The sequence below is a fragment of the Rissa tridactyla genome, chromosome 12 (genome assembly GCF_028500815.1).
Source record: "Rissa tridactyla isolate bRisTri1 chromosome 12, bRisTri1.patW.cur.20221130, whole genome shotgun sequence".
NCBI classification, from domain to species: domain Eukaryota; kingdom Metazoa; phylum Chordata; class Aves; order Charadriiformes; family Laridae; genus Rissa; species Rissa tridactyla.
Window position 1 is genome coordinate 8,561,045 of NC_071477.1, and position 143,754 is coordinate 8,704,798.

Consider the following 143,754-nt stretch of genomic DNA (forward strand, 5'->3'; position numbering starts at 1 on the left):
GAAAGAAATACTGCACTAGAAATTATGCTGTAGGGAACGTTTTATATGCTTTGGGGTAAATTAATGACGGGGGTTTGGGTTTTTTAGAGGGGAAAAAAAAAAGAAGCAAACTTTGTGCACAAATACATACTTTAAAATATATTTTCTTTCAAACACCAACTATTTTAACAACAGTGTAAATCAGATTTTACAGACCACATATTTCAAGTATGAAGTTCATTAAACGTGTGAAATTCTAGATTAGCTGCCGGGTGTGGCCAGAGCCCCAGTAATGAATCGTAAATTGTGTTCAGGGTATAATATCAGATTCCCTTGCCCTGGCGGTGATATTAAAGGGATAAAACCACCTTTTCAAAACAGTCATAACCTATCTTTATTTAGTTTAGTCATCATATGACATAGCGAATGACTGTATCACTGTTTCCATCCCAAACCTAATGTACAGGTGTCTAATTGGATTTGTTCATTGTGGTTATTATTAATAAACCAACTTATGCCCTTATGCAACTGAAACTAATGCTATCTATTTATACGTGCATTTTTGCCAGTGCCCTGATGGGAGGTGGTAGGCTGTCTTTAGATACCTGAATATCATTCTAAACTGCAATTCACTCTGACCTTGCATTAAAGAATCATTTTATATTGTGAGAAAGCAGCGTGACTTTGATTTGGTGTGTTTTGGAGTTATCCACCAGCACAGCTGTATCCTCCTGAGCCAGGAGTCGATAGGTGTGGGCATTTGAGTCCAGGTGTCCTGGGAGCATGATGGGTTTCATAGTCATCTTCTCGGTTTAGGTTTGCTAAGTCCTTCCTGGACTAGTTTTTAACCACCAACGGTTGAACCATGAGAGGTGCTCGCTGCTGTGTGGGACTTGGAGGAAGGTCCATGCTGAGAACTGTGAAGCCACTGGTGCATGGGCATGTACCATGGGGATGCTGAACCCCCCCCCGGGAAGGAACAGGTGGGGAAAAATCCTCCTAATCACCTGCAATCAGAAGGATCTCTTCAAATTCCTCTCTACAGTAATTCCTTGGAAGGGGAGGTAAGTTGTATGGCTGGGAATAACAAATGATTAATGATGCTGCTCTCATTCCACAAACTCTTTGGTGAGCTGGGAGCAATGTACAAAAGTGACCAGCTATTTCCTTGCACTGTTGTAACAACTATAATTTAGGGGACAGAATCTCTGTTGTATCCAGCATCACGGGACAGAGCAGGTAGGGAAGGATTCGTCTGCCCCCGGGAAGGTCCCTGGATGGAGCAGCTCAAGGATGCCGTAGGCTGAGCCGCCAGATGCCGGTGAATCCGCACTGCCTGGTCTTGGCCAGCACATGTAGTTTCTTCCTCTCCCTTTTTTCCTCTGCTGTGCAAAGAGAAGGAGGTTCACAAGCCAGTCCTTATCCTGGTATGACCAATAATGGGAATTTCCCAGGTAGCAACTTTGGATGGGGCTAAAAATCCAGGGTTAGGAAGTTAAAGAATTGGCATTTCTCATGCATGGCTGTTTGTTGGAGATCTCTTCCCAAAGCATGGCCTGGTGACTGCAGTTAGAGTGACTTAAGCTCTACAAGAAACAGGTCAATGGTAGCATGTTATTTAGTTGCCTTGCCCACACAGAGAAGCACCTTTCCAAATCCCAAGTGTGACTAATCCTTTTTCTAATTATTCGAGCAAGTTACTGCCCTATTTGGCTGTCTCCTCTCTTTTTTTTCCTGAACCTTAGCTTAAAATCTTGGAAAACAAAACAAAACCCCCCTATGGTTTTATAATCTTAAAGAGAAAATATCTTTGGAAAGAAACCAACATTTTTACAGCCTCATCTAGATTTCTTACTTGTTTAATTAGCCTTGCTCTTAAAAAAAAATTGTTATAGTTCAATTTTTATCCTTTGTGCTCATTTGCAAAACGTCTCGGAGCGGCTAACCTAGTCATTGGTAGTAGTTTGTTAAGGCAGTGCCAATCTGAAGGGCTTAAGTGTTCCCTGAAAACCTTGTTTGATGTTTGGGCGAAAGCACAGACCGTGGCGTTCACCCTCTGCCCCCCGCCTTTTTCCCACGAGTTTGCTTAATCGGAGCGAATTTCGGGTTTGGAGTAGACCTAGCGCCCTTTACAACGCCGTAAACCGATGTATTGCTTTTATTTCCGAGCTGGCACGTCTGGACCCACGATCCACCCGCACCTTCCCCGTCCCTTCCTGCTCCCGGCCGCCCCCCGCCTCCCGCCGGGACCCTCCCGCGGCCGCGCAGCCCTGCGCTCCCGCTTCGCTCCCCACAAGGGTATGGAGAATACAGGTAAACTGTAGGATTTTCAGCTGAACGATCGGGTTCGCCTTGTGCCCGGGCGTGGAAAAAAGCCTCCCGGGAAGAGTGATCCCTTCCGTCGTACCTAGCGGCCACCCCCCCTCCTGTGCTCCCTCATGCAAACGCATTTCCCTGCCTCTAAGACCGTCTGTCCGAGAATCGCTGCGGGCCCTTGGCAAATTGAAGGGGCCAGGGTAGATGTGAGCGGGGATGTTGCGGGATGCCGGCGGGGCCGGAGGATGCTGCGGGGCCGGGCAGCCGCCCCCAGCCCTGCGGCAGGATCAGCCGTCGGGCTTCTGCCTGGATCGGGAAAAAGAAAAGAAAAGAAAAGAAAAGAAAACAAACACGTCGGGTTTTTCAGGAGGCTGAGGCTCAGAATATGTTTTTCTACAGCTGCAGGTGCAGGTCTGGTACTTCTTTCGCATGTAACCTGGTGTTTCCATGGACAAGTGGTTATGACCTCGTGCGGCTGCTTTGCAAACGTGCTTCCCTGGCTGTCTGCAATCCTACAGACTTCTAGGAGACGGACACGGTAATAGGTAAAACGGGAAACTGCAGCCTAGGATGGTATCGTATCAGGCTAGCTGAATTAATTACATCCTCCTGGTCCCATAAGAGGACTCTAATTCAAGAGCTGCCTGACTAAAGACAGTGAGAGTGGCGCCCTATTGTTCTATGAGTGAGTTGAAAGACATTTATTTTTTCCTTTACAGGAAATTTTCGAGGGGAGGGGGAAAAGAAAGAATGTTCTCTACACTTTCTTCAATATCTTTTTTTTTATTTGTGGTTTTGTTTTCTGGGGTTGCCTTTGTTGAGGAAAAAGTAAAATAAAATAAAAAAATCACTCTTCATTTATAAAAATGATTTTTAATGCCTACAAACAGAATCTGTTTACTAAAAGACAGCTCTTAGGGAGAGGGGAAAAAAAACCCAACCCAACCAAACAAAAAAAAACCCAACCCAACCAAAACTACGTTAACTCAAAAAAATAGCCTTTCAGTTTATTGAGTTTTGTTGGGAAAAAATAAAAAAATAATTTAAAAAACCCAGAAAATTTCAACCAATTTTCATTGTAGATGAATAGCTATTTCTCATTTGGAAAAAATGTTTTGATGGGAAAATTTCAAGCAGTTCTATTCCCAATCTTGGAGAGCTGTATGCGGGTGGATTCCCCGAGCCACGTGGAGCTCATTACAAGATCAGACACTCCGTTTGTAACTTAATTAAGTGAGTGAATATGCTATTTAGACAAGTGCATTGTCAGAAATAAGCTTGAGTTGGTTACATGTAGTCATGATGCTCTAGGAGTGTTACGAAAAGGGAGGGCGGTGCCAGTTTGCATTACTCAAACAGGCCGAGCTGCAGATGTTGAGGTGTTTGGTCCTTGTTGGGCTCTGCTCGGGGCTCCCGGTGCGGAGCAGTGAAGACACGACCGAGTGTGTAAATCTGGTGTAGAGGCACGGCTCTGCTCAACGCCTTAATGTCGAGGTTGTGCTGGGAGGGCATTGTATGTGATGGCAGATTCGGGGAGAACAGTATTTACTTTGGAAGGGCGAGGAGCTTTTGTCAAAAAGTACTTATTGTTGCTGTGAGCCTGAAATACCTTTTGCAAGTGGAAAACAGAGATGTCTCCATGAAGTCTATGATGATAAACTCCGGGCAGCTGCCCCAATGGCCTGAGAGCACATCCTCAGGAAGCCTTGATGTCTTATCTCCTGGACAGCATGAGAATTTTTTTTTTAAAAGAAACACAACAAACTATTTCGGTTTTATCGCCAATTAACAGCGTGGAGCCGGCTGGGGAGCGCTTATTCTCCAGCGGGAGGTGCTGCGGGCGGCTGCAGGAGAAGCCGGGGACCCCCGGGGACCAGACCCCTCGGAGACCCCCGGGACCTGACCCCCGGAGCCCTCCCGGGCCGGCTGCCGGCTCTCCCCGGCGGCCCCGCTCTCCCCAGCCGCCCGTAGCTCTCCTCTCCCGGGCAGGGAGCTCCTTGCTCAGCCTCCTCGGCCGGGAGCCCGGGCTGCTCATGGGGAGAATGTCGGGTTCCAAACCGCCCCCCCTCCACACCCCGAGCCAGAGAGCAGGCCGGGGTGGGGGACAGAGCCAGGGTATGCGCCTTCCCCTGTCCCCAAAAGCCGGGCATCCTCTTGGCAAATCCCGGAGGGCGCCATGGGCACGGTGGGGAGGTGGGACTGTTATTGGGGGTTAGGGATGCTGTCCAAAATGTGCCCCTGAAAGGAAGAGGAAGTATTCTCCTAAAGAGGGAATAAATAGCTAAAAATATTAGCTATTAATAGCTCCTTACCTCCAAAAATAAAATCCCTTAGTGATACCAAAATAAGAAAGCAAAGGAAAGTCGGAGATATTTGGCCTTCCTTTGAAAAAGGGAAGCTAAAAATAACTATATATATATAAAAATCTCTCGTTTCTAGGGAAAGTCTCTGCCCCCGCATCCAGCTTGCACCGTTATATAAGACTTGAACGCCATCCCCTTCTCCTCCGCGGCCGCTCGCAACGCGCTGGGAGCCGGGGCCAGATGGAGAAAGGTTCCGTCAGGAAAGTTTAACTCAGCGGGGAAGCTGCAGCCAGTGGAGGACACGATTCTCTCGCTGAACTCTCCAAAAGCCTTGGAAATCTTACAGTTGTGTCATATGCTGGTTTGGGGAATGCTAGCAGTCCGGAGGCAGCCGCCAGCCCTCTTTCACTTTATTTATTTATATTTTTTTTTTTCGCTTTGCACTGAGTTTAATTTGGGTAGCAGGATTCAGCATTTTTAAGTTGGAAAAAACTTGGTGGAAGAAGATATTTTAGGAAAACCCTGTCATGTGAACTAGCGGGAGCCGATCAAACTGAGCTATTAAAAGAAAGGCATTGTATTTTTAACCGGTCCAGACGAGGGAAGCCAACCTGTGTGCCATAACCGCTGAGCTGGGACTGCTCCCCCCGTTTTAGCTCAGCGTGGGAGGAGGCGAAGCTTTCCGTCGGGGTCGCCCATTCTCCGCTCGCTCTGGGATACCCCTTGGCAGGGCCCCGTGCCCCCGGCCCCCGCCGGTTGTGTGTATCCCCCCCCTGCACCTAGCTCGCCCTCAGCCCCCTCCAGCTCGCCCCGTCCCAGCTCAGCTTTAGTGCTCCCCCCCCCCGCGCCTAAAACCCCTTCCCCAGCTCCTCTCCTCTGCATTTCCCAGTGCAATTATACCAAGGGATGCTGGGGTGACCAGTCAGTGCCACAGTGAGGAGTGTAAGGGTGGAAGTGGGGCGAAGTTAATAATTTCCCCCGACAGTTAATTAACAATTGCTTTGCTCCCCAAGCAAAGTAGCAACCTCGGTGTCCCCGTAACTTTTCGAAACAGGAATCAGGTTGTTCCGACTTTACTTCACCTGATGCGAATAGTGGGTCTAATCAAGCATGCCAATTAGCTTAAGTATGACACCTCTGCAGAGGAGCCGGAGCTGCGGGGCTGGGGCAGCACCGGGGGTTTTGCGGGATCTCGCTCGTCAATATCGCGGCCTTACGGCGGCCCCCTGAGAGGGTGGGTGGAGGGCAGAGCATCCAGGTCGAGCCTAGGTGTCAGACGCGGCTTTTCGGTGCTTCTCTGCCAGCCGGGAGCGCCTGGGACTCAGGCGGGAGAACCCCCTGCCAGGAGAGGAGCGGTGGGTGCCGGCGGCATCGCTGCTGGGGGCGCAGAGGGGTCCCTGCTCAGCCTCTGCGGGACGGGGAGGAAAAGGCTTCCCTAAAAGTCCCCGGGGGTGTGAGGGGGGTACTCGCTGCGGGGCTCCGGGGGGGGAGTTGAGCGGTGCGGGGGAGCCCCGATGCCGCACCTCGGGGGTTGGGGGGAACCGCTTCTCTAAGAGCCGGGGGAGGTATTTCCGCCTCGGCCCGTCCAAAAATGACAAAAGCTAGGAAAGTGAGGTGCGCTGAGTTTCCCTGGCCTGCCTGCAGTTGCTAGCCTGCAGGACAACAAACCGGAGAAGCAGAAAGTTTGATGGCGATACCTCCTTCGAGTCGATTTTGGGACTCCGAAGAGTGAAAAGTGGAAACGCGGGGCGGGTGCCAGGCCGCCCTCCCGCCGCCAAGTCCCTCTGCCCTGGCTCTCCCCCCGCCGCTCCCCCGGACCCCGGCGGCCGCCCCGCACCGCGGCCCGCACCGCGCCTCTGCGCGGGCACCCGGGGGCCGCGGAGCTGTCGCCATCCCCGCCGGAGCCTTCCCTCTGCGTGAACTCTTCATCTCTTCTGGAAAAAAATCAACCTAAGTTCAGCTGCAGGCAGGTACCGGTCCCAGCACGGTATCGAGAGACACGTGCTCGTTAACGCGTTAGTGAAAACTATACGTTGTAAGACAGCACAGGGTTCACGACATCTCTGACTTTATTTTCCTGTTTTCTTTTGCTTTATTTTCCTGTTTATACATCGCATGTGTAAACACACACGGGTTGTCTTGGTTTCGGAGGCTTCCTTGGCTATTTCTTTCTTGCTGAGCTCCACGTGTATCAATGGAAATCCATGGGGTTGCTCCTCTCTCTTCTAAATGGATCTAAAAATAGAAACAGAGAGAGGTCTGTGAAATGCCACTAAACAAATTAACCGATTTATTTTTTTTTTAACTTTTCGTCTTCTGTATGGAGAACTGAGCCAGTGGTAATTAGAAGCCAAAACCCGTGCCAGTAACAAGATGGGTATTAATAGGGTGCTGGCGAATTTAAAAGACATAAATATAAGCTGGGGACTTGAGTTTTCTGAATGATTTATTCAAAGGTAAAAGCAGCAGCAGCCCGAGCTTGTCTCTGCTGGGAAGAAGGAAAACTTCTGCACAGAAGCCCCGTTGCTTTGAAAGGCTTTGCAGTGCCTGCAAGTTTTGTTTAAAAAGCACACACTGGGATTTTTAACATCATCCATATTTCTTTCTTTCTCGCTCTCTGACTTTCTGCTCAACAATTAAGTGCTTGTGCTGCAGACTGAGAAAGCCGCAGAGCTGCCTTGGCCCGGAGCTGGGAGACGTCATGGATTCCTGAGTGTGAAGTTTGCAGGAAAGCCCTCAGTTTGGGAGATGGAGGCGATCCAGGGGTTTCCATGGCACTGGGATAAACAGGAGGAAACAGTGAGGGAATCCCGTTATTTTACAGCATTCAAAGACTATAAACACTCGGAGCAGGGAAGGAAGTGGCCTTTCCCTCTCTAGTAACCCTCATCTCAGAGCAGAGAACTGACTTCACTTCAGGAACAAGCTCAGCCCAGTTCGGATCCCTCTTTGCACCTCCAAACTCTTACGGAGGAGGCGAGCAAGAGGGGTTCCCTCTGTCCGGGCGGCACTGGTTGAACATGGTTTAAAGAAGATTTTTTTTCTTCCCTTTTTTTTTCTTTTTTTTTTTTTTTTCCCCTGCTATTGATTTTTTTTTTTTTTCTTTTTAATTCCTGATGCAGAGAGAAACTGCCTGCAGGCTGGTACATTACCACCACATCATGAGGTCTATGGATCAAGGTAGGGTCTTACTCCCGCGCTGTGTGTCTGTGCTCTGTGTGTGTGTGTGTCCTCCCGTGCGTGTCCCTCCCCGGGGGTCTCTAGGTCACCCCCCGGGCCCGGTGCTTTATCCTGCCGGTTTTATCTCGCACGCAGACAGCTCGGCTGGGTGGGCAGGAAGGGTTTCATGGCGAGAAGGTCCCTCGGGGAAAGGGACTGGACTGGCTCTAGGTTTGGTTTGAAGCGCTCCGCGAAGGCGATACAAATCTGTCTGGAGAAACCTCCTTTAAACTTCAGCCAGGGGGACTCTCCTCTTCCAAGCCATCACCCCGGGAGTCTCGCTGACTAACCTCCCGGCCGCTTAACCCTTCCGTCCCCTGCCCGGGCCGGGGGCTCGGGGCGTCGCAGGCGGCTTCCCCCGGCCCCGGCGGAGCCCGCGGCCGCGCCGGTGCGGGCTGCTCCGCGGCCGCGCTGCCCTCGGGGATGCCCGCGGCTCCCGTCGGGGTCCCCGCGGGGCGTGCGGGCCGGGGCGAGCCGTGCCGGGGGGGGTGGGGGGGGACTCCGTGCGGCCGCCGCGCTGCCCTCCCGCCGCCGCGGTGTCGCCGGTGCCGGTGGAGGCAAGAGTTAAGCGCGGCGAGAGGAGGAGTCTGCCCCGCTGTCAGCGCTCGGTGCGCGCCCCCTGCGCGGCCGCTCCGCGCCGCCCGAGGGTCCGCTCCCACCCGAACCATCGCCCCCTCCTCCCCGGGGGAGATCTCCCCGCTACCGCCCCGGCCTCACCGAGGCGGGGCGGGGGGGGGGCAGTCGTCGAGGAGGGTCCGCGGCATCCTCCGTCTTCCTCCCGCGGCGGCGAGCGAGGCTGTGGGCCCCGGGGGAGGGCGCGGCGCCGGGAGCGGCCCTGCCTGGGGAGGCGGAGGGGGCTGCAGGCTCGGCAGCGGCTGTGTAATGCCAGCACGGAGCCGGGGGAAGGGGCATCTCTCCGAGCGGTGTTAGCGGGCAGGGACGGGGGTCTCCGGGCACAGCCGTGCCTGGGGCTCTCGGGGTCGGCGCGGCCACCAGCGGCGGGTCCAGGCGGAGGATGCTCCGCGCTAGGAAACCCCCCGCCGCCCGCAGCCCGGCTCTTATAAAGCACCCTTGGAGCGGCGAGCCCGGCTGCTCGCCCCGGGCCCTGCAGCCCCCTGCCCAGGCGGCCTGCCCGCTCCCCCGGGGTGCTCGGCGCTGCACCCCGCGGGCCGGGCGGGAGGCGCAGGTGAGTTGCCATTTTTACAGGGCGACCGGTCCGGGGAGCGGCGTGGAGAAGGGGGCAGGAGGTGGAGAAGGGAAACGCTTTTCCATCCACTCGCTCCATTTTAGATTTCTCCCCCCGCCCTCCGTCCGTCCAGCCACGATCCTGCCCGCTGCGCTCCCCGCCCGCTGGCACCGCCGCTCGGCCGCTGACTCAGAGCCCCGGGCGCCCCCGGGGCCGGCGGAGGGGGCGTGCGGGATATGGCCGGGGGGTGGGGGGAAATACGAGGCAGGAATCGCAGGGCTTCGTTTGAAGGGCCCTTAGTAGCGGCTATTTGTTTTCTCCTGCCGTAGCAAATCTCCCCAAGCACCTGCCAAAACACGCTCATTAACACGTACACCCGGAGGGGATCATCCGAGAGCTCCGAGTTTCGGACAAGCCAATGGAAAGGCTCTGAGCGGCTTTATACCGCCTTAGGATCAGGCCATTGCCCTGCCTCGTGTATCCTCGGCTTTCCACAGGCAAAACTCCCTCTCTCCTGAGCGCTTCAGCTGCTCTTAGTCACTCTCACAACACCCCGGAGAAGTTATTTTGCTGCAGACAGAGCAGGAAAGGAGATTTCTTGCACTTCTCAGTGCTGGTAAATTCTGGCTCTCACCTGCTATAGGATAGCAGTGGATCAAAGCAGAAGGCAGCACTCCAATGGCAGCTACCACAGCTCCTTCCATTGCTGCGCAGCTCTGCTTTCCCCAGAGCCCTGCAGTCACAGACCGAAATGAAAGGCACTGATTTTTTTTTTTTCTCCCCCAGATCAAATACTTGAAACCACAGTAGCCAGACGAGCAGTGCAGTCAGTTCCATGACACAGCCCAGAGATGCTCCAGAAAGAATATATTCCTGGGTCCCGGCATGTATTTTTCCCTTATTCAAAATGCTTGCTCCTGCCAGTGGCTTAGGGGCAGTGGGAGCAGACCCTGGCACCAACCTGCCTGCATGTCGGAAGTCTGCTCCCAACCTTTCCACAAAGAGAGCTGCATGAAACTGCCAGGGGTTAATAGCACATGGCGCTTTCGGGATCAGTCTCTGGCTTTGGGAGGATTTCTGCACCCACAACAAAGTGCAAGAGTCTCATTAATGTAGGGTGTGTGAACGATGATGCGTTAATAATTTTGAGCCATAGCCCCCTTTTATGATTAGAGCAGGCTCAGAATGGGGAACAGAGGCTTTGCATAGCCGAACACCCCGCTAGCAAAAAGATGCTTTGGTAGCTTCACTCCCTGCGCTGTGCTTCTGCAGGTGTCAGCAAGACACTAGCCACGGCAGAGATTTTTCATCAGGTGACCCCGAGTCCCTGTGTCGTCTTGTCGTCCCACATCTGTTGCTGCTCTGTCCCTCGAGGTAGCCCCTTTCCAGCTGGAAGCCTGCCCTGTGGGACACGGTTACACCAGCTACCTGTCAGCAAATGATTTCAGAGACTTTCGTACAGGGCAGGAATCACATTCACAGATGGGACACTGACATAATTGGAGCACTCTTTTATAACATTCCAATAGATATTCTAACTGCAATGTTTCATCATTCATTTTTTGAAAACAGCCAAGGATAATAATATCCTACAACTCCTTTTCCACTACTGGCTTAATCTACTTTTTTTTAAACTATGATATGTGCATTCCTTTGGTTTGCATAGCAGACTTCAGAACTTAATAGGAACATGGAGATAGGAGCAATTTTTTCCATCGTCCTTTCTTGCCAAACCACTTTAAGCCTAAAATTGGGGGGTAATATCTCTGACTCAACCTGACCCCAAAACTGAATAGTAGCGTGTGTGCATGTGTGTCTCTCAAAGGAAGTACCAGAATATTTCTCCCCCCTCTCTCTCTCTCTCTTTTTTCCCTCTAATAGCACTCCCCGCACTCCAGACCAAGCAACTAGTCACTCACAGTCTGAGCTCATTTTAAAGAGCTTGGATTAAGTCCATGTGCAAGTTTTAGTTGCCTGTTAAATTTCTAATGCCTGCCACATACACCATTAGAACGCTTAGATTTTTAAGGCAGCATTGACTCGTATTTTCTTTGTGTTTTAGCTGCTAAATAGACGTGCAGCATTTTTAATCCACTTTTCTCTACCCTTTTTTCTTTTAAAAAGTTTAATATGAGGGTATTACAGTATTACAGATCCAGTGTAAATTATCTAATGTTGGCCACGTAATAATTAGCACGGTCATCGTACTTCTGAAAAGCTCATCTAAAACTTTCTTCAGCTCGGAGCAGCACCTGATCGCTTGCATTAGTGAAGTTATTAGTGGTACAGGGAATACAATGGGATGGTATAAGTAGAAACTGAAAATAGTAAATGATAACTCACATCTGCAGTAAACTTAAACACCAAAAAATACGTTAAGTACATTCTAAATCATAGTTTATATTACACTAGAAAGTACTCTTTCTTAGCTTTGTTTTTGGATTCCTTGTCCCCTAGTACCTAGGTAGTCCAGTATTCACATACTTTTAAAGTTTATTAAAGCAAAACCCTGCCAAAGGCAAGCACCGATCCAACTATGTGGAAAAGGACTCCTTCCATTCTCCAGTTCCCTGAAATGGCAGCACAATGTATTTCCAGTTCTGCTCTGTGTAGAGCCTGCTGCAAGTATACGTGGCTGCAATTTTTGTTAATGCTGCCAAGGACAGACTTTGCTTAAGTTCTTGAAACACCTTTTTGGCTCATGAAAACAGCTTTGCAGAAAAAAAAAAAAAAGAAAAAAAGGAGTTAATGCTGACTCCCAGCTCTCTACTGTGGGTGCTGTGGGCCCAAGCGGAGTTGTGACCAGTGGCCAGGGCTTGTGGCCACGTCGCCCTTTTGATAGTGGTAACAGGAGAAATAAATGGACGATCCTCGTAGGAAGGAAGTGTTTCTGAAATGAAGAAGATTGAGATTTAGGGAAACCAACTAGTATTTCCAGTCTTTGGATATTTTATTCCAGCCTTTTGCTCCAGCCCGAATGGAAAACAAGCATTAGGAAGCGTTTGTCCTGTTGTTTGGGTTTTTCCTTTGATTTGGAGTGGCCAGACGCTTTTTCTGAGTGTATGTATTGAGCTGAAGAGTCCACGGTCTATTTAAGTCTAGTAGTCTCCCTGCTTTTTCTTCATCACTAATTATTAATGACACAGTGTGGGCAGTATTTGTCAGTTATGTAGCTATAACAGCTAAAACTTAAACAATTTATAATGTTTTATTCTCATTGTTGGCTCAAGAGCATTTTTTGGGTCTCAACTAAAGTACGCTCAGTCCTTGGAGGTCTCCAAAAACCGCAGCTGTCACTTCAGCTGAATTCTGCAGCTGCTTGTACCTAGTAATGGTTTCATGCATATATCTAACATTTAGGCCAGATCTATATTTTGTGGATTTGCACCATTTCTACTTGAAATAACACACTGGTAGGTTCCAAGACAGCCCACAGAGTATAGCATTATAACTCACACCTCTGTGCGCTCAAGGCCTGTGGAAACTGTTATTCCTATGCGTTATGCCATAGCGGTCATATGGGACCAATGTCCTGACGTGCCCTGTGAGCTGCAGAAGGCAGCAGAGGGAATCCAGTCCATCCTGTGCCCGGTGGCTACTGCTGCTTGACATCTCTCAAGCCGTCTGCTGGGCAAAAGAGTTGAATCCTATAAGCTGAGCTAATTCCTACGTTTCTCTAACACTTTTCTCATTGCTGTCTTGTCACCCTAGTTCCTCGCCAGTGTCAGAATTTATGATCACATGTATTAGCAGTGAAACTATTTCGGATGACATGGTCAGCTTGGAAAGCAAAAGGTACATTTTCCATTTGTGGAGTATTACTAATTCTAGGAGTAGCTGAGGATAAGTTTGAAACTTCACATGCTTAATGGATTGCAGGCAAGCTAGGAAATTAAGGATACAGGATCGGATAAAGATTTAGCAGAAGTGGGGGTCGTTTCCCCATGCTCTCCTGCCAGTCATCATATCTTACTTAAAAAGGCCGATGTTATTTTTTGTGTCTTTTCCTTTTGTGGCTATCCAGTCTTGCTGCTTGGGTTGTTAGCTGCAAGGGTGACAGCTCTCTTTAGTGCTAAGCCAAGATCAGCAAGTGTATTTGGTTTTCCTAATGAATTTTAAATAGAAGGGCCAATGATAAAAGGCTAGCGCTCCAGCGAACGGTAAGCGTCATTTTAGAACAGATATATAAATAGGCCAATTTAATGTATGTTTTCTTCACATTTAAACAATTCAGAATGAATCAAGCCCTCGGACAGAGCAGCGTGTGTTCCCCAAGGGTGGGCCGCCTCCGTTCCCCACGCATTTTTCCGGGGGGTAAGAGCTCAACCCCATCTGCAGCTTTCTGGGGTGGCCTCATTTCTGAGTGCTGGTAGCCACGACCACTAACCACCGGCTGCTCTGGCTTCCCCGCCTGTGCCCGGCGGCAGCAGAGCCCTGTCTCTGGCTGAACCAGACACGAGGGGAACTGCAGAGAGCAAGCGCCTCGTGCAGCGTCAAGAATCGCTGCAGCAGATGGGGCAGGCTTTAAGTGTGGTCTCCAGCTCAACCGCAGAGCGAGCGCTGGATCCTTGCCACAGTGGGCTTCAGCGGTCCCTGCGCTGAGCGCGGAGCCACCGCGGGTCAGGATGCGGCGTCGTGGTGCGCGGGAGTAGACAGACACAGCCTTTCAGCTTTTCGCACCATTTACACGCGCGCGTGCACATCCACACAGGGCTGTGTGCTGAAACCCAGCAAAGGCCTGTTCCCCATTGTTTTGGCAGCGTGCGCAGGAGAAAGTTCCGACGGTTTGGTCCAAGGAAGCTATTGTGTTACTATGTATATTATGCATTAACAAGAAAAAATATTGCCCTTGTAGTCTCTGCTGAGTTCAAGTGTGGCATTGATTGCAGTGAAATCCCTCATTAATCTAGTGGCTGTGAATATGGAACAATGGCTTTTCCCTCTCCATTTAAATTGTACTCCAGTGGGAAACGTATAGAGAGAATATACCCATATTTCCAGCTAACCGTCTCCTTCTGTAAATACATCAGTAAAAACCCTGGCACATCCCGCCTGCAGGATCACCTGCCCTTTCTGAAAGTCAGGTTTCCCTATCCCTTGGCGCTTTCCAGTCACAAATTAATGCCATAAAGGCCTAATTCCAGGCTGACTGTTCCCTTGCTTTTGTGCAGTCACAACAACAGTGTCTGCAGTTCCCCTTTCCCCCTTTCACACCCAAAAGCGTTGTGCAGTGTTTCTGCTCACCATTAGGTGCCCCCAACGCCTCCCAGTAGGTGCAGCGGGGTGACCATCCGGGACAAAGCTCACCGCTGGGGTTCTTCAGAAGCTCGATGTAAAAACTGATTTCAGAGCACAGGAAAAGCCCGAGTTCTGGCACTCTGCACTGGCAAAGGATGGAGCAAAAGGGTGTGATGAGAAGGTGCTTTGTCATTACTTGCCTGTCCATATTAATGATAAAGGTGACAGGGTATAAACCTAGACATAGCGATCCTGGTTCGTGTGTGCTGTAAAACAGACTTTCTGTGACCTTAGACAAGTAACTTAGGGTCAGATTTGTAATGTAGTTAATGCTGTCATGCTAACAGGCTTAGCAAATAAAAACAAGTTGAAGTAAACACCAAAATACTTTTTAAATGATCTTGGTCCCTCTGCCTTTGCCTCCCTTCCCTGTCCACAGACTAAGAGCAATTTTCAAACCCACAGACCTGGTGACAGACACCCGTACAGTAATAAAGGGGACCATACAAAAAGGTAAGCGAGGGAACAGAGTCTTCTGACCACAGATGCTCTAAACACACAAATTTAGGATCTCCAGTTACCCACGAATGAAGTCATCGCTGGTCGTAGCAGCCATCAGAGGGGTAGAAGGCTGTTGGGAGGCAGTGACCAGCACCCTGTGAAGGGCCTAGGGAAGATGGTGATGAATAGAGTCAATGTGGTGAAGGTGGCCGTGGGGAAGCTGGCAGCGCTGGTGGTGTGGTCAGCAGGGCAGGCAACGAGAGCCCATTCTGTTGAAACACTGTTTGTGAGCGAGGCAGGAGGAGAACAGAGGCCTTGTGCAGGGTGGACTTGACGTTTCTAAAGGTGCTCCAGTTAAGAGAGGCTGGCCCGTGACTACAGAAGGAGATGCACCCAGAAACCTGCCGGCGATGGGAGGTAGGAGCGCACGGCGGGCAATGCGTGAAGCCTGGAGAAGGCAAGGGCAGCACCTGGGCTGCCTGGAGCTGCTGGAGACCCTGGAAACCTCAACAGAAAGGGGCCTAAGTGCTGGGGAGGAGGAGGCTGCATGCAAGACAGCAACCCATGCTCAACCTAGGGTAACGGGGCAGAGACGGGCACCAAATGGGGGTTGAATGGGGTTTCCGGAGGCTCCCATCCCTGTGCAAGGCCATTACTTCCCTTGCAGCCCCGCTTTTCCCTTCCCCGTCCCGCCTCCCCTCCTCCCCAGACCCCTCTCCTCCGCTCTCCCACCCCCGCAGGCATCCCCCCCGCGGGCACCCCCGCTCCCCCGGGGCCGGTGCGGTGCGGCCCGGGCCGGGCCGGGCTCCTCCTCCCCGGGGGCGGCCCCGGCGGCAGGTGGCTGCTCGGGAGCAGGAAGCTGCCACCGCTCGTCGCGCCGGTCCCCTCGTGTGCCGCCGCCGGGGCTCGCCGCCCGCACCCACCCCCCCGCCGTCGGGGGCAGCCGCGCCCGCCTCAGCGACCCCCGGGAGATCTTTTTTGCTTGTTTTCCTCCTTTTTAAATTTTTTTCTGCTCCCCTCTAACTCCTCTCCACTTGCGCTTGGAAGGATACCGACGGGTTTCGCGGCGGCTGTGGCACTCCGGGCTCCTTTCGGCAGCCGGCCAGCCCCGGGCGAGCCTCCCCTCCCGTCCCCTCTCGCCCCGCCGCTGCCAGGCGGGCCCTGGCCGCGATGAGCGCCGCCGCCCCGGCTCCGGAGCCCGACCCGCAGGAGGGGGGGCCCGGGCACGGCCCCGGCCCCGGCCCGGCCCGGGAGGGCAGCCCGCAGGAGGAGTTTGACTTCTCCATCCTCTTCGACTACGACTACCTGAAGCCGATCGAAGGTTGGTGAGGAGCCGCCGCCGCAGGAGGAGCCGGTGCCGCGCCCCGACGGGGCGCACGGGCCGCCTCTGCCGGACCCAGCGGCTCCCGGGGCCGGGCGCTTCCTGCGCCCTCCGGCAGCCCCTCGGAGGGCGGTGGAAACCCGGGGAGCTGCCGGGCCCCTGCCCTGTCCGGGGCCAGCCCCGCCGGGACCCTCGGTGGGGCCGCAGCCGGGCATGTGCCCTGCTCTGGCCGCCCGGACCGGCGCGGCGAGGGATGCCGGGCCGTGCGCTGCTCGGCGGGCTCGGGCTTCTCGGGTTTTGCGGTGCTGCTTTCGCCTGCAGGCGCTTGTGAGTGGTTACTGTCACTGGCAGCAGAGTGGCTTGGTCCCCATCTTGGTGATCGAGTATCTGAAAGCGGCTGTGGGACCTGCCTGTTATTTACAAGGTTGTGCACCCGGGCATGAAAGCGCAGCTGTGAAAGGCGAAGCAGAAGAGGTCAGCTCGCTTGGTCTCCTTGTGACCGTCATCATCATGGTAGAGGGTGTTCTGGAAACTCAAAAAGGCAGCTTGAGCATCGGGTCTAGGAGCCATAAGGAGTTAGCTACCTGCAATGAGTCTTACCATCCTGCTTGGATGGCAAGGAGCTGGGGAGATCTGGTTTCCAGTTTGGGTCCAAACACCATAAGCTTAAGTTAAAATTAAAGAAAAAGAAAAAAAGAGAAAGATTTGCAGACTGTTCTCCTACTTTTCTGAGTTTATGCAAGTCTGTGATACGAAGAGCACTGTGATAAGTGTTCCCTGACTTTCTGAATGATAATTCTGTTGATGATACTAAAAAGCAATACTTCCTGTCCCGTAAAATACAGATTTATGTAAACCAGACAAAGCCAAAAGAAGCGGGACCCAGAGGAAAGAATTGCTGGGTTATTGTTTCTAAGATACATTCATTTTGATTCTGCACAGTTGAGAGGTGCCATTTCTCTAGGGCATTTAAGAGAGAGATGTTGTGTTCCTAGGGGACGGTGCAGGAGGAGACCTGTTAGGCCTGAATCATGGTATCATTAGCGAAATGGGGAGTTGTTACTGAGTTTTATTCTTTGTATACTTGTTTAAATATACAGATGTGCACCAGCATCAAGGCTGAGTGAGGATGACTAATGTCATTGGATGTACAACGCTGAATTTTCTTTCAAGGGTTTAATGTAGATCAAACCATGCAAAAATAAATCCACGATGGGGAGAGGTCAGTGATTTTAATGAAAATACATTAAATCTCAGTGAAAGCTTCAGATGCTGTTTTTTTTCACATCTTTATAGTAGGGAGTACTGCTGTGAGGCCTTAAGTGGGAAGTTCCACAGAATATAATAGTACGTAGGTGGGGGGTAGAAAGTTTAATCTTCAAACCACATAAATGCAGAGCAGTGTATGCTTGTAGTACAAGTAACATCCTTCTTGAGCCTGCTTTCTCCACATTTGAATGACTGGAAACTATAATTAGTAGTAATTTTGTTTGTTCCAAAGATGGAAATCATTAGCATAAAAAAAAAAAATCACAACCATATATACTAGCATTGTAATCTGGAGAACATTCTCCCTCGCTTTGAAAAGGCACCAGCTAGAGTCTGTAAGCAATCCAGTATACATCCGCGACCTTTAATGTACAAAAGATTAAAGCATGTTTACACAAGGACAGAAAATGTTCAAATTTTGAGAAAGGGCTTTATCCACATGCCGGTGGTAAATGATGCTCCTTGTTCGTGTGCGATTCTGGCCTCGTCTGAACTGCAGTCAGGAAAACAAGTCCTTTTCAGTGGCGGGTTCAAAATGGAACCAAAACCAGAGGAGTGTCTGTGGATCCCAGCACTTCAGTCTGGTTCCTACATTCAAAGCCTGTTTGAAAGAGGCTCTGGTTTCCTCAGAGTCTGGCCTGCTCCACCCACCGCTCACGACAAGTCCTATAATAACAAATCTCTGTAAATTGCTAAATGGGATTTTAAAATTTTTTTTGAAAAAATTTTTTTAAGGAAAAAAATGTAAATTTGGGGCTCTAGGAATGAATTGGGATGAAAGTTTATTTTCTGATAAACAATTTTTTTAAGAGGTTGGGATTTGACAGTATCCACCTAAGCTTGTGTTTTAAAAGTAGGATCTATATCACAACTTGTTGCCATGGAAATGCCAGAAATATCCTTACTGAAAGCAGTTGGCACTCAGGAGTGCTTATGTGTGCCTGAGACAACAGGAACATGGACCGCTATAAAAGCGACAGGGGGGAAAAAGGGGAAATAAAAATCCTACGGTCAATATTATTAATACTAGATATTCCTCGCTAAGCCAACCATTTCCGAAAGCAGGAGTGCTGTACGAAGTGCCGTTTTCCATGTGCCTTTTGCTTTTACCCTTACTTGCCAGGCTTTAATTAGCTATCTTCTCCTCAGCATTCGCAAACCAGAAACATCTGCCTTCAGCAGGCTGAGCTCAGAGTCGTGCCCAGGTGAAGAGGCTTTGGGAAGTTTGGGCAAAGCAGGGATCCTGCGCTGTTAGGTTGAAATTGTGATTTCGCTTGGGCGTTGAAGGTATTTTCTATCTCCTTTTAAAAAAATGCATTAGATGCGTTCCCTTGAGAGATACAGGGGGAGGTATTGCTAGTGGTATCCCAGGTTTTAGCTTATTTCAAACTTGAAAGGTGCTGAAGATCCTTGTTTCTCAGTGGAGAAGGTTGACAGAAAGTCAGCGAGCATTTGAACTCGCTCCTGCAAATGGGGCTCCCAGATGAGTAAGTTCTGATAACTGCTTTTTTGTATTGCTCCATAATACCTGTTGTTGGCCCCTGTGAGAGACGAAATGCTGGAAAGCCAGACATCTGCTCTGCTTCAGCAGCTCGCTTCACGTGCTTTTGTTCCGTGTTCACTGTGTGATGATCCACTGATTGGTAAAGCTGCCACATAATTTTTAATATTTGAGGTTAAACCTCCTGAGAACTGGTCCTCTGAGGGGTGTTTTGAAACTTAAAATCCAAACAAAACCCACCTTTAAATAAGATTCCAGACAAAATCCTCAACAGGTGTGAATGCAAATGGGAGAGAGTATTCTCTCGTAGGCTCAAGCCTTTGCTGTAGCTCAGCAGACTCTTATATTGCATCTGGTGATACGGATCTACAAGGTCTGTGTGTGTATAACATAGAGAGGGGAAGCAGGGAGCATCTATAAATATTAATATTCCTCTAAATGCTTGTTTTCATGTAGGTCAGGCTCCCAGGGACATCGCCACGTCTTGTGGCCCTGTATAATTTGCCTTGTTCCTTCTCTTTCTCCCCAATACAAAGCTATTAAAAGGAAAAAAAAATAAATAAAGTGCTTGCAGCTCAGCCCTGGTGACTGGCTCAGTAACACAGGAGGCAGTGTTCGGCGGCTGCCCCGCAGTGAAGAGACAAATATGCGCATGTAACAGAGAATACCAGATTTCACTCAGGAAACCAACTTTCACTTTGAGCTTCCAAGCAGCCAGTGTAAATAACTGACGACTCGGCTTTTGAAAAATGCAAAAAAGCTCTGGACTGGCCCCTTCAAATTACAATAAGCAAATCAATTAAAAAAAAAAAAAAGGAGCAAATTAAATTTGGACTCTTTTACTTATGCAAATAAGTAACTCCATCTAAATCCCAGGAGCTGCGCTGCAGCAAACGGATGTGAGGTCAAAACCCAACTCCTGCCCCTGCCCTCCCTTGTCCCCCTCGTCCCGCGGGCGCTATCTTTAGCTTTTCCTAGATTATGATTTGTATAAACCCGCCATGGAATGCAGTTGCTGGGGTGATCTGTTATTCCCTAATTTCATGCTAATTGGCAAGGTCACATTTGGCTGACTGCGTGGCTTTGAAGTCACTGCCTTGTTTAAAAAACAGTGGAGGGTGGGCCCTTGCAAAGCCATGTGTGAACACAGTGGTGTGCATCCCGTCTGATTCCCAGTTGGGAAATTGCTGGCGCCCAGCGGGACCCAGCGTGGGTTTTCCTTTCTGCCTTTCAGACGTGTGTGAAAAGGAGGTTTGTTGGGGGTTTTTTTGTTTGTTTTTGTTTTTTTGTTTTTTCTCCAAATCAAGGGTTAAGTCCTCTGAAGCTTAAACCCCTTGATCTTTTTCACCTGGGTTTTACCTCCTCTGGGTAATCAGTGCTAATGGCAGTGCTGCAGGTACCCACCTGGGAGGCTGCCCACCCACCAGACGGTTGCTGGAGCTGCCCGCAGCGCGCGTGAGTCTCTGTAGGAGCTGGTTTGCTGTTTGTTTGCGATACGGCAGCACACAGAGCCCCGCTCCCATCCCCGGTTGTGGGGAGAGATGCTCTTGTGAACTAGAAACTGGGTAAAGGCTGCGGAAAAAAGCGGGGGAGTAAGAGCTGAGAGCTTGGAGGCAGTTTGGGTGGGGGCTTGGAGGCAGGACTTCCCCAGTCACGAGACTTGGGTGGCAGAGGGCAGTGGTGAAGTCGGTTTGGAGGCAGTAAAGCTGAGAACTTGAGGAGGTGCTGGTGTTGTCTGGGTGCGAAGCTCGCTTTCTTGTAGCCCCCCTGCAAACAAGCAGGATCTTTTGGTAGTGAATCAGAGGCTGATTCAGCAGCGAAACCTCAGGTTGGGAAATGCCGGAGTGCGGGGAGGGGGGAAGCCCCGTAACCGCCCGTGCGGAGGGCTGTCAGAGGAGCTCTGCCGAACCTGCCGCTCTCTGAGAAGATGTCCATCATAAAAGCAGTGGAGAGGATGGTCCTTTTCCTTTGCAGGAGGATTTCAGTCTGTGTTCTGGCATGTAATATTCAGAGCTAGATGAAGCCTTGAAGTTGGCACGACCGAGGGTGCAAAGCTGTACCTCTGGGGCTTTCACACAGAGGTTTCAAAGCTGCTTCAGTTCTTGAAAAACACCTTTGCTAGGTTGAGCGGTCACATAATTATTCTCTCGTAAGGGAGGGGGTGCAATGGCCTCTCACCTCCCTGGGGAGCCCAGCTGGTGGGCGGCAGGGCTGCTCCCTGGATCCCCAGGGTGGCAGAGGGCCAGCAGTGTGAGGTTTGATGTCCTCAGCTCCGGCCACCCTAGCCAAGCTGACCTTGGCAGTTCGGGGAGAAGCATGGCTATCGCTGGGGCCCCCTGCCCAGAGCCATTCCTGTGCCCGGGGCTGCTCCGCGTTCCTGCTGGTGCCTGCAAATGCAGAGAGAAAGCAGCCGGGCTGCTGGGGAGCAACCTCTCCCAGTCCCCCCGGCTCTCAAAGGCAGGAGCTCGACTGTTTACAAAGCCGAACTCCCGTGGTGCTCGCCCGGGGAAGCTGGGATGTTGGCTCGGGTCTGCCCCTTCCTCCAGCGGATTCCAAACCCCAGCCTGCCTTAGCCAAGTTGTCCGGAGCAGGGTAGTCAGTCCCCTCCTACTGAAGCAAAAAGCAAAATTTCTCCTGATTTCGACGGGAGAGCCGTTTATTTCCAGAGAGCAGCACTTGCTGCTTCACCCAACCGCCGCGTCTCCCTGCCGGGGTGAGGTCCGAGCCCTGCGTTGTAGCATCACCGGCGTTTCCATGGCGACAGACCCTGTCGTCACACGCGTGGGCAACAGCGACCGGGACAGTGATTTCATTGTACCTCCGAAGTTAGGCAGGGCTGGGACTCGGTGGGGAGATCTCCCCAAGCCCCGGCTCCTGACGATGCCGATGAGTCAGGGCCGGCAGCCTCAGCCCTTGGGCATCTCTGCCCGGCGCGGTTCCCCGGGCGCTCTTCAAACCAGCCGAGGTTTTTCTTGTCTGCAGTCTTGCCCGCATTCCAGCGCCGCTGCCTGCCTTATTGATAATTTGCCATGCGGGGGGAAACTAAATATTTTTGCTCTACGGAAGGCTGTGGGTGTTGTCTGCTTGGCAAAGGGCTCCCGCCTGCCTCACTGCCTGCCAGCGCCGGGTGAGCAATCCCGGTCCCCGCGGCCCCTGCAGCACGGCGGAGCAGCACTCTGCCGGAGCCCTGCGCGAAGGCAAGGGCATGCGGCAGCTTGTTGTTGTGCATAAACACTGTTATTAATACCTGTAGCGTGGATCCCCCCGGAGGGTGAATACCGAGGATGAACGTGCTCCTTTAAACACAATATTTCGGGGGGGGGGGAAGAAAACGTAGTTTATCCCCAATTTTTAATGGGCAGAAGGTGTGTGTGGGGTGTGTCTGTTATTCACAAGGCTTATGTTGGTATTAATATCTGTAACGTGGGCCCTCCTGGAGGGTGAATACTAAGGGTGAAGTGCTCATTTAAAAACAATGGTTTTTTTTGGGGGGGAAGGAAACTTAGTTTATCCCCAATTTTTAATGGACAGAAAGTGAGTGTGGGGTGTGTCTGTTACTCACAAGGCTTATGTTGTTATTAATACCTGTAACGTGGATCCTCCTGGAGGGTGAATACTGGGGATGAACTTGCTCATTTAAACACAGTATTTCGGGGGGGGAAGAAAACTTGGTTTATCCCCACTCTTTACTGGTCAGAAAGTGTGCGTGTGTGTGTGATGATCATTTGAACACAATATTTCAGGGGGAAAAAAAAAAGAAAACTTAGGTTATCCCCAGTTTTTAATGGGCAGAAAGTGTGCATGTGGGATTAACATGCTCATTTAAACGCAATATTTCAGGAGGGGAAAAAAAACCCTTGTGTTATCCCCAATCTTTAATGGGCAGAAAGCGTGTGTGGGGTGTGTCTGCTGTTCACAAGACTTTAAAAAACTACACGTGCGCACACAAATAGGTCTTTGCTTTCCCCATACCCCGCGACACAGATCTCCACACGCCAGCGTTGCTGCTCGACGAGTGCTGTGAGCAGTTGTAGTTTTGTAGTTTTTCACCTGCTGTCTGTGTGTCTGGCACAGACGATGCGGCGTGACAAGCACGGTGGGGGCAGCTCTCGCTGTAGGTGTGTCGCATGGGGAACTGAAACGGCCGCCTGTTCCTTGATGTGAAGCTGTTGAGCCTGGAGAGGTGTTTTTTTGCTGTTCCTGGTCACTGTTTGAGTCCCGTCACAAGTCCTGGCGTCACGCCTCGCTCTGCTTGGGGCTGATTTTCTCCCTTGCATCAGCTTAAATCAGAGTGATTCTTCCAACAGCCGTGGGAGGGATGTTTCGTGTGAGTGCAGAGGGGTGTGTTGCTCTGTTGAGGCCGAAGGAGTGATGAGTTTTATTCAGAGCGAATCCTAGCATCAGTATCTAGGCTCGATGCGTCAGAGTTTGAGTGGTGTGAATGACACGCTATTCCTGTGAATGCCAAAGCTCTGATAGCCGAGATCAACGATGCTAAAAATATGTTCGGCTCAAAATTCAGTGACTCGTTGCTGTTTTCCCCATCCCCAAAACAGCTGTGTGCTGGGATTAAAAGCCAGAGGGAACCTTAAGAAAGCTGCAAGCTGGACTCCCCCAGTCGTCTCCTGTCCTGTCACATAGACGTTCTGTGTGTTGCTTTGTTTGGTCGGCTGTCGGGTTTTCCCAGTAAGCACGAAGGCCCAGCAACATTTTTTCTTTTTGTGGGGTTTCTTCCAGGTTGTGCAAAACACTGAGCACAAAAAGCAGTAGTCAAAAATCAGTGGAGGGATTTTGCTTTAAGGAAAAAGTATTTTTTTTTTTAGGATTTGCTTAAACTAAGAAGCGTTTAAAACAGAAAACCAACAGAACCACCCTGAAATTAAATCGCAGTCTATCTGTGTGTAAAAGTTTTATTACTGTCTTTCGCTACTTTTGCAGAAAGGACAGTCAGCTCCTACCTGGCTTTACGTACAATATTATTTGCTCGTGGGAAATGCTGCCTCACGCAGTGTAGGAGTTAGAGAAAAAGCTGGAACAGTTATTTAAATATTTAAATGAAACTCTCTTCACCTATGCCACATACTGATCTGCGCCCAGGGGTGAGCAGATAGTATGAATTAATCTCAAACTGTGGAGCTACTTCAGATATTTCCTGCTGGATACATTGAAATCTTTAAAAACATAAAAATCCTGATAGCATTTTGCATGCTTTTGTGTAAAGACAAATATTGTTCAGCTCCCGGGCTGGGGAAGCTGATGTACATCGAGGGGTCTGTCCCGGGGATGCCTGGCCCGACTCTGCTCTCTCGGATGCCGCTGGCATTGAGGACCCGGTGGGGTGCTGGGACGACATCAGAACCGGGCTCAGTGGGAATTCTGTATTGCCCAGAAGCATCCCTGTACTCTGCAACCTGGGAATAGTTTGCAAGATTGAGAATCTCTGAAAACTGAGGGGGTTTTTGCCCCAGGAGAGAGGGTTGCAGTGAACACTTACCTGTTACTGTGTATTTTATAATCCCTCTCTGACCAAAACGTTCCTTGAGCTGAAATTGGAAAGTGATTGCCTGTAACCATGGGGCTGGATCCTTTCTATCTCTTTTCTAACAAATATTTGTGAATATTTTCCGATCATCTGGTGCTTTCTCATGTGAAACCTGTCACCAAAACTTGTTGACATGATATGGAGCCAAACAAATCAGCACACAGAACTGTTTAATTCAAGAACTTGAGCTCAGCTTTGGTTTCATGAAGCCTTTTCTGGCTGGGCTTTGCTGTGTAAGGTTTTTTTTCTCCCTTCACCAACAGCTCTTCCTCAGCCTTTTGGTCTTACGTAGACCTGTGTGGAAGTGGGTTTGTGATGTGATGGTCTCAGTCCAGCTCCTAGTTGACAAAAGGCGACCAGAGTCACAACGCCCCCGTTGGCACTAAGGGGTATATTTGGCAGAGAGGGTAGGGAGGCCAGCACGGAAATGGGCAGAGAGGCTGACGTGGCGCCGACCCTTCCAGGTGATCCCTTGAGCTCAGGGCTCAGGTCGAGGGAGCCTGGCCGGGCGGCGTGGAGATATTTGCAGTGTTTTTGTCCATGCTGCATCTGCTCTGAGCACTTGAGCTTCCCTGGCTGTTAATCCAGTACTTTTCACAAGCATTAATTGAAGTTAAAAAGAATTTAAAAAATATTTACCTAATATCCGATCACAACCAGTTTATAAATATGCATATATATATTTTTTTTAATCCATGATTGCTCAGCTTCTGTAATAATATTTATAGTCTTAAAGAGACCCTTCTTTTTCCAGAAGAACCGACTCCACATAAAACCAACAGCCCAACCTCTGGAGTTACATACGCTCATGATGTCTTGGACTGTGGCCTCAAGCCATGCCCCCTGCCTTTTTCTAGCCTTTCTGCAGATCCCATGGGCAGATATGGACAGCCAGATAGCATAGGGACAACACCTACACACCCTGCCAACGCTGCAGGGGCCTCTGCTCCGAGCCCTAGGATTGAAATTACTCCATATCATGAACTGATTCATTCAGGGGGTCCCTTCCGCAGCAGAGACACAGATGTTCTTTTGGTAGAACATCAGTCAAACTCAGCTACCACTAGCCCAAGGGTTACCCTGCCTGTCCCTGGCTTTGAGGGCTACAGAGAACCACTGTGTTTGAGCCCAGCTAGTAGCGGCTCCTCTGCAAGTTTCATTTCAGAGACAAATGTATCTCCTTGCACATCACCATGTGTTTCACCAAATAATGGTCCTAGTGATGACCTTTGTCCACAGTTTCAAAACATCCATACTCATTATTCTCCTAGAACCTCTCCAATAATGTCACCACGAACAAGCATCACGGAGGAAACCTGCTTGGGACGACATTCACCATCACCCTGTCCCAACTCAAGGTCTTCATCACCAGGTGCAAAACGGAGGTACTCTTGCACTGAGCTCTACAGTACTCAGCTGCCTTCCACTTCTCCACGACAGTCAAGGACCCCCTCTCCACAGTCTTCTCCTCGCATCCCCTTGAGAGAAGACAACTCTTCAGTTACTTACACGCAGTTGCCCAGCGCTTCTCTTTCCATGGATGCTATGAACACCCTTCCTACGGATCCTTCCTGTGGTGTTCCTACGAAAATTTGGAAAACCAGCCCTGATCCTTCATCAATGCCTTCCCACAAAAACAGCATTCCGTGTCACGTCTTTCAGACTGTTGACTTCCACGGGCCTTGTGAGCAGGAGGACAGGAGAAACTCAGCCCCAGAATCAATTTTGTTGGTACCTCCATCCTGGACAAAGCAACTGGTGCCTGCAATACCTATCTGCAGGTATGTAATGCTTCTTGTGGCTGTGTGTTTTCTCGTGGTGCGATGCCCTCTGTCACACGTAGTGTTCCCTAGGGGGTGTTTGCTTGGGCAGGTCCTGCTGAGACCAGAGCTAAGTGCTCAGGGGCAGCACTGGTTAATGGGAGCCAAATCCATTGTGATTCCAAGAGACGAAAAAATCTGGGTTTGGAAGAAACATCATCAAAGTGGTTCATTGGTAGCACAGCATATGAAAAATTCAATTTTCCAAATTATTTCTCTAAAAAGGAGATTGCAAACAGCCTTTGACAAAGGCTGAACACTCTCGTTCCATCCTGCAGCTTTTGAAGAAAGTGGTTTGTTTGCTTTTCTAAACTCAGGGAATGTCTCGCTTACAAATTTTCACCAAGGATGAAAATACTTTAAGTATCTCCTGATTCAAAATAGAGCGCCCTGCTCCAAGTCAGGCTGAGCATTCGGTCAACCCCAAGTGACTTATTGTTCGTTGTTAATTTGTTAATGGTCGTTTAACCCAAATCTCATCGACTCCCTCCATTGCCTGGCGCGGGCGGCACGCAGGTCTGGACCCTGAGCGCTGCACGTCTGCCAGGGTGGAGGTTGCCAAGTGTGTGACTCCACTTGCCGTCACCGCTGGCACCCTGTCAGCCCTGCTGTCCCGCTCGGCAGCAAGGTTGTCCCCGCGCTGACGTTATCCCGTGCTGCTCCCAACCTGCTAAACACAAATTGCGAGTGAAAGAACATGGGCTGTGACTCTCCTTAGCTTGTGAGATGGGTCCTGGCAGCAGTTTGTACTAACGAAATAGGAGTTGTTTAAAGTCCAGTGCAAGCTCTAGTTGTACATTTCGATGTAGTAATTTCATGTTATAAACCCTTGTGTATTTTGATCACAGGAAAACTAGTATCAGGTAAGACTATTCAGCATTTTATTCGTGTGCATTTTAATATTCATGAAAATAATAAATATTATTATTTTACGCAACTGGTAAGTAATGGTAAATGGAGTTGATATTTCAGAGTATATGCTCTGTGATCAAAGTTTAAGATGCACAGCAACAGCTAGATAAAAGAGGGGGATCTCTGAAAAAATATAACTGCTGCAGATAGTTCCATTGAAGAAATAGAAATATTCACTTCCATTGAAGAAATAGAAATATTCTCTTCTCTGCAAGGAGGTGGGCCCCCAGAAATTATTGTGTTCATCCTGAAGTTCAGCAAAGCTTTTAATCACCCGTGAGCAGGACAGCGTATTCTCATTGATATTGATAGCAGAGTCCTAAACGTTTTGGTGAGAGCAGCCCCGCTGGGGCACTTGGAAGAAGAAGGGATCAGGGCTCTGAGAAATTAAGCGCTAAAGAGTTTCAGCTGGTGTTGTCTCTCTCTTGCCCAGTTTGCCCGTCCAGTCGCTGCCGCCCCTCGAGTGGCCGCTCTCCAGCCAGTCCGGCTCCTACGAGCTGCGCATCGAGGTGCAGCCGAAGCCCCACCACCGGGCACACTACGAGACGGAGGGAAGCCGAGGGGCTGTCAAGGCACCAACTGGAGGCCACCCCGTCGTCCAGGTAAGGGGCTGGAGAACAACTCCGTAGAGTAAAAGTCAGGGGTGAGTTCATTTTTGAAAGCCTTGCTGGGGGCTGACCCTGGAAGAGGGGAGGGTGTGAACCTGGACGTGCTTGTACGTGTGTGTAAAGTGTCTGAAGTTGAAGTTGTGGCGAAGTCCTAGGCGTTTGGAAAGTTGTTTTGGATTAGCTTGTGAAAGGTCAGAAACTTAGGCAAATATTTGCCACCTTTTCTGGGCTATATGTTAAACCTCCTGTGAGGTCATGGATGTCATCAGATGCCCAGCTGTCCGGAGTTCCAGCTGAGCCCATTTGATCTTGAGAACAGACTCTTCTGTGTAAACAAGGGCTTTTTGTGAGGCTCAAAAGGTGCAAACATCAAGCCTGGCTTTCAAACTCAGTGTAGCTCAGTGACCTACCAAACTGGGATTGAAAATAACTAACAGCTCACCTTAGATCTGAAGAACCATGTCCTCCTGCGAGCGGTGAGCAAGAGGTTTGGAGCCGTGTCCCCCCATGTTCCTGCAGACCAAGCCCACGTGGCAGAGTTGCTACCTGTGTTTCTGGCTGTATCTAACCTCCATACAGCCAAACTCTACACGACTCCTACACATTCACTTGAGGTTTAAAGAAAGGCAAAGCAACCTTCATTAACCTCCCAGCCATGGGAATTGGATCAGGAAGGTATGGATGTTGAACTGGAGTTTCCCCAGAGTCAACAGCTGCCTTTTGCTAGCAATGTCTTTCATGCATTTGCTTTCTCCTTAGCAATTTTACTCTTTTTTTTTTTTTCCTTTCTTTCTTTTTTTTTTTCCCCCGTCCTCTGGTTATGCAGTGAAACTTCTCATTTTAAACCCATGTAAGTTTAGGTCAGAGAATTTCACCCATGTGAATTCAGTAATTCAGCAGTTCAAGCACTGAGTACATCCATTTCAATCTAGTGCCTGGTTTATGCGTAACTTGCTGACGCCGTGTCCCACCTTGCCTGCGGTTCTGCTTGTCGTCTGGGGTAACGCTGCCTTCTCTTCGTCCTGGGTGAACACCACCCCGGGGAAACCTGTACTAGCTGTAGTAGCTGTGTGATAAGGAGACATCAGGGCAAGATAATTACCTAGCAGTGGGGAGGATTGCAAGAAAAATTTTGGCTTCTATAAAGCTGTAAATACAGAGAGGACACGTTTATTCGCTTTGTAATGCTATAAAGGGTGAATGGGTTTAGGCAGGTGATTTGGGCCGATGTCACTACAGAAACATAATTTTGTATCTCCTTTGAGACATCATTTATATCGCCCTAAAGAGCCCAGTTCTGCTCCTAGCTATGCTCGTGAGCAGGGACGTCCCCCCGCCGAAGCCAGTGAAGAGAATCCAAGCTGGCAGTGATGGAGGGAGCAAGCCGTGGCCCTTTGCTGACCAGTGGGGCGGATGAGCTGAACCGTTACTCTGTCATGGAGGGTGAGGGGCTTTTCCTTCACTTTTCAAAGGGTAGCGTGAAATAACGGCTGAGTAGCTGCACTGGGGCCACGTGGGGCCACGTCAGTCTTCTCCCTCCTTTCCTCCTCGTTTGAACCGGGCGTTTGGTCGGGGTGGCGAGGTGCCAGGGGGATGTTGCTGGCAATGAGGTACGGCAGTGGCACCCATCAGCCACAGCTACGCCTTCCACTAGCCAAAGTTGGGGTGCACCCTACAGGTGTTCCTCTTGCACTCAGGATTTGCTATGGCAAGCACAAAACCAAGAAAAAGTTGAAGTTTATGCTTCATTTTAAGCATGTGATCGATACCACTAATTTTACTGGGTTGGCTTGCGCTTAACTTCGAACATATGTTGGGTATTGCCCTGCAGGCTCAGCCCCTTTTAAAATCAAGCCATAAATTACTGAATCAATGAATTTGTTTACTTCAGTTGAGCTGGACTTACTTGTATGGACTGGATATTTGAGTAAGGGGGGAAGGGCAATAATAAATAGCAATCACATTTGACATACCTTAATAATATATGCAATCTTTTTAGTTTATGAATCTGACAAACTCATAGCCCGCTGTGGTGCATTTGAAGCTACGTGGATGTATGAACTGTATGGTCAATCAGCACTCGCCCATTTCTTTGTTTGCTTACAAATATAGTATCATTTACCTTCCCAAGATATCCCTATCAACCGGGTGTTTATTGCAATGAAGGAGTTTCTCATGACATGGGGAAATATAAGTGCTTTGTTTCCTTCCTGTAATCAATATCAATCAAAGAGGGATTTATATTTTCAGTTGGAGACAGGAACTGATATTCCTAGTTTTATCATAATTTGCCATCAAGCTTAAGGATCTTAAACTATAAATTCAACGATCCACGTTAGTTTCCCAAGCAGATGTGCCTTTGCGCAGCTGTGCCTGCATATGGGGAAAATGTGGACGGTTTATGAAGGTTTAGTATAAACCTGGAAGTATTTGTTGGATTTGTGTTCACTTTAACCTAACAAGGTTCATATGGGCATACAGAGCATTGAGATAGTTGCACCTGTATGGTTTATGACATCTGAAACTTGGAAAGGCTAGTAAAATCCAAAGCTTTCATGTCATAAGTTATTTGGCTTCAAGGTTGGGTTTTTTATTCTTTTTTCCCCCCTCAGTGAATTTTAACTTTCGTGTTCTTGTCAGATGCAAGCAGTACGGAAACAGAGAAAAGGAAACGGGAGATTTTTAAAAGGTGGATGCTGTGTTGAGGAAAGGCATGAGTTAAAGGCAGATGGTTGTAGGGAAATTAAATTAAATGAGTTTTCAACAAGTGCTATCGCATTCGGCCCCGGAGCAGGAATGGCTCCCGGGGGTGACAGCGCTGGTGTTCTCCTGCAGGCTGCAGGCCTGGCGCTGGGGATCCGCGGCACTTTTCAGATGGCAGACTGGGACACACCACCCTTGGGAATTTTCTGGAGCATTAGGACCTCTCCGTAGCAACTTTTTTTTGAAGCCAGTGCTGTCTTTCAAACACTTGGACTTAAATACTGAGAAGCCAACCTTGTCCCGAGCGGGAGCGGCCCACCAAAGCAGTGGGATTTATGCTGAGGATGAATGTCCCATTCGTGTCCCATGCATTTTACAGTCACTTTCAACAGACTGCTATTCCACTGTTTTGATTACGTTTTCTAAAATATAATGGGGTTTTAATATTTTTTTTCTGAATTTTCTAATTTCCCATTAAATTAACCCTACACGGGATTAATTATCAGCCAGACCTTCTGGAGGAAGAGCTGTTGGCTACTTTTTGCAGCATGATGTTGGCCCGCAATATTTATTTTTTGAAAACTGCGTTTTGCATGCAAGTTTCTTCTTTTGGGTGCTCCGAAGCTACAGACCAGCAGATCTCATATCCTCCAGGCCTTATCTTGTGGTTTATCTCTGATGCTGCTTCCTCCTCTTCACGTGTCTAGCCCCGAGAGTTTGTGCACAAGACTCTGCACTGGTTGTGCACTCCAAGTATGGCAGGAGGAGAGTCTGGTTAATCAAAACCTCTGGCTAGATGGGCCACACTGAAGTGGGCATTTACTTTGTTTGCCTGGGGGAGGAGGAGAGAAGCCACGCATCTCTCGTAATGTTCACACCATCTGACTTTAGAGACCGTCTAGAGTCACATGGAGAAGTGTAGGCTCCCAGTTTAGGTGTTCTGAGTCACTCTTGGGAGGAAACTAGAGCTTGCTACTAACTATAGAGAAACTCGGGCTTCTATTTTAGGGATGTAAGTTGAATGCCAGTGTGAGTATCCCCTACATGTTAAGTCACTGAGAACAGCGAGGAAATCCTGCGTAGCAAGGACAAAGCTGAAGTTTGCATGCACCCACCGTCTCGCAGGCCCATCCGGTTGCTGAGACTGCAGAGGAGGGGTAGGCAGGATTGTTTTGCTCCTTTCCAAGTCTTTTTCACTGATGTTGAGGGATGGCTGCTTATTTGTACCTGACTGCTCCAGTCGAGGCTTTGGAAGAGGCTATCCATTAGGAATGCTCCTGTGCAAAGAGCTTATGGATGTGACTGGGATAGAGGTGACAATCCAAACACAAACCTAGCTTTGTCCAAGATCACCCTGTGGCAGCACACCCTGCCCAGAGGGGTAAAAATCTCCTTCTTTGCATGTTTTTAGGCAAACATCTGCTAGGAAGGATGTGGATATGTTTGAATTCTGCTTTGGGGAAGGAGAGATGAACTAGATGATTCCTTGAGATTCTCCCGGCATTATTTTCAATAATCCTTCTAGGAACTCCCATCTCTTAGAGGAAATTAAATTTTTTGGGTTGCTGGCTTTGCTTGCTGTCCTGTTGTCAAAGAGAAACAGGGCATGTGGTAGCACATGAGTAACACTGGGTGCTGGCATAGGTGTCTTTGGTGTCTTTCTTATGCTGCCCACAGGAAAATGTGGTGATAAGAACTTCTCTGCAGTTCTTCAGCAGAAGGTCTCCTGTCTTTGAACTGTTTAAGGCAGTGATGAGAAGGAAAGGCCTTTTTAGTAGCAAAAGTTGGGTCTGAATGAGCTTCACCCCATGGTCAAGAAGAGTCTGTGGTCCCTTAAAAGCCATAAAAATATTATTTTGAAGATATTCATTAAACTTAGTGGTTCTGGTGTTGTCCTACTGCTTTGCATGAAGCCAGATTTTTTTTCAAGATGGAAATGATGTTTCACACGATTGTGTGATATTTCAGGGAGTTCTAAGCAGAACCCTTGTCTGTCCTTCCTTCAAGTGAAGTGGAAGGGAAAGGAAAAGCTTTTAGGGAAGATGAGCAGTTGATTTATGTAAATGATTGGCCGCATATTCTGGATACCTGGTCTGTACTTGTTTCATTAGAAGTGGTTGCGTTTACATGTGTTGCAGCCCATGAGTATAAATGAGACAAATCCATTTCACATCATCGTCTTCCCACATTCTGAAGTCCTCTGGGGTCCTTGGAGGTAATCGGTGCTAGATAAACGGGTGATGTACTGCTGCATTCATCTCCTATAATTCAGAGCAGTGACACAGGGCATCAATTTCAGATGTGCATCTGCCATGGGCTGTAGAGAGGCTGAGGTATATTATTTTGTTAAAAATCTGTTTATGAGAACTCAGATAAGTCTTGGGGTCAAAGAGTAAATATAAACCTTTTTCCTTTTTTTTTTTTTTTTCCTTATTATTTCTATTTTTCCCCCCAAGGACCTAGGTTTTTTTGACTTACTTTGCTGTAAACAATCCTTGGGGAACGTGTTTCTTTACGAGGCTCTTCAGCACAGTAATTTGTAGTCATTTTCTCAAAGGAGCGTGCCTTGCTCTGGTATTTTGGGCTTTTTTTATTGCTGTCTTAGCAAATCCTTTCCCTGATGTGTTGCTTCTCTAACTTATCTTTACAAAAGGCTCAAATACTTCTGAATGAAAACCAGCTTATAAGTAATCAGTAACTCATTTGCATGTCTCACCTTTTCTCTTGCTTCCTAACTGCGTTATTAACTCAGTGCTTCATCAACAAACCCGCTTGTTGCCACTGCTTGTGTCAGATAGTCGAATCCATGCAGCACAACCCCAGGCTGTGGTGTTCGAAGGCAGCTGAGGACGTTGGTGACTCGGGCCCCAGTTTTCCAAGGCAGTGCCTTGCCCGGCGCACACCCTGCATCGGTGGTCCCCGACTCGGGGTGGGGAAAAACTCACTCTGCAGCCAGAAAGTTTGCCCCGTCCTGCAGCCGGAGGTTCTGGATGCTGGGGCAGACAGGCACCAAGCCAGATGAGCCTGCGTCTGGGGCAAGCGCTCTTGGGGACCGGGTGGATGGCGGAGCTGCTGCCGCCTGTCTTTGGGTACCAGCTCCGGTGTTTGGGCACTTCCCAGGCACTGGGAGCCCGTCACTCGGACCTCCTCGCTGGTGCGGCGCAGCCCTCGGCTGACACAGGCTCCCCAGCCACTGCGCACTGATGGGCGGCAGCTTTCTGTGCCCCGCCAGAGCTGTGGTCCCCTGCAGGGAACATCCCTGCGACCTGCCTCGCCTGCTGCTGAGGTCTGGGGTCTTTTTTTAGTCAAAGGTGGTGGGTTAAAATGAGTAACGGTGCCGGGATGGAGGAGGGAATAGTTCCTTCAAGTCAGAGTGTCAGGGACAACAACTTCCCCATCTCCCCCTGCAGCAGGAGGGGGAGATATCTCAAGAGGGCTGAGACTTCAGTCCCTGCCTGCTGATGCTATCCTAAAATCACCAGGGAGGTCCACAGGGTACCCCTGACCCATCACAGCTTGTGCTGTGTGCCTGCATGGGCTGCTTTCCCCTGGGTTTTATCTTTTAAAATTTGGGTGACTTTCACTGCCTTTTTTTTACTTAAAAAGAAGCTGGGATGGTAGTTTTTAATGGAGCACACAGGAGCTGCTTTACAATAACAAACGTATGTTCCACTTTCCTTTTATATTTGAATTTTGCCGTATGTGTTTTCTTGTGGTTTCTAAGTCAAAGGAGACATTGTTTTCTAGCCGAGGCTTCCCATGGGGCCCTGACTTTTAACTGTATGTGACTTCCAACATGCAACTAATTCCTATTTGTATTAGCGAAACCAGAACCTTTGATGGCAACTCAAAACTGTATCACGGCTCGATACGGTGATGCACACTCTCACAAGTAGGGCTGGGTTGGAGATGTGCTCATGCTGAAACCCAAACGGGCCTGCCCAGCAAGACTTACTCTTGAGGGCACGTTGGAGGAGTTGAATTTGTCCTTTTCTGCCCATCTTTTCAACTCCCCCTGTTCGGGGAAGGGGAAGTCGGAGATCCGGGACGAAGCCGTGCATGTTTGCACTTCCATGGGCAGGCTGTTCTGGGCTCGTGCTGTGACACATCTTTGTACCATTCTTGCGGCCTACACTTCCCTTTTCTAGCGAGCGGGAGCCTTGCGCGGCCTCTCGGTGGCTTTTGGCTCTTGCAGGGATTTCTGCCCCCAGCTCCAGAACAGCATATGACAAACTGACTGCACGTTTCATGCCCGATCTGCCTGCAGGACTTCTGGGCTTGTTGGCACAACTGTGATGCCTGTAGGTGCCTCCTGAGCTTTGAGCCATTGGGTCGCGCATATATTTACTGTCGTTGCACATGCTGTTGCAACAATAGATGTGCAATTCTGAAAATGCAGATTTTAGGTACATCTGGGAAATTCTCTTCAAAACTAACGTCCCATCAAATGTAAGGGTGGGTCAGTCAGTACCCCTCACACCACACTGCTAGCCTACTGGTAGTGCGGCTGTACCTTGAGATCTATCTATCTGAAAGCTTAGAGGAGCCACTGAGGAAATGAAATGGCTAGATAAATCAAAAGTAGCGTAGGAAAACATGGATGAGCCTGAAATTTGCTTTTGTTTAGATGCAAGACAAACAGAGAATATCAAATATGACATCTAATAAACCAAGATTAGAGGAAGAGCTGATTGGTGTGCTTTCTCTGATTAACACAAGAAGAGAACTGCTGGGTAAGTGAGGGTAATTAGCTGCTGGGAGAATTTAGCCAGAGATAAGTTGTATCCTCTGTTGCTTAAAGTCTTTAAACTGGGTTTCCATCCCCCTGCATGAAAGGGGTGCCGCCACCCAGATGTTATGGCTGAGCGAGTGCAGCTCGTCCCGAAGAGAAGGACAGGCAGGATCGCTCCATGGTGGGGTTGAGATGCAGCTGGGGTGCAGAGGCACAGGGCAGATGATCAGTGAACGAGGTACCTCGAGGGAGCAGCAGGATTTTCCCTTAGGCCAACCTGCTTTGAGTTAGAGATGAATGAAAAGTTCTCGTTGAAACTTTTGAGCCCAATTCAAAATATATTGCTTTTGATGGAAAGTAAATTTGGGAGAGGTGAGAGGAAGGAGGGTATACCAACTGCTTAGAGTGTGATGCCTGTGAGATGCAGGCAGCCCGGGCTATTCCTTGGATTAGGAATATGCCTGGATTAGGCAGATGCAAGATTTAGGCTACTCTTTCATGTGTGATCTAACTGCAGGACTGTACATGGGGGAGTCAGTGCGCAGTAAACCACAGTTCAAATTTATGGCTGTTTGCCATGAGTGTGGACGCTTCCAGCGCAGCAGTAACGCCTACGTAACTCATCCTGTGCAGGGCGCGCTTGAGTGTCCGCAGAAGTTTGTGGAGGGTGGATGGTGTCCTGTAAACTCATATCTGAGCACTCTGTTCACAGGATTCACCACCCAGCTGAGCCCCCAGTTCCTCCCTTCCTCTCTCAAGACCAATGTCTATTGAATGGGAAGAGCCTCGCGCCAAGCGAGGGCTCACACCTGGGTCTCCCGTGTCCGGGGGGAGCGTCGTGCTTGCCGGGCTAATGGCTCTTCTGGGGGGGAAGGGGCTGGACTCCTGCCTGCTGATGCTCGGTGAAAATTTTCTAGGGTCTTTATTTCATTCTGAAACAACTGTTGAAACCCTGATGCTTCCAGCAGACCTGAGTTATTCTCTCTCTGAGCATGCCTCGTATTGTGGGTTTCAGCATGAGAAAGAAATTGGGGAGGAGGGAGGCCCCTGGGGCTCGTTTTTATTTCTTCTTTTTTTTTTCTTCCTTTGTTTTCTTTTTCCCAAAAATGCTTTTTGGCCAAGTTCCTTTCCAAAATTTGGCTGATATTCAGTCAAATAGCCAGTGCCTGAGCAAAGGCCATGGTTCCTGGAGCCCCTCGCAGGAGGCCCGGCACTAAGCCCTGGCAGAGGGCTCAGCTCTGGGGATTTGGTTCAGTGCAATCAAATCAATCATCTCGGGTTGAACTGAGCAACTCCAAGATGCTGTTGCTGCTACCGCTGTCCCATCTTCCCCCTCCTCAGCACGGTTGCTCCTGAGCTTTGTGCCACATCTTGGTCGCACAGCGTGATGCTCCCACGGCTGCACCTGAAGCATCGCTGCCTCGCCGGGAAGGACAAACCGGCCCTGGCAGAGGAAGCTGCAAGGTTAGGTGATGAGGAAGCATCTTTGCTTGCCACCCTCCACTCTGCTCCAGCTGGGCTGGGGCCGGTTCCCACAGTGCCTCCGACAGCTGGCAAGGGAACGACTTCACTAACGGGTGTCAGAGCCACGTGCTGAGAAACTCCCCCAGTGCCTCTCTGTCCAAATCAGCAGATTTGCACCCTCTGATTTACTTGTGGCAGAGAGAGTTTTGTTGTGCTGGGGGAAGTTTAAATCTTTTATCATGAATGTGCATGGAAGCTCTTTTATTACACAGCTGGTTTTCTTAGTAGGAAAAAATTAATATTTTCACCCAGCTATGAAACCATGATATCCAAATCCCCATATCTGTTCATGTGCGGTAGTCAGATAGTGCCGCCTCTTTTAAACTTTCAGCTGAGATTGTCAAAGCATCTTGAAAACAGGATCATCTCTTTGTAGGGGTAGGGAAACTGAGGCACAGAGCGGGAACAACTTCCTTACATTGCAATGTAAGGTCAGCGTCAGGACAGCCAGGAACAAAACCCCCCAACTGCTTTCTCCCAAGAGCTGCCGTCTCTGTCCCAGACCTGTATTTTAACCCCATGTGGAAGCAGAAATCCCAGTTAGACACTGGCAGTCTGGTTGTCATTTACTGTAAGGAGCAGCAGAGCAAATGAGATTCAGTACTTGGAATTTTGACAAAATTGTCACCAAAATAAGAAACACTTAAAATTGAGTATAATAAAAACTCATCATTTAGCAGAATCAGATGTTTAAAGGATTATCTTTGGAGGCCTTTTTAGACTGCTTTGGTAAGGAGCAAGAAGAACCAAGGCAGAGATTTCCTTCTGGTTTGCGTTCTTTCGCTATGTCACAACTACATTACATTAAATTGAACAAAAACACGTGACAAGATTTGACTTTGTTGCTCAATGTCGGCTCTAAGTGAAGCAGGCAGGCAAGCCGCTACATGATATGGTGTCTGGATGAGGTCTTTGTCTTAATTACTGGCAGCTATTGATATGCTGCTCTCCCCGAGACAATACAGTGAAAATTTCCATCTTGGTAGGAGTATTGTTGAGTGAAGACCCTCCCAAAAATCCTTGAAATTGTTGCAGTCAAAGGGTATTAATGAGGAGGATTAATGATCAAATCCAAGATGTAAAGTTGCTTCCACCAGGAAGGGAGATGAATAGATGTGACAGAAACGCTGGGGCTATTCCGACAAGCACATCTTCCTCTTGTCCGCTGCAGAGCCTCCGAAAACGCTTGCTGGTGTGGAAAGCAGCCTCAGGGCCGATGAAGAGTGATCAGGGGAATAGTCCGTGGTGTCAAAAGCTTTAACTCGGCAGGCTTTTGCTGTTGCTAGAGGAAGGGTGGGCGTTGGGTGAGCCGGGGCTCCGTCCTAGAGTAGCCAGTGCCGCGATGGCGCGCTGCTCCTGGCCAGCCTTTCGGTGCTTTCTTATCTTCTTGTGTACAGCAGGAAAAGGGAAGCAGTAGGAGGAAGTGATTTCTCACGCGGCTTTGTATTTGCTTCTAATTAAATGTTGCCAGTCGAGCTCTGTTTTCCCACTTTTCACTACCGGCCGGGGACGGTCCATCTGCCTCACCCCGGCGCTGTGCTCAAAGCTGGCCACACACATGCACACCCCGCGCGGGGGAAGCCGGAGTGACTTCCACGGGGAGATAGCGAGTAATATGAAGCAGTTAATGGACTAAGCCTCATGTTACAGTGAGCTGAAACAAGCAAGAGAGCTGATTACTTTCAAGCAAATAACATCACCAAGGCTAGCAAATTCATTCCTCAATTTTATACTTTCCTTCTGGCAGTAGCTTGTGTTGTCTAGACAGGAAGATGTGTGCAATCAGCTTTAAAGATGCAGCTTTATACCTCCCAAGGGAGAAAGACCTAAATTCCTATCAAGCAAAGCTCTGTTGGGATGAATGGGAAACAAATTATTCCCTTCTACTCTCTAAAGCAATCGGCATCAGTATCACACGGGGCAACATTCTTGCTGGGGCTCTTCAAAGGTGCCCCTAGGATTTGCAGATGCTCCTGCTTTTGTCTGGCAAAGCCCAGCACTGTTTGCCTGCAGACTTTCAGATGTGCAACACGCAAAATAGAAATCCCCAAGAAAATTTGTCCCTGAAACCCATCAGTTAAAAAGGCAAAGGCAGGAGCCTGCAATACTAGTGGAAACGGAGGAGCTGCGGCTGGTGAGCGGTTACTGCACGCTTGTGCCACTTGCAGAGGGAGGTCGGCCACCCCTGCAGCAAGGCAGAGCGCAGGGGGACAGGGACCTTGGGGTCTTTTTGGCTGCTCGTCCCCTGCGGGACCCAGCGAATCACTGCAACTCTCTGCCCTGGCTTCCCCGTGTAAGAATAAAGAAGTTATCATACTTATCTCCTGGGAATCCTCCTTCCTCTAGCTAATAATATAAGTCTGTATAAAATATAATAATATTTAAACTCCAGTAAACGTGTGCAAGATTCAAAGATCTACATTCCAAAGGTTTTGCTAAATTCCCTCTGTATATGCATATATTGTTTCTATAGGTGACCACCTATGGAATCCTTAAGGAATTCGCTTTTCCTTCTGACTCCGCTGTCAGTTTATCCCTCTGTTACCAGACAGCGTAACTAAGCAGTGTTGGAGGCTTCGCTTGTGCAAAGAGATTTGCTGTTCATGCAGCACAGCAAAGGGGAAGCTGTGTTGTTCAATCCCTGCAGCCAGAGACGATGTCAGCTGTGCAGATGCAGGGTTTGGTGTGTCTGAGCGCTGGGGTAGGGACTGATTCAGATTTGAATTTCAAGCTCCTCCTTTAAGCGCTTGTGGATTTGGAGCTGGGGGCTCAGTCTGTAGGAAGACCTGAGTTTTGAAATAGTGCAGGAAAAAAGAAGAAATGTTGTTTCATATGCCTAACGTGTGTTCTGGGTGGCTGTGGTTGCCGGTACCGTCGCAGGAATTGTGTTCAGGCGGGTAACTGGGCTGCCGATACACAGCAGCTAAAGGCACATTGCTCATTTTTTGCATGCGGAATTATACACGTGCCTTCCTGGAAATGGCACTTAAGTATTCCCCTGTCCCAAATTTGACTGGTATCGATCCACAGATGGAGTGCAGAACGAATGAATTTTATTTATGCAGAGGTGAGCTGATGATTTTAATCATGCCACACATTTCCATTTTGTTTAGAAACCCAATCATAGCAGCAAACCAAACAAGAAAAGTCTCCTTGTTTTCTGAATGATGTTATTTGTTTATCTGCCAAAGTGCTTTGCATTTCCTCAGGTCACAGACCAGCCCATGTCTGGCTATGTTAATATTATAAGAGTTATGCAAAAGCAGAGTTTAAGAAAAATCTTTCAACTGAAAGAAATAGGATCTTAAAATCCCAAAATAGAGTATGGAAAGGTACACATCATGTCTGGCTTCTCTTTCCCCTTGTGGCAAATGTGACTCAAAGGATTTGGTTTTTTTCCAGCTCGATCTGTATACAGTTTGGGGGAGTTTTATTGTGAATAGGTCACCTTATAATACACAAAAATATTTCCTCCCAGAGTTCTGTATTCATAAATCTTTTTGGATTCTCACTCTCTTGAAACTGAAATCCACATGATTTAGTTTTCTTCAGGGAAAGAAGAGTGAGGGAACACCTTGGCGCGGGGCTCGTCCTCTGTTCTCGTCTCTGCCGAAACGCCGGTTGTGGGGCTTTGTGTCCCCCCCTCAGGCAGCTGCCGGGTGAGCTGCTGTCTCCCTTCCTGCATGGGAGCAGAAGGGTAGGAGTGAAAAACTGAGACTTTTGAGCGGCTTGGTTGTTGCTAAGGGAGGAAAAAATTAATTTCAACCTTATTATTTAAGAAAATGTTTGAAGTCTTCACTTCTCTGTAGGGTTCTTTAAGGGTCACTTTTGCTCCGCCAAAGAAAAGATCAGCGTTATGGTTAAATACTAAAGCATTGCTGGAGGTGAGTGCTTATTGAGAGTACCGGTCTCTCATAGTTCAGTTTCGAGGAGAGATACATCTGAAGCGAATCCTTGATGCGTTCTTTCATTCTAGCTCACAATGATTTTTCCTGTGTAAAAATGCAGCACAAAATATTAACTCATTTCTGTCCCTGCAAAGTAGGGTTAGCATCACTGTCCCCCTGTTACAGATGAACAGAGAGGTTATATGGCATGACTGAAGATACGCAGTAAATTGGTGGTAGAGCTGGGTGCAAAACTCTGATTTTAAAGTGGCTGGAGCGGTTCTGTGGGCCGTCCCCATCTTCATTTTTTGCTCCTAAGCCATCCTGATGTGTTCTTAGCAAGTGAAAGGTAGATGGAAATGCTCACGGTAAGTGATCTTCTTCTATAGTGTCTTTTAAAATGTAAACAATTAACTCAAGGACATACCCTTTTAAACCTGGATGCTTGTCTCTCTTATAGATATTTTTGTATTTGTATTTTGTAGGGCTATTTTGATTTTACAGTGATGTCATCCCATAGCATTGCCACAATGCCATAAATTACCAAATAATTCTGTTACTTTCTTCCATTGATCAAACAATTAATGTAAATTGTGGTCCCACTGGAGGACCAGGCAGGCTTTTATTATGTGTTTTATACCCGCTCGTCCAGCATATGATACAAACGTTGCCATATGAACAGGCAATCAGTTTGTCTCCTCTTTAAGTCTGTGTACGTTTATACAGACGCACACCCACAGACATACATGTTATTAGAAGACCATGAATAGTTTTACCCTGGGAACTCATTCTATACATGAGCAGAAACACCACTTAAAATTACTTTTAAAGGTGGCCAGTATTAAAAACTGTACATAGCCAGTTCTGTTACAGCTGCTACTGACTGTGCTCACTGGGGGCAAATTATCTTTTGTGATTTATTAACTGTTTTCCTCCGTTACAGTCTCCCACCTGTAACTCTGGGATTTTGTTCTGCCCAGACAGAGGGCAGAGCGAAAGCTGCTTTGCTGTCACTGCCATAACCGCCCCAGTGCAAAGGATCCTCTCGTCATCTTTGCTGGATCCACAAAGAATTACTCTGTCAGGCACGACAATAAACATGCTCAGTACTTAAAAACTACTCACTCTTCTCCCTCTCCTTTTGTAAAGACAAGATGGCTTTTGGTCATACAATGGCTTTTCATTGAAGGCCAGGAAATCTTGGATTTTGAAAGTATGATACTGAGGATGAGTTTCAGTACGGCTCCCAGAGGAGCTGGGCTTAATGGGCCTCCATGGATAAACAGGGGGTGATTCCTCCATTCATGCCTGTTCCCAGTAGATCTATCATTTTGACCTCTGTCGCCTTTAATCTTCTACACACTCTATACATTTCTAAATCTCCCCATGGCTGCCATTGTATTTACCACATTCTTGGCAATACTGCTTCTCCCGTACCAACCCTTGCGCTTGAGTCCAGCTCCGTTCCTCCTCCACCTCGCTCCCGGAGCCAACTGGCATGTTTGCACAAAGCCGATTTTCCCTCCTCACGATCTCCCGAAGCGCTTGTGTGAGTGAGTTATCGTAGGTGTCTGAGCTGCGGCTGGGCTGGATTCTGTAATTCTTTCTTGCACAACCCGTACTTAAGGCCCGTTGACTTCAATGGAGCTATTCATGCAAGTGGAGGCTGCAAATTCGGGCCCTTGGGTTGTAAGGTCTCTGGGGCATAGACCCTGTCTTTGTATGCCTTGCAAATATGTGCTAGATGAGTAATGATAGCTCAGAAGAGTGAGTGTCGCTTTACATTTGCCATACTGAAGGAAGGTTGCCAGGATTGCATTGATGCTGCATGTGGTCCCCTTCCAGGGGGGAATTAATCCTTCTGTGCAAAGATACCTCCCGCCGACTGGTGAAAAGAAAAAAGAAAAAAAAAAAAAGGTTTGGCCATGAATACCATTAGCTTAATCTTCCTTTTCTCTGATCTTCCAGCACTATTTGCTTTGTATGGCTTCATCAAGGTTTTGTATGTGGACAGAATAATTGAAAACAAATTTAGCATGTCTCAGACCATAAAGTTCCCTTCCAGCTAGATCACTGGCTATGCGGTAGATAAATGTCTGTTTTTCATTTTTGGTTATGTGAGAAATTTAGAATGGTTTGATTTGTAATTTTGAATGTTAATAAAGAAGGAGAAATTTCCTTGTCTCCTGGCCTGTGGAGGAATTCTGCCTTTTTTGCTTCTCTTGCAGCAAATGCTTCTTATAAAAATGTTACTTAGTACAGGAGAGTCTGTTTATGTCCTTGAACCCTAGAGGCCCCAGTCTCTAAGGTCAACTAAGATCTCCTTGTGCCAGGTGCTGTGCAGTCACCGACCAAAAATGCCATCTCTACCTGTACGGATAGTATTTCAGTGCAGTGCAAGAGGAATGGCTGAAGGTGAACTAACGACTGGGGGAAGGACGAGTTTCAAAGAACAGTGAATAAACTCTGGTCTGCAGAAGTGATTTCAGGAGAACAAGAACGTATTTCCTTTTAAGACTGTTTATGAATTCTGCAGAGAGGGAGATTTGTTGGGTGGAGATGTAGATCTTAAAAGGGAACATCCTCCCTGGGGGAAGAGGCTGATGGACAGAAAACTCAACATTGTGAGTGTTTAGGAAGCTGATACTGGTGTTTTGGGCTGGATTTGGGAAATTTGGGAACAGACGTTGATAACTGAGTAGAAAATGAGAGGTGAGAAGGCAAAGAGAAGAGAAGACCTTTGAAGATGCAGGCTGGCAGCTTATGTCTGGTGTGAGTGACGCAGAGGAAGCTGGAGAGTTGTGAAGCTCAGGGTGACTGCAGCAAAGTGAGGGGCTGGAAGGACAATCCTTCCAGCTGGGTTTGGAATGGGTATGAACTGGGCAGACTGCATGTGCCAAGGCCAGAGAAAGGGCTGTGGCCGGGACTATTAATTTCTGAAATGTTTATACATAGTTTAACATGTCAGTTCGCAAAATTGCAGATCCATTTGCTAGATACTTCCTGTTGAGGGGGAAAAAAAACCCCTTATTTTTTAACTGCAGTTGAAGTAGGAATCATAAGCTGAGCTGAGGCAAAGTCATTTTACTGAACGTTGGGCTGGACAGAAACTGGGGTTTGCAAGTTGGACGTCACATAGGCCCTGATTCAAAGCCCCCTGTGTCAATGGGCATCTTCCATTAGCTTTGATAAGGTCTGGAGAAGGTACGTAAGGGAGTACCACATGTATCTGCAGGAACGCAAGTGAGAGACTTTCTTCTGTCCTGGCTGTGTTTCCTGCTGATGGGAAGCAGGAGTCACTGCCCAGGGCTGCAGGTGCAGGGAGTCAACGCAGCTTTGCAGCTTTATCCACCCCACCAAGCAAAATCTTTTGAACCTCCTTTAGGAATCAGTTTCTGCAAATTAAACAAGTGTACTCAAAAATATATCTTTTGAGAGGATTTATCAAGCTGTTTTGGAGACAGCCAAAAAACTTCTGGTAATGGAGACCTTGTCTGGAATTTTTTCTTCTTGATATATCCTTTTTTTCTTCTTGATATATTTAGTATTAAAACCATTAATTACATGTTTTCCATTAGCTTCCTTCCCTATATATCATGGACTTCAGCAAATACTCTTAAGAGGATGTCTGTCTCTGAGAGAAGGAAAGAGTCTGTATTTATTCATATCTTTATGTCTCTGTGTATCTCCATATCTATATATATGTCTGTAGATCTATTTGGTTTCCTGACATGAAGGCACTGCAAGCCCTGTGTGTGATAATAGATTTTTAATGTCTTGCCAGCTTCACGGTTACATGGAGAACAAACCCTTGGGTCTTCAGATCTTCATTGGGACAGCAGACGAACGGATACTTAAACCTCACGCTTTCTATCAAGTCCATCGCATTACGGGAAAAACCGTTACCACCACCAGCTATGAAAAAATCATTGGCAACACCAAAGTTCTAGAGATCCCATTGGAACCCAAAAACAACATGAAAGCAACGTAAGCATATTTCTTTTTATTAGCAAAGTTGAGGAGGATTAAATTGGCATGTGAAGTTCTTCTCTTTGGAAAGGAGTCACTTAAATAATGATGCCTGTTCTGGAGGGACTCCCCTTTCAGGAGCACTGGGATGATGTATGAGCGTAAGACCCTTTTTACAAAAGCACAAGCAGCAGTTACAAGCACCTGGGTTAAAGCTGCTTACAGAGTTACCATTCATCAGCTGACCGTGCAGGCATTGGTGCTCTTTATCCCAATTGCTGCAGTGACTATATTGTAGTCATCTGTCATCTTCAGTGCCAGAACAGTTTTGTAGGGCACTAAGGAAAACAAGACTCGAATCTCAAGTCCTTGTGCTGCAGGGATGCAATGAGAAGCAAGGAGCAGTAGACAGTGGAGGAAAGGTGTACAATTCATTTTACATCATCTAATGGAATAGAAAACACCTCTTCTGAACTCAGCCAAGTGCTCTGGCCGTGAAATTGCACTCTTTTGTTGTAATAGCTTAACAGAAAAGCAAGTACAGGCACATCTTTTCTGTATTACTCCTTCCAGTTTTATGGAGGCAGAGGGATGAAGTGGGCACTAGTCTGAAACTTCAGGCTTGAACACGTGCCAGGCAGCGTGAGAGTGATTGCTCTGCAGAGGGAAGAGCTGCGTCTCCATCCTTCAGAGGATACTGACAAAATTGGCAGAGCAGCTATGTTTTTAAGCCCCCCTACTTCATCGCAAAATCCACATTCTTTCTTTATATATCTTTTTTTTTAAAAAATATACCTCATTCCTCCCTTTCCTTCAAGCCTCTCCTTCCCTCTGCACCCGAGGAAATAAATAAAAGTCCACATCTCAAACTTAAGCAGCCAAGTGAACGGAACACGACTATCTGTTCCTAACAAGTAGCCCTGGAGTAATAAACCCCTGCACACATGCAATGGCAAGGAACAGTGTGGGTGTAGGAAACAGCTTGGGGTTTACGCCTCCCAAAAAGTGATTTTAATTCATATCTACAGAAGAAAAATGGTGTGTCTTTAAAAATGATATCAAAATGGGTTGGCAGTGCCCGTTTAATAAGTGCTCACTGCACTCTCCGATGCCTATTGCTGAGCAGAAGATCTCAGATTCTGTAAATATTAATTAGCACATTCTCTTGCCATGGCTCTGCTGTAGACAGGCATGTTTGCTAGTTTATATCGGGCTCTTAAGAAGTTAACGTGCACTTACACCAATATTAAGTTGCAATGCTGGTTTAAGCAATCCTAATCCTTTCATTGCTGCTCAGCCCCATCCTGCTCCCTACATCCTCCCTTCGTGCAGGGACACGGTGAATGGGAGCAGAGAACCTTTTTCCCAGGCTATTGCCTTGGCTGGGAACAACGTCCTGGGGCTTTGGAGGATGACGTGGTGACCAGGGTGAGGGCTGGAGCGCACCTACCATGTCCGAAAGGAGGGGAGAGCAGTTTGGTTCCTACTTTAGAGTTGAATTCAATGCTTGCGTTACAAACTGTGAGGAAAATGTGCCTGGGTGGTGCATGCAATTAGCTGGTTCAACTGCTGTGACTCCCCGCGGAGCTGAACTAATTTGCCCACGTGCAGGCAATAGCTGCTGTGCAGTCTCTGGGCACTCAGCTCTTCGGGAGCTGGCGGTGGAGGCTTTAATGCTGTCTAGCTTACAGAGGGCTGCGGCACAGGCTCAGCTTTTTGCCTGCCCCGGTGTCCGCTTCTTGTTCTGGTTCACTCCCCCTGCCCCGCTGTGCCGAGGCGGGCGCTGCCATGGGCACTCGTGTGCTTAGCACAGGAGGGAAATAGGACTCGGCACTATAATATTTGGAGGGTGGCTTCTGCTTTACTTGCCAGAGTAAAGGCCACCCCGGGACACGCTGAGCCCAGACTCTTTGGGAGGGCTCCAGCAGCATCCCTCACTTGCTGCGTGTCTGGGATTTCTTCCCTGCTGAAATGGCAATATCTAGATCCTATGCAGAACCAGTATTTGGAGCTGCTCTTAACCCAGAGATTAAAGCAAAATGTCTTAATCCTCTTGACTGTTACCTATTTCCAAGCTGTTTGAGAGCAGAAATGTTAAGCTAAAGGGCGTGTGTGTTTGGCAGCATCGACTGTGCAGGGATTTTGAAGCTGAGGAACGCAGACATCGAGCTGCGCAAGGGAGAGACAGACATTGGCAGGAAGAACACCCGCGTCCGGCTCGTCTTCCGCGTGCACATCCCCGAGTCCAACGGCAGGATCATTTCTCTGCAAGCAGCGTCAAACCCCATCGAATGCTGTAAGTATCCCCTGAGATTTGCTCCTTCTCCGTCTCTTGCAACAATGATTGTGTTGTCCCTCTGCTGCAGGCTAGCTCTGAGGGGACAAAACCCAACGTGCTTGGATAGGGAAAGGCAAGGTGCTCTGCCCCTCCTGCGCTGGCTGGGTCTGTGCCACCGTTCGAGTGATCCGCAGGTCTTACCCGTATGCACTCCCTTTCCTGAAACAAGTTTTGATGGCAGGTGGCTCTTCACGGTGCCTAGAGCTTGTGAGGACGGCCAGGGACTTTGGGGCTTTTGCAGAGTTCATTTACTAGTGTGCTGCTGCTGGATCCTCGTGGTTAGGAGGTCTTTTCTGGGAGCAGGGAGCCAGCGTGGGTGTGTGTGTAGGGGCGTACATACATGCTCCCTGCTTGTGTGTGTGCGTGCAAACTGCCTGCCATCCTGCGAGTGGTTTTACTTTGAGCGGAGGCACAACCAGAACTTGTTATCCACAAGCTGGCACGTGGTTGGAGGTTTTGAATTCAAACCTGGGCCAGATCCTAGCCCTGTGGCCGGTCCTGCCTGCCAAAGGAGTGACTGCAGTCCTCAGATCTGCGCTGTGGCAGGAACACAACAGAAACGGAGAAACAGGTTTGATTTTGAGGCTCAGGCATATCCTGGTTCTCGATGTCGATGCTAAGGGGTGTGCAGCTCAGGAGGCTGCAGCTGAAGCAGGGAAACCCCGGGTTGTTCTGGTATTCCCCTGAGGGACAGAAGAAAACATGCAGTTCTGATTTTTCTGAGGGGCAAATCCTATGAGCATGTGAGCTGAGATACCTGCACCTCCCACTCACTTTAACGTACTGGATCCTGAGAAAGAGAGGCCTCTGATGAGGTGCCCCCTGTGTTGCAGTCATTTCTGGAAGGGCTCCACCCACTTTGCTGGTTCATGTGCATCCTGTGATGCTTTTTGTTGGTAAATGGTGCCTTTTCAGCGGTTTGGGGATTTCACAAATACATAATGAGCAGTTTTCCTCTCCCTTTGCTGAATGACTCACCCCTTCAGCAGAAGCTGTCTTGCCATCAGTCATGTGAAGAAAGCCATTGAAGAGTTTCTCATGTGTGCATTTTATTTATTGAGACGCAGGCTTTACTTACTTAACAACTGCTTAGAATAAGAGAGGAGCCAGTTTTGGATGGGAAATCAAGATAAATTGTATAACTAGTGAATTATCGATGGCAGCTTTGAAAAAAAAAACCAAAACAGTAGAAATGAATAAACAAGTCAAGGCTAAGGAGAGGATGATGGATAGGTATGATCTCTTGGCAGTGCTTATGAGAAGATACCACCTATCAGAGCATTTTAGCAGCTGAGTGAAGTCTCCCGGCACGGTGATGGGAAAGGGAGAATAGTGGGAGTAGCCACCACCTTTCTCCACAGGAAATGGTTACGATCCTTTATGGGACCAGATGGCTGAAACAATAGTGGCCTCCACCCCAAACGTGTCCCTGATGAAACAAAGGCCCATTTGCTAAAGGAAATAAACGTTCAGCGAACTGCAGCTTCTGGAGATAGGAAGGGAATTGCGGCAAAGCATCACCTGGCTTCTCCCTCAGTTTCTTTTCTGACTGGAAAGAGCCCATTCCTGCCTGCAGTGGGGAGCTGCTTGGGTGGGGAAACTCCAGGTGTAACTCGTACATCCACTGTAGAGAAAAACAGCAGGAGCCCACAGCAGAGGGTGGATGGTCCTGGGTCATGCCGCGAGCCCCGCAGATGACACCCTGCTTGGGCAAATTCTCCTACAGCAACAGCAGACACCTCTTTCAGAAGGAGTTAGGCAGGGCCTAACCTTTTGTTTGGAAGGGCCTAAGACCCTTCCACAATTGCACGTTGTATTTGTGCCCATGACCAAAGAGTGTTCAAGCAGAAATCTGGTCACGGTTTACAGCATAAGATCACGTTTTCCCAAATTGTATGTGCCCACCTTATTTGCCTGGGCAATGACTGCTAATTTTGCAAGGCTTGTTTGAGATGTCTAGGCATTTATTTTGAGAGATGTTTGCTTCGATGAGTCTTAAGGGCATAAAAAAAAAAGAGAGTGGAGATACCAGTATAAGTGGCTTATTTTTATGTTTTTTGTGATTAAAATATGAAAATGTTGGCTGCAGAGCAGACAGCAAAGCTCCTACAAGGAAAAAAAAGGATTTGTTCCCCAAGAAAAAAAAAGTTTTATTTTTGGAATATTGGATATACTGGCAATTTAGAGAAATATTTTAAGGACTGTGCTTTTCTAAGCTCATGGAAGCAGAATATGAAGTGATCTGGAGTAATAAGCCTCTTCCATTTAGAACGTGTGTTGCATATTTAGCAATGTTTTTGCATTTCAGTAGCACTTCCTGAACTCAGCCCAGTTCTGGGAAGATGGTTAAAAACATTAGTTAGTTCAGCCAGCATTAGTAATGCAGACTAAATCACACTAGAGATGATAATCTCGGTTTCTCCCAGACAATCTGCACATGTTGCAGAGCTCGAGGGCTCAGGTAAGCTCAGGTGCCCGGCCAAGAAGGGGCTCCGTGACATTTTCTCCTTCTGTCCCACCTCCCACCTTCCTGTGGTGCTGGGATTCTCTTTTTTTCCCTTTTGTTTGTTTTTCATTTTTCTTTGACATGGCCACGTGGGAACCCTTATCCGCAAGGACTCTCCTGTAAGATCTCTCCTGTCTGGTAGCTGTTAATAATATTCCGTCGGGAAAGCCTTAGTAAGTAGCAGCTTTAAGATAACTGGCCATTTCCCTACCAGTGGGGTTCCCTTGAGAGCGCGGTTGCTACCAACAGAATATCTGAGTGCTCTCCTCAGCAGAAGCTGATCCCGGCTAAAAACTCCCACCGGTGTCAGCAGATCATTAGCTGCAATGAAGCAAGAACTGTGAAGTATCTGCTTTTCATGGGGCAATTTGATTCCACCTCATCTGTGTCACATTCAGCACTTGACAGGTTTTAGGAGGGGATTTCACAGGTTCAAAGCATCATCCGGAGCAAGTTCCTCCCTAGGCAGCTGTGTGGGAGGACCAAGAAGGTGATATGTTGTTAAATGATCAGTTATGCCTCAAAATGGACCTAGTATCCAGACAAGCCTGCACATTCAGCAGCTTGCAGCTTTTTTTCTCCTGTTGCCTGTTGATTCCTTCTGAAGCCACCGAGTAGGCAAAGGCATTTGGAAGTCCTCTGATAATTGTAGCAACAGGCCATCGCTTACTTAGGGATAAAAAGCCACTGTCTTGTAGATGTGGTGCTGGAAAGGTGAGAAAAATCCCTTCTCCTGGGTGTTGCTCCATGTGGAGTCTGTGAAATGGCAGCAATGCCCCATAGGTGCTACATGCGATGTCCCTGGGATCTGCAGCCAATGGGTCCATGTGGCAGCAGTGTGCTGCCTGGCCCGGCTCCCTGCCTGCACTCCTCTGCCGTGGTGCCCTAAGTCGGTGTGCGTGCCCAAATGGCCATCCCTGCGTGGGCAGGGCTGTGCTTTAGGCATAGGCATAAGCCAGCTCACGTAGCTGAGCTCTTGCTGGGCCAGGCAGGGCTGTCACAGAGCTGCTGTCACAGAAGGTGGTGAAATCGCAGGCATGAGAGGTTTCTGGGTTAACTTGTCCCTTCGAACACAGCCCTAATAACAACAAGCTCGTAGAGTGCTTTGGTATTTGCAGACCTGATCGTTATTTTCAAACCGTTCAGGCAATTTCTGTAGCATTAGTGCTATTCGTTTGCTTTGATTTACCTTTCACTACGAGCTGAAAGTCATTTCTTGGTGGGTGATCTCTGGATTTGTGTTCCTACTCCTCGGCTGGAGCATCCATGGAGCAGAGAAGGAGCAGTACTGAAGGGAGTTCAGAGTAGCACCTGCCGTGCTTTTTTTACTCCATGCTGTTGGCAACCAAAAATTGCTTCATGCAAGTGTCTGCAAGATGCGAGTGTAAGTGTTCAGAGTACCATTCACGCTGCGTCACAGTTTTAATTTGAATGGATCCTGGTTAAACCACCCCAAAATGTCTCACAGTTCTTGTTTTGTGTAATCCATGTTTGCTGATACCAAGCTGTGCTCATGAATCCCTTAAAATGCAAACGATTGCACTTGGCAGGAGAGAAAGAGTCTAAAATCTTGTTCTTATAATAGATATTCCAAGGTGGTTAAAAAACAAAACAAACAAAACTTATTACTAAAGAACTGTGTGTCCATCTGAGGAATTTAAATAGTTTCTATTACTGACTGTATTTTGTTCCACTGAATTGGGTCAAATATCTTATTTCCCTTTAATCAATTTCCCTGGAAGTTTCCTTTATTTTTCTCTCCTTCTAGTAGATTTTCCCATAATATTAGACAATCTGAGCCTACAATATGTGACACATTAATAACTACAGGGGAAAGAGCTGGTCATGTAAAAGAATGTTGTCTTGGCAAACCAGCGAGTGCTTTTCCTCGGCCGGGAGCTGTGCTGGTTGGAATACAATGGCAGGCAAGAAGGAACCCTAGTTTATTGAGATAAAAAAGCAGAAACGAATGGTCTCTTTGCACCGGGGAGATACCCATTTGCAAGTTTAACCATAACCATGATTATTACAAGAGTAGCATGGTTTCCAGTTGAATTAAAGGAATTTTACCCCCCTTTCATTTCAACTTCAAGACAGATAGCTGACGCAAAAACTGGTGCTTTTTCTAAAGTAAAATTTTTATCTCTCCTAAAGCACAGAAATTAAAAGCTAATTCTGGCAATATTTGCCACTTTTAATATGCAACTGAAAGATTTCAGTCTGGAAAGCCTGAGTCAGACAGAAGGAGAACGCCCGCCCTTTTTGCAGGCTGCGAGCTTTGCTACGAGGATAAACTCCTGTTTACTTTTTGCCTTTGCAATACTGCTGTTGGTAAAAGCAAGCGCCCCAGCGTATTACGCGGAGCATGGATTTCTGAGCATAATTTGAGCTCAGCAGATCTCCTCCACAAGGGATTAGAAGGAAATGCTGTGCATACCCGCAGAGATGATCGACAGAGAAGTGAACCGAGGCCATGGTTTTCCTGTCATTAATCACACGCTGGTTTGGTGAGCTGGCTGCAGTTCATAGAAAGTATCATACTTATCTGACACTGCTGCCATCGGTGCTTGTCACTCCTCTTTCGCAAGGACATCATAAAATAAATTATGTGCAGAGAAGGAGGTGGAGAAAAGCCCTCTATTTTTGGTGCTTTTTTTCTTGGATGGCTCTGCACAAACTGCTGATTAAGTCTTGCTGGCAACAAATTGGAAACTGTTGTCATTCATACCGGGTTCTTCTTTTCATAGCGTTTAGATCGCATTTTCAAGGCTTCCCATCTAATCAGGAGGTTTGGAAATTTGCTTTATTTCCTTGATTCTCACTTAAGCTTTCCACTGCCCCATACTCCTACCAGGAGGTAGTTCATCTCATCCCTCTGATTAGAAGATTGCTGCTTTCTAGGGTGCCTTGCTGATGTCTGCCTGCCTGCTGGAGGTGTCTCCTGCCCTTGGTCCTCCCCTGGCTCCCATACTGCAGCTCCCCAGCCTTTGCCTCTCCTCCCTCCAGAGAGCTCAGGGTGCTTCCATGTGTGATGGTCGGGATCAAAGTCTCTCAGGACGTTAGCGCGTTGGATAAGCATTGGGCACAGGAGCCCTGCTCCTATCAATCCTACCACAGGCAGGCAGCTCGTGGTAAATAAACACAGTGTGACAGGAGCAATGAAATATTTACTTTGGCTCATTAAGGTTTGCACTGAGGTGGAAGAATTAATCCCACAACAAATTAGGCCTCTGCTATTGCTTCTAGGGTTCGGGATTTTTTTCTAGCATCAGACACCCAGCTCTATCTGCTCTTCTCAAAGCCAACAGAAATCAGTGGCTGGAGCCAAGAGCCTTTGGGGGTTTGGAAAGACATATCAGGAGTGGTGAGTCACGGCTTGAAGGCTTCCAGAAAGCTGGGGTGAGCTGGGGCTGCCCTGGGCAGGATAAGGATGGCGGGGTCCAAAGAAGGAGCTGGACGTTTGGCCTGGGGAGACTGCTGCACTGGGGGTGCAGTTGTGACCCCACCTCTTTTAAGTAGCCACATTTTTTGGTTTACTTGGCTTGTGATGACATTTAGAGGTAATCAGAGGTAACACTAGCTTTGTCCTCACTGAGGTGCAGGTGAGCCTCAGTCCTGCTCCTTGGGATCGCCCTGGGTAAGATCTCTCCTGAACTGTGGTCAGCTATGGGGACGACGGCTAAACCGAAGCTCTAGAAGCAGAGTTGCAGGTGTCAGAAAGACGGCGTGGAGCAGATTTCACTCAAGCAGCTATTCTTTGGCCTCTGTTTACACAGAGGTTTGCACGGAGGCCTCCAGCCATGCTGCAGAAGGCAGCACTGAGATAGCGTGCTGATACACGGAGGCTGTAGAGCATCTCCGCTCTGGAAGCGTCGGTCAGAGCTGTGCTGCTCTGTGCAGAGTTCACAAGCCTGTTCCTCCCGAGAGGCAGATCACGTTAGTGTTTTTGCTTTGCCTACATTCCCCGATCCAGCCCTCACTCTCATTGCACATGCAGGGAGAGAGACTGCCGAGACGGTTCCTCTCCGGAGGCTGTTAAGAGACATTTAGCTTCAGTTAAGACTCCTCATAAAACGAGTCAGTTTTTGGGCAAGACAAGGCAGTGCTTGGAAGCACTCCAAGCCGGTGGAAGGAAACATGATGCTCAGGCAGGGCTAGAACTGCTTGCCCCAGGAGATGCATGCAGGAGGAGCGCTGACGGGGAGAGCTGGGAGGCACGGAGGGAAGGGGGCTCTCAGGTGGAGCTGGGATTACCTAAGGAGCATGTTAGGGAATACAACTGAGGTTGTCACTTGGAATCTGCTAGCAGCTATGGGCAACACTCTCCTGGGGGAGATCTGGAGCTGCAACAGACTTATCCAGGTAATCAGTTGCCACAAAATATCCTTTTTTTTTCCCTATAAACCAAATAGCCTCTCTGCTGAAAAAGGAACAGTTATGGATGCTGCGGGCAGGTGGGGAAGCAGGAAACACCTTCGCCCTGCCTTGGCACGCTTCCTTATGGTCAGCCCCAGGCTTGTGCATCCCCTGTGGAGCATCCAGCCTGCCGGCCCAGAGGTTTAGGCCGTCTTAGCCTTTTCTCCCCCCGTTGGCATAGGGAAGGGGATAAAGGCTCACCCCCGGAGAAGCTCCCTGCGCCCGTGCAGCGGGTGGCTGGGTGGGCTGTGGGCAGCGGCAGCCGTCCGCAGCGGGGGCTGCTTCCCTCCTGGGCTGAGGGTCGCTGGAGGTGGCGTGGCACTCCCAGACAGCAGCTCCCTTTCTCTCTTGTGTCGCTCTGTGCATTGTATTTCTTGGCACCATGCATCCATGACATCTTGATTTGCAGACAGTCAAATAAAATAGAAAAATAATGTCCCCTGTTAATAGGTTGACACACTGCTTCAGGCCAAGTGTGAGTATTTCTATAGCATTTGCTTTGCTGCCTTATGTCAGTAACTGTTGCTATTGAAAGTAAACACCCCAACTGGTTAAATCAACAGCGTTTTGTTTATTCAAAGCTCATAAACTCCAGTAGCTGTAGGTCACTTTATGAAGTGCCAACCCCTGGGGGAAGAGAAGGAATAGTGTGAAATTATTGCATGCAGTCCACCCATCATGAGCCTTAGAGGAAGGGGATTTATTGGCAATTAATATTTCATGCAGAGGAAAAAAAAGTAATCCTACTGAGGCAGCTCCACACTGAACCTTGAGCCTCCTTACTGATGGAAATGGGGAATAGGGTGAAAACTTCTTATAGGCCTGAGTAAAAAAAAAAAAAAAGATCTTGGAAAATGAAAAGTGGGTTTTTAAAAAAAGATTGGCAAACCACATAGTGGGAGAAGAAGAGTGCAGGCAAAATGCGGCAGAGGAAGTCAGGCCTGTATTCCTCCTCAGGTGCCTGTGTTCTTCCACCTTTTCCTTTAGCACGAGGATTGAGAAATTGCATTGCATTGAGAAACTCAACTGAAACTCTTCCAAATGGTATTATTCTGCGGCACACATAAAGCACACATGGGTTTTGGACACCTACAGGGGTGACCAAGTCTGTGTCAGGGTGAACGCAGTTTTTTGGAGATGCCTGTAGCCTGCTCGTGCTGTAGCCATGCCTGACCGTAGCTCTGCATCAGCCGGGCTGCCATGGGGCTGTGGCCACACAGAGCTGCATCGGGGTACCTGCAGAACACCTCTGCCCATCGCAGGCTGCCAGGCAGCACAAGGATGGCAGAAGCATTTCTGGCATGTCCCAAGAGCTGGGATGCACATTCCCGGTGAACGGGCTGTCCTCCCCGGCTCCCTGGTAGGTCTCAGCGTACACAAACACTGCGCTCTATGGAAGTTGGACAGAGGCTTGGTCTTCAGCAGCGATTTCCAACTCGCCGAGATCCAAATGTAATTAAGATGAGTCAGACGGTTATTTCCAGGCTAAAATTTGTCCTTCCTCGTCCTGAAAAAGCCTTGAGAACCACTGATCTGCTGGATGTCAGGTACAAAGCTCTCTACTAACAAAGTGAAGTCTGTAGAAGATGTGGGCTAATCTGGAATTTTTACTATTTGGGGTACTTAGGAAGTAAAATTTGGGGATTGAAAAGGAATAAACAGTGTCCAGGGCAAAGCTTAAATACGTTTTCGCTTGGCTGTTGTAGACGTGTTTTTGATGATTGATATTTACTCTTAAGCCTTTAAGGTTACAAATCTGTCTTTGTGATAAATCCAATTATGAACTCATAACAAATTTGAGGATTTAGGGAAAGGAATTAATCATACAGCCATGTGAAAGAAATTAGCAGCTTCTGTGAAAATAATCTGAATATATATTCTTAATTGGCAGTATCTTAGCCCAGCTGTTGTTATAGATTTGACGGGAACAATGAGTCATAATGTTGTTTTAAATAGACATTTTAAAATGCCTCTCAAATGGGACAAGAAAGTTATAAATATTGAATTATCTGTATTTTTAGTGAGCAAAAACTCCATGTCATATGACTGGCAGAAAGGGTTCAGCTGAGCTTGTCCTTGCTAGATAAATTGCTCCCCTCTTCTGCAGACACCTGTCTGAAAGGTTTAATGTTTGTGTTTTCCCACCAAATACTCTAGCATTTTCTTGATGTGGTGAGAGAATCTGTACAGCTCTCACTGCAGCTGAGAGCTGTTGGGTTTTCAGCTTTCTGAAGGTTGCAGAGCAGTAAAAGGGTGCTGGAACCAGGTCGCAGAAAGCACAGCCTTGCCTGTGTACGAGCAGAGGGCCAGCGCTGAACATATAGGGTAATATTTCCTTATTTTTGGCTCAGCAGCCAACGGTGTTCAGTGAAGGGAAGACACAAGTGCTCAAGGTCTCTTGGGAGCAGGCTCTTTGTCAGAGAAAGTTAAAATCCAGCCAAGGCAGCTGTTAAATAGATGAGCGGCATCCTCTAGAGGCCTTTCCAGTTGGGGTGGATGAATCTGGAGGAGTTTGAGTGCAGGTCATGAACTCGCAGTTCACCAGACCCAAACTGCTGCCCACCTGGTCTGGTCACAGGGAAGCTCATGATATTTTCCAGCTGTCTGCATTGTAGGGAACAATTCTCGCATCTTTGCTTTCTTCGGCTCCTGCCGCTTGTTAGCAAACAGTTGGAATGGACTTGCAGGGATGGTGATCAGGATTCTCTGAAGCTTTTCTGACCACGCAGATGGCTCTTTTAATGGGATGAGAGGAAAGCAGGTGGAGAGGTGGTGCTATCCTGGTTTTCTGGCTGGGGAAAGACAGAATAACTTGCCAAAGTCACGCTCCAAGTTCATGGCTAAGAACAGTAAAGACTTTAGAAATCCTTGATCACGTACATGCCCATCTGGATTCCACTCAACCTTTTCTTTCCTTGCCTTTTGTAATCAAATTCAATTTGCAACACAAGGTCCTGCTCCTCAGATATTCGGGCCTCTGCAAGACATGCTTGCAAAAAGCCCAGGCTGCAGGAGAGTCCCGGCGTGACCCCTCCTGTTCACCAATGTGAACATGACTTTGTGATTGCCCCTCTTGTTGTGTGTACAAGGCTCGGGTGCCTGCACATGGAGACAGTGTTTTTGTTGGCAAACAGATTGTTCCATGCCCAGTGTAGTCCCTGTTCTGTGGGAGGCAGTGGGCTTTTGTAGAAGAGGTTTATTTTTATTTTTTTTCTGAAGGAATTCAGTGTTATTCAGTGGAATCCTCTCTGCAGGTGGAATTTTTGGGCTCCAGGGCTGTAGTGTGCCTGCACTTGAAAATTTGGCCATTTATTTGGAAACAGACATGGGCAAGTTCCAGCTCATTCATCCAAGCTGTCCTTTCTCAAGGACAAGGAGTAAGGCCAGCACAGCTGAAACGCTGCAGCCAGCTCCTGAATGTTTCCAAATAAAATGCCTTGAGTAAGTTTATTTTTCCCTCTCAAACCTAAATTTAGCACCCTGGAGAAGCTGCTTTGGCAGTCAACGGATGGTAACGATGACAAGATCAATCTGTGGATAGTTCTGGGAAGATCTGGAAAGTCCTGGTAAAACAGAGTTGGTTTCATTCATGTCTGCAATTTGTCCACAGCCCAAAGATCTGCTCATGAACTTCCGATGGTTGAAAGACAAGATATTGATAGCTGCCTTGTTTATGGAGGGCAACAGATGATCCTGACTGGACAGAATTTCACAGCAGAGTCCAAGGTGGTGTTCACAGAGAAAACATCAGGTAAGGCAGTTTTTTTCTAACTTTCCCTAATGGGATAAGGCAAATCTGTAGTGGTGTTGTGTCTCACGGTCTTTCCTAAGATTTGTGCTCATGAGTAACTCTGCTCGAGTGAGTAGTCCCATCCAAGTTCATGTAAGTAAAACCAAATCACTTGACTTAACCATGTGAGTAAAATTAGACTTGGGAGCAAATATTTGTGTTATTGGTTCACAAGAATACAGACACTGGGAATCAGCAGGAAGAGGATATGTTATCAAAGAAATGGGATGACCAGTACATGTTCCTCTATGCTTGTTCCATCTCATGTTTAGTGAATGCTACTGCAGATTTCACAATTGAAATGAACGTCTTTTATTGATGTGAACTCCAGGCAAAGATTGCGTTTTCTTCCCTTCAGAAGTTTGTGGGGGAAATTGTTCATAATATGTGTGTTTTATATAAAAGTAAAATTATTTTTATACATACTGAGATAAAAGAACACATCACTTCATCTTCCATATTATTTCAGATATTTTCACATAGGCTACAGCAAAACAAATCAAATTCAATTCAAAGAGGAAAGCCCCCTGTTACAGCCCAATGCTACTTTTTTTCCAGTAGAGCTGCTTCTTTTAAAACATGTTTTGCCAGTTTTCAGGTAATCTTGCTAGCTCTTGAGCAACCATGACAGGGGAATGAATGGCAGATTATAGATTCTCTCTCTTTTCATCTTGTTTGATGACTTGCTCAGAGCCAGTACAAGATGGTCCCAAGTGCTGACGAGCATTGGATGAATATAAATAATAGGAATAAAGAATGATTACTGGGAGTTATTTAGTTGCCTAGCATCACCTTTTTTGCCTTTCCTGAGCTCTCTGTATTGTGTTTTCATAATGGCATGCTACAATAAGTGTATCTTGATTTCTAACTCAAAGAATACCTGACCCCAGAAAATATGCCTAGCGTGATCTAGTGGTTAAGGTAGGCAGCAGAAATCCAGGTTTCCTTGTTTACAGGAGGAAACGCAAACAAATGCATTCTGCTGTAGTTAGTTACCTGTTTTTTCAGAGCTGAGTCGTTTCTTTTCTAATATCATACGCATGCAGGCATTTCATCTCACCTCACTAAGCAGTATGTGTATTTTATTGGATTTTCTAAGGCTTTTGCAAAGGGATGTTTGTTTCTTTGCAAATGGTCTGGACTTGTTTAACTTACCCTTCATTAGGCTTGATTTTTGTATTCTAGATACTGTGCTCTGCAAGGATGACAACAGTGTCCAGGGATCAAAAAAGCACTTTGCAAATATGAAGGGACAGACTCTGCCAGCCTTTACTCTGCTTGATTTCAGCAGGACAGAGGACTCTGCAGTATGAAAAGTGTTAGCCTGTTTTATGTGAAATTTGTGTTCTCTTTGTGCTGTTAAGAAAACATGTTGTTCCCAAGTTTTCTGTTGGTAAACTACGGTAGAGGCAGTTTAAGTGATATATCCAGTGACTTGCAAGGGATTTAAGAAATCGCATCCCCCAAGTGAACAGCATGTGCATGATTTTATGGGGTAATGCCTCTGGCAAAAAGCAAAAATTGAGCCAAAAATTAATGTATGTGGGCATCAGGTGGTGATGGGGGGGGGGGAAGCGTGCTGTGGGTCTCAGCTTCTTCCCCGCACCACTATCAAGCCATGCTAGTTTACAGCAAGAATGAAAGGCTCTGGGCTCTGAACTGTGAAGATTCAGATGAGCCTGTGCAGTCAGAGCAATTTTCTTGGCACCCTGTATTTCCTTTTAAGCCCGCGTATTAATTCCTTCCCACTGTGCTGCCACTGTTCCGTCGATGTCAGCGAATCGTGAAGGTGCATGGGAACATGCTTGGCAGCCCGCGACAGTACCTGTCCCAAGAATGTTTTGCAGTAACTAAAGGAGATGATACACTAAAAGGAGGTAGCTCTTAATGCCATTTCGAGGAAACATCCAAAACGCCCTGCCCCTATTTCCATATAAGAGCAGAGAAGGCTCTGGCTGGAAGAGATGTTAGAAAGTAAAAAGAACAACAACATTTTCCACACTAAATCTAAAGCTTTTCTTCACTGCTGGGGAAACTGCTATTTTTTTTCTTCTTTTTTTACCTCCTGGTAGCGGAGAGGCATGACTTATCCCAGCGGCAGTGCCCCGTCTGGAGCAGGGATTTGCATGCTGGTGTTCCATATCCTGCCTCCTCCACCGCCCCTCGGCCTCTGCAGGCGGCCTCAGTCTGCAGGACTTTGAATAAATGATTGGCAGAGGGGGAATTTAGAGGATGGGGGACCCAGAGGCAAATCTTTGGTCTGAATCAGAAGTCTGTGTAGTTTGCAGTGGGTTATCTGGGGGACTCCACTGCGTGCTGAAGGCGAGCTAGTTCTGTGTATCTGTGCACTGTTTTATAATGCAGCAATACCTCTTACTGCTTTTAAGTGAAGATTGCTTGCTTTAATAGGTATATCTTAAGGTGAGGAAGGTTAAGAAGCTGAGATGGGTATGCAAATCATGCCGGGGCTGATCAGACTCTGGCTGACTGCAGTAGATTGAGAATTAAGCCTTTGTGCTTGGGTTGTCAGAGGTTAATGAGTGTCCCAGCTTGCCTGAAAATTAGGATCCTATGCACCTGCGACTTTCAGCTTCCCTCATTATACACTGTAGACAATTTTAATTATCACTACTGTGGCCATGCTTAGTTGTTGTTGCATTAGGTTGAACGCAGAACAAAAAGGCCCAGGTCTGCAGCTGGATTTATCGATTAGAAATGTCACTGGGTGGGAGGAGGAGGAGGATCCTGCGCTCACCTCGGGGAGCTGGCTCGCTGCAGATCTGATCTGCACAGCACCTTCACCTTGCAAAAAGGGCTGATAAGCCGCTCAGAAGTAAAGTAAGCCACAATAAACATGCTGGTGGGTGGATAGTGAGTCGCTGGCATGACCCTGTCTTTGTTGCGCCCTCTTCCAGAGCGTGACGTGGCCCCTGGGGGGCTTGCAAAAGAACCTCACCTTTGTGAAGGCAGGAAGATGCACCAAGCTCGCAGGGGAAACATGGTTTTCTCTGAGTTTCATTTTAACAGCTCACAAGCCTTGTCTGTGCTAACAAGTGGTATTTGATTTCCCACTTTTGCCACCCATTTTAGTTCTACAACTAATGACAAGGGTGAGAGCAGCAGTGTAGATAACCATCTAACAGCTTTTGGCATGTCGTACTCCACAGAGCCCCCTGACTTGTTTGGCCAGTGTTTATGATGAGAGTAGCAAGACTCTTTTTTTCCTCAAAAACCTTTGTGTGGGTATCTTTGTGCAGTGAGACATTCTCCTGTTAATTGTTTCGTAGACTCCAAAATCTGGGTGTACCTTGAATCTGGGGTCTGAACCAGCATCTGCAGTGAAGCGGGTGCTGAGAAGGCGGCAGTCGTTGTGCCTCACAACACTCGGGAAACTGCTGCTGGGGCTCACAACTGTAAATTAGTTTTTATCCCTCAGGCAGACAATCAAACCTTATTTCCATTTCCTATGGACCTTGTAGGCAATTCTTCACTCACTACTAGCAACACAGAGAAACGTAGAACTGTTCATATTTCTGACCAAAATACAACAGGCTTCTAAGAACAATAATGAATAGTTTTTACTTCTCTGTTACACAGCGCAACAGATACGTGTATTTTTCCCTAGGCATACCTGGAAAATAAAGAATATTCCTCAAATTATGCCGGCATGTCATTATGAAAATAACTGCCTTGTTGTATTACACGAACTACAAACTATTGCAATGAGCTCGCCAATGAGAAGTCTGTAAAAGGCTCTCATTTTAGGCTTGTGACAGGAAATGGCAGCAGGAAGTGAACTGAAGGGGCTGGAGCTCAGAGTTCTGTGTGCGAGCAAGGGGATAAAGTACTTGCATTTGAAATGCTGATGCATAAATAGCATTCATTTTCTTAATGGTAAGGTTTACCAACATGCAAGCATTACAGTTTTGAGTTCTTTTTAAGGTTATCTCTTCCTGATGAAAGATTGTCATCTGTAGCTGCCGTAAGCCAGGGGAACTCACGAATTCGGTAGAGTCAGTCCAGCACACAAAAGCAGAGTTTGGCTGAAGGTGTTAAGATCTGAACTCAGGGACACCTAACTGAGCCCAGCTAAATAAAAAGAGGTCAGGGGAAGCAACTAGATCGGATTGTACAGATAGAAATTTTTGAAGTGCACGTATTCTTTTAATTTTGAGCTGGAAGAGAGAGCTTGAAAAGCAGCCTTACGGCCATCAAGGATTTGGAATATGCTAAAGGTCAAGGGTGTTAGTATTTGGTTGGAGCCCAGATCTTACAATGCAGTTAAAAAAAGAAAAGGGTTGGAATTCCCCCTTTTATTTGTTTTAATTGTCATGTAATAATTTGCAAGTCAGATGTTGTTGGTTGCATTGTGTTTACTCCCATTTGTGTACTGGTTACTGCTGCTCTGCTGTGAGTGATAGAGGAGTTTCATGTTTCTCTGGGAGAAAAGTGCAAATGGACTGTGCTTTCCCTTGCCAAACTCTTATGGTGGCCACATGGACATCATGAATCATCGCTAGGACAATGTGGGTGGTGGAGAAACAACCCAAACAGAAAGCGTACATCTTTGGAATAGATCCACCATAAATCTTTCAATTCGGCCATGCAGTGTAAAGAGAAGAGGTGGTGCTCTCTGTGCCCTTTGAACTGATGCAGCTGTCAAGGCCTCTGAAGCATAGACGCTCAAAGTCCATTTGACAAAAATAAATCTTTCCAGCTCTAGATTCAAGCAATGGAGTTCTAGTTGCTTTTTCCCTTGAGTTCCTGCATGTCTGTCCACCTCGGTGATATTTTCATGGCAGTGGTTTCTTAGGAGGCTAATAGCTAGAGCAGGTGAGCTTGAACATACTTGAATGTTGGCTGGATTCAGGAGAGCTCAAACAGGCAGGATCAGGGCTATTGTGTTCAGCGTGTCGGTGGTGAGTTGAGGCTTTCATCCGCACGGTGCCCAGAATGCTGTACCTGAGTGGAGGCACTTGTCTCCCTACTCCAGAAATGAACCTTGGAGCTTGTGCCAGCACCCAGGATACCAAGACCCACGAACCTTTCTTCTTCCCTCCCTCTTGTTCCGTCTTGTACATCCCTGGGCTCCATCCTTTGGCAGCTTTACTAAAATATCTGAAATAAGATTCACAGAGTTTGTTGCTTCGGGTATGGCAGGAGCATTCACGCCTTCATGCACAGCAGAAGCAGTATCACGCTGCTTGAGGTGTGCACCAGGCCTCCACCCTACGCCCGTCTTCTTTGAGGTTGGGTGCTCTCTGTTTCTCGGGTATATGTTTATGCGTTGCTCTCTGTCAGGGATGGCTGTGGGAGATGGGCTGTCATTGCGCATACCGACGTGCTAAGTGCAGTGGCCTGTGTGCTCAGAATCACCCATGGCCACAGGTACCTGCTTTATCCCAGTATGTTCATTCAGATCCCTTGCAATGGCTTGCCTATCACTGGAACAAGAATAATGATAGTAACTATTCTGATTGTATTTGTACTACTTCACTGTGCCTCTCTAATTTTCAACACTTCTGTATATCTGTCATTGCAGATGTGCTTTATTTTAACTCTGGGTAAATAATCTCATTTCTTCGAAACATATTGCTTTCACTTTTAGAAGCAAACAGGCAGGCTCTAGAGTGATTTTGCTCTCAAGCTTGCACTTTTCAGTATTCCTGCTGCATCGCAAGCTAGCAAATAAGCACAGCAGTGCTTGCTGGTTTTGGCATTTCCACTTTCTGGAAAAAGTCTTGTTTATAAAGCACAGTAAGTTGGACCCAATGATGCTATCAAACTTCCTCTACCTCTGCCTGCAACAGTTAAAAGGAAATCACAGCTCCCTAGAAAGGTTTTATATTCACAAGTTATAGCTGGGGATAGTGATAATTCTTTAAATATATATTTAGATATAGTTAAAACGCACAATAGACTTAAAAATATAGAAAATTAAGAATTTATAGCTTCTTACATCACTCCCTTTTCTCCTGCAGCAAGAGCTCAATACTTCCGGGTGTTTGGGCATGGGACTTGCTTATGAAAAGCAACCCAGAGAGTTCAGTGAAATGGGGTAAATCCTTTGTTAATGGGTTTGTGGGAGTCCTAGCAATCGGTTCTGGAGCAATGAACAGCTCTACGCTGCCAGGCACCAACGGGAAGAGTGGGGCAGCCTTGGCAAGCAAGGAGTTAAAAGGGGTGATGTTTTACTTTGAGCCGAAGCTCCTGAGGAGGCTGCATCCACAGTAAGTGTTGCCCCAGACCTGAGTCAGCACATATGGGCTGACATTTTATCACAAGTAAAGCCACTATTGCAAGTGCTCTTCTATGCCGTAAATGTCTTTTATAACCCATATGTGTAGTAATTGTGTAAGTTGAGATACATCTGCTCAAAATCAGCCAAATGACTTGAAATGTGAATCAGTCTTTTGGCCAGGACAATTCACTATGGAAAACTGTGACGGGATGGCATTATGGCACGTATAATGCGAATAGAAGGTGGCTTGTGTATTGGGTTTGATGATAGTGAGGAAGCAGGGCTGAGGATCGTGGTCCTCTGTGGGAGATGTGAAAAGTAATTATAAGACTGTCTTCAGCAATGTTCCCCTTTCTGTTGTGCCAAGTCTGAAATTTCATACCATGCCCCAAACAGGGAACTAAATGCCCGTTAGCAGTCTGACAGTTTCATGAACGATCAAAAGACTCCCAGGGAAAGTAAAAAATAGCAAACTATTTTCAACAATTATATCTTTGAACTTAATGATGCAAAATTAATGATGCAATTTTCTCAGGCAAATTAAAGATAAAAAAGACACCAGCCTTTTTTAAAAAAACTTTCAATTTTTTTCCCAGATCCATCCGAAAGAGATATTTGCTATTTGACCCCAGTAAACAACTTTAAATATTTAATGCAGGCTCCAAGCTCCAGTTCTTTCACTGAATTTCTAAATTAATGAACTGAAATAGAGGGTTTAAGTTATGGAGAATTGAGAGGAACCGAGTGTATCTTAGAACTAGTATCATAACTCAGTCACAGACGCAATCCATGCTGAACATGCAGGTTTTTAGTGCAAAAAATGTAGGTTTTTAAGGCATCTTAACCTGAGATAAAAGCCCAGCATCTGGGGAAAAGAACCCAAACTATTGATTGTGGTTTTTAATGGGAAAGGCTAAGGAAAAAAGCACAAATATGTGGGAATAGTTATAGAGTTAGCAAAACTGAGAGTGGTACTGTAATCTTAAATGATTCAATTTGTTTGCAACTTGACGTTCTGCAGAGAGTATATGAAATAAATTTGCTATCTTGCTATTTTCTTGGTAGTTTAGAAAGAGCGCTTTCTCTACTCCACGCAGTCTGTGGCTGGAGTCCAGCATGTAAAGCCGGATGCATATCTTCTCCGCTCTAAAGCTGCAGAGCGATGGGATGAACCAGAGGAATAAATTACAGATGTCTGTGTCGGGAGACCCACCTGATTTTTGCATTAGCTAGAGGTGATCACCTTCCAGGTTAATCTCCCCTCCCCGTGCCTTGCAGTGCATAAAAGTAAGGCGCCAGCAAAGTGGAGCACAGGGCCCGCTTGGTCAGTTCTCTCTGCAAAAAGATGTCAGAACTGGGGAGGATGAGGGAGGTTTTGTTCTCTTTGAGTTTCTCTTTGGTTTGTTCTTTCTAAGCAAAAGAGGAATGCGTCTTAGCAAATCCCACCATTTGTGAAGACTGAGGAGTAACAAGTATTAATCAGGAGGATCAGTTTGCCCTATTTTGCTGTGCAAATTAGAAAGTTTCAGGGTAAAGGGGACACCTTCTGCTTTTCCTTGCTATTATAGCTGCTGAAACCCCAGCAAACCTTGCTGCCCACAGGTTTACTTCCTGGCTGAAATGTGCTGCCTGCCCCAGGTGTTCTTGTAATCCCACAGGGCAACTGTCAGACATTAAATTGGGGATCCCAGAAAAACACTGCAAAACAGGAAAAAATCTAAGGATCCCACACACAAAAATGCAAGAGTGTGGCTGCAGAAACGGAGTTGCCATAGCTGTTAGAGACTCAGCGAGACAGGGTGGAATCCAGTGTTTTGGAAGGTTTCCCCGTATGACACAAGATTTTGGAATTTTACAGCTGGTAAATCCTTATTAACACAGGCAGCCACTACTGGCCTGGATTCCCTGGCTCACTGTTTACTATGGGGGCGCCTAGTGGAAGCGTGCCTGGTCCTGATTATTCAGCTTTGAATCTTAATTGTTTAAAGAGAATATTAAAAAATAATAATAATTTTTGGAATAAACAAAACGCAGAGAGACAAGCTCCCGTCACCTGTTGACAGAAAATTGATCCTTTAGAAAGCTGGCATGGGGAGTGGAATTCCCTATTCTCCCACTTAGTCATCGCATCCTGGTGTGACTCATTTTATTACATGGAGGTTCCCAGTGGTTTTATTTTGAGAGGAGCTTTTGTTTAATAATTTATACACACACACGCACACACAAACACACGTATAATCTTAAAAAAACAACAAATCCATTTTGATGAATTGGCATAAGGAATCATTTGGAAGAGCTCTGGAATGACAGACTACCCCTGCTGCTTCACTACTCAACTACTGTATTTATGTTTTATTTTAGCGTGAATTCAATTCCTCAACAATAGATGGGGAGAAGTCTTCTCTAGACTTGTTCTCACTGTGCAAAATGTCAGATTTGGGGCTGGGCTGGATGGCGGATGACTAATCCTTTGGCCTTTTACCTCCCAGACCTTGACTTGTATCTTTGGCCTTGGTGACTCAAACTTGTGTCCTCAGTGAAATGAAGGCACTGGCCTCAGCTCATCATAAACAGAGCTTCATTAACTGCAGTGGGCAGTCTTGCTTCAGAAAGAAAAAGAAATCCATGGAAATCAAGCTCAGTGAAAAATTCAATAGCTCTACTTTTGTGAGTTTTAAATTCATTCATGATGTGAAAATTCATAAAATTTGAAAACTAGTCTGAAGTAAAATCTTAGAGGGAGACAACTGCTTAGGACTAGATGCTGAGCAACCTTGCATTGACATGGAGCAAAGTAACTTCCCAGCCAAAATCAGAATTCATCCGCAAGAAGAGCAGGAGAGGTTTTGTGTGAGTTTTCCCCTGCCTGTAAGGTTTCTGCATCCCAAAAGTGGTGTCTGTTCTGCTGGAAAGCATTCATTGTTGTTTGCTTTGTTCTTGGGGTGGCTCTAAAAAACCTTAACTGTTTTCCAGAGATCCCTCTCGCCTGCTGATAAAAGCTGACAGAGATAATTGTGCTTTTTTGGAAGACTTTCCAAGAAACACAGTGCATAGGGAGAATTCATTGCAAACCCAAAGGGAACTCTGTAGAAATGTCTAGTTGGGGCAGCTCTCCCACTAGCTAGTAGGCTCAGTTTCTTTGGGGAACTAGTGTGGTTTGCTGCCTGGGAAAAAGGTAACAGGTTGTTCATTAAGTAATTTGTGTAATGCTTGACTGAAAAGCAATAAAGTATGTTTTCAAGCATAAAATCACATGCAGGCACAGAATCACATACAGAATCGGCACAATAGTATACTTAGTCTTCAACTGGAGAGAACTGCAAAGAAAATTTCCTGAACCTCTCAGTCCATCAGTCATGCTTGTTCAAATAAAGCAGTAAGTTTGTTTCTCTGGTAGTTACTGACCCCAAAGTCATGAGTAAGGTATCGTGAATAATGTGTAAAGGCTGTAACTGGTTCAGAAAACCTTTAATTGGCTAATTAAAAAAAGCCCTATAAGGGGCTGCAGAGAATCACCCAAAATGTTCCTAATGCAGACTGACGTTTTGATTTTCCCCAAAGTTTGAAGCAAGACTTTTGGTATGATCACAGTTTGAGTTAGAGAGGGTAGAATTACTTTCTTCCAACAACTCATTCATTCCGCCAAAGAGTGCTGACACAATCAGATCTCTCATCAGGGTTTAATGCTAAGTCTCATAGTCCTGAAGCAGCACAAAAATCTCTATTTCCTGAACATTTCACTGACCTGTGGTGTTAAAGACTTGCCAACTAAGACAAACCATTAAATGAGCAGGGAACCACAACAGTAAAAATACTGCTTGAGGCGGCCATGGCTGGTAAGACCTCAGGGTCTAAATCCAAAAATATTTTATCATCTTTAGTGGAACTACTTTTCAGAGGCGCGGGTTGAATTCCCTGTAGCAGAGGTAGAATTTGAGACACCCCACACATGTGGGCCTGGCACCAAGTTCTTGCGTGATCCACGCATGTACCAGGACATCCTTGCAGTGCTCTGGCTGGCATGTATTGATGTCGGGACAGCCCAGTGCTGAATGCGACATGCAGAGCACACGTTCTCTGCACCTGTGTGCTCACGCTCTTACACTACTTCAGCAAAAATGATGCTGTTGCTCTTTTACAGTTTTCTTACCTCTCCGCTGTCAAAGCAGGTTTGATTATATGCAATAAACAGCTATCTCTACTTGTAGACTTTATATTAAGTTATTAGTCATGCTGGGGCTTAATCTTGGTTTGCAAGCAGGGAGGGACTCATTTGTCCTGTTCGTGGCATGACAGAACGACAGGGTAATTAAGGCCAGAAGAAACCTCAGGAGGTCATTGAGCCCAGCCTCCTGCTCCAAGCAAAATGTGTCCATAGTGTTTAGGCACCACCTGGGTTGCACCACTGGCACTGGAGAAAAGGGCTACTTCGGTGTAGCCAGGTCATGATGCATGTTTGGTATTGGGGGCTGTGCTTCACCATCATATCAACATTATGATTTTTAGCACATCCTTACAATAAAGATCCCATTTTTTACTTTCTTCAAACATCCACTTGAATTTCCTCCCAAAAAAATCTCATTTATGCACATTCTAAAGATGATAAATGTGTTGACAGTTTGGTGCAAGTTTTCTCTGTTCAAAATTTCCTTGAATTGTCCTACAGATGGGCCTTAGACTTCTCAGTTTTTTCCTCTGGCTCTCCATTAACGCTCTAAGTGTGCATAATCAAAAGATTTCATTACCAGCAAAAAGGAGAGAAAGTAGAGAGAGATTTCTGAATGCAGTTGTATTTTTCATTTTATTAACAGCCTCCCTCATCCTTCTGCCAAAAGCTCACCGTAATGTGCATATCTAGAGGGGTTAAAGGAAAAGCAAATATTGATTGTCTTGAGCTAAAGTTTATACGTTCACAACTATAAAAGTGAAGCAGTGAGACAGATGGAGCCACATCATGATATTTAATCATAAAGGTCAGGGAGTGAGCTGCAGAGTGGTTATATTCAACAGGGCTTCAGTGCTTAAAGAACAGGGATTGCTGCTGCTGACAGATACTTTAGAAACCTGTTTAGCTGCCACGAGCATGAATATATCCAAACAGAAGCATCTATCATCATTAGATTGATAAACCCAAATACATTTATTTCTTGTTTGGTTGGGCTTATTCTCGTTCTTACTCTTAATCCCCACAGACTTTGGACTCAGCCTAAGCACCATTTGATTTTTATGGCTGGCTTCATTAGCTTTTAGTGCAATTTCAGTGGCTTGGTTACTAAATCAAATCCACTGTGATTGTGGTTGCATATGCTTCACAGGCCTCTTGAATACGGCAGATGACTTGGAGGCCCATTTCTCCTTTATTTTATGCATTTTGGACGAAGAAATCCTTTTGATTTCTACCTTCTTTGTGAAGTTAGTGCCGTTGTATCTGCACACACTGTTTGAATTTAGCAGTACAGAACGAAGATGAAAACATTCTGCCTGGAGGAAAACCAGTGTCAAATATTCTCGCTTGGCTGTCCTTGTTGTCAGGACATCTTCATATTGCATTGCTTAGACAGTTCCCAATGTGTGTCTCTATCAGAGCCCTGTTTTGTTGTTCCTTCTCCCTCCTTTTTTCCTCAGACAACTATAAAAATTTCTGTTCTGGGTATTTTTTTTAGGGGGGTATGGGGAGGTTCCTTAACACATACTATGATAGTTTCTTTTCATTAAGATGACCTCGAAGAGGAATTAACTATTTACTGCTTGTCATCAGACAATGCATTAGTATTTGCTGGATTAAACCCCTGGTATTTGCTGGCTTCCCCCTTCCCTGAGATATTTACCATTTCAACCACAGTGAAGCATTAGCTGCATTAATAGGGTTATAGATTTAATCTGCAACAGTCCAAAGTAGTGGCCAAAGTGAATGTTTATTGTTAAAAAATGGAGTATTTTCCAGTTCTGTGCACAGCGGTCCTTTGGGATGTGAGGGCTAAACAGCAAATGGGGCGAGAGCCTTGCTGGCTCTAATTACACGGCTTGCTTAGGCCGTCTCCGCTCCGGCAGTCTGTCACTAATCCACGTGTTAGCGTAGAAAAGACAACTGATTCACTGTGGAGGAACTTGAAACACTTAAACAAGTCTGAATTATCTAGCATTTTCTCCTTGCACCAGAATGGTGTGGCAGTAGCGGTGTGAAGTGTTGGAGGCCTGAGCTCGCTCTCTCTCCCCTCTCTCCCCCTGCAAGTCTCTTCCTCAAAGGTAACCGATGGATGGAGACAATCTTTCAGCTTTTCCTCAGCTGCCTCCATGTCCCTGGCAGGAAGGATCGGGGGTGAGAAGGCCCAGCCAGGGCTGTGTGCCTGTGTGCCCGCCACAAGCCAGGCACCCTGCCCGAAGGCCCTGGGGAGCCAGCCTGCCCTGAGGGAGGAAGGGTCACCCCATTCACAACAGACCCAGGGAAAACCCTTCTCTCCCCTCTGTGTGTTTAGGGGCCAGAACGTGGCCGAGGTGTCTCAGGTGTGGGTGCTGGGGGAGGCCAGGCCCTGCCTGTTGCGGTGGGCAGGCTGGGGGGGACCCCTGGGCTGAAGGACATGGAGCTGGAGCCGGCAGGGCCCTCCCTGGGGCTGCGGCCATGGACCAGAGGCCGGAGAGCCCAGCACATCTGTCAGCTCATTGTCTGCGCGGAGGCGAGAACAAAGAGGAAAACAACAGAAAAAAAAAATGCAAAATGCATTTAAAAATACTCTTTTCATTTCCCTTTTCGCCAGAAGCAGAAGTACTTAAATAACAGAGGACAAAAGCAGCTCTTGCAGAATTTCCAAGAATTGGGAAAAAAATAAAAAGTCCTGTGAGAAGGACTGTTTTTAGGAGACTTCCACCCCTGTCCCGCCAGACCTGGGCGTGCAGTCTGGGGAACCCCCGCAGAAACGCGCCCGCGGCGGCCTCCCCCTCTCCAAAGCAAACACCAGCCTCGCGGCTGCAGTATTTCAAGTCACGTCGGTTGGTTGGGATACGTGTCCCCTATTCATTTTAAAATCAAGCTTTCAGAAAGGTATGAGGCAATTTTTTTGTTCCCATCAGTATTTTTCTTCCGCAAATTGCTTGGCTAAAAGGCTCAACAGAGTATAAAAATCAAAGGGGTAGAGATTAAAATCTTAAAAAAAAAGAAAAAAAAAAAGAAAAGTAATAAGGAAGGCATTGCTAAAAGATGTTTCTGGGAAGTGTGGGCGACAGTAGATTTAAGAAATATTTGTATCCAGATGAAGCACCCAGTCTGTGTACAAATGTCCTGTCACTACTGATGTACTCTTATAGCATGGGGGTTACTTTGATGGTATTCCATACAAGAGGATCAAATTTTATTTTCCACTATAAATACAGTTTTGTGTAACAGAATGGAGATGAGCTGTGTGGATGTAATTAAGAACAGAAAGACTTCTAGTGGTTCAGAGGTAGAGGCAGTTGCATGTGCAAGTGAGGTGCTTTTACACAGAGTACCGTGAATATCTGGTGCTTTATAGTGACTTTAGGACTGCCGGTGTCCTCTGTCACAGCCCGCAGTGGTGGCAGTGCTGAGGCATAGACCCACAGCTGGACATGTTGGGCTTTTCCTCGATCAGAGGAGATGTATTGCTAGATATCATGTGATGAGGTTTCATATTGCACTTACAAGAAAGGAGTATAAATAGTAAGAAGGCATGCATAATAAAAATCAAGTACCCTATATAGATGGTTTCCCAATTATGGTAAGAATCCGTCCCTGTTGAACTACTTCTAGAAGAACCTGTGTTCCCATGAGAATTCAGAGCATCTGCCAGTTTCACTGTGCAGCACCTCTAAAAATCATCCCTGAAGTGGTTCAATTTGCTTGCTTCCATCTCTGTGCATCCCTTATGAGATCGGGATTTTTAGCTAGTCCTTCCTGCACCTCCTCACCCATTCGACCACTTACCACACTGGTGGGGAGCCATGTGGTCTTAGCTTAAAATAGCGGAAAGTTTGCTGAGCTGCTGACCGAATGTGACCATTAATGAGTTATCTGACCTTCTGGTGCCCTCCCTCAGTCAAGCTGGCTGAAATCAAGTCTGGTAGAAAGCAGATGTTGCACCTGTGCTAAATATTTCATTCCTCAGTTCAGCTAATTTCTACAAAAACACTTGATTTTAATATGTACGTTAGCTTTTTCCTGGCGAGAGAAGTGTTCAATGATGTGTTTAAATTAAATGCTGTTGCTTTTGGTTAGGACTGGGAAGGTGCTTGAAATTAAGTCCATTTTGAGAGCTGTGCTAACTTGGTGCCCTTAATTTGTCTCCTTTTTTTAACTCAAGCTTTATGATTAAAAAAATACAGTGAGGTTAATACTGTGTTATTCTTCCAGATGGGCAGCAGATCTGGGAAATGGAGGCAACAGTGGACAAAGATAAGAGCCAGCCTGTAAGTATGCAGAACACTGGATGTCCTCTCCTTGAGTTTCTCAGACAGCAAGTTGTATTCAAGGGGTAGTTTTCAAAGAGCGTCTCAAAAGCAGAAAGAGCAGCTATCTTACTGCTATGATGAACAAATGTCAAATGCTTCAGCGATAAATGTGTTGCAAAAAGAAACTATTCATTTAGCAGTAACCCACAGCAAACTGAATAGCGGCTAGATTTTGTGTTCTTGCAGAAGACTCTATTGTATCAGCCCAGTCCTCTGCAGGATGCTGGCTGTCCTGACTTCCTTTTGCCTGTATGGAAGTCTTGGTTGCTCTGTACTTTGCAGGATGGGACTTGTACTGTAGTATTTAAAATGAACGTTGGTCTTTCAAGGGAATGAGCCTCTTTGTTCACTTTGCTTAATGGGACCTTGCTGTAGTTGTTCAACGCATTTAGGAGCTAGCAATTGCATTGCCATGGGCCATGCCTGCCCTTGCGGAAGAGAATGGGACACTTGCTGTTAATTTGCATGGAAGTGGGATCCGGCTGTGTATAAGTAAAAAGCCTATAGAATAATCAGGTTTACTCTAACAAAAAGAGAGAATTCTGCAATACATACTTGTTCATCAAGCACAGTGTGATTAACAGTGCTGCTACATTTATCACCATTCTGTGTGTTTTATTTCTAGCTGAGACTTCTCTCTCCAGGTTCAGGACAACATCAAGTACGAGAAAGGATACAGTACATAGAAACCAGCTTCCTAGTGCCAAAGATCTTCTAGTCTTTCACCATCTGCCTTTTTCTCCCTTTCTTCTCATGCCCTTCTTTAGAGGGATGAATAGGAAGATTTCTCTTCCTTTATGCCTGGACGTGTAACAGGGGAGGTCCACGCAAGAATCTGCAGTCAGCCCCCGTTACTAATTCTATATTGTCACCTTTCATTGTTTCAGAGCATGCTTTTTGTAGAAATACCAGAGTACCGTAACAAGCACATTCGCACAGCTGTGAAGGTGAATTTCTACGTCATCAATGGGAAAAGAAAAAGAAGCCAACCCCAGCATTTTACCTATCACCCAGGTAATTCTCAAGGACGGAGCAAGATTTTATTTTCTGCTGTGTTGTTTTCTTGTCATTATTTGAGGATCTAAATTTTACTAATTTAATTCAGCTGAGTGCAGCTAAGCACTCAACAACTGTTTGGTTTAAAGGATGCATGTGATTTATGATCAGGAATTTCCCATAAATTTAAGGAGACAGTTATCTTGGCAATGGGCTGTTGCTGCCCCATTCACTTCATGGAATTTTGCCAACAGCCTCAGTGGGAGCAGACTCAGTCTGTGACATGATGTGACCCTGTGAAAACCATGAGCATTGCCTTCCCCAGCTGACGTGTATGACACTAAGATAACATCAGATCTGGGAAAGTAACAAGGGCTTGGCATGGAGGAAGATGAACAATATATATTTTTCAGAATGAGGCCGGTTGAGAAAAATATGAATGCTTTTCTGATGTTCTTCCTCTTGGGAATTGGTGAGCCATGTCACAATAAACGCAATAGGATTACTAATGAGATTCCCAGAATTTCTCAGCTTTGGCTGGGAGAAAAATATTGTGAGAAAATCAGAGTATTGTGTTTGTGGAAACCAAAAAGCATAAAATAACAGTACCAGATTTTTTGCAAGCTTCAAAATGATGTCTTAATTTGACTGTTTTCTAAGGATGGACAAACATTCATTATGATTCTTTTTTTGGTCTCCTCCAGCCTGGAAATCTCTGATCCTCCCCTGAATTTATGAACTGTATAGCGTATGTGAAGGTTTTGTATAGTTGCTAAATTGTTCTGCTATGGAATAGTATTGATAAGCACAATACTATCCCAATACAATCCATAAAATAGACCACTTCAGACAAGGAATTCCTACACTTCCAAAAAATGACCCTGTTGCATGACCATTATATGCTTTCAATTGTCTGTTCTTTCTGTACTGAGTTTTGGAGAAGATTTTACAAAAAAAGAATTAGATATGTGAGAATTTGTCTGAGGACATCATTTATCCACTCTGCCTTTGGTCACTAGTTAAATGTTTGACAGAAGAATGAGGAGTTGTGTACACCATAGGATTTCTATATACTCAGTCTTCCTTTGAGATGGAATTACTACCTGAAACAGCTATCTAAGGCTTCTTATTTTGCTTATGTTCCGGAATTGCCCTTAAATGAATTAAAATATCAGCTAAAGTACTGAATTTTTCAGTTTTTAGAAATTTGTGTGAGAATGTAGATCATTACAGATTTTCAAGAACATCTTGGCATAGAGGGCTTTCAAGAGACACTCTGCCATGATTGCATATACGTGATTTATTAAACTCAATAAATGTGTGAGATACGAGCTCGCACGTGCAAATGTTGTAAATGGCTTAAATCTGTTATTACTTCAAGGAAAATCTCTCTGTTACTTATCAGCTTGTTACGAATAATGTCCTTTGCCTGCTTTATTCTAGTACCATCAATCAAAACAGAGCCCATTGATGACTATGATCCAGCCTTAATCTGCAATACAGTACACAGTGGTCTGGGAACAGTAACACAGCCTTACTATTCACAGCATACAATGGTCACCGAATCCCCTTCCTGTCTTGTGGCCACTATGGCTCCTTGCCAGCAGTTGCGCTCAGGCCTTTCTTCTCCTGATTCTCGATACCATCAGCAGAATCCGGCCGCTGTAATATACCAAAGAAGCAAGAGCCTTAGCCCGAGCCAACTGGGCTACCAGCAGTCCAATTTGATGGCTACACCAGTTGCTATTTCAGATGCCCATAGGTCAGTGCTGGTGCACGCTGGTTCTCCAGGCCAAACTTCAGCAGTGCTCCACCACTCTCCAGGCAACCAGCAATCTTCTCCAGTGATTCACTATTCTCCAACCAACCAGCAGCTGAGGTGTGGAAGTCACCAAGAATTTCAGCACATCATGTGCTGTGAAAATTTTACATCCAATGTTGCAAGATCCAGCCAGCCCCAGGTCAGTCAAGCACAAAGGTTAAGTCCGAGTTCATATCCTACCGTGATTCAGCAGCAGACAGCCTCAGGCCAGCGAGCAGCAAAAAATGGACCACCGGTTAGTGACCAGAAAGAAGTGTTACCAGCTGGAGTCACTATTAAACAGGAACAGAATCTGGACCAAGCATATCTGGACGACGGTAAGCACTGCTCTTCTCTTGTATGGGTTGGTTTGTTGGAGGGAGGGAGAAAGTTTAGGAGTTATAAATCCCACCTGTTCCTCGGCACAAACCCAACATGACCTCCTTTTGGTGGGTGTGGATATTTGCTGTTTGCTCATGCTGCATTTTGGTCTTTCATCAACTGCATTTTTGGTAGATGGCAATGCGCTTTGGCAAGTGAGCAAAAAACATAGTGTTCTTCAGAAACCCTGTGTCTTGCTTCGTGCCATGGAGTGAGCCGTCAGGTTTCAAGCTGTTGCCATTTTGCTTCCATTTGCAAAAGGTTAGTTTGGAAAATGGAGAATCTGAAACAAATGCACTTTTAAATTATTTTTTTATTATTCATATCAGGGCAAAGTCCACTTTGTAAAATGCTTTTGTACATTTTGTACCAAAAAAAAAGCCCATTGAACAGTCTATCAAGGCCTGTAATGAATGGGGTAGTGCTGCAGGCAAAACTATTGCAGATGTTCTAGATGAACAGTAGGACATTGATAAGTAAAACAATGCTGTTTCTTTGTTGTAAGCCAGCAGATTTAGCCTTTAGGAATGAATATAAGTTAGAGTAAAGCTTTCTTTGAACATATCCTGCTTATTCTTAGGTAGGCAGCTATTAGCAAACTGGTTGGTTGGTTCTTTTATTAAAGTATGTTCCTTGCAAGAGGAAGTCAGTGCAAAGTTAATAGTGCAGCTGGACGCTGCAATCATAAAGGCCAGCAGCGAACCGGACGCTGATTTTAGTGGGAGCAGAGTGAGGCTGCTGGATCTATTACTGCAAATATAGGCTGTTCTTATGCATGAAGTACAGACCTGATTTTCACATATATTTACTGATCTCGTGAATGCGCACCGTTATGTGCTTTGTAAGCACCCAGTAGTTTGGGATTTTTACTGCAGTTACCTAGAGTTGTGGAATTGTGCCCATGAAAGTTTTACTTTCTTCAGCTTAGGTACTGAGTGCTTCGTGGCTGTACAGTCTTCATTGCTGGTTTTGTGGGCAGAGTAGAGTTTGGATAGTTTTCTCTGTTAGTCTATGTTTGAAATGTGGTTGATATAGCTTTCGTGCCATCACAGTAAAATATTGAGAGTTTCTACTGGTCCCTGTGTCTGAAGAGCAGTGCTGAATTGGGTTTTAACAGTGAATTTGATTTAGGAGATTTGCTGGATCTGCAAGAAAATGGCTAAGTAAAATCAACTTCCCATTCAGGGAATGGGGCATGATAACAAAGCAAGATAATCTTTCTAATAGTAAAATTGAAAACTGTGTTTTAAGGTATTTTTAATATGAGAAGCTGAGAGGTTCTTCCACGTTTCTAAATAAACTTCGTACAAACCTTGTAAAAGAAATAAAAAAGAAAGAATCTTGAAGTAAAAGCTAGCAAACTTCAGAGTTGAGCCAAAGTCCACTTAAATGGACTGCAAAATTAATTTCACTGAGTTTTGAATCAGGGCAGTGACATGTAACTATAGCATAGCTCACAAGGGATGCAGTCGACCTCTGTGCTAAGAGGAGCCATTAGGCAGAATAGCAGCAAGTTACTAATGAAATTCCAGGCTTCTGCCTGGCTGTCTGGATCATCTTGAATTGATTTCATCTAGAGATTAATTATTAATTATGCCACCCAACTCAGGCCAGGCAAGATTGGTCAGATGCAGTCTCTTTACTGACCTCAGTGAGTTTACATTAGCTAGAAGTGTGACTCGGAGAAGTGTGATTTACTTTAGGACTTTGCAAAACATTTCATTCTGAAATGTTCAGGACTTGAATTGAAAAGCCACTTTGTTTGCTGCTGGGGAAAAGTGACTCAGAACATAACAAAAGCCATATTTTTCCTAACTAGAAAGTTTATTTTTGTGCTTTATAGTATTAAAAGAAAGCAAACCCAAAGGATTATGGAGGCTTTACCCTCAAATCCCTTTTATCCAGAAAGCTCTTCTGAGATGAAGTGAGCTGTTAGGTCTTGCTGTGATTTTTCACAGATAGATACTGAGATGATGGTTCCCCCGCCAGGCTTGGCATGAGTGCGCTGCGCTGCCGCTGATGCACAGGCTCTTAAGCAACCACTGTTTCAGTGCCTCTCGCTTCCCTTCTCTCTTCTTCCCTTCCCCCATCTTCCTCCTGCCTCTTCTGTGTTCTTCTTGGTTCTTCTTGGTTCTTCTTTCTCCATATTTCTGCTGACAGTCCAGCTTTTGTCCCTTCCTACGGTTGTGACCTCCACTTGTCAACTCTTGTCCTCTGCCTTCATGGTTAATGCTCACGCTTGGTGTTCTGGACTTTGTTTCTATTCTGAGCTTTGCCATGAACTTCTTGAGTGACCTGGGACAAGCCATGCTTCATTTTTTTCCTCATTGCTGAAGCTTTTGCCTGTCAGAGTGGGTATGCTGTCCCAGTCTTTGAATTCTCCTGGAAGTGACCAGAGAAGAACATCTCATAGCTAACACAATTGCTATTTCTCTTTACCTCTTCCAGCTTCCTGCTGACACTGCTTCATTATTTTCTTATCTTCCCTGCTGTAAAAAAATATTTTTCCTTCTTTCGGAGATCATGGTTTGTTCTTTACTCAGAGCCTTCACTGCTCCACAAGGCATATAATACTGGGGACTTAGCACACCTAACATGTCTTTACCTCCCACCTTGTAAAGGTAAGAGCTGGTTCCACCTTCACAGGTGGATTACAGTCAAATGTGTGACATAGATCACAAAGCTGTAAGCTCTCAAGGTTGAATAGCACCAGCAGTGTAGCCAAAACAGCACAGACCTTAAGGCAGGTGATGGCAAGTATTTACCTATCTTCTCAGGTGGGTTTTGCCATGTGTGAGGAACTGTTTGTGCAGTAGCTGCAAAACTGGTACCATCTATGCTGGCTACCTTAATGGTAACTTTAGCATGTTTCTTGCTCATTTCTGACTATACTGCAGATGTAGAGACCTGCTGTGTGCTTTCTTGGAAGGAGACATTTGTCCCATTCTTCTCTTACTGGTGCTACCTCAGAGCAAGAGGTGCCCAACCCAGCCTGTGCAGCCCCCTTGCAACTTCTCAGCTTTCCCCTCCCAGACAGAATTATGAAACGTGGTTACTGGACGAAAGGCTCTAGCTATCAAGTCATATAGATTAGATTTGGAAATTAGGGAGACTGATGCAGGTTAGACATTGTCACACATAGGTATATGTATCTTATACATATTCCTCCATATACTTCCATATTTCTCTGTCAAAAAAAACCACCTGTAGCTTTTTGATAGAAAATAGCGTAAAGATGAATCCCCAGGGGAAGGGATTATTTATGAAAAATTTGCAGAGAAACCTTTGTTACACACCTCTGCCTCAGAGATTCATTACTGTTGGAAATACGTTGGGAGTGAAGATGGTCAGGAGATCCTTCAGGACCCATCTGGTGTCCAGGCTAATGCTGGCAAGCAGTGATTAGCTTCAAATGCAAGTGAAACCCATAGGATGAGAGAGTGCTGAGCACGTTTCAGCAAAGGCCGCCTCTTAATATTGTTCATAACCAAAACCACCAACAATGGTAAAAGTTACACAAACAACCACAGAAATATGTTGACAAATAGAACTTAGTTCTTCCAGGGCCTTCAGAGCAATCAGATTAGCTATTTAAAGAACAAACACAGTTAAAATAATAGTTATTTGCAGCACTTTCCGAAATCCTTTGGTGGGGCAGGACCAAGAGAGGGTGACACAGGGCTTGGGGCACTGCCTGTGCCCTGCACTGCCCACGCTCATGCTGCGGAGCCAGAGGTTTCCTGTGTAGCTCTGGGGAAGCCGCTCAGCTGCCATGTGCCACAGTTCCCCATCTGCGACACAGAGATATGAGGATCGTGTGACAAGAGCAATGGGAGGATAAATGCATCGCAGACTCTAAAGCACTCAGATGTGACATGATCAAGAAGTGTCTTATAGAGATCGAGTGTCAAGTATGGTGTTAGGCTCTTTCCATATACAAATAATGGACGTGTAGCTGTTGTCTTGAATGTTATCAACTTGCCTGCCTTATATTTAGTTCTTCTTTTCGGTTCAGCTGTCATGTTATGTGCTTTTTACTTTACAAAGAAAAATGATTGTCATTATTCAAATAGTAACTATCTAACCACATCTGACGCTCAGAACTGTCTGCTTGATACAGCAGCTCTAAATTATTTTTGGTGCACCAGTAATCTTTAATGGGGAGGAGAAAAGCAAGGCAGATGCTTGTGTAGTGGTTTATCAGCCTGCCGATCAGCAGAGATGTTTTATAGTGAACTCATGTATTTCACAGAAAATTTCAGACACAGCAGATACTTCTTTAGAAAATGGATCTGCAGTGTGTGCAATGTGGTGCTTGTAAATCACCCAGCACTTTCGATCACCTTCGCTACGAGCGATGTGTTAATTTGTGCAGTTTTGCTCCCCACCACAGTAACCATTGCCCTAACCATGGGTCTCATACGAGACCATTCGGAGTGTATCAGGTCCCTCCATTTTCATTTTGTGTTTTTTTATTCAACAAGGAAATCCGCAGTCTGTCCCCACAGTAGCATGAAATGAAATTCAAACCCTTTCTTTCCTCCATGTTCAGGAAGAATCTTTCTTTTCTGACCAGCTTTTTTCTCCATAGGCCGGTAGCTGTTAGGCACAAGCCTGAGCAGGGTGTACCTCCAGGAAACCCCGGGTCTCCTGGGGACCCAAGAAGCAAAGCTACTGTGTCAGCCCTGAGTAAGCGGCAGTCTGGGACCGAGCTCTTTCCTGCCGCCCTCCCCGCAATGCGCAGCCCACTCTGCATCCGTGCTGCTCCTGTGTCCTCCTCGGGGAGACTGGTGTGCACGTGTGGATGCAAGGAGAGCATCAGTACAGCGAAGAGGGAAGGCAGGACACAGGGCCCCCCCATGCAGCCACCATGCTCCTTAGGGCTTTGGCTGGGATGCTAGTACGTTGGGAGCGTCCTGCTCTCCCTCCCCAGCCCCTGCACGGCGGATGGAGGAGGGGGTGGCACGAAGCCAGCTCTGTCAGCTTGCTGCCAGCTGGGGATTTCCCTGTGCTGGGGAACCTCAGCTGCACGGTGAAGGCAGTTTTAAGCCCTCCGTGCATTAGAGCAGTGGAGCCGCACTAGCAGGGGCCAGGGGTCCGGCCGCCTGCCTGGCTGTAGAGGGGCTGCTTTTCTCCTTAACACTGTAGTGATTTCATCCCCAGAAAGCACAGAAGATGGTGGCTGTAGGAGCATGTTTTAGTTTGATTTGTAGTTGTTTTCCTCATGTGTCCATGCACAGAGTAAAATAGCAATACAGGGCAGAGGGGGAAATGTTCCTGTTTCCTGGCATTTTAGACAGGAGTGAATTTGAATGTTGCACATGGGCTGTGGTTCAGTTAGAGCAACAATTTGCATCAAAAAAACCCTATGCTCTGTTTTTAATTAGAACTACTTTTCATAGAAGGTGTGGTCATTTCTGCTCAGGCGGAGTTTGACTAAGAGTGAAGCGTGTACGTTCTCCAAACATTTAGCTCAAACACTCGCAAATCTGTGTATTCATCAGACTCATTCTTGAAGCTCTGACTCACTTTATTCCAGATTTTCTGTTCTCTTTTGGGACCTTACAGCACTCCGTGGGTACGCTACATGCTTTATTTTTGGATCCCTGCTATTTTGTGCTTGTCACATTAGGACCTGAGTGCCCTAGTCATATGCGAGTCTTGCTTTTCTAGATGAAATATGAAAAGAGAATAAAAAGGTGGTTCTGTTCCTAAAAGCCTGTAGTCTGTTGGCAGGAAGTAGAAAGAATTCTATCAGGAGGCTGGTCTTCTGGGTTGTGTCTGAGCTTGGCCTTTCAGCAAAGTATTTAACTTTCCTGTACCTCAGTTTACCATTATAAGAAGTATCTTGTTATCCTTCCCTCTAGTACAGTTAGGCATTTAGTTCATTTATGTTACTAAAACTCACATGGATTCTCAGGAAAAAAAGCTGCATACGTGAATAAGTATTTGTATTGTTATGGCAAGCTAGCATCTGATGTTGTTCTTCAACTCTAGAAACAATTTGAAAATTCAGACAAATCCAGCCCTTTTTCAAGACTGCTCTTTCCCCAGCAGTCCTTCTGAGTAGCTGTCCTGCTGCCTAAAAACACGCAAAACAAAACAAAGTGAGAAAAATAAAAACCCATACATTCAAAATCAGCAGTGGAGGAAGGAAGAAAATGAATCAAGTGATTAAAACCATAGTTCCACTGGCACCTCTTTGTTCTCAAGCTCAGGAATCTTTAATTGGTGCAGTAAGTGCCCACAGGCAAGTTGTGTTACAAAGCGTTTCCTGTTCAAAAGAACATGCAGACTCCATTAGGAGACCACGGGCACCGCTGCCAAGAACTGACACTGCAGGATGGGTACGTGAATGCTCTCTCGGTGCCTCGATGGGCAGAGTCCCACCATGAACTGATGCACCAAGACAATAAACCCCAATTCTAGCGATTTGCTGGTGGAACACATGCCACCGTTTGAAGGCTAAACCAGTGGAACGTTATCAGCAGAAAGCGCTCGGTTCTCAGAAGGCATCAAGCAATTTTCAATGATAGTTTTGAAATACTGGCAAAGAGTTACTTGAAAAAAAGAACTGGTTCATGCAGTTGAGAATTGAAAGCTTCTAAACCACAATAAAGTCCTTTCCCAGACTTGCTGTCCATTTACTTCACGCTCATGGCATTCCTTAGACGGCCTGAATCACAGACAGCAGACAGCTCTTATAAAGACGACCATAGACACCCATCTGTTGGAAGACATCTGCCAAGATAGACCATACATTTACTTTTATTCCTTTAATCCACTTTCAATTTAAAGGGATAACAACAATAACATTTTTCAGTCCAGTGACACTATTCATCCAGCGCAGAGAAATGGTAATGAATTAAAATAATTCCACTGCAGAAAGAAGCAGACAAGCTTTTTACCCAGCTCTTACAGATGGGTGAAGGGGGTCGCAGAGCTTTTAAGGGACTTGCCCCACTTGATACAAAAAGTCACGGGTAAAACTGTAACTTGCCTAAGGGACCCCAGGCTGCCAGATCCCCCCAGCGGCATCCCTCGCACACACCTGGGGGTACCAAAGGCTGCGAAGCTGTCGCCCTGGTGTGCAGGAGCTGGGGCAGAGCTGGCCATGCCGTAGGTTGTTAAAACACGCGTTGCGCTAAACGGAGAGTTTGGCAGAGCTACTCTCTCCTTTTTCTGTCTTTCCAACAGACTCACTCCTTTCATACTGTATGTATCAAAGAATACTACCTGCTTCCTAGAAGTGAACGATTGCTGGCAAGCATTATGCTACCTGTCACCGAGAACAGGTGTGTCAGAAATATCCTCATTTCTTAGGGCAGCGTTTGGAGACAGAGCAAAGCTGTCGTGTGAGCAACTACCGGATGTATGGAAAATGAATCAGTGGTTTTCCTGCCAGTGAGGGGTGACAGTGGGTGTTTTACACAGAAATTCTTTCAGTTCAGTCAAAATCATAACTGTTTTGACAACATTTTTTAAAAATGGGGGCTTTGGAGATGAGAAGCAAGAAACGTGCAGATAGGAAATGGCTTATAACAAAACTGAGCAAAGCAGGAAAGGAGGTTAACTCCTCCTAGAGCTAAATTCACCATTTTGCATTGAACCAGAGAAGCACTCTGTGGAAACCTTTAGCAAGGCTTGTTTTACACTTAGGCAGCTTACCGCATAACTATGCTGGTTAAGGTGGTTGATTTTTTTTAAATTTTGCTAACACAGCTATTATGGTAAAAGCCCTTGTATAGACACAGCTCTGTTGGTGTAAAAACACTGGAATCAGCACGGCTTATGCCAGGTCAGGGAACCACCACCAGCTGTTTCACTGAAAGGCTTTTGGACTGGAATGACTATGTCTGCATTGGAAGAAGGGTTTCACCAGCAACACCAGTGCTGCTAAGCTGGATAAACTTGTAGGGGTAGCTACAGCATATGAAATATAATGGCTTTTCACACAGGCAATAATTGCATGAGCTTAGCCTGCTTGCTTTGTATGTTGACCACCTCAAAATAAATCCTAGTGTTAGTAACTTCCAGCAAAGATGATGCAATGGGCTGGATTAATTTATTAGAAAGGTGCTTTGCTGAGGGGAGTTGTGCCCTCCCTGAAAACTATACGAGCAACTCGCAGCTAGGTATGTATTTGTCCTCACAGTTTATCCTGTTATCTCCCCTTTAAAATTAGCACGGTGTAATTGAATAAGTGTAACCAGTGAGCTGGCTTACATCCACATGGCAGCTTGAAGCTTTTCCTAATTCTTTGCAATTTTAATGTGAGTCTTGGAATATTTATAGTGATTTAAAAGTCCTGTGCAGGTGACTTCAGCAAAATACGAACTATTTTTTTCTTAGTGATCTCTTCAAGTCCGATGCAAGAAAAACCAAAACATTAAAAATACTAACCTTGGTGTTTTGATCTTTCAAAATTCAGACAGACAAAAATGATGCAACTTTGGGGGCGGGGAGCTGATTGCATGATTTTAAAACCAATCTCATGATTATTAGAGGCCTGACTCATGAACCCTGAATGCCTGGGTTTGGCATTGCTGCTCTTCACGGTTTTATTACAAATTGTGTCAATGTTAAGAATGTGCAAAGGCGGGAAAAGGGTAGGGGTCTTTGCCCCCCTTAAACCGCAATATAATACATCGAAGGATTCTGTTCCTGCTGCAATGGCTAGCAAAAGGGCAGCTTGAGCTATTTTCAAACTGCACTTCTGAAATCTTGCAAGCAGCTGCAAAGAGCCCTGCTGCTTTGCAAAGTTTGGACAACATCTGCACATTTCTTTAACTATTGTGAAATAAAATGCCTGGCAAGAATAACCATCTTAAAGATATACAGTCTGTTTATGGTACAAACTGAAAGCCAGTTATAAAGTCATCTCTTCTAGAAAAGTGGCTGGATTCTCAGCATTATTCACACAAGCAGAACTTTTCCAGTTAAGGTGACATCCTGCCAGGCAGCGTGGATAGTTGATGGGGGAGTTTTTGTCTATATAGATCTTTTCTCCCACAAGAATGAAGACCTATAGGTGATTAATTTAAAATCCATTTTTCTTCCACCTGCTTTTCCTACTTTGTGTCTTATGAAAATATAATAATAATTATTATTTCTAAATCCCTGGCCATTTTTGAATAAAAAATGGAGGATGAATCATCTGAATTTACCATCAAAGTTTGTTTTCTTACGAGAACTCTAAATAGTGAGAGCTACTTTTCTGCCCAGCAGAAGCTGGTGTGGCTTTATATTCCCTGGTTATTTTATAGTGCTGCTTACTCGCCAGTTCCAAGAGACTTCAGTGCTCTAATTTGGATGCAGTATGTTTTTAGAGGAATTTTAAAAGCAGACTGGACAAATGTACAAGAAGATAATCCTGCATTGGCTACGAGAGATACTAGATGACCTAATAGGTCATTCTTACTTCTCTGATTTGAAAAACAACCAGCACATCTGTAGTCATGCCAGCAGGAGAGTGAGAGATAGGGGAAGAAGAGCAAATACTTGAAGACCATAAAACTCCCTTCCCAGTATATTAGCTCCTAATTTGAATTTTCAACCAGCTGCTGGCTTTCATACTCTTTCTCATTTTGTAATGTAATTTTTTCTGTGTTTACCAAGAAGAAACCAGAAGAAGGTAAAAGCCAACCTAAAATGTATAAACAACGCAGTTGTGTCTGAATCATCACTCCAAGTCCCCATGCTTCATTTTTGCAAGCACGGAAATCTGGGCGTACATCCAGCTGTGAATTTCACAGACGGATCCTCTCTCTAAAAGGGGTCTGCACAAAACCCCTAAATCCAAGCACTCCCAACTTTGCAAACATTGATATTCTCCAGTTTAGGTGCACGTCTACTATATATACTACAGTCTGTTTGGCAATTAAAACTCTGGTCTCTCTGTATTCGCATGACTAATGGTCTGATAACAGTGACTTTGAAAACTTGGTCTTGAGTTGCATTTAACCAGTGTTAGGTAAAAAAGAGTTGAATCTTCAGCTACTGATAACTAGACTAAAACCACTGAGGATCAAAGGGCTTCAATAGTGATGCCCATGTGACTCAGCAAGGCAACACTAATTTAGTGAGAAACTAGTCTAATACTCTCCATCTTCCTGCAGGTTCTCCTAATCTACACAGTTCCCATTTTAATCAAGCCATGTCCTTTTATGTGTTATTAACTTGGAAACTGTGCACTCCAAAACACAGGCTAAACTCTGCCCTCCGCTGAACAAACACGATTTCTTTAGAGTGAAATCGTAGTTGAACTAGATTCAGCGAGAAAAGTATTATTGACCTCTGCCTGTGGACAATGGAGTGAATGATGGGTTTGCATCTGAGGGAGAATTTTTCCCCATGGATAATTGTCAGGTGTGGAAGTAAAGGTCAAAGTGGACTGTCCCTTGCTTCCAGCCAGCTATGTGCATTGGGCAGGCTTTGGCTCGTGGGTGGTGGGAGGGTGCTGGCAGCACAGCAGTTTGTGCACTGCATGGATGCCTGGCATGCACAGCCAGACCTGTTTGTGCACCAAAGCAGTGTGCACTGCATGACCAGAAAACCTTGAGGCCCTGCAGAAATAGCCAGTTGATAGCACAGCAAAGTGACAGCATAAATTAGTCCTTTTTCAATGCTTACATGTTGACTTGCTCTGCCTTTTTGCAAGGACTCTGAGCATTCGCTTTTAACGTGTAAAGAATAATTTGGGCCAGGCAAAAGCGGCAGTAAATTAGAGGAGTGTGAGTCTGCAATCATTCCCTCTGATCATCTCTGCCAGGGGAGTCTAGTCAAAGATTCCCAAATTGTGGTGTGGTTTGGTTTGGTTTCTTAATGATGAATGACTTCATCATCCATGAATGAATCGAGTCAAATGCAGGACAAATAGTGAGACACATGAATGACTCTTATGACATTTGCAATGTCTCAATCGGTGCTGGTTTATTTAGGTGGTTTCTAAGTTTCATTGGAAAGAGTGAGAATGAGTAAATGAAGGGGGAGCCACTTCAGAAGTATGGGAGTCAATGGTGAAAGTATTGTGACAGTTGAACCTCCCTGGGTTAAATATCTGTCATTATGAGCAACACAGCATTGGTTATTTTGTAAGACCTTGGTTCCAGGAGATTCCGTAGCCACAAGGACAAAGGAAGCTGGATGATGTACTAGACATTGCATTCCCTTTATGGTCAGATAGCTCCCTGTGCTCGTGCTGGGTCTTCATCACCCACTTTTGGGTTTCTGATTCTTACCAGGAGGCAGCAGGGCTGTTCTCCGAAGGTGTCTGTGAAGGTCCTGACTTTGAAAGGCACCTGCTGTTAGACGCTGTGTGCGGTTGTGGTGCATCCAGCCTGCCCACAGGCAGTACCTTCAGCTGATGCTTTCCAGGGAAAGGGGCACTGGTGGGGGCACAGAGGGCACTGCCATACCTATTTCGCGAGTCTGCGAAAGCCACTTAAAAATAAGGCTCAGAATTTCTATAGGTAAATGGTCACCAACCTAGGAGGCTGTCCTTAGGACTTGGGAGAGTTCCCTAGTTCAAGTCACTGGATATGAAGCAATTATAATTTTGTATAAATTGACATTTGCAAAGGCTGGAAATAGCCTGCAAACACTGGCCACTGTAGGCATTAGCAGGTCCAGTGAGCAAACTGTCTTGGTTTAAACCAGAACTGAAGCAAATTGGAGGAGGACTTTTAGGAGCTGTATTTTTTAATTATGTTGTGTTTTGTGGGTCTTTTTTTCCTTAGAATTCCATTTAATTTTTTCTTGTCTGGTTTCTTCTTCACGCATATGAATTTGCTTTGAGTGGTGTGCTGTCTTTTTCCTTGGAAAGCATTACAAGATACTGATTTCCAGCAGGCAAACCCTAGGGTGAGATTTTCAACTGGGTAGACTGGTTTACCTGAGAGCTCTTCATGTCTTCAAATAACTTCTACTATGTTTTCAGATATGTTTCCTTTTTAAAAAACGTTCATTTTAATATAAATTTTTCTTCAGTATAAATTTGATAGGCTATTAGTAAAAGAAAAAGCACACAAAACTATTATGACGTCTGTTTAGAAATGAATATCTGTGGACCTTTGTTTTATACTTGATTACAATTCATGGCTCTTCCCATCTTCAAAACTAGTGCAAGTTTTAGATCAAGATTAAGACTTTTCAAGAATTCAGGCTGTTCTGATAATGGTCTTGGTTTAGATGTAGCATTGAATGCTCCTCCAACTTTTTCTGTCACGTAGAAAAGCATCTCTGCTTTTCAAAACCCACAGCTGAACGTGAGTGTGTCTGTGGAAAGGCTGGAAGAAACCTCACCTGCGTGTGACATTCCAGTGCAGCTCTCAGTCTCAGGGAACGTACACCGGCCATGTAAATAATCTAGCCCGTAATCACAGTTAGTAATATTTACTAGCATTTCAACAGATTGTGGTCGACATAACAAGACATTCATTTCCTCCCATGTATGCAGCGAGAGATGCACACAGTTGATGGCTGGTTTATTACAGGAAGCTCGCATTGCCGCACGCAGGCACGCTGTGCTGAGGCTAGCTCAGCTTGGGAGGATCAGAGGCTGAGGAACGAGAATGATTAGCCAAGGGCAACCTCTCCCCCAGCCTCTGCAGCAAAGGTAATTCGCATCGTGCCATGTACGCAGACCAGAACCTCTCGAGGATTTTTCTTTTCAAGATGTATAAACGCTGCATTCAGCCGACCGGCAGATGCACTAGTTATCTGGGGAGTCCCTGTCTGTGGCACCTAGACAAAAATGCTTTGGCAGACAAATAAGTGAGGAAATTAATTTTCTTGTCTTTAGAAAACAGTGCGCACCATCACGCCTGGATAGATCGAATTTGTTATGATAGCAAAACAAGTTCTATGGAAACCATTGTGAACCCTGGAGTGCGGCTGCCCAGGAGAGTTGGGGAAAGCCGCTTTTGTTTGTTGTGCTTGGCATCGTTTTGCTCTGGATGAAGATGCTTTAATTTTGTGGGGAGACCCAAGAGAGCATTCCTCTTTTTCCATACCAGAAAGCCTTCCAAGCTGGCATAAACGTCTCTTCTTTCCAGCTGCTCCTTTCCAAACACACTGTGCCTCCTAAAGATAGTCTTTACAGTGGCTGGGGCTGGTGGAAAACATGAAGCCTGCATGGATTAGCACAGGAATTCATTTGGGCTGACGAATTGGGTTTCCCTCTATAAACAGCACTAGTGTTTTCATCTTCTGGACAGCACAGCAAACTTCACGTCCTCTTGCTCCTCGCCCCGCCTCTCCCGCGCTGTGAAATGCCTGCATCCAGGCCAGCCGTGGTAAAAGATACACTAAGGCCTGCTTATGGGGGATGGAAAACAGCACGTGTTCAAGGAGGTGTTTTCAACTATCTCCTTCTCAGACAGGTTTTTTCCAACCCTTTAAAGAGGTGGTGGGGTTATTTTGTTTTTTTTTCAGTTTATTTTTCTTTCCAGGTAAAAGGGAAATTAAAGTAATCCCTTCTCCACTGGTGTAGTGACCTTACAGGCAGCCCACACTATGTATTTTCTTTTCTTCTTTGTTTAACTTCAGCTACAATGTGCGTATCATCTGCAGGAGTTAGGGATTCTCTAAGGAGGATTTTGTCTTTCCCTTTCCCCCCAGGGCTTTGGACACACAGAGGTTGGGTTGCAGTGCATCGCTGCCTCTGGGGACTGTCCTACCCCTGCCAGGGACGCAGCCCCCCGGTACGCCACTGAATGCCTCTGCTGCAGCAAATACGCTTTCATATCATTTATACTTTCTTTTATAGCTTACTTGGTAAATATAATCATCAGGGGTTATTAATCACCCAACATTGCTCGGGAGGGGAAAGACATGTAAAGGCCAATTACACGATCAGGCTACATTTTAGTGGGGGTTCGTATTTACCTGACTCTTCAGTGATGGATGATTTTGTCCGTGTCAGTGAGTAACTGAGCATGGAATTAGAGTTCTGTGGATAAAAATGGGGGACTTGGGATTCAGCTGCCAAATGGAAGGATTATTTAAGTAATAAAGCCCTGTCCCTTAACTTAATCACCATGTTTTCACATGTATAACCCACACTGCATTAAAAGTTTGTTCCTTGGAAATAAGTCTCAGCAAGCCCCCACCTCCTCATATCACGCTGCAGTCTCTCCTGCCCTTTCAAGGCTCTCTGGATCTGGCCGTTCTCCACCTCTAGCAGCGATGTCTGCTCTGGGATAGGGGGATTATTGTGGCCTCGAAAGTAAGTGGGCAACTGAAACTGGCATGGGAAAAGCATACTGGAAGGAAAATATGCAGGGGTAAAGGCGCTACCCTCATTCATGTATAACCTGCCCTGTTCCTGAATCGTGGTCTTTTTGTAGATAACATAGATTATACTCATAACAATTTGGGATTTTAAAAAACAAACTCTACAAAAAAGCAGAAAAACTGAAAGTGGATAGCAATGCCATAGTGTTTTGGAAGTTTATTTATTTACAGTGTATTTTGTTATGCTGCAGTTCACAGCATAAGCATTACCATGCGTTCAGAAGTTGGGGTCAGGATGCTGTTGGCTGCAACTAAAATGTTTTCTCTGACGCATTAGTTGATGTAGATATCTATTTGTGCAGTTCCTGATCACCACGTTCTCATCTGGTGTGGGTGCGATGGAGTTAAGCACTGTTCCCATTAGAGTGATGAGGAGGCTGCCCAGGGGGAGCCCCAGGGTGCTCCCAGGAGAGCAGGTACTGGCCAGGACACGGGCTTTCATGTATGGTTGCTTTAAGCAGGCTCACTGGCTGCAGAGGGTTTTGCAGCTGGAACATCAGCCGCACTGAACCACATGAGGAAAACAAAACCTAGCAGATTTCCAAAATACTAGCAGCTGGATGCAGATGACATTTCTGAATCAAAAAAAAAAAAAAAAAAAAAAAAGAAGCCCAAACCAAACTAGCAGCTCTCGTGTTGCTTTCTGCTCCCCTTCTGATGCTGCCCCCACACAGCAGCAGGGCCGGGCTGAGTGCCTTGCACAAGCAGGTGAAGAAATGCAACTGGGGGATGGTTTTGGGGCACCTAGCACAGGTGGTGAGAAGGAGAGAGTGCCCACTGGAGATGGTCACCCTCTTGAGACATAAAAATTGCCTGTCTTTGTGGCCAAAAGGCTGAAGCCCTCTCTTGTCCTGGTCATCCTTCAGATCTCAGCCAGGGTCAGCAGTGACCAAACCCTCTCTGGCGACTCCGCTGGCTGTTGCTATTAACAGTGGTGATTTCTAGCCCAAATATAAACTGCCCTATCATTTTTAGTGTTGATTGCAGTCATGTCAAGGGGACCCCCTGAGACGAAAGCCTTGTTGTGTAACCCATGGCACAGCCGGGGCAAAGCATGCTCCCACCCCTCCATGCCTAAGGGCCCCGCAGGGATGCTGGCTTGTCTGTGAAACACAACCGATCTCTGCTTGACAGGGCTCTCCCAAGGTCACTGGTTGCTGTCAGCACAAAATGGGGGAATTTTCAGTTCACCCACTGTGGCATGAGCCTGCTCTGAAGTCACCATGGCTTAACCACCCACTTAAACTTGAGCGCATTTTAACTTTTTGGCTGAAAGGGGGAAGACCCAGCCTCTTGGTTTATCTTTTCCCACCAGTAAATTACTTTCGTTTTTAGTTCTTTTCATGTGGCATTTTTGTAGTACCTGGAATATTCCCTTCCCTTTGCCAGGCACCTGCCTTTTGCTGCTGCTGGGCCAGTGGGTAATTCCAATGTGAAGTGTTGCACCCACATTCACTGTCAGGCAATCCTGCAGTGCCGAGGAACACCACGTGAGCCAGGGCTGGCTTGGAGTATGTTCTACAGCCCATAGGCAAGTCTCTGAGCCTGATAAGTTACGGGGGAGCGCAGGTTAGGATAGACAGTGGTGCTGTTGCGTCCGCTGGGTTTCTCCCCATCATGGCTGATCCACTGTCCTTCTCCTCCACATTGAGCCTGGGACGAAGCACAGCAGCTGGTGGTAGTCAGGGCACAGCTTAGGCCAGATTCTGAGAGGTGATGCATGCCTGTCTCTTTGCATATTTGATTTTTTTTTAGAGTGGCTAGATGTCTAATCCACAGTGATTTAGTTGAGACTTAGCTACCAAAATACCTTTAAAAATCTGGCCTTGTGGTGGCTTCACACAGTTTCATTATGCTGGGTGTGTTAGCTGGGGCATTTCATTTGTGTTGGCAGTCGCTCTCCTTCCAGGACTGCTCAGAAAGAGTTATGGTGATCTTGGCCTTCCACTTTGCTACTACTGTCTCTTCCATCTGTCTGTGGCTAGTTCCCCAACTGCAGGACAGTGTTCCCATTTAATCCGCGTTCCTAGCTGAGGGGATGGCCTGCCAATTGCTTCTGAATGTGTTCTGTAGTCAGATGAGATCATATCAAATGTAAGCAAGTTTTATCTTTATTTTAGGCAAGAGGGTGTTTTATCATGATATGGTTCCAAAGCCTTCGTTGTTTCGTTGGAATTCACCCAGGAAGTGTAGCAATGGATGGTTAAATACAAACATAATAGGTTCAATATGAGCTACAAATGCAGTGCTCGTGAGCTGGCTGTGCAAACTCACATATAAAGGAGAATGTTGTCATACAGCTGATGAGAGCTTGGGAGTGAGTAGGATGGTCTTGCTAGGTACTTGCAGTGTCTTGCAGCATGCCCCTGAGACACTGCAGTGAGCACAGTATTTTGCCTCCTGCCTGGGTTGCATGGGGATACACACAGCGCTCAGACCTCACAGTTGGAAATTTGGGATGGCTCATCATTAATTCCTGGGAAGGATTCCCTGGGGCAGTCTCTTTGGGTGGTTGTTCCTACATCTTGATCTGGAATTGGGATGGGAGGTCTGCAAATAATTGAGGGCTAATTTCTGAACAAATGTAGGTTATTGCTATTGTGGTGAGGTTGGGAATTGCCCAACCTCAATAGCGCTGGCTACACTTCAGCTAAAGATAGTCACCTCAACAGCTATTGGACATCGAGGAGCTCATTTCTCTTTCTGGTAATTTATATCCCCCCCTTTTCATACTGAGAACAAAAGTTTTATCGTTTGTGCCATTGAGTCAAATTGAAAGTTTTGGGTATTTAGATGATGCATATACATTTTTCTTATGCTCTCAAGCTATTTACTGTCAGAGGTTCCTGGCCTTCTTGAGGTGAGATGCAAAGTCACTTAGAGTGTCTAGTCCCCGTAGTCCTTTCTGTAGTTATAGGTGTATCATATAATTAGTTCTCCTTCTCAGTTCGTAATGGTCTCTGATTTATAGATATACTCCATAGTATTATTTAGTATCTTTATTATTACATTATTTTATGTTAGAAACCCCCACATGGATGAGAACTCCATTGTGGCAGATGCTGTGTCAACTCCAAAGGAAAAAAACAGTTCCTGCCTCAAAGGACTTACAGTCAAAGTGCAAAATAAAAGCAAACAGATGGATGTGGGCAGACACACAGTATCTTGTATGTGACACCTCCTTGACATTGTTATATGTGAATGGTAGCACCCTGTCAATAACCACTTAAATATTTAATGGTCTGGATTCTTTCCAGCTAACTTGGAATTTGTAACTGTAGCCCCAAAGTTAGGTGCTCAGCTGTCCTGGACTCCCGTTGCCAAGACCCGCAGACCTGTCTATCGGTGCCTGTCCCTTTCCATCACCTGCAGAGGCAGTTCCTGATACCAGGGCTCCTAAAACAGCACTCAACATTCAGTGCTGAACACAAAGAAGGGAAGAATCTGGCTCCAAACATTCATTTGCTGAAGGATGTGGAGTCATGATAGAAAAATAATCTGTGCGCAAAAGTGATTTCATGTGTTCCCATGCTCAGTATTTTTCACAACCAACAGTGTGCCTACTGCCCATAATCCTCTTTAAAATAAGACACATAAGAAACATATGCCTTCTTTGCACTCGCTGTTCTGAAGTTGTTTGTGAAAGCAGAGTAATTGCAAGCAGAAGGTTATTTGCATGCCTCTTCCAGAGGAGAGCTTGGTTTGTCTGGCAAAATTGTTCATAGGCCACTTGTGCATCTTCCCTGTTACCTTAGGACAGTGATTTTCTGCAGGCTGTTTTCTCCTGAGCGCTGGGCTCAAAATTCAGTTCAGACATGTTCGGAGGGAAACCCGGTTTGCTGGAGAGGCCTGAGTTCTGCAAGAATCCACAAGCCCTTCAGCGGGGACGCTTTCAAAGTTAAGACACAGCAGAAGATAAGATGCCAGAGAATTAGAGCCAGTAAATAGTTTTGTGGATTAATAGATGTAAGCGCTAGTGCTCAAGGGAAGAAAATAGATTACATTATTGACTGTTCATCCCCTGCAAAACTGCCTACAGGGAAAGGTAGTGTGGTTTGTTTCCCCATAATTAAATATTTGTTAAATGGTTTGTTTCCCCTCAATTAAATATTTGTTCTGGTAGTTCCTTTGTGACAGAAATTAAAAAAAGCAGCAGTATTGCCTATTCTTGTTACTTTCAGCTAATCCTGAACATGCTGTAACTGTTCTTTGGTTCCTACCCCCCAATTATTTCCTGTAAAAAATAGCTTTCTCCCATGCATTCTCTTTTCACTCTGTTTTTGAAACACTTCGCTGAATGACTCATATTGCCTCTTAGTAAATAGGTTAAGTCTAGGAGAATGATGAAACTGCACAGTGACATGTGAATAAATAGTGCTATCGCTTGTGTGCTTTTCCTGCCGGCAGTTACTATTTTAGAGACGCTGTGGTATCTATTACCAATTTCATTAGCTTTTAAACCATGAGGTGCAAGCTACTGTAGGAAAAATCATCACCAACCTCCTTTGGTTTTGCTGTTTTTCATCTAAAAGAAACATGTCTTAATACCAAATGCCACTGCTTATCTCAGCAGTTATGTAGCAAATTCATAAGGTCCAAACCACGCACACAAAAAAAGACGTGAGCACAGTTCATCCTGGGGCTTTACAGCAGCAGCTGCTGCCGCAGAGTTAGATCAAGAGTTAGGAGTGACAAAATGAAGACTCTTGCCTTGTGTTTCTTAAGCTTCAGTCCATCAGCCTAATACTTCTGTATTGGTTTAGCCAAGTAATGTGGTTAAAGAAAATGAACTTCATCCCCTTCTGGTATAAGTTTTTGTGTATTTATTTATTATGTGCCTATTCTACTTGGAATATTTTACTTGGTCTCATTGCATGTTAGCTAAAACTGAATACAAACTTCATCTTTTCTCAGTAACTTGCTAACTATCAACTAGAGAGAGCCAACTGCATGACTCAAACACGTGTCCCTTCCCTTATAATTTCAGCCAAAACTATCTGGCATCGGAGTACTGCAGAATGAAAGTCATATCTAAATATATGTGAGCAGAAAGAAAGTCAGTTAAAAAAAGACTTTGTTATGGAAAGCTACTACAAACCAAATCCACGGTGGCCTGGAGTTCCTCATCACACCCAGGCTGATCTAGTTTTCCACTTTCAAGGTACGCTTTCCAAAGTGGCTGCTGACACTCGTAGAAGAACTGCACATCTTATTGCAGTCCCTTTATGCCTTACATGTAGCAACTAAACAGACTTAAAGGATTTATTTAATAAATAAACAGGATATTTATCATAGACTTAGGAAGTTTAATAACACAAGAGTTTTTGCTTCATATTCATGTAGTTCCTGGCAGTGTCAGCATTAATATTCAGAGCCAGTTCTTTGCCAGATAAGCCGTGAAGGAGGTTGGCAGGGCCTGGCACTGGGTGCCACCCTGAACACCCTCCCTCAGGTTCAGTTTCACTATGTGCAGCGCTGTGGATGGAGAAGAAAAAGGGTTCTGAGAATGAGATTTAAAGAAACACCCCAGTTTTGATGGGGTGCCTCTTCCCATTGCACTTGTGCAGTGACTAAGATGCAACTCCTCTAAATTATGGTATTTTTACAGCAGGGACTGAGCCTGCAGATGAGCTCCCAGGGCTTCCCACAGTGATATGCTGAAGCCTATCGGGGCAGGAGGGAAAGGACATGACATTGCGCCTGAAGGTGCACTGTCTAGATTGCCAGCTGATGGGGATTCTTCCTCCAGTCGATGCATAGGCAGGGTTTGCGCCTATCTTAGAATCTTCTGATAAAAAATTGTCGACTAAATACTGAAATCCATCAAGCAAACAGGAAATCACACTCTGGAGCAAAAATTGCTCTTCTGCTCTTCTAGTCAGCAACCCAGGATGAGAAAGCTCGTGCGTGTGTACGTGTGTCCTGCAAATATCACATAACCCCAGTTTCCTGGTTCATGGACGAGGTGCCTAGAAAACATAACACATTGATTTCCAACAGATTCAAACAGGGATCAAATGGATTAAATAACTGAAAGCACGACAAATGGCACCTTAGAATTAAGGTGCCTTAGAATTCCTCCGTTCAGCTCGCTTTAGGGTAGCATTTGGCATCTGTTTCTCCAGGAGAGTATGTCATGTGTAAGCAATATAAGTCTCCCATATATTGTTTGCACTTCAGATTTCAGTCCTCTTGCTATGGGGGTCTCAATAAACTGGTCTTCCAGGGAATTAAACAAACAGTTAACACCCAGTTCTTTTCTTAACTGATTAACTGTGTGAAAGTCCTCTGGCCGTGGAAGTGTAATGATTTTTTACTAATCACTTACAGGTTCAGGTGCAACTTATTACTGATTTACAAGATTGTAACCATTTGTGTAACAAGCTGAAGTGAAGCATGGCAAAATAGGACAGGCACCCAACAGCTCCCTGCGCGGCAGGTAGCCCAGGGAGAGCAGCACAGGTTTCACGTTATCTCCGCTGCTGCAAACTGCTCTGTTTTCCTTCCCTTCTAACTGGTTGCTTCGCTTTGCATCACTGAAGAGAACTTGGCTGGAGGGAACTGCAGAGTAACAACTTCTGTCTGAGGGTAATGCATGAATAAACAAAAGCAGAGGGTTGTTTGTCTAAAATAAATTATTCAGGCTACCAACTGTCTCGGGATACCATTCCCAGACTTCCCGCACAGTCAGTGGAGAGAGCATCTGTGCGGCTTCTCACAAGTGGTACCCCAGTGTCTCCCAGGACAAGGCATCCTCAGGCTTGGGGGATGCACCTTCTCCTGCCTTTAGATGCTATACAGCAAAGTCAGAACAGGTCACTGTCTTCAAAGTGCTCTCCGTTGCCTATGTTGGTTCAATTTCATAATAGAAATACTTAGGACAGAATTTTTAGAGATATTGCGCACTCCAATGTTGACTGACGTTTACGAGTTTAAAGGCTTTAGGTTAGTAACTTAAATTGTTGCCTGTTAGAATATTTAGAGTCCCTAAGTGCCTCATGCCTTTGGTAGTTTGGGATCTAAACTACCTAAGGACTTTAAATCATCCTGGTAGGGACTTATGAAAATTATTTCTCTCTACTACATCCACACACTTAGTATAGGCTCATTCTATGCAGGTCATCATCATTTCAGGCTTTTTTCTGTTAGTTAAGCATGTGTTATTTAAGTTCCCTGAATGTGACCTTCACAGTCTTTCTGCATTTTTTAGACCAAAGCAAACCTGTAATAAATCTGGTCCTTCAGAGATACTTTGGACCTGGCTGGGGCAACAGGGCAAGGTATGATATAGCAGAGGTCCAGGCGCTGGAGTCCCACTACCCAGTCCTCTGCTCTAACCACTAGGTCACACTTTTTCCGGACAGTTTTTGATACAGTTGTTTTGTAGTGGTAGGCTGTTGATCTTTTCTGGAAGCACACTAAAAATAATGAAGGTACTTAGAAAATCCTTAAAATTCTTGGGGTAGTGTCACAGACAGATTTGTCTTTTGAGTATTTCCTTCTTGATAGTTTTGATGTATAGTGCCTTTAGGACACTGATTTTTTTTTAGTAGAAATAGCAGAGATATATTTATCTCCTGCTCTTTTTTAACAGGCACACCCAGCTTCGTGTTAAAGATTTTGGGTAGTATAGTACCAGAGATACTGATTGTTTTACTTTGCACCTCTGGAACTATATTGAAATATAAGGGAAAGATACTTAAATGTCGTGAGTGAAATCAGGATCCTGAGAATCACAAGGAGTTTAGATATTAATTTCAGTTGGGACAGGCTTTAGCCAAAAATATGCATTTTATTTAGATTCTGTTTTCCATCTGATATCTATATTATGATGTTAAATTCATGGAAAGATGCTGTTGGGTTTTGAGTCTGTTGAAACTATTATTGTGAAAATGCATCATGAGAGCTGAATTGCCACTTAGTTTGAGATCAGTAACTTCTTCCAAGAATTTGCTTAATTAATGGCTGTTGGGCTGGATGGTGTTGAAGAGGTTTATAGTTTACACAGACTGAATAGATTACAAGCAGGACAAGGAAGAAAAGTTGCAGGGTGCATCTGTTGGCATTATTTCAACAAGGTAAAACCTTTTTTTGACGTGTAGTGAAAGCAAAGCTTTACGGCTAAGTTATAAGTCCCCATTTTACAGAAAAAAAGCCTTTCATTGCTGTTGATTTATAAAACAACCCCTCTGCACACACCCAGTATTTTTCCCCAACACAGTTTGTTGGGTTTGGGCTCCTTGTGCCTGATACACCTAAGTTTGTGTTTACCAGTCAATTAGTTGCTCTGCTTGCATATGCAAAAGCTGATTTTCCAGGATGCAGAATATGAAATAGGCTGTGTACTGAGTGGTAGGTTCCAGCGTACGATACGTGGCTGCACAGTCTTAGGGAGCCAAGTAAAATATTTCTTTTCTATATATAGTGACCTGAAATCCAGCAGCAAAGACACTTCTGAATCTTGCACTCAAAACTAACTTAGTTTTTAAGAAACACTTTTTTCTCCTTAATATTGCAGTGATTTTTTTTTAATTTCCACATGGTTTTGCAGAAGTGCCAAATGCTTTCATTATGAATTCAAAAGAAATCTAAAAAGATCAGACAGAAAAAAAATGAAACAGAATTTAATATATTGCCATTTTATGAGAAAAAGTAATTCACCTTATTTGTGTTTGAAGCAAAGACACTAACTTTCGTATTTTCTTTGCACATATCTTTCCTGTTCCGTACAATTAAGGCAAAGTCTAATTTACACGGCCACTGTGGTTAGATCTCTTGTTTAAAAGGGACTGACTTTTGATCTGGCATAAATGTGTCATGTTTTATTTGGGCCACTAAGACGATAATATAACCGAATTTTGCAAAAGGCAGTGGCTAGTCTTTGACCTGACTTACAAGAAGCATGGACCTCGTGTGCCTCTGAAGTCTCAGATCAAATTACCAGCATTTCGCTTATGTTTTGTGATCAATTTAGGAGTGTACTTTTTGCATTCTTATTTTTAGATATTATCAGCTGAGAAAAGAGGGGTAAAAAGTAAAATCTAGTTCTGGATCTGAGCAAACGGAAAGGTCAGCGGTTAAGTTCTGCCTTATGTATTGTATATGCTGAAATGTCCTTTTAATAAATTAAACCACAAAATGAAAGAGTAGCTGAAAACTGTAACATTTGGCCTTGCAACATAGGTCAAAGGTTACCTTTTTTTCTCAAAAATGGTTTTGCAAATCTTTTTCAGAGCTGATAGACACACACCTTAGCTGGATACAAAACATTATATGAAAAAGAATGACTGTGATCTTTGATCCAAGCAATCAAAAAGAAAGGTAATTGGTACTTTTCTGCCTTTTCTCCAGCTGTGTGTTTCTCTTAACCTTTATTTATTTTTTTTCAATTAAAAAGTCATGCCCCTTTTTATTTGGCTTAAAGGGTTTAAAATCTCACTTAATTTAATTTAATTTTTTTTTTTCATTCTTTTTCTTCTCCACTTGTGTACCACAGAGCTGTCCTGAAGTAGCTGGGGGCCTGGTGGGCAGGGAAGGAGAGATGGGGTTGTGCATGCTGGGCTAAAGCTAAAGCATCCTGCTGTTTCCAGGCAGCAACTAGAATCACGTTAGGACCATGGTTTGCCTGGTCACGTTTTGAGGGCACACTGAAAATTCAGGGTTCAGCTTTCCTCCCCAGTCCCTGTTATGCCGTTAGTTCCTCCCTGCGTGTCATGTGTTTGCTTTGCATGTAAAAATGCCTCTTGGCTGCGTCGGCGGAGCAAACATGGAATACTGCAGGGAGAAGCCCACTGGAGCTGAACTTTGCCTCCTCTGATGAGAGCCAAAGGGCACGAGACCCCAGTCACTGCCATGGGCATAGTGCTGTGACAGCATCGACTTCATCGGTGTTATTCCAGATGTATACATGGAATAACGCTAATAAAGTTGTTATTCCGATGTGTGTGTGAATGTGTGCGTACGCATGCATATGAGTGTGTGTGCGTGTATATAATCAATTACAAGGAGCCTGACTCATTGCCAGCTAAAATTGGAGACTGTTTTCTGTCTCTGGACTACTAGTTGAAGCTCGGTATTTAATACAACCCACTATCATCCCGCAAGTGAATACACTCCAGATTTCTATCTGAGAGGATGTGAATTAGAGTCTTAAATGTCTTTGAGGACTGGAGCCTGAGAGACTGACTCTAACCCATCAAAGCTGAGTGATTAGAAGAACGCAGACATTCTCCCATGACTTCGGCCAGCCTTTCGCATTCAGCTAACTTGGGGATCTCTCAGTACTGGGGCTGTAATATTCGTACAACAGCAGTATCTAACAGAGGATATGCTGAAGGGATTCAGGCCTAACTAGGCATTTCCTTGGTCTGGATGGATGACGTCAGCTGTAATTTCAATATCCTTTTTTATTATTTAATCTTTCATTATCTTGGCATATGTCCTCATGGCCCCATTTAATCAGTTCTCTCTCATTAAATGGATCAATAGCACTGTGCTACAGAGCTGCCACAGGCCAGGCACCTTAAATAACAATATTTTATTTATTAATCACATCATCTCCATTTCCTCTCTGCTAGAAATGAGCAAATAATGAGAACTGATACTTGAGATACATTTTAACCATGCTACCAAAAAAATAAATGGGAGTTCAGAATAGTGAGTTCAGCACATGGTCTCAGCTTCCTCTGAAGTTTAGATATGTCTCAGGTCGCTGATTTTGTTCAACCTACTATTGAAACCCAAGTCACTGAGATTACACGTGGATCCAGATCCACATGCTCTCAAATCTGGAGCAGATCACCAAAGATGTGTGATTTCACTAAACTCACTCTGGAGGTGGCGCCAAGCTGGGAGATACTGGCCTTGGGGTCCATTCTTGTAACACTTATGTACTTATTAGATTTAGGCACTCTGGTTGTAGATTAGGACTTTTTGTGCTGAGACAATCATTGACTTACACGTCTTTCCCTTAGAGCTCCCAGATTAGTGTTGCCCAACCTAGACCGCACCTATCTCCCCTCACCACATGGATTTTGGTGAAATTCAGGGTGACTACAGGACATTGAGGCCAACTAGTAAGAGGAAGCTCCCTTGTCATTCAGATGCTTAAAACAAAAATCCAGTTTCCCACCTGTAAGAGCTCACGCAGAGAGAGCCCAACTGCACCCAAGCACGGTCCTGCAGCTCAGCTACAGCGTTAATGTTTCATACTGTTCCCCACAGCTTTTTAGCTCTTTCAGATTGTAGGCCCCCTGTAACCTCAGCCCGCAAACCCCACGGCTGACCTCCCCTGCAGCATGCAGGAAGGAAAGTGAAGTTTGCAGGCTAAGCCCTTCACCGCACCGTCCAACCTGCCTGGAGCTGGCGAGCGGAGGTCCCCGCACTGGCCAGGCTCTGGGCTCGGGGTCTGCTGGTGCTGCACCACAGATTTCACTTTGCCTAGAGCTCAGGCTGGGAAACAGAACCAAAAATGGACTCCTCAAAAGACTGTAGGTTTAGTAAACTCCATTTAATTATCTGCTCATTTTTCACTTAGTATTTAACCCTTCCTAGATGAAGATGACTGTTGGCTACAGTATTTCCACAAGTGGTGGTTGTATTAAATGAAAGGAAACTCGTACACGGTATTTTTGGTACGCTGGCTGCTCAAACAAATGTGTCGATAAATAAATCGGCCTGCAGTCTCGGCCTACTTGCTTTTAGAAAGGAAATGACCCTGTAAGAGTGGGTGCCCACTTCTTTTACCTCACTGCTATTTTTAGCTGAGGCTGTGAAAAATTTCCATTGAAGACCTGCTCCTCTCATTTCCTGGGTAGAGCAAACAGGAAGCCCTTCTAACTGAGCTGGAGGAGGTTTTTTGCCTGAAAGTGGACCAACCTCACCTCCCACTGGTTGCTTGCTTGCACTGCAGAGCAGCAACACACCAAATACACCCCACACGTGCTTTATTTGCAAGAATTCACCCAAAAGGCTGGTAGAAGCTACCAGGTGTGGGTGGGAGGTAGAAAGTTGGGCAGTAGGAGAGGACAGGAGGTTCTGCTGTCAGCCATGCTTTTTTGCCCATGTCTTCTCCAAGAGGCACCAGTGTGGTTGAAATCAGGCATTTCCTGGCTGAAATTAGAAAGAGCTAAACTCTGAGCTGTTAACGGTGGGATTTTTGAGACGGAGGGATGGAAATAGCCTTGTGTGGCACAGGCTATGGGGTTCCTTCAGGAGAGTTTCCTGTACCTGGAAACATGGAGGGCTGTCTCTTTGCTCCTACCATCAAGCACCTGTGCTGTGCTCAGGGCAAATACTTAGTCCTTGAGGAGTATAGCCCACCACAGCAGACATCTGTACAGTAATAACATGGAGCTTTGCATAAAACATAGATTTTTTTTTACTTTCTCAGAGATAAATTCCATTGCATGTAGAGTGGAGGGAGCTTTCAAACTACTAGTCAAACATTAAAAATTAAATCATGTGTTCCCCTTCCCACAGACAATAAGAGACTGGGTGCCATTTTTTTTTAATTGTGGGAAGTGGTGAAATACTATGTCAATTAATTTTTTTTCATAAACATCTGTTAGAAATGGGCCTAAATATGGGGGAGCCTTGCAGCTGCATACCTGAGGATTAATCAGTCTTGGGTGAGGGTCGTGTTTGGTTTGATTTAGTCCTTGTCCAGTCTTTAAATATTAATGAGGAGAAATCATTTAGATCTGGGGTCTGAAACCTTTGATTTTACTGCAAATTTGTCAAAGTAGATAAAGAGTTTCTGAACCGCGGACCCCCTTGGTGAATACGGCACCAAGGAGCTGCATGTGAAATGGAGCCCCAAAACAGGCAGTGCTGGAGTTTGGCACATCATGTGTCTCCTAATACAAGTGCAGCCTAGAGAGAGAATTAGTGTTCTGGGAGGTACCAAAGGCTTTAGGCAAACAAGTGTGAAAGGTAGACGGGAGAGAATGGCTGTTATATATAATATGTAATATTGTTCTGATTTTAAACAGATAACAAAGTTCTTCTGTCTTCTCTTGAGCTTTATTAACAAGCCTGTCCCAGTCTCCTAGAGTATCGTAGCGATGCATGGAAGTTTGCTTATGCTACAATCTACAAACAAACTATAACAAAACTGTAGGGCAAATAGAGTCTACAGCAAGATGTAACATCCCCCCCTGCCCCCCTCAAAAAAACCAAAACCCAAACACAAAAAAGCCAACACTTTTTGACCTGAACTGCAGTCTCTGTGTTTTCAGCACTGTCCATAATATTTCCTCGAAATCTGACCTTTCTCTGTTCAACATATTCTTATTTCAACCTAGCGAGACTATTAAAATGCTCAGATACTTACAGATATTTATGGTTTTTAACCGAGGTAAAGCAAATGTCTGTGAAAGAGGGAAAGTGTTGCGTACGTAAGGGCTGTAGCGTGTACTGGACGCTTGGTACAGCTTCTCAGTTGTGCTTTTATGGTAGTTGAAGCATGCTGAACACAGTGTAAACCCCCTCTCTCCGCTCCTTCCCCCTTGCCTTCCAAAAATATGTAGTCTGGGTAAATAGGACTTAAAGTTTTAGGTTTTAATAACATTTTGTTATGAATACAGAGGGGATGTTTTCAGCTTAACAGCAAACTGCTCAAGGATTGCATTTACTTTTTGTGATTTTGAAAGTGCTCTAACATTTCTTCCTCTTTCTTTTATTTCACAGTTAACGAAATTATCAGGAAGGAATTTTCTGGACTCCCTGCCAGAAATCAGACATAGAAGAGACAACTTTTACCGAATCCTTCCATAACTGACCTCTTAGATCCTTCCAATGCCCCTGCAACCTCACGCTTCCTTAACTGTTCATCTCAAGGCACCAATTCAATGCAAGGAACAATGTATTGGCATCGAGCTGACAGCCTTGACTAAGCAACTCGCCACCTCTCTCTGTAAACATCGAGAAGGACACCCTTCCTTTCGTCCAAAGACTGTATTGTTCTCATATAACAGAGCATCTGTCTGAGGAAACTCTTCAAGCCTGCTGCAAAATATCTGTCTATGTATCGATCTATCTTGGTAATAAGGGAGAAGCGAGATGTCACTCCTGAACACCGCACAAAGCAAGGGAGGTTATATATTAGTGCTTATTTGGGTGGGGTGGGAAACGGGGGAAGAAAGAGTAATATATTCCATAAAAGAATAACGACGTTTTGCAGTTTGCTAACAATGACTTGCCCTCCAGGTCTCAAAGCACTTTTGAGACATTTTATCGTTGTAGGAAACTGAGGCAATCCAAGCTTGCTCAGCCTTTATCCGACCTGGGATCAAAAGCCATTTTTTTTTTCTGACTCTGAGCACTGTGATCAGTGTTTCAAACAGTAGATGTCAGCTGAATCCCGGAGTTTTCTTCATTGTTCTTGTCAGACTGGATAGGAATTTGAAGGAGAAGGATGCTCACAGAGAACCAGTGAAAAGAGCAATTCCGCAGTTCTAGCACCTGTCCCAAGGTAAAAGAAACCCAGATAAAACAGAGATTAATATATAGGAGTCACAGTAAATCCAAAGATTTTATGTTTGATTCGTATTAATATTTAGTCAGTGTATGAACACATCTTAGATATTTTCTCTCTAATAAATTGTTGCTGTTTCTTTTCATATAGAACCTGCTATTGGCTCATAACTTATCTCATTTAGCAGCTGTAACATTTAACCACACAAGCTGCAGAGGAAAAGACTTGCATCTTACAGAAACCATATGTTCCAGAAAAAGTATACACTTACTTATATTCACCGTGTCTCTTTAGCTTTGCAAAGCTACCAGCAATTTCTGGAAAGGTGAAATTTCCACGTGAGTTAGTATCTTTGTTATGTTTTGCTTCATGTGTTAGAATATGCTGTACTGCCGCAGGCTTATCATGATAAGAGATAACCGCTGCCATCTGCAGTTGTACAGCTAGAAAGTTTGTAACATTTTGATGTGTCATTGCTACCACAGTGTGATGAAAAGGCATTGTGAGTGGATAATCAATGTACAGTAAAAAATAGCCGTAATATTGTAGGAGATATGTAGTAATCTTTTCTGGTTTTGTAAATGAGGAACACGATATTTTTAAGAGTGCAGAGCCTGATCTCTGTTCTAGAGCACAGTGAATCTATCCTGTTCTCAGTTGTTTCACAGTAAACTTTGCTAAACACCAACGTGTCCGCATGCTCACAGCAGGAATTAGGTTACATGAATATAGCAAACCTGGAGAGCAGCTGCATAATTGGTTCCCCCATATTGCAAGAAAGATCTTGCACAAACCCTGCAGAGTATGTGCTCAGTTCAAGAGGAATCTTTTCAGGTGTATTGAGAAGAATGTATTTTCTGTCACTAAAAGCTGGCACTTTAACTCTGCAAGATCTTCAGTTTTAGAGTTAGAAGCATTAGGCTTTCCAGAACACCTGACCTACATCTCACCTATAACCTTGGACATTAATAACGCATTAATGACAGTAATAATGCAGCTTGGGGAGTTTGCCTCTTTTTTCCCCTTGAAGTACTGCTAACACACACTGGCAGCAGTAGTGTAAGACAGCGAGTGAGTGGTAGCAGGCATTGGTCCACTTTGTGAGATTCAAACCTTTTGTCACAAAACGAGTCCCCTGTATCCCATTTCAGCAACACCAAAACGTCACTGGCCAAGAATGCCTCATCCTGGTGCCCATATTGTGAATTCCACATGGTGTGTTGGTACAAATGTTGAGATAACCAAGCCTCAGCCTGTTACCTGCAGCAGTGAAAATGGCCTTTTTTATTACTACTTTTACAGAAACAAAACTGAAGCTGGGACTAGCTGAAATGACTTCTCTGCAGGGGAATTATTGATTGTTAAACAGCCCTTGTATAGAACTTCGACTGGCTTACATGCCTCAAATAAGCTATTTTGGATTGCTTTAAAACTGCCAGTTTGCCAGAATCTGACACATATTATGGATTTTTAATGCACTCTGATGTTTTGGACAATTTTGAAAACATTCCTCAGCACAAAAGTTGCCTGTCAGAAGCTCTTTGATGCAGCTGAGCAAAAGAACAGACTAACCACGTCTCCCAGTTTCACAGAATTAACGCTTGGAAGTACCAAACATGGCCATCTGTTTTTTCCCTGAGCCAACCTGTAAAGTATAGGAGAAATTTAAAAAAAAAAAAACAACCACAAACCAAAACCCCATTCACAGAAAATGAAAAATCCCCAAATAAATCACAAAAATTTTTCTCCTGCTGGGGATTTTAAATAAAATATCAAAAAGAAGAACATGAACTACTTTTCAAATCCGTAGACGCACTGACGTAGTCTAAAAATACTGCTGCTTATTTGGTGCTTGTCCATAGCAACTGCTTGTCAATAGTCTTCTGTATACAGCTGAACGGCTGCTCTCAAAGAAGTCAGATACCCGCTCACCAAATCCACCAGCAACCTTCTCCTGCCATGAGCCACTGCACTATGCATGTCATGATGCAGACTGATTTTTATTTTATTTTATTTTTTTTTTTGCCACTGTCCCCCATTCATCTTTTAAGCATCTTTCTCCCCTTTTTACTAGAAGGCACACGTGTATAGCAGGCAAGAAAAATGTGGACGCATAGCAAAGGCTTTTCAGTGTTCAAAGGGACCCAGGCAGGCAAACCCCTGAGCCCCTGCAATGCTCCATCAAAGCTGCTTTGCAGGATGCTCCATGAAACACGTGCTCTTTAACTGAAGGGTAAGATTTCCACTGCTCTTATGTGTTCCTTCAGGCACTTTGCTATAGCGAGGGGGGGAGAGGATATTTTTTTTTTTAAATGTGCTACAAGTGTTTACTCGTGCTTGCAATAGCTGTATTTCTTCCTCATTTTTAATGCGTAAATATTAATCTGTATGTGTGTTTGTGTAGGTGCACATACATATATATTTATATAATATAACCATGTATACACAGATATATATGGTTATATTATGTACATATGATTATATGTGAATGCACACACACCTTGTTACAAACTTGGGTCGCGCTCCTGTAATTGGCTCCAGTCAGCCAGCCCTCGGCAGGCACATGAAGCCAGCTACTGGAGCGAGGGTTCATGAGATGTATATAATATAGACTACATTTTAGTGGTTTTATTTACAGCTACATGAGGTCAGGCTGTGCTACTCTCTCCGCTTTCACTTGCAACTGTTAGTTAAATAATACAGCTTTAACCAACTTTATATTTATTTCCGGAGAAAAGGTGTATCCTCGGCCATCGCTTTACGCTTTGTTGTTTCTTTTTAAAAAGAAAACTGATATGTTAAAATTATATAGCTAGGCTGAAGAACTTCAAAATACACAGTACTAAATTATTTCCTGTTCTTGCTGAGCAGTGTTTTTCCAGTATTAATATTTTGTTACTTAATACAACTTGCTCTCTTTCTGTAGAAGCATTAGCTTAACCTTGGAAGAGTTAATACCATTTTGTGAGTAATTTGTTCTCACTTTATCTGGAAGATAGCCATATTTGCACATGAGGAAATTCTGTCTTTCCTCAGTTATCTGAATGTTTCACCACAGTGCCTTCCTGCCATTGTACCAAAGGCCTCCAAATATATTGTCTACAGGGTGAACAACTCTAATGCATTTTCCATCAAAGTTATACCATGAGAAGTGCATGGGGCTCATTGGAACTCAAAGTTCATCATCTCTTTCGTTTTTGTATGTGTGTGCGTTTTTTAACTTCCATTTTTCCATCCAAGCTTTGGCTGCAAATACAGGATGAGCTTTGATAAACTTCTGCATCAAATATATGAATACGTAGAATAAAATCATCGTTCATGATATATAAACAGTCCGAGAGTGGAATGGGAGTGGACAGATATCAGGAAGATTTTTTTTGTCAGTTATGAGTGCTGGAAGTACAGTTTGCCAGGAAAGTAATTGCTCGTGAAGATCCTTGCAATGAAATATGAAGTCCCGTTTTTGTTTTTCTCCATGAGAATGAGCAAAATGTAAGACCTGAACAACAGCAGTGGAATGAAAGTGTCTAATGTATGTGTTTTTATTGGTAGAAAGAATGTAGAAGAGCCATGGTTTTTGCACTTGCTTTATTTGTATCCATGTAAATATGTATCACTTCCATTCTTCTCGTAGGAATACAGCATTTTCTGAATGTAGAATATTTCCAAAACCAGCACTATGTTATTCTCTATTGTATAAAATGCTGCTGCTTCATAACATATCTAAAACAGTTCTCAAATTAGCTAGCATGTTTTTTTAAAGTATATTTTGTAATCCGTATCTTTGCAAAAAAGTGTCTATGCTTTTCGTCTGACCAAATATGCAACACCTTTTGAATTAAGGATAGTATTTATAAAGGATCAATTTTCATTTTCTGAGTGTATTAATTTTCTATGCAATTGTTGTTGAATTGTTATTGTCCTAAGAAAAGATGTAATTGATACATTTTCCAAAGACTTCAAAGACAGCTTTAAACACTTCAGAAATATGTTTCTAAATATTTCAATCTGACTTTTTCCCCTGCATTTCTTTCCAAATTGCTACTTAATAGGGAGCAATTATCTGCCAGATGGGATTCAAGAAAATGACTCTTTTAATTCCAAATCTTAAACTGATTCAGATCTTCATAAATTTTTCACCACTTAAAGTCATCTGATGTTCCGGTTTATCTGCAATTCTGAGTGTTCGTTATTTATATTACGTATTCCTGTGCAATACAAAGAGACGCCAATGTTAGGTTTAGACTGGGTGAATTGTAAATTCTCCAGAAATCAACTGTTTTCCTCATCGTTTACATTGCAATGATTTCTTACCTGTAAATGTAAGGCATCTATCTGTCATCACACGTGGAAAGTTATAATTCTTTATTAATCTCAGTTCAGAATGAATAATCCACCTTTTTTGAACATTTTCCATAAGATTGACATCGGTCTTTTCTAATGTCTGCTACTTTATAACTGCAGTGGGTGACAGCCGATAGCAATCTGTTTAACCCCCAGTCAGTACCTATCTCATCTACTATGGTCTGTTTAAGATTCGTTTAGCCATTTTCATCGTTCCTGGGGTACAAAAAAAAATAAATTGGTACCTGACCCATATTGCAATAAATTTCAAATGAAGGTGCTGGTACTGTAAAAGATCATATAGGCTGCAAACGAGTGGTTATCTGGGGAAAAGTTAGTATTTTGAGTTTCTGTTCAATAACTCTCATAAAATAGCAAAATTGGGTAGAAAGCTCTAGAATGATTGAGTCACAAAAATGAATAATGCTGTACGTGTTTGTAATAGCCCAGAAATCCACAGACGTGTTGTTGGAATAATCACTTATTCCAGGATTAAACTGCCATCATCTCACTGATGCTGATCAGTACCTTACCACACAAGCTCTGTGGTGAGACCTGGGAACAGAGGATCAAGGTACAGCTCAGTCTTAGTAACTGTGGCCTAACTGGGACTTACGCGTTGTATGTGTGTATGTGTGCGCATGTGTGTAATTACGAAGTGATCCCTCTCGTTCGGGTAAGACCGTATGTTAATAGATACACGAGTGAGCAACTGTCACTCAAATCATCCTAACAGATGTCCTTTTAATCAAACTGTTTGTTCAAAAGCCTAACTTCAAGAATTGAAAAGGGGTTTATATCATTCACATTCCTACAACAACATTGTTAACCTCCAATGTAATATTTTTTTTGCTATCTGTAAAATATTTTTATATATTGCCTGTACTATGGTAGTTTAGCAATAAACAAAAGGATATCATCTGCTGCATGAGTGTTTGGTCTATTCTTTTGGTCTATTCTTAAATACCTTTATCACCTTTGCTAAACTAATATCAAGTGGGTGAGTCACGCACTCAATAGTTGTCTTGTCCTCATCACTCTCCTAAATACTCACAAACGGGAGGTGTGTAAGGATTTCAGAGAAGGGAGTACTTTGTGAATGAAATGCCCAGTGCCCCTTTGGCTCAAGATCCCATGCAGTGTCTGTCGATGAGATCGATTGAGTCATACAGTGACAATTTTATGAACTTCTTAGCTTTCTCTTACTGTCTATTTCCCCTCATTTAATTTTCTATTCCCACCAGAACCATCCCAATAAAAAGCACTAACCACTCCACATCAACAGGTACTCCACAGAGTTTTCTCCTTTTTACAGCATTAATTTACATCTGTGTAAATATCCATCTGCATCAGTATATGCTTTTTAGAGACTGGGAAATGTACTCCATTTAGGTTTTGCTCATTGAAAATCTTAATTCTGCATTTCTCTACTGGAGACACTAAAAGATGCGTTTCCATACTGCTGTGCTGGAAGAATGCCCAGAGCCCATTATGTCTCAGTAAGAGTCGAGTTTATATAGCGTACAATTAAAGACATTTACCTTAACAAAATCAATATTATCCTTTGCATTTAAAAACAGAGAATTCAAACCATATTTGGTGCATTTGTTGGACATGGAGCAAGCGCTTTGCCTTTCTTATTCAGAAAAGCCTCAGAGCGAGCGCCATGTGGAAGTTCTTAACTCCCAGTACACTGTACAAAGGCTGGGAAGCTCATAAACCAGACAGGCTTCGCCAACAAAGAAGCTGTTACTGGCTAGGAGAGAACATTTTATGATGAGCAAATATATGGCACACAGGATTTTAGCTTTATTCAGCAACAGGAAAATCTAAGTCACTTAACCTGGAAACTCCACAGCTAAGGGCTGAGAACGCGAACACCTGACCTGATACTCTGGCTTTAATTTCTGCCTTGGGACCAAATTAAAAGACTAGAACAGTACCCCAGATTTTCAGTCTTAACGGGAAATTTCCTGGATTTTGTAGACTTAACTCACGCCTTTATACCCCTTCAACATAGCTGACTTTTTTCCCAGTTTTGCTTTTCATGGTAGCAGCAAGGCAGAAAAATTCATGTTTCTAACGAACATCTGGGTTTCGTATGAGAACTCGCTCGCTCGCGTGCTCCATTGTGTAAATATGCGATTTACAAGTTCTTTTCTTCCCCCCCCCCTTTTTTTTTATATAAATACAAATGTAATTTACTCAATTTAAGAAGCTGCCTTTCAGCTTCAAACCAGATTCTTTTCTAAGTGCATCATCACTGGCTGGCTCAGGTGGCCACGCTCAGCTGGGCTGCTGCTACGGGAGCTTCGCAGGAAAGACGCGCTGCCACCCAACACTGTCCTCCTCTTTCCACCCCTGCTCAGCCCCTCTGCCTGAGCTGGGCTCTGCTCCTGCGAGCAGCTGTCATCTCCGAGCGCTCATGTTATAGAGGGGCTTGGGTTATTTTTATATAGGGAATGCCACAGCACAGGATCTGGGCTCCTGCTAAACCAAAGGCTGCTGGCGCAGCAAAATTGCTGAGGTTGTGAGGAACCACTTAACCTAAAATCCAGGGGGGGGAAGGGGGAGGTGGGAGAGGCTGGCGGGAGCGGCAGCGCACAGGAATTGGCCAAATCCAGGCACGGGAGGTGGCTGCGGCACGAAGGCACTGCTTCACTCGGCAGAGAGCAGCGCCGAAATCACAGCTGGGCTCAAGGGGCGGGAGCAGGGAGGCAGACCAGAGCAAGGGAGGCAGGCACGGAAATAAAAATGATCTCTATCTGCCGCTCAGATATAGATATAAGAAATAAAAAGAGTAACAGGATATTTGTGCCTTGCAGTCTATTAGGCGTCTAACTACCTTTGAGAGCCCAGCTCTGCTTGGGGATTTTGGCTGAAATGGACTTGCAGGCCAGGGATGGGGCACGGGGAGCAAGCAGCCAGCATTCACCATTCCAGCCTTGTTTTCCTCAGGAATGAAGTTAAAAAGCATAACAAACCTTCCTTGGCCAACTGCAGCATTTATGCGCAACTATGGGAGTATACGCAACTAAAAAAGTAATTTCTGGGTGATATTAACTGCTCTAAGGGCCTTGGGCTCCAGATAGTATGAAACCAGCAGTAAGAAACTGCAGCTTAACCCCTTGGGCTTGCCTCTGGGCTTGCCAACGGCTCGTATCCTGGCTCTGCCTCCGGTGGAGGTGAGAGACAGCCAGGCCAGCGCTGGCCCCGTGTAGGGAGCCCCGACGCTGCCCCGAGCCCTCTCCAGTGAGGAAAGAGCCGAGGAAATATGACTCGGAGTCCCCCTGGGAGCAGTCCGGTCCTTCCACCACCTCTAGCTGAGAGCAGCGACCGAGAGTGACTATTCTGAAATGCCGCTGAAGGTTTAGGGCAGATTAGGACGCCTGCTGTCCCAACCCCCCCTCCAGCAAAGACGCAGTCGCTGCCTGTGCGGCCGAGCCCCCCAGCCCTCCGTGGGAGCCGTCGGTGTAGCAGCAGCAGCGTGGCCGAGGGGAAAATATTACAGCCTCTGGCCCTGCAGAGCAGAACAGGGATAAATACTGTGATTTTGTGGCAGGCCTTTAATGATAGCCTAGGAGTAATCACAGAAGGAGTCAAATTTGAGTCATACTAGTTTTGCCAGATACTATCAGTGACATTTTTGTCAGCTACATGCCCCCCCGCTTTAATTTGCATTTTTTTTGCAATGGCGGAAATTGTCACAAACCCACGTGCCTTGACTTTTTACAGCAGGCAAACTCAAGGCATCAAAAGCCATCAAAGATTCAGACATATGTGCGTGTCCCACAGAAACTTACAACAACAGACCTCCTCACATCTTGTTGCCTGATTTCTTGCAAAATTTGCCCTAATCTGTGCTACAGTAACTGAAGCCAGTGGTTTTAATACTGCCCTTTATATACCAAAAATACATATCTGCTTCTAGCTGAAAGAAAAATTCCAGCCTGGCTGGGAAAGGATGGGAGTCAGTGGTGGTACCCGCACGTGTGCTGCTGCTGCGTGGCAAGTGGTGGAGCTGGACAAAGTTTTCATCCGTTCTCTGGAAGCGTGAGCAGGAAGGATGAACATGCACCGCAGGCTTACTGCAACTACCAGCAAACTTTCCCCATCCCAAATTAAAATTAAAAGGTTTCCAGCACGAGAAAAACATCCATGGGAAATGGGGCCTCATTTGCTTACCGTAAGAGCCGTGGAATGCTGCTGTTAATTCCCAAAACTTATTTTTAAAGTGGCTTCACAGCACAGGCATTGCTAATGTCTCCAGCCGGCAGCACCGCAGTCTGCCCAGGTGTCGTATGGGGACCTCCGCAGCTGCTCAGCGGTTGGGCCCCGCGGTGTGACACATTGGCCATATTAGCTGTGTGCCGTGCTAGGTAAGAGTACCTGAACGTGGCAGTGATGGGAATTCGTGTATCCGCCTGCCACAATTCAGTTAAAGTGAAGCTTCATTGACAGGCAGGTTATTTTTCCTTAGAGTGATGCTAAGGTCTCAGTTTTGACCTGTGGACACACTCAATACATCACATCCGTGGTAAGGCTCGCTCACCGGTGAGAGGAATAGTCCTGAAGATTTAAGTTGGCCTGAGTAAATTTTTTACGGACCCTTTATATAAACTTATCGAAAGACAAGCGTTATCATGAAAGCCTTCTCAGATGCCCGATTATATCAGCACGAGCAAGCCACTGAAATCTAAGCCCAACAGATATTTCATTTCTAAGCTTTTTCATGTTAGGCTTCACTAAAAGAAAACATGACAGGAGAGAGAAAGACCTTTCTTTTTGGAGCTGAAGTCTCCTGTGAGTACCTCACCCTACCGTTAGCACTGGAACGCCTTTCTTTCCTTATGCTTTTTCTTTTGCCCAGTTCTAAACTCAGACATTTCTATAAATCAGGATTTGTGCTGGCTGTGTACACAGGGCTTTTGCAAGAAACTGTATTGGCTTCATTTACCTTTAAGAAAGTGATATAAGAAATAAATGAAAGGAATAAATGTAATTGAACCACGCCCACATATCTTACATTTTCTAGGCTTTTATATGAGAATGAGCTAAGTAATACTTTGCCCCACAACAGCACAGCTGCTGGGGCCAAAGCAAAGTTTATATAAAATTTGCTCTTTAGGCTGCATGGAGGATTGGTTGGGTTTGTTGGTTTTTTTTTTTTTCCTCTTAGCAAGAAAAATACAGCAAAGGGTTTGCTGCAGCACAGAATATCACTGCCATCTGCAGGGGAGGTGTGCTCCCCGCTGCCGCACCGATCCTGACACCCTCCCCACGGCCCCGTGGGGGCCCATGCCGCCGAGACCCCCGCACCGGCGGGGCAGAGCTGCAGCACCAGAGGGAGCATGAAATGTCCTGGCCATGGAAAACCCTTCCCGGAGGGGTTCAGCAGCTGGAGGAGAGGGACAGGGGCCCCGCTGGCAACAGATCCCGTGCACCTTCGCACAGTGGCCTGTGACGGGGCTGTGTCTGCTGCCTCCCCTAACCCTCCCCGCTCTGATAGCAAAAGACAGCAAGAAGCGCTGACACACACATACACACACACAAACACACACACACTCTTTTCCAAGCGTGGGGTGATCTGGACGGCCTTTCCGAGACCGAGACCCAGTCTGTCAAACACCACTGCCCTCCCCTCTGGAGCTTCCCAGCCATCTCTCCCCAGCTCTGGCAAGGCTATGCCAAGACTAGGAAGTGTTTCATAATTGTGAAAACTGTTTTGTCTGGAAAAACCTTGTTTTTCCAGTCTTCTATGCAGCTCGGTTCACCTCGTGCTGCTTAGTTCCCTCATAAGAAAGCAGGGAGTTTTGCTGGGCTGATCTCTGACACTGTGTTTCATGCACCGACAGCAGATGATGCCGCCTTTTCTATTAGTCGCAGCAGCTCTGTACTAAACCAGTGTTTGCACAGCTGCTGCGACGGCTACACAACTTCCCGGCCTTTTTCTTCGTTCCCCGACACCGCACGCTCCTGTTAGTCTCCAAGAGCCCCATTTCACAGCTGGGAGAGCCCCACCGAGCCTACCCGGCAAACAGCTGCCGGCCGGGGACCAGCCCCGGCCTCCCGAGGTGGTACGGCAACCAGAGCAAGGATTTCAACCCACCCTTAATACAGATGCGGACGCATGTGCAGACTTGGAGCCCATCATGCGTTTGGTAAGATCTCTTCTATGCATGTACTCTATGTGTTCTGGTTTTTCAGTTTCTGAAAGCAGCAGATTTGAAACGAGCCGGGACTTTTTAGAAAAGGTGTTAGAAATCCTTCGAGACCCACACACCTCTAGTTTGCAAAGAGCAGCACCCCATAGTGGCCCATGGGCACCATCTCTCAGGAGGAGGTAGGGGTTGGGGAGCAGAACCGCCTGAAGGTGATGGAGAGGACAATTCACGTCTGCATGAGATTCATCTGTTGGGTTGTTATAAGCAACCAGACCTGGAGGCCGACCTGGCAGAAGCTAAACATTAGACTTACCCGTTCAGGCTGGCCATCACTTTACCCAGAACGTTTTTCAGTGGTGAAAGAATCCAAGAGCAACAGCAATAGAAGGGCACTGAAATAGCATCTGTAGACGCACCAATGAGAGAATGGCTGCAGGTTAAGATGTCTCCTTTGAAGAATTATGCACAGTGACATGCTTGTGACTATTTAGCAGGACTGGTGAAGCTTTTGAAGAAATGGTGCTTTTCTAGCCAATAAACTCCTACCCGTATCAGCGTATCCAGTTTTCCATGTGGGAACCTTAGCCAGAAGATCCCCTGCCTTTGCTGTCCATCACACAGAAATCAAAACATTCCAAAATTTTAACTCTTTTAAAATTACAGAATTCCTTGGTTTTATCCAGCATTTTTTTCACCCACCCAGCACAAATCCTCAAGGAAATATTATAACCTCGTTGGTACAGATGGTGAAACTGAGGCACGGGGAAGGGGCTCATCCAAAGTCCCAGCTCCAGCAACTGCGATGATAACTGGGGACAGAATCTGGTTATCCGAAGTCTGAGCCCAGAACAATATCCATGCTCCCCCAAATGCATGAAGTTTGAGGTGGTTGCCAGCATTTTCTTACCGAGGAATGACCCCTGAAGAAGGCTGGGTGCTGGCAAGCCCGGGCTGGCCCTGCGCGCTGGAAGGTAAGCAACCACCACAACTCAAGTGCCGTAGAAACGTCTGGCATGGAAACCGCAGTTCACCTTGACATTGTTGCTGTTGGCACGGGGCATCTGGCGCTCTAGAAGGAGAAACACCACCCTGTTATTCTGCTGTCCTTTGTTTCTGATTTATGGATCCCTCTAAAGCACAAGTGAGAGGTATTCACTTCATTTATGGTATGTGGTAGAAGGTGGGATTTCAAGAATGGCCAAAATACCTTCTACATTTGCTGCAAAGACAGCAAATTCCACATTTATTTCCTCTTCTATGGGTACAAAATTTGCATACTAATAAAGAAGTCACTGAGTTATGAGTAGAAATTCAAGGTATATTTTCCACCCTGTAATAACATGTTTTTATTAATCAATGTTCAAACACAGATCTCGCTATTTTAGAGGCTGGGATTACACTCCATGTATATTGACATTATACCTGGCCAGTTGAATTGCTTCCCTTACTGCTTCCCACTGGCTTGGGGATTACTTATCTCTTCTAAATTATCTTCTGCAGGATTAAAGCTATCTGAAAGGAAGCACACACTCAATATGGGAGATGCTTTGCAAGTCTCTGATTTGGGTTCCATAACATAACCCAAATTAAGAAGGGAGCAGCACTGGCACGCTGACAAACATACGGTAATAGGCAACATACATTGGGGAGTAAATCTGTATTGGTGGGCTGATATAAGCAAGACACGTCCTTTATGCAGGCTTGCCGATTCTGATCCAGTCCGTTTACTTCAGCTAGCATTAGAATTTTTCTGTCTTAATAATGTTCCATAACTTGGTATTTTGCCCTTCCTCCTCTGCAGTACTGCAGCCGACCAAGGTGCAGAAGCTCTAAATCTGGATGCTTGAGTTAAAACTTGTATGAATTGCAGGGCCTTATTCATTAGTTTAATTGGATTCTGACTCTCCACATGCTTAATGCCATCTCTCGGTTGCTACTTGCCTGGACTAAGTGAGAGCACAGGGGTTGTTTCAGTCACGAAATTTTATCCATCCTGTTGCCATGAACTCACTCATACAATTTCCATCTGATTTAACTGTATTTCAGACTTAACCCTAGGAAGATTTTTCTTTTCTCTCAAATGGTATTGCGGGCTTTAGTTCAGTCCTTAATGAAACATCAGTGTCACCAAAGCATCAGCACCCCCAGATGGCAGCAGCTGTAGGAGCCTTGGCAGCAGGGAGGAGTGACACCCGAAAGTGAGGGGTCTGGGCATGGTGAGGCTGCCTGAGCCTCTCACCTTGCTGCAGGTCCAGCTCAAAACCCGTCAGCACTGCAGGCAAATTGAATTTTGTCCCACTTAGGCCAGGGGCTGGGTCCAGCAGTGTTCCCACTGTAGGAGAGAGAGGAGAAGGCTGGGGGTGAGACGGACACGACAGGGAGAACAGCAGAGAGCGCGCTGTGGCACCAGGGCTCTGGCACAGGCACTGGGGCATCGGGCAACCTGCCTTGCTTGGATTTGCCCATGCCCATGCCCAGTCCTGCCCAAAACCATCCGTAAGAGAGTCACTGGTACAAAGGAGTAAGGAGAGATGGCACCATCCATGCGCCAGAATAGCTTCTCTCTCTGGCTGTCAGACCGGGACCCCTCATCTGCACCCGGCTTACCTGGAGCGTTGTTCAAAGCCCAGTTCATTAACCTGTCCCATTTTTTCCTGTTCATCTTCATGCAATTTACAATACCCCTCTCTAGAGTCTCTCAGATGTACAATCATCCGGTCAAATAGTCAATGCCGTCTCTTCAGTGGCGGTGTTGCACATCAGGGGGCACAGAATCAGCACGCTGATAGCATCGCGCCAGTGTTTTCCCAAACCTTTTCTTTCCCTTAGCTGCTGAAAGAGAAAAGGGGGGAAGAGGGCAGGAGAGTTCATCCCACGAAGCATATTTCTTGGTTGCTGAGAGACTTCAATTCTCCCTAATGAATAAACACAGCGCACTTAATTTTGTTTATGAAAACAGACTTATTGTGATGGCAAAAAGCATGAGTCAGTGCCCTGAGTGAAGGGGAGTGCAGCAGCTGGAGACACTCACCGAAAAGCAACGCCTCGGAAACCAGAACAACTCTCATCTCGACCAGTGCCAAGAGATGCAATTTCTCCTTTAACAAAAACCACCGGGACGCAGGGAGTGGGAGAAGGCTTCCTCGTGGCCTGGCAATGGGCTGGTGAGCGAGCATTGCCATGGCTATGAAAAAGCTGAGAACTTGTGAATGAGCAGCGGGTGCCAGCCGGCACCGCACACCCTGCACCCAGCCCAGCAGCATCCCGACGATGCTCTTGTTCAGTCAGCCCGAGCCTGGCTCATGGGTTCGGGCTCCTGGGCAACAACTTCAGAGCTGCTGCTGGTCCCTCACCAAAATCCAGCAGAGACACACAAGGAAAGGTATATATTTGCGCCCCTCAAGGAGGATGAAGTGCTGACTCCAAGAAGCAGGTTCTCCATGCGTCTCTGCATCCCCTCTGACATTTGTTGGCATTTAGGTTGCTTGGACAAAAAGTGGGATCTGAAACTATCACTGTGGCTTCCTGACCTGGTGAAGGTCCTGAAGCTTCAAACAAGCAAGTGAAACAAGAAGGCTATTTCCTTCAACTAATTTTACAGTCTGTACTCACCACGAGACTTACTTCCCATATGCTCTCCCCATCTTCCGAAAGGAAGAGTCCAGTCTGCAAAATGCACGCCACAATGTGCCTCTAAGGAGCCCCGAGTTGCCAAACACATTGTCCTCCTCGCTGCAGCGTTCGGTGGCATGTCACCCTGCCACCAGCACCTTTGCAGAGCGGGCTGATTAGACCTTCATCTAATCCTCAGCACGTTACCGGCGCTTCATAAATAACGCCAGCCCTTCCTTCAGATCATGGGTCTTTTGTTTTCCTTCCTCAGTTTCACTGGTGTAAATCTGCCATGTATGCACGAGGCAGTGCCATGGTGATGAACGGTCCTGAATAAGGACCCACTTAGCCAATTTTCACTGTACAGAGTTTCATTGTGCGGCGGAGGGTTAACACACAGGGCTCTGTTCAAACAAAATGAGGTAAACAGAAGTTCAACGCTTTTCCTTCCTTCCTTCCTTCCAAAAAAAAAAAATAAAAAAAATAGAAAACCATTTTCTGACGGCCAAGCATGGAGGAAGGAAAGAGATTTCAAGGAAAGACCTAAAATTGCTCATCCTACATTGGTGCCTAGGTCAGATATGCAGGCAAGTATACTGGCCATAAGCGCAAACTGCATCAAGAGTGAGGTTCGTAGGTGCCACAGGGAAGGCAGCCAGAGGTGGCTCCGTGTACACTGCAGAAGGCAGACCAAGCTATCCAAGCTCCCTAAAAATGTCCCCAAAAGACTGAAACAGGTAGCGATTTAAAATTCTGTGTGTTCTACTGTCCACGTAAGGCAGAGAAGAGCCTGTCACTCTGCGAGATGGTGTCAGCCCCAAGCTGGCAGGCACGGCCGCTGCTGCCGGCAGCACTGACTGGCGCGTCCAGCTCCCCTCGGTCTTTAATACCCCGCGCAAACACAGCTGCCAACCTCCATCAGTTGGCTGGCGAAAAAAAACACTGCAGCCGCATGCTCAGCCTCCAAATATTATGTATTTTTCAACATACATCCACTGGGACTGTCCCAGAAAATGGAAGGTAGGTGAGAAATTAGCAGGTTTTCCATACAGAGACCGTAGTTAATATTTTTGCTGGCTAAAAGAAAACTAACGAGGAAAGAATGATAGATTTTCGCTCTGGGCTGTCCATCACTAAGCGATCTTTCAAGCTTTTGCCATGTAGCAGAAGAAAGCATGGACTGCTGAAGGTCGTACTTTGCCCTACAACCACACAGTCATTTAGTATTTTCCACTATTTAAACCACTTCTCTAACAAGCCAAAACTGTTGCAGCAAACTCATCCCGCCTGCCAGCAGAGGAAGGCAGAGGAGAGATGGGACTTGTGGATTTTCGTCACTAAAGCCTACGCTTTGAGTTGAAAAATCACCAGCTATAGAAAATATGCATAAAAGGATCCCTCCCCCTCCAAAAAAGGAGTAGAACTACAGGCTGAAAGGTCAAATTAATCCTATGGAAAAGAGGATGCTGGAGGGATCAGCCCCATTGGGATGGCAGCGGGGAGCGGGCCGGGGGCACTTGGGAACAGTCCCAGCTCCTGACACCCCCTCGTTGCTGACATTGTGTACCCTTACAAACTTTGCAGAGGCTCAGGGGGCTCAGGAATACAGTTACTGGGACCCCACTAAGTGCCCGGGGCTTTCGGCGCCACGCTGGTGTGGTCGCGGAGGGTATAATATACAAACAGGCTGACCGGGGTAGGTTTTTACACTGATTTTGCACTAGCAGGCGTTAAAATACAGGTAGAAAGCACTGAGATGTGAGTGGTAATGGTTCACAGCACTACTGCTGTGTTGTATTAGTTGCTTTTACCTTTTGTGTTTTTTCTTTGTCAGTATGATTAATTTGCTCTCTTCTTCATCCAGCTCGTGCCCCCAACCAATTTTTCCCATGTTAAGAGGAAACTTAGTTTCAGACGGTTATTTAGCACCTTTCAACGCTAACTCTATCTTCAGCTTAAAAAAATTCTATTAAAAGCATGTTATATATCAAGTAGAACCTTGAGTAAATAAAAGGACAACAAGCAATACTAGAGGTCCTTCTGGAGACTGTGTTAGTCACAGGTCAGTGCTTTCTGTTACTGTAATTCACAGAGAAAATTGCCACAAAAAAAGAGAAACTCTCTGGTCTAAGACCTTTTCCTCCTTTTGGTACCCCAAACTTAAGATGGCTGAATCACAGATGGATCCTTTTCCAGTTCCTTTGAAGTTTCTGGTTAAACAGCGACTTTTCATGTATCTTCAATACAAACCCAATCCTTTATCTGCCACAACAGCAGCGAATGGAAGAGGATGTGCCAGGCATTGCCTGCAAAACCCGTGGAAATCCTCCCCTTGTTCTGTCTCACAAAAGGCAAACTCTTCTGAGTCCCTGGGTCTGGAGCACGAAGCTGGAGGCACCGACCTCCCTGCAGCATCCCTGGCACCACGAGGGCCCGGGTATGGGATCTGCCATTTGGTTGTGTGCTCTGACGCACCTGGCACAGGAAGGTCTTAGTCCTTCATAACAGTCATATACCAGACACTAATACAAAGAAATAACGGTGAATAATAATTTCCCCGTAAGATCCATTTGAAATAGTCTGTATGCAAAAGTACTTATAATTCCGGGGGAAAAAAAATAAATCTATTAAAAACTAGATCTGTGGTACTAAACTTGGCTCAAGCCAGCGCCTTCAAAAACAAACAAAAAACCCCTAAGCAGTGTAGATTAGTTGGCTTTTCACCAACCAAGTCTTGATTGCAAATCAAATGCAGATGTGAACAGAAAAAAAAGCGCAGCAATTTCAGCTCTCCCAGCAGCCGCTTGTTGTTGGCATGCTCCAGAAAAATATCAGTGCAAACTGGTACCGTCTGGACCACGCTGTAGCCTTCGTGGCAATTATGCGGCCAGAGTGTTCTTGCTGTCCCCGTTAAGATAAACAGTGCTTTCTGCAACAAAGAGAAAGGAGGGATTAAGGCAAGCAAAAAGAAAAAAAGGACTCAGATGGGAAAGCTTAGTTTTCTTACAGCTAAGGGGTATGTGTGCAACTCAGTGCTGGGAGTGAAAGCATAAGCCAAGAAATTCATCCTCTGGCTTGTCCCTGACAACGCCTGGATGGGAAGAGTCCTCCCGCACAGGGCAAATGTGGCCTCCATCACCCCAACAGGCTGGAAACGGGGAAGACCAGAACACTAACCAGTTTTAAACTGCTTTAAAAACTACAGGAAGAAGAAAGAGAGAGTGTGATGATAAAAGATGTTTTGTACTGTACTGGCAGAGGAGCAGAATTGATGATGTGATGAGTCAGTTCCCTCTCCAGCATTAACAATCCTCAACATGCCTCTTCCGAAAGCAGCCTCTGTTTGGGGGCCCTGACTCTAGCATCAGCAATACTGCCCTTGGGACAAGGATCTGTCTTCTCTCAAACTTAACTTTTATTTTGGGGGAAAACTACCACTGCACCATTACAAATTGTTTTAGGGGTTGAGGGGCTGCTTGAGTAGCTGGTTGTTTTCAGGACAAGAGAGAACACTCTGTATCCAAATAAATTTCATGTGAATGATCCTATTTATTGTACAAATTCCAGCCTATTCCAGCTTGCCATATGCAGAAATACTAAGAGAATTAAACTTCAAAATTTGAAAATCATATCCAATTCCACATGCAGAATTGAACTTTGCAGAATTCTTTTTTTTTTTTTTTTCAAGTTCATGCCACTGGGTACACTCCCCTGCACTCCCAAACACTCACTCCCTTGTGCAGGATGCTTCCAGTGGCCATCACACAAATGACACACTGTCTGTTGGCAAAAAGATGTACAAAACAAGACTCGACTCAGAGACCTGCTCACCAACAGCAGCAAAAATTCCCCTCAAAGTTTCCTACAGAAGCGGAGCCAGAAGGTATCTTTCTTGATTAATTCTCTCTGGAGAGTAAGAACTTGGAATATCCCTGCAATATTGTGTAGCAGCACGTTTTTGAAAAGAAAATAATTAAGTCTGTAATAATAGATAGCCACAGAAGCATTGTCTTCACTTTGTCCCGTTTATCTACAAAAAAATAATTTGAGAACAGAAATACCATTAAAGTAGAGAGAGTGGAAATAAGACCCTTGCACTAGAAAACCATTCACCAACATGGCCACGGATAAAATATCAGCTCGGCTTCATGACTCATCTCTGAATCTAGAACTATTTAAATGCCAAAGTAGTTTGAATCTTATGTGGTCATGACAAATAGCAACAGTCAATTGAATTCACATCCTCCCTGGGTAATACTCTATCACGGAAAACTCTCCACCTAGCCCTCTGCTTTCTCTTTCCCCCTTTTTCTTGTTTCTTCATCATCTTGGGTTCCTACCTCCTTTTTCTCCGGAGGGAGCATCCAAACCCAAAAAGCACTCACAACATTCCAGAACCATCTTGAAAGAAATGTGGAAATATTCTAAGAATTTTTACAGGAGCAGCTCTCATACTCTTTACACAGTAAGATGCTGCATATTTCTTATTATAAAGAAATTCTTTGAAGCTATCATCATATTGTTCAGCCATTGCTGTTATCAGCCCCAGCAAAAAAAAGAACAAAGATAGTACTCATTGATTGCCAACTGCACTAATTAATTGCTAATTAATAAGCCCCAAGTGTTGGTTTGGCCCCAGCATCAGGGTGCCAGGTTGTCCAGACCTTCTACTGTCAATGGCACAAGGACATGCTTTCCCACACGGTGAATGAGAAGGTGCAAGTGGAGGTGGAGATAGCTGAGATGTCACTGCCCGGTGTGGGAGAGCTGCTGAGGTGGGGACAGGGACAGGGTGGTGGGAGCAGCGTTGCCAAGATGGACAGACAGACATCCATCTCTGCACCCTGCGGATCAATTTTGCCTGCAGGCTTTGGGCACTGCCGGCAGAAATCACTACAGTATGGTCCACGTTGGTCCTTCCAGCAGCAAAGAAACATGCTGGCTTCACTCTTTTAATAAAAATAAGTGTTTTAACATTGCACAATAAGCACAATCCTGCTGCAGAGAACAGTTGCTAAACCAGCCTCAGATCTTTACAAGCCTGCAATCTTCAAAAGAAGAAGAGAGTTCAATTGGCAGTCAGGGATCTATGAATGCCCAGTTTTGTTTCTGCTGGGGAGACCTGCAGGAGGCAGTCCCGGGGAGAAAAGCTGGGCGAGCGCAGCGAGGAGGTCCCGCTGGATCAGGGTCGGGGGGTTCACGCTGGCTGCAGTTCAAAGCGAAATGTGTCAGAGAGAAAACAGAAAGAACTGGAATTTTTTTTTTTCTCCCCCCCCCCCCCCCCCACCTGTTAACTCTTCAGTGCTAAATTCCTTCTCCAATTTGCAGTTACAAATTTACATGTATCCGGGGTTAATGTAAGATTTAATTCACCATCCCTGACCCCCCAAAACACCGGCACTATTGCAATGTTCACCTCGGGCCTGGAAGTCCGACGTAAATATTATTTCACCTGCACTAACGCATCTCAGTTATTTGATCTCAACAAGATTGGATAGTGCCATCCATTTTGAAGAGCAAACTGGTGTATCAGTAGGCAAGCCACTAACAAGACTCATTAGCATGAACTAATTAAAGCCAGGGGGCCTGGCTCACACTCCTCCTTCTCCCAACTGTAATCCCTGCTTAATCAGGCTCTTTCCCCCATCCAGACACTGGAGCATCAGAGATCTTTCCCAGCCCTGTAAGTAATCATTAATGCATGAAAATTGGATTGCCTAGTTTATTCTTTCCATCCTATTCATTTTGTTTGTGTGTGTGGTATTTTCAAACTATTGAAATACTCCCAAATCTCCCTTTCCTGCCCCCGTGCACGCAGGGGGGGGCCTCTCTCTGACCCGTCCCTGAAGCTTGAGCTCAAAGTGCCAGTGTCTCATCGGTAGCCCCTCAGATACTCAAGGGTTTAAACTCTCATAGACAGGACAGTCTGGATTTCTAGTCCTGTGGATTATGAGAAAAATCTCCTCCCTCGAAAGATGACCCAAGAGGACTTGATCCCAGAGCCTGCCTGTGTGTGACAAGCATAGGTGCGTGGGGACAAGTTCCGTGACACACGAGTTTCTGTCCATTTGTCCCGGTGGTAATTTGGGTCTGGTATCCATACAAAGTGTTTCAGTCCAAGTTTGAGATTCACGCTCGAAAACTGATCCCCTGTACGCACAGCCCTGCTCTTCTCTAATCCACCCAGGCTGCGCTGACGAGAGCCTGGCTCTGTACAAAGACACCCATTTTGCTCAAACTCTTCCCTCAAGACAGAGCTAGAGCCGGACTTGGGCCTGCACCAGAGCTTGCATGAAAGCAAGCTGCTCGTGGGCAAGTCTGGACTTGGAAATGGGCTTGAACGTATGGTCCAGTAACAGCACAAGCATATCCCAAAAGCTAGGTGAGCTGGCTCTTCTGAGCTTGATGGCTGCTGACCCCAAAACCTAAAGATTGACCATGATTTCAATGGCAATAACTTTAGCAGAGCCTTCCAGCTACTCTGGGGCTGGATTTTTCAGCCTTTCTCCTGTTGCCAGAAAGGACATTAGCCCATGTGCTAAACCCAAAGCCTTCCAGTTCCTTTGCTGTGGAGCTCTGTCCTGCGGTGGGACAGCCTGAGGCAGAAACCACTTGCCAGCTCCTCTGGCAGGGCTGGGGCCTCCTTCCAGGGAGATGTAGGTCCTTTCCTGCAACATCTGCCAGTTCTTACCCCTTTTCTTTTAGACTCCAAGTATCTATCAAGCTCTATGGCTCCACCATTTATCTCCCATGTGTCAAAGTGTGCATCCAGATGGAAGCACCTGCAGTGTTCCTGATACCAAGGCTCCTGTGAGAGCACGTGTGTGGGAATTTGGATCAGAGGAGTGCTCTTTCAGCATTAGTCCTTATCAATCACAACCGCCCGGGTTACATCCCTACCTCCTAGAGAGGGATGCAACGCGTACGTTGCTCCTCTCATCATTCTCTAAGGGAATTCATGACATCTGCAATACATTACAGTCTTTTCAAAGAAATGTTGTCTACATTAAGTAGAAGTATTTAATTAGCACTTCATTTAGAGCATGTGGTACAGCTCACAGTTCCATTTTGGGCCAGAGATGATTTTCAAGGGTGGGTTGAAAACAGCCGAAGATGCCAGGAGGCCAGTGTAGTTTGCAACAGCCGCTCACCGCTCATTTCTGTTTTCACATTATTGCAGACTTTGCAGGGAGGCTGCCGTAGTTTGTAGCCCTGCCGAACTGAAAACAGACCCTGGCAGCAAATACACACAAAAACCCCAGTCATAGGAATGACTTTTTGTAAAAGCCTTGTGTCACCTTGATCCTGTTTCTCACCTGTGGCCACGCTACAGGCATAAGGTCCTTCAGGAGGGAGGTTGCTCCTGGGGCTGCAGGTCTATGGAGCTGGAAGCTGCTTTCCCATCCATCCATGCCTGGACATGCGGCAGGGCGGCGTGAGTCCTGCCTCGCCCAGGGGAAGCCCCGGTGACTCAGACACCCCTCTGAGTCATCATCCCTCCCCACGGGGAGGCTAATGGGTTGCTGGCCAGAGCTAGCCACAGTTTGTAAACCCCGGGCTGCAGACAGCGCGTGTAGGGGTGGTGTCCCCCCGTCTCCAATCCAGCAGGTATCTCAATTACCCGGGTACACGTTCCAGGATACCCAGCCTGGCTCCCACATGCACAACCTAGCTCTAAGTCATTTTAAAACCAAAGCTCTCCAGTATCACTTAATGGCCCATAATTTTATCAGTTCCCATGAGGGCTGGGAGATTCAAGTGTCCGTACTGACCTAAATATTCCTCCTTGGAAGGAGAGGCCAAAGCCTCAAATGTGAGCTTCTTGCCAAGATCGAGAGCAAGTCGAAAGACATCTTAGAGACAAGAGCAAAATCATTGCACTAGAACTGCTGGGGTGATCCAGCTATATATTTCACACTTCTCAAGCTGAAATCTTGATCTGACTGGCCTCGGATTTTTGCATCTGCTTGATCATCCAAAACCAGCTACCTATTGTCTGCCTGGTGCCTACAAAAAACCCCAAACAAAAAAAAAGAAAGCTTGGTACATGTGGCAAATACACTGTAATATTATCAGAAAAAAATCTCTATCAGACTTTTTGAACGTTATATCAAAAGGACAAGACCAATCAGCTGTGGTTTTATGCACACATGCACACACATCTATCTATTCATACGTATCTATAGAGAACGATATATAAATACATCTATTTATAGATATCTATGATAAAAACTCTTCCTTGGCTGTGTACATACAACTGCTATTAAAGTCAATGCGACCCTGTGGTGAATACACACATACAGTCATTGTCCATCACTTACCTATTTTATTTGTAGTGTTTCAACAATTTTCTGTACTGTAGCAATATACTTTGCAAAAGTTTTCACTGTTGCAAGTGACAGTGGTAATCTATTTTTCACATTTAATTCTCTTACCATATTTCCTTCAAGTATCACACTGGCCATTATCATCCAGTTATCACTGGGGATAATAAATGACACAATCCATGGACAAGCAGGACTGCTGTCATTTTGATGATGGGAGATTTCCACACAGAATTTAAATGTTAATACTAGATGGAAGGCAACACACATCTCTGGAACAGATTTCTGATTTTCAAAATATAGCTCACAGAATGCTAAAGCTGCTGCAAAATCTACAGTTCAGGCTATAAAGCAACCTCCCGAGACTCGTATTTTATGCTCTGGTCCTCACCGCCAAACAGCTTATAACTGTCTCCATCCTGCATGTGTCGAGCATGCACTGCTGAAACCCTAGAGCTGCGTTTGTAAAGTAGACACTCCGCAGCCTTCCTTTCTCTGTGCACCGATGCTTGCCTATACGTAGCTAGACAGATTATTCCTTTGGCAGGAAGTTCTGAGCACACTATTATTACGGGCACAAACTTGGATTTCCTTTGAAAATGGAGTCGATAATGTTTCACGAGGTAGAACTTCTAATGTCGTATCTAACACTGGGAAGCTTTGTTCTCCACAGTGGTATTTGAGCTCATGCCTCTTCAAAGGCTGTTGTATTAAGGAGCCGTTCTGTGGCTCGTAGGGTTACGTATCTCACAGCAGCGTGTAATTTAGTGACTCTGCTCCAGCAAATTATAAAGCCCACGTCAGACTCTGGTCAGACACGGTGCAGTGAAGAATGCATGCCACCAGGACAGCTCTCCTGGGGTCTCTTAGCAAATTAAAAGGTTGGTCCCAGTTAGACAAAATGTAAATGCAAAAGGTGCTTGTCCCAGTATTTGCAATCACTGTGTCTGCCACAGAAAGAGCGCTTGGAAAAGGCTAAATTTGCTTTTCAGAATTACATAATTCAAATTATACACACACACTCCTGGGAAAAGCATGGCTGCTCGGCTCCAGCCTGCTCTTGCAGAAGTCAGTAAGCGGGTATGAACGCTAGCAGATGCAGGGCCAGCACTGAGCATCTCTGTAGCTGCTTCCTCGCAACTGCGGGCCAGGGAGGAGTTGAGTGCTGGGGAGAAGCAGCACACGGAGCCCTCCTCCTGGGGAAGCAAAGATGAGGAGAGTGAATATAAGGGCAAGGGGGGTCTCATGGGGAAGAAACTTTGATTTACGTTCTCTGAAGAAATAGAGATAGGACATAATGAGGAGAGAAGAAAGACATCTTAAGCTGTGATTCTGCTGGCTTTCCTACTCCTCTCCACATATTCCCTGGAAGATTTCCTGGTGGCACAAACTGCTTCATGTGTATCTTGTTTATTTTTGGCCTGGAAAGCTTCCTTTGGAGCCAGCCCAGCCCCTGTTGGGAACATAAGATAAATCTGGATTCATTTGAAACTCCCTTTTGGAATAGGCAGGGGTGTCCTTGTCAACATGTCAGATTAGGAATGCTCCATTTGGTTTAATGGAGCTGGCCTTTGGTTTAATCCAAAAGGCTCCATAAACTTCCATTGTCATTTATGCCCCAAAACTTGCAGTCTTCAGAATTACAGATTTTTTCCCCCCATTTTTTTTTAAGGTAATGGCTTCCTTGTTTATTTGTATTCCTTTGCTGCTTGATTTGCTAGTAAATCAATTCAATCCTATCCACCAGAGATGCTCCATTTATTCTGGCATAAGGAAGTGTTTTTATCAGTCTGAAAAAAACCCAATTTTAATGATCTGCAAAGTTAAAAAAAAAACATCAAAGAACGGAGGAAAACTGAGGAATAAAATGTTAATGAAGGATACCTGAAAATCACCGCAGTGCAGGGCAGAATCAGAATTATCTCTTCTAACATAGACTTCTCAGGTGTTATCGGCAAGTCACTTCAGACATGTGCTGTCACAATCACTTCTGGAAAGTTGCTCTAATTGTTATTCTCTTACCTCATAGAATGCTAAACTCATTCATTCCTAAAGAGGATGAACAGAGTGGTGAAAACAGTCTTTTACATTAGTAAATTATAGGGTTCTCTGAAGTATGGCTTTATGCCAGCCAAAATTGTCTAAATGCTGAATCGATCAGAAAGCCTTCTTGGATTTTTGAGAGGAGAGATAACTATGACTTTAGTGCTCTGGGCTGGCACTCGGGACATCTGGGTTTAAATCCCATCTCTGGCACCTACAGCATCTGGCACCCACGCATCTATTGTGTGACTTTCAATGAGTAACTGTCTTCCATTTCCCAGTCCATGGAACAGGGATAATGACCCTTCCCCACGCTCCCATTTTGTCTGTCTGATCCAGTTAGGTGAAAAATTCATCACATCAGAGCCTGTCCTTTCACAGACGCTAACCGGCCAAGTGGGACCTGGTCAGCTCGGGACTCGGCGTCAACATGATTTGTCCAACATAACATGTTTTTCAGAGATTGCACAACCCTTCTGGAGGAGGCATCTTGCTCCACTTTGAGACCCTACAAACCAAGCTTTGTCATGCGAAGGGCTTGCTACCAGTTGTGTCGCACTGGAAAGGCAGTTTCTAACGGGAACGCTGCTGCATCTCTACCAGAGTGTCGAAGTCAAGCTGCCATAGTGTGAGGAAAGTGCTGTTGTGAGAGAAAGCGGTTCCTACGATGGGTAAAGCCAGTAAAATAGAAAAATTTCTTAAATGTATCCAGGACCTCAGCCCCATGTACAATAAACATAGAAAGGAACAGGGTAAAAGGAAATTGGTTTGGTTTTCTGTTTTCAAGTTGCTGATAGATAGTTTCCATGATTAGTCCAAGGTATTTGAAGTTTATAAATGCTGAGTTCTAGGTTGTCTGACCTAATTTTCATCCATAAATAGTAGGCTCAGAGTTCCCAGGGTGCTGATTCTGTACTGCCCAGACGATGAGCTGCAAGGCAGAAATGTTTGTTTTCCTTTTGTATGTACATAAGTAATTACTGGAAACCAAATCCAACCCAATCCACAGAAACCTGGATCATGAGATAGAGACTTTTATATCCTGGCTGACCACAGGCACACTGCTTGGTAATCAGTGAGATAAATAACGTGACCTCAGAGTGAGCTGTGCCCCAGACTCAACACCAATGTGAAAAAAAAAAGTAATCCCTGAGGAACAATAGACTACAGAAGATATTTGTATCTCTGTTTCTCAGTTTCTTGAGCCTGATACTTATAATAAAAAAAAAAAAGGACATAAAAACCCCCACCAAAAAACCCCAACACAAACATGCATTTCAAATCAAATTCTCATATGATGGGGTCTCCAACAGACCAGTGTTCAACTGATGGTATTAATTTAGTCCTCACTGGTCATTTAGATGGTAAAATTATGTTTTAGTCTTATGTAAAGATCACTGCAACACAAGCAAATCAAATACTGTACCCTTGTGCTAACAAAGCAAAATATAGAAAGTAGTTAGAAGGAGATAAAAAAAAGAAATTACATACTTTCCCTGCAATATGAAGCTCTATAGGCAACTTCGGATTTGTAAATTGAACACCTTATTAAGGGCAGCAAGACTGCTGATCATCTACTTTCATTATTACAGAGGAGTCCAGAACAAAAGGTATAAAATTAAAAATGAAGTAGAAAAGGAGTCATCAAATCCTTCCAGCTCAAATACACAAATTCCAAAGCACTGCTAAGGTAAGAAATAAGGGGATGTTATTAGGGAGGCATTATCCTCAACTGCACTTTTAAGAACTCCAGTTCCTAAAAACACGTGTACTAGAAAATGACATGGATATGAGCTATGGGAATGAAACAAGTTGTTAGAGAGACTCTAAAACCCAGAGAGCTGCAATTTCGTCACTGCTACTTTTGTGGGGTGCGCGGGGGCTGCGTTGGCCGGAGGCTGCACCCCGGTCTGCGGGGCAGGGGCTGCAGCTGCCTCCGGCCGAGCGCTGTTTTCCTGGTCCAGCACTTGAATGATGCTGAGAAAGCTCAGCACAGTCAGGAAAACGTTCACCCATAATCCTCAGAGCTGGAACAAATAAAGCTGTCATACATTTTTAATATTTCTCAGCTATTTAGAATGTGAATATTCATCATTCTTGCAAACCAGAGCCTAATTAGATTCATAAATTATTATTGCTTAAATGTAGAGCAGAAAAGAAGCGTGCATTTCTGAAGCTCATTTCACCCGGAGGAGCCCTAGTTATCTTATGCACAATAATGAGGTAGCAAGCTCGCGTAGTTTTTACTCTTTACGAGGCAAACACGAAGCTGAACTCCAGACACCAGGCCAGCCTCAGGCCTGCCCACAGCCCCAGGGTCTCATTGATTTTTGGGCACCTCGGTGTCCACTCACCCAACTCCTGCTCAGGTTTTGGCAAACACACGGCTCATGCTGAAACCTGATGTGTGCTGGGAGCAGCACCGCTGGGTCAAAGCGAGAGCAACAGGCAGGCAGGACATGATGGAGAGGGATAAAGGTTATTACGCATCTGCCACCACCTCCTGCAGCCATCACTTCCCACATCCTTGTGGATTAATTGTCTGGATGTTTCTTCAGAATCCACTAATTTATGGAAATGGTATAGACCAAACTTCCAAGCTGGAAGGTTTAAATACATACATCACAGCACCTGGAGTGCTGTGTCCAGTTCTGGGCTCCCCGGTTCAAGAGGGACAGGGAACTACTGGAGAGGGTGCAGCAGAGAGCTACCAAGATGATGAGGAGACTGGAACACCTCTCTTATGAAGAAAGGCTGAGGGATTTGGGTCTCTTCAGTCTGGAAAAAAGACGACTGAGGGGGGATCTTATCAACACTTATAAATACTTCAAGGGTGGGTGTCAGGAGGATGGGGCCAGGCTCTTTTCAGTGGTGCCCAGGGACAGGACAAGAGGTAACGGGCACAAACTTGAGCATAGGAAGTTCCACCTAAACATGAGGAGGAACTTCTTTACTTTGAGGGTGGCAGAGCCCTGGCACAGGCTGCCCAGAGAGGTGGTGGAGTCTCCGTCTCCAGAGACATTCCAAACCCACCTGGACGCGTTCCTGTGCAACCTGCTCTGGGTGACCCTGCTCTGGCAGGGGGTTGGACTGGATGATCTCCAGAGGTCTCTCCCAACCCTATGATTCTATGATCTTATACTCCCCCAAAAAGTTTTTGAAGCAGATTCTGGGCAGCAGGAACGGGTGGGAAGGGATCTGCTCTGCAAGGGTGGGCTGTACATAAGCTCTACCTTGCACAGAGCAAGGAGATGAGAGCATGGCCCTCGCTTTAACTTCTCCCACCACCAAAGGCTGCTGTTTTCCATTTTCAGTGGTGATTAGAGAACTCTGCAAGTTGCTTCTTAAAAAAAACAAAAAAAAATCTGCAAAGGATCTGAACAGCTCTTAGTCTGGATGGCAGGGGATTAACAGGGGAACTTCGCAGCTCTCCGTGGTGAGCTGCAAACCACAGAGACAGAGCCCTCGAGTGTCCTTCGCTCCTCGTGGAGTGTTTGCTCTGAGCAGGATGAGAGTCCAAAGGCAGCAGGCTGAAATTGCCTTCTCTGGAATATATTTGCTTATCAGAGGGAAGAATAAATAGTTGGCTACACTGTGGTTATAGCCGCCTCTCCTGAGAAGCCCTCAATGTCGCTAAGGACATGCATAATGCATGCAGACTAAACACATCGTATACATTTGGGGATATTTCCAGCTCCAAAAGCTGTACATTTTTTCTGGTTTATAAATGCACAGGACAGTTCCCCAGAGACGCTGCCCTGGGAAGGTACTTCAGCTCCAGAAAGACACTGATGAAAGTCCAAATGACACCCGTGGTGCCATGGTAGAAAACGGTACCATGAAAAACACTGCCAAAGGCAGGACACAAAAATAGAGCAACCCATATTCTCATCAGATATAAGAATTGATACTCACAAAGTGCTGTAACTTCTTCTGTTCTCGTAGATGAATTCCATTTCCATGCCATTGTCAGGTCTTTTTGAAAAGATCTACTCAATAAAGGGAAAATGCCAGGGTTTAGTGCCACAGACTAATAATTAAAGCGAACAGTTCTACTATATGTATCAAAGTATTGGGCCAAATGCATCGCATTTTAAAGATCATTCACTATAATGATGATGATGATAATAATAATAGGGATACAGCAAATTTGAAAATTGTAAGTCTTCCTTAATAGAAAAAAATCCACTTTAGAAATCAAAAAGGAATTGTTTCTATTTGGATTTTCATTACATAAAAGACTTCCCATTTTAGCTTCTTTATAGTATAAAAATAGCATCAGGGTTAAAACTAAAATCTAAATCTGTTCTATTATATTTGTACTAGCAACAGTTCTAATTTCAGGCTGCCTTTTTCCTGAGCTACATTTTTCTGTATTTCCTTTTGAGAGTTGTCCAAGATCATAGCCTTGAATCCAAAACTTTTACTGTTTTCTTATAGGTCCAGTTCAAATCACAGGATCAAATTATTTCCTGGAATTTAAGCGTCTCTACAGTAGATAAAATATAGATTTAAGGAAAAAAAGCAGATTATTTCATGTGTGTGCTTCTTTTAAAAATAAACAAATTTAAAAAAACAAATCTGAAATAATAGCAACTTATATTGAGGCATAAATTTAATATCGGCTATTTTATATAAATTATTTATATACTTTTCAACAGCATATTATTGCTGCTGATGTTGTAAAGAAAGTCAAGCAAATGACCTGAAGGAAGTTATTCTCCAAGAAGATGGACAGTTAAATGAATAAATGAGGTCTACTTTGGGTAGTAACTTTTTCTTCCATAGCAACACAGAGGAAAAATATTCAGTGTATTTGAGTTTCAGTATATCTGCGTTCAATGAGTAGGTCATGCAACACTGAGAAACCAGCTAGGAGCTGAAAAAGCAAGAAAGTTTGTTTTCTTCTTCCGACTTATACATATGAAGGAGGTGCGAGAGGCTAAGTCAGGTGAGCTCCAAAACTTTGGCAGCCGCACTGACGAGAAACAAGTGCTTCATTTTGCTGACTTGGAGAAAAACTTCCCTTCATTCATAAATGCATTCATTTTAATTGTCAGACGTGCCTGAGTAAACTTACTGCTTTTCTTTCTGATGCATCCAAAGTATTTAAAGACAGCTTTAACTAACAATTTCAAGCTGCCGCTTTTGTGACTTTTAAATTACATTTCAGGTTTTATTCAAAAGCAGTCTCACACAACTGGAAATGAAATCAGCCACCCTGTAAATAATATATGCTTTTCAGCATTTCTAACATAATAAAAATAGAAAACCTGAAAATCTGAATGAATACCTGCTGCATTACAGAACATTTCAAACATTTATTTGTGAAGTCTTCTCTCCGAGAACAGACTTTATAGAGCAAAATGAATCCAACACATAATAATCAACATTTACTAAGAAAGTATTTTAAAAGTACAAAGGCAAACCAACTTTAAATCCGTTCTTTAAATCTAAAGCCCCCTGCTATGGTGTAAGTGGAAGATGGCAGGAATTTTATAACTTATTTACATTTCTCTATAAATAAGAAAGTGGTAAATACAGTGCAGAAAATGTAATTTCTTTCGCAGCCACGAGAGGGGAGCCTTTTCCTTTTGTAACTCGGGGAACGCCTGTTAATGAACTCCCCACATGGAAACCATCGCAAGAGGGAAAGTCAGCTCCTTTGATTTAGCAGAAAAGTTTGGCGTCATTTTCAAAGTCAATACATACATGCAGTCAATTAAAAAGAAACCAGCCAACTTATAACCGCACTAATTATTTATATAAGCATGTTGAAGACTCATTGTTCTAGGGCTTTTACATGAAAAATTAATTTATGTGGAAGTCTGCAGTGCTTTTCCTCCCCCGTGTGAGAGCGCGTGTAGAACCCGCGCTGGTATTCAGCGCATTATGGTCACTGGGGGAATCCACGGGCTTCCACTGAAAGGCCAAATAATTTGAAGTCAAATAATTTCAAGTCAAATCTTCAGTGACAAAGGATGGGCTTGCTGCACACTGGGAGCTCATTAATTGTAGGCTCAAATGTCACGCCTGCTATTAAACGTCAGCAGTTCATTGAGCATGTTCTTCCTCTCTTCTGTGTCCAGGGTAATTATTTGGTGAGCGAAACTTGCACGTACCTGCAGGAATGAGGAGGTGTTTTTCTCTCGTTGAGCGTTAATGAGCTGGGTCTGGATCCATACCCACCAGAGCGAGCTGAATGTTTCCACAGAGAGCTTGGGCCAGCCCAGGCGCTGAGCCCCAGCATCACCGGAGGAGGCATCGTGGCCTTTGCTGGCAGCATCATCCAGAAAGTTCTGTGCCTGTCCTGGACCCTATGAAGGTGCTGGGAGGGCCTTTGGAGAGAAGGTAGGTGGAAAGGAAGACTGATATCCAGCTAAAACCAGCATAGGCTCAAACCCAAAACACATGGTTTGGGGCAGAGGGAGCCTTGCGAGCTTGGGAACCAGAAACGAGTGTCGCTCTGCTGTCATCTGCAAACTTACCTCTTAAAGAAACATCAGCTTGTTGTAGGACGCCTCAGGTAATTCCTGCCTAACCTCATCCAGCAGTCAGCGGGGCTGGCAGTGCGAGCCTTCCCAGCTGCAGGACCAATACCCTCATGCGAGAGAGGTGAACAAGGATTAAATGGTGCCAAGCAGCTGCCCAGGAGAATGTCAAACTGAGGCCTGAGATGAGGGATGAAAGAGGCTCTAAGGTGTAAATATAAAACATTAAACATTAAAGAAGGAAGGAAATGGTGAGCTATATTGTTTTTCTAATTCAATAAACGGACTGGAACTCAGATCTCTCTTTATTTTCTGAATAGAAGGTGGCCCAGCTTGACATTCACATTCCCAAAATCATGCCTGTATCTCCGAACAAGCCTAATCTCAGTCCCTTGGAATGAAGAGCAGCAAGAGTCTGCTCCTGCGCTGGGTACCAGTCACACTGCAAACACGTTTCTCCCCAGCTGCAAAAGAGCAGTCTGTTTTCCTTGAAAACTGAAACCCTCAGATCAAATCAAGCGCTACTTGAGGAGGCTCCCGTGGGGCAGAGGCAGCAGCAGGGGCCGCAGGGACTGCCCGGCCGAGAAGGGGCGTTGGGGCTCTGCACTGTCCCCAGGAGACGGGCCAAGGGTGGGATAATCTCCCTCCCCCTGTCTGCGCACCCATCCAGGGAGGCTCCGGGCTTCAGGCACAAATTTGCTGCCTCTGGTTGTGTCGGGGCTGGAGTTGGCCTGGAGTGTACCCACGCACGTCCCTGTAACGGGATTATCTGCTGGCCGTTCAAGAGCTCTAGTCTGACTGTCTAGATATTATACCCCTTTATTCTACTTACAATTCAATCCCTTGATTTTAAGGACAGCTTTTCTCTCTCCTCCCACTTCCCCCCTCCCTCTCGAAGCTGCGGAGTCAGAGAGCAGTTCTATTACCATAACATTTGATAAACTCATTAAAAAAATCAGAGAACATGCAGTACCAGGAGGGATACAATGGGATTTTCATCTATCTCTGCCTTTGCACGAGGCTATTATCTATAGGGCACGGAGCACTGATCTAGCACTAATCTAGCACTAACAGGTGTCTCCACAACAGTCTGAATCAAGCTGTGACAGGTTTCGGGTGACACTGCCTCCACCATGCCTATCTAACCCAAAACCCATTAACTTTTAATATACGCTGCTGGTTGTTAGAAGGACCAAGGTAAGGCACAGCTGGCTGTCAGTGGAGAAATATCCGAGACCTCTAGCTTTCGGTACCTGAAATTTCAAGAGCGTAAATTATCTGAAGTAGTTTAAGCAGCCTTTAGAAAGCCAGCTCCCAGCAAAAGCCGACTCAGCAGCCGTTTTGACAGCTTTCCAACCTCTCATTGGGAACCCCGTTGTCTTCTTACCGCAACATCATTTTTATACAGCAAACGGACGTGGGACATGGTTCTGGCTGCGCACTGCACATGTACAGCCCTTCGTGCGGTATAAACCGTAAACCTGCGGATGAAGAAACAAGCCTTGATTGCTGGGTTGTCAGAATTCATGGATTAAAGCTTACCCAAAGGAAAGACTATTTTTTATTACCAATTTGTTTTCAGAGAAGAAATTGCGTATAACAAAAAGCCTTCACTTGAAACAGGTCCATAGAAAAGAAAAATAATTGAGATCATGTTCTTTATTTATCACCAGGAAGGGATGAGGTTTTAAAGCGGTTTTGTTCTTCTTTACAGCTGCTATCAATTCTGACCTTCCCATATAACTCATCAGCAGTCTCTGATTCAGACTTTTATTTCTCCTTCTTTAAATAAAGGGAAAGAAGTAATGAATTTTAACAAAGACATCTAACGCCTCAGAGTTTCTCAGAAGTCTGAGTTAAAGTAGCACTGAGAAAACCCAAAGAGCTTCAAATAGTTTGAAAAAAGTTCTCATCCTCACCGTGGATCAGCCTTTATTTGCACAGTATTTCTTGCTTCATCCCCATAGCAGTTCTCCAGGCACCTAGGTAGAAAGGACCTGATATAAAAAGACACAAAGGGAAGGAATTTAACAAGTTAAAATGTTTGAGGCTTCTTTAAACAAGTATCATAAAGCAATAACAAAATTTAAAAAAAAGAAAAATCAAAATAGTTCACACACTTTTGACCCATGTGGAGCCCACCTCGTCAAGAGAAATATCTTTGCTGGGAATGACTGAACTTTTTCTGTTCCTGGTTTTATAAATGGCATTTTTTCCTTACCATGGCACCCACTAAGTGAAGGGACTTGACTTACATACGAGATAACCGAGGAGTGATCCAGCTCTGGAAAGAACTGTTTTGGATACAAATGTGCTGGTCACACCAATTTACTCCTGAGAACCAGGTCCCCTTTAAGAGGCATGAGAGAGCTTTATTTAGAAGTCTAACTTGATTTAACTCCAATTACGGAAACCGAGGCCTTAAGACTTTGCCCACCTGGCCACGCTGCAATTGATGCTGACCAGATTTCAGTTGCAGTCCTGTCCTGCAGCATCTCTCCCCCCGTGGCAAAGCTTCTGAGCTTCCCTCTTAATGAGTTACGTGGGTGAAAACAAGTTCAAGCCGTTGCCTAGTGAGAAGAGGTTAATCTGCTGTTAGATATCAATCCTTCTGCATAATTAGTGACTGTCTCTTGATGATATAAATAGTATTATTAATTACACTGATATTAATACCGCCACTAACATTATAAGGTTTCATTATGGATACAAATTGAGTTTGCTGCAGGATCACAAGTCATTAACAGAAGGAATCTGCAAATCAACCTTCTCTGCTTCCTTAAGCAGGACACAAGCATGGCCACAGAAATGTACGCTACAGTGGGGTTTTTTTAATTTTCAGTCCCTCATCGCTTTCTTTCCCTGGACAAGGGCTCCCGGCAGACCAACATGGAGACATTATGCCCCACCATCACTGTAAGAGCCTGCGACTTGTCTCTGTTTCGCCTGTTGAAATCAAGTGAGGGAAAGGTGCACAAACTATGAGACATTAGGAAAAAACAGAGTGCCAAATACCCAGTAACTATTCACATGCATTGCTAACTCTAGATTCTATTTAATTTGTCCTCAAGACACTTGTTGGTCTAATTTATTTGAGCAGACGAACAGGCCAGCAGCTGGTGTGGCAGAATCTCCCTAATTCACCTTCTTCCCTTTCTTCATTTCCATATATTTAAATTCCCCTAATGAGTTGGGTAGACACTGGAAAACTGTATGCTTGTCTTTCCTACCCAAGCAAAGCGATCTCAGAGCTTCAGTTTGCTGAAATACCCAAAAGCAAAGCGGCCTCTCCCTCTTCTTTGGTCACCCGAATTAAAAAAAAAAAAATCCCATTAAGATTACTGGTTTGTCACATTTACCGTCAGGTCAGAAATTCCTGCTTCCAACAATACTTCACTGTATTTACCAGTTTCTGCCTGCGGCTCTAACTGGAACCAGGCACAAAGTAAACAAACTCTTTGGCACTTGCAGAGATTGGAGGAGTGGGAGAAGCTGCCCACCCTCCGAGAGAAACAAAGGAAATCTCATTAATGTCCGTGTCTGCAGGGAGGCTGGGGTTCTGTTTCTTTGGATTTAGTCATTAATCTGTTTTTATTACTTTCATTAATATTGTCATCCATGCTTCTGCTACTTTATACTTTACCGAATTAATTAGCGCTAAAGATTAAAATGCAGCTGCCTAAAACATCTCACTAGGATTCAAGGTGGAAAAAAAAGATTCTAGAAATAAAGTTTTATGAAAGAACCATTCTGAAAGAACTGGTCAAGCTACGTTCTTAGATGTCAGAAGTGAGCAGATCTTCAAAAGGGACTGTGATCTCCAGAATTTCTCATTTGTGAGGCAGATCAGAGAAAACAAAGGAAAAAACCAGCAGATCTGTTTTTCTGGTTAAAAACCGTTTAAATAATATCCATACATACAGAGAGTATTTTATTTGGGAACATAAAAAGTCAAAGGACCCCAGACCAGTATGCGACCGATGGATTGCTTTGCCTTCTGCCCCGGAATAGCAGACCCCCAGAGCGAAGTCCCCGGGGCCCCGCACGGCTCAGCGGGCTGGAAATTGCAGATGGAGCTTCCAGCCCTAGGTTGCCGCTGGCTCCCAGCCCGGCTGGGATTAATCAGAGGCCATTACCAACCCTCTGCCGTGCCGTGACTCAGGGGCTGGTGTAAGCACAGGCATTTGCATTCATGCGGCTCATAAAATAAAATCGTGCCTCTAATTACCATTTGCAAGCGTGCGTTTTGTCATACGCTGTTAGGAAGCTGTAGATCTCGGTACAAAGAACACTAAGGCAACAAATATTTTGGGGTTTTCGAAACCTCATAAAAACAAAGGGATTAGAATCATACTTAATATCAAAACCTCAACCTTCAGAGATCAAAAATTGTGAGATGGGTGGTTAAATAAGGATAAACCCATACATTGCGCTTAAAAACCAATTGTGCCGAGGAAGAACCAAGTTAGAATTTGTGAGGCCGTTCCACTGGAAGAACTCACCGGGCATTTGAACTATTAATGAAACATTAGAACCGTGAGTTGAGCGAAGGGTGGGGGAAAGATGAAGAATAAAACCAAAGATGCTGGGATTGGCATATTTGTACCTATTTCCATTCCTTTTGTATTTCTGAATTACTTTGGTCTTCATGAAAAAAATAACGCCAGCCTCAGAGAGAGGTGCAGAGGGTTTCAGGCCACGGTGCAGAGTAGGTGGGTATTGCCCGGGTGGCGTGTGAGCACTGGAGGGAGGGAGCGGGGTCTGTCTGAAACACTCTAATTGGAAAAAAACACCATCCACAGAAATTAGCGGTTGCCTTCTCAAGAGCTCACATGAAGGCAAGCATTCCTCGCGTGAAAGAGAGGTGGCTTTATTTGAGCTCCCGAAGAAAGCAGGGATGCAGCACAGATGTGCACAGCAGGCCGCAGGTGCCCCCCTCCTACGTGCATAACGCACAGCAGCAATACGGGGCACCGACAGCACTAAAGGTATTTTCCATACTAACAACCCTGTGCAATCTGGTAGGAAAAATGGGGGGAAAAACTAAAAACAGAGTAGGGTAACGAAATAGGTGATTGAAAAAACTGTCAGAAACACCTGAATTCGATCAGTTACCTGCTCAGGTGGAATTAATACTGTAAAAATGATCCTTTGCTTACAGTACACTAATTCCACACTGCGGATCTCATCCAGAAGCTCACAAGCTGTGCTCTTGAAGGTAACACAGGAGATGTGATATTTATCTTTGAAGACAGAATTTAGTCCTATCATATTAATGCTTTGGTAGAAGTAACTGCATAGTCCATCTCTAATTGTGTATTAAAATGAGCAACAGTTTTTTACTAATAATACACAAGTGAGTAAAAATGTATGCGTAGGGGCATTTTGAACTGCAAAACAGCTGAGCTGCATGGAAATGTTGCAGAGTCACAACCTCGGGAGTTTAAAAAAAAAAAGAAAACAAAGATCAGAATTATGATCTTTGTGGCTTTAATTTAAAACCTTATACCCCGAAATGACAATATTCCCATCCAGAGTCAAATGAGAGGCCTGTGGCACAGCCAGGCATGAAGTCCAACTAGACCTGTTTTCTTTTTCCAACTTTTTTTCTTCTAAACGCCAGAGAAGGCCCTTTGAGACCCCTCGTGTTACGTGCCCACCCTCAGGCACTCCAGTCGTGGGCATGGCCGGAACCTGGCACCCACAGACCTGCTGTCCCTTCTAGTGCGGCAGCTTCCCTGGACACCGTCTGGAGCACGTGGTGCCCTGGGCAGGCTGAACGCAGCAGCTCCTCCTCAGCCATCCCCAAAACCATACCAAAAAAAGACCCCAAGACAGTTTGTATTCCAAACAGAAGACAGCTGGCAGTCTCTGACTTTGAAACGTCAAACAGCCTTGTGTTTGCTAGGATTTTACCTCAAGCTAATCAGTTAATTGGAGTTAAGTACTCGGAGACATTACACATCCCTCTTCTCCTAATGAAGAGGCCACTGCCGCCAGCCAGGCTCCGCACACAGTCCACTCACCGCTCCCTGCCCCTCCGACGTGCTCAGAATTACAATCTACGGAAATCAAGAGGACTTCAACCGAATCCAGGGGGGTTTCAAGCCCGAACGCTCAAGCATTGCAAAGCCTTTGGATGCTTGGGGCTGGGGAATTGCAAAACTTTATTACTGAACCAAATCTTGGAGGTTTTTATCCTGTTTGGTGCCTCTTGCCTATGAGTTGGAGTTTGGCAAGAGCATGCAGCAAGTCGCCAAGATTTGCTTCATTACAGCAGAACCTTGCAGAGCAGACACCGCACGGAAAAGGACTTTGGGTCCAAGTGGCTGTTAGTAATAACTGATGGAAAGTGATCACTCTGGCATGTAATTATTAATAATAGAAAATAACGCCATCTCACTGCTCATATATGAGGCTCGTCATCCACCCTTTGAACAACTCCACACACTAGTCATGATTATTACTAACATTTTCAAGGAGTAGGAAAATTTCACTGCTAGGTGGAATAATTTGCCCATCTAGCTGTCAGCAGCAGAGCTATAGACAAAGCCCCAGAGTGGCATCACTAAACCATGCATCCTCCTTTTCAGGTTGTACCTCTAACCGTGATTATCCCTCTGTGCGAACACACCTGAGCGGCCTGTCGCTGTCTCCTAGGAGTGTTTTTCCTCCTCTCCCTCCCTTTTTATCTTTTCCCTCTTGCTAATCCCCAGCTGCAGCAATCTGTGTGCTTTGGATGGGGGCGGCCGGGTGAGCCCGGACCTGTGCGTCGGATGCACAAGCTCAACCGGCTGATGCTCCCCAGGAGCCTTTTGCCCAGGACCGGCAGCGAGGAGCGCCGGGGACTGTCACCTCTTCCAGTGGCGAGACAGGATCCAAACGAGGAGGTGTCTGTCTGCCGTGGGAGCCTCTGTTCTCAGGCCTTCAATATCACATTTTATAAATATTTTAAGCAGTGAGACTGTTACCATACAGTGCACTTAAAGGCATTCAGAAGTTGTCAAGAGATTTCCTTCCCCTCATTGCCTCCTCTCAGACTTGACCGTGATCTATGTCTTGCAGGAGGTTTTCAGCTGCTTTGATTAAACACTTACGCTATCCATCTCTGCACCAGAACTGAGTCCTTGGCTAATATTTTGACTGTCAATTTTGCCTCCTATTTTTTTTTTCTATAAAATTTACTATCTTTTTTCATTGATTTAGCTCATATCATAATTTTCAGTTTTCTTTCCCACTGTTCTTTTAACGGTATTATTGATTCAAATGGATGCAATAAATCCTTTTCAGTGGAATATGGTTCCTGTTTAAGATCAAATCAGAATGCTGAGCCAAGTTAATTGTCTTAAAAGCTGTAGTTAGGATCACCGGACAAAAGTCTTTTTATTGGGTCAGATTCTGATCACAGATTTAACGAGACTTGCATGGTATGAGACAAGACAAATTTGGCCTTTAACATTTACAGTTCTGCAATAAATCTTAGCCATTAGTATTTAACTAGCAGGAGCAATATGCACACTATCACTTACCGGGAAACCTTCAGGTACCCTCAAACCTTTAACATAGGACAGGTTTCCTATAAAAATTATTTTTTAACCTTGATGGTGTGGATAAAAACATAAATAAAATACTAAAAATACCTTTCTGCGGAGAACGTCAATATTATTTATTCCAAGCCATCCCACGTCCAAAACCCTGAAAGCTGATGTCCATGTGTTTTAGAGTGATATAATTTCCATATATATTTGAATTTTATATACAGGCTAGAACAGATTGCCAATATTGAGCCCTGTGATAATAGGGATACAACATGAACCCGCTATAGCAAAAAGGGCAGAAGAGAGCTGATCCCGCCTCTATAACTAGCTCATTTAGAACAAGCAATATCCCCTGCAATGATGCAGCAAGCATTCCTGGTGAGGAAAGAGAGAATAACCTGAGGAAGATAAGCAATTTCCAAAACACCCTGCTTTACTGGGAAGCAAACTCATTCAGAGCTCAGAAACTGATGTTCTGGGCAACTCTGGGCAGAAAACACAACCTGTAAACCTGGGGAATTGCAAATGACCCCGCTCACAAAAGGGCCAGAGTGTTCCATTAACGAATGTCAGGACAGCTCCTCATTTTCCCTCTGACAGTCCCCAGAGGGAAAGTCTTCCAGAGAGGCAAAGCCAGGGTTCAGAAAAAATGTTTATGAGAACATTCTCGTTGGAGAAACTCATTAAACCTGCAAAAACCCGCTAGCACAGTCGCTGTCAAACGGTTAATGTAGCACTTCCCTCACTGAATACCTCTTCAAGCACAAAATAACTTAAATCTACACCTCTCGTCCCACATCAGGCTTGCACTGCATTAATTCACTGATATTACTCCCGAACTGAGAGGACCCTTGATCTGCCGTGCAGTTTAAACACTAACCTATGTGCCAAGTTTTACCTTGACTCACCCCAAACTAGAAAAAGAATACCTTTTTTTTTCATAGCACACTTAACATTGTGCTTTTTTCCTATCTGATTTTGTCCGTTTAGCTATGTAAGTTTGAA

The 143,754-nt window shown here is 45.3% G+C and overlaps 1 protein-coding gene and 1 long non-coding RNA gene across 7 annotated transcripts; one reads left to right on the forward strand and one right to left on the reverse strand.

Annotated features, from left to right (window-relative positions):
- Positions 1 to 6,649: 6,649 nt before the first annotated feature.
- Positions 6,650 to 14,373, reverse strand: LOC128916467 (uncharacterized). Its single transcript, XR_008468979.1, has 2 exons — positions 14,248 to 14,373; positions 6,650 to 6,833 (listed from the first exon to the last, which is right to left on the reverse strand). It is a non-coding gene; the product is annotated as an uncharacterized LOC128916467 (long non-coding RNA).
- On the forward strand, positions 7,530 to 109,501 carry NFATC2 (nuclear factor of activated T cells 2). 6 transcript variants are annotated; one of them, XM_054218213.1, is made up of 11 exons: positions 15,632 to 16,063; positions 25,130 to 26,156; positions 27,541 to 27,709; positions 44,346 to 44,548; positions 46,654 to 46,826; positions 57,401 to 57,541; positions 72,187 to 72,242; positions 73,172 to 73,298; positions 74,724 to 75,419; positions 98,991 to 99,078; positions 103,447 to 109,501. In XM_054218213.1, the coding sequence occupies exons 1-10, from the start codon at positions 15,913 to 15,915 to the stop codon at positions 99,032 to 99,034; spliced, it is 2,787 nt and encodes a 928-aa protein (XP_054074188.1). In that variant the 5' UTR covers positions 15,632 to 15,912; the 3' UTR covers positions 99,035 to 99,078; positions 103,447 to 109,501. The 6 variants fall into 6 exon arrangements, with proteins under 6 accessions (XP_054074189.1, XP_054074190.1, XP_054074192.1 ...); XM_054218214.1 differs by lacking the exons at positions 15,632 to 16,063; positions 98,991 to 99,078 and adding an exon at positions 7,530 to 7,778; XM_054218215.1 differs by lacking the exons at positions 15,632 to 16,063; positions 98,991 to 99,078 and adding an exon at positions 7,530 to 7,778 and having other exon boundaries at positions 25,133 to 26,156.
- Positions 109,502 to 143,754: the final 34,253 nt, after the last annotated feature.

Coding starts and splice junctions, on each gene's coding strand:
- NFATC2 (XM_054218211.1), top strand. CDS start 15,913: ATGAGCGCCGCCGCCCCGGCTCCGGAGCCCGACCCGCAGGAGGGGGGG. Junction 44,549..46,653: donor AAAAACAACATGAAAGCAAC/GTAAGCATATTT, acceptor TGTGTTTGGCAG/CATCGACTGTGCAGGGATTT. Junction 46,827..57,400: donor GTCAAACCCCATCGAATGCT/GTAAGTATCCCC, acceptor ATTTGTCCACAG/CCCAAAGATCTGCTCATGAA.